At 41.6% G+C, this 144,179-nt stretch overlaps 5 protein-coding genes and 1 long non-coding RNA gene across 15 annotated transcripts in view; 4 read left to right on the plus strand and 2 right to left on the minus strand.

Annotated features, from left to right (window-relative positions):
* Nucleotides 1-15,291: 15,291 nt before the first annotated feature.
* Nucleotides 15,292-32,544, minus strand: hmgcra (3-hydroxy-3-methylglutaryl-CoA reductase a). Of its 2 annotated transcripts, XM_031300448.2 has the most exons (20): nt 32,360-32,543; nt 30,377-30,553; nt 29,731-29,842; nt 29,522-29,609; nt 29,353-29,437; nt 29,156-29,261; nt 28,427-28,533; nt 28,213-28,332; nt 27,968-28,128; nt 27,163-27,416; nt 26,916-27,082; nt 26,091-26,285; nt 24,940-25,098; nt 24,593-24,750; nt 24,375-24,480; nt 24,050-24,220; nt 22,518-22,658; nt 22,272-22,430; nt 21,994-22,148; nt 20,529-21,183 (listed from the first exon to the last, which is right to left on the minus strand). In XM_031300448.2, exons 2-20 carry the CDS (start codon nt 30,539-30,541, stop codon nt 21,129-21,131), a joined length of 2,664 nt encoding a protein of 887 aa, XP_031156308.1. In that variant the 5' UTR covers nt 30,542-30,553; nt 32,360-32,543; the 3' UTR covers nt 20,529-21,128. The 2 variants fall into 2 exon arrangements, with proteins under 2 accessions (XP_035854878.1, XP_031156308.1); XM_035998985.1 differs by lacking the exons at nt 20,529-21,183; nt 21,994-22,148 and adding an exon at nt 15,292-15,453 and having other exon boundaries at nt 32,360-32,544.
* Nucleotides 20,651-29,893, plus strand: LOC116050417. The gene is made up of 3 exons (XR_004105089.1): nt 20,651-20,773; nt 26,352-26,367; nt 29,879-29,893. It is a non-coding gene; the product is annotated as an uncharacterized LOC116050417 (long non-coding RNA).
* Nucleotides 32,545-38,325: 5,781 nt separating the features above from the next.
* LOC116050414 (ankyrin repeat domain-containing protein 31-like) lies at nt 38,326-73,595 on the plus strand. 2 transcript variants are annotated; one of them, XM_035998986.1, is made up of 17 exons: nt 38,326-38,460; nt 43,130-43,136; nt 44,211-44,408; nt 49,078-49,373; nt 55,434-55,592; nt 55,732-55,871; nt 56,974-57,145; nt 58,925-59,083; nt 59,223-59,362; nt 65,403-65,574; nt 66,217-66,371; nt 66,556-66,652; nt 66,852-66,948; nt 68,524-69,037; nt 70,268-70,408; nt 72,757-72,871; nt 73,130-73,595. In XM_035998986.1, the coding sequence occupies exons 3-17, from the start codon at nt 44,293-44,295 to the stop codon at nt 73,279-73,281; spliced, it is 2,625 nt and encodes an 874-aa protein (XP_035854879.1). In that variant the 5' UTR covers nt 38,326-38,460; nt 43,130-43,136; nt 44,211-44,292; the 3' UTR covers nt 73,282-73,595. The 2 variants fall into 2 exon arrangements, with proteins under 2 accessions (XP_035854879.1, XP_035854880.1); XM_035998987.1 differs by lacking the exons at nt 55,434-55,592; nt 55,732-55,871; nt 56,974-57,145 and having other exon boundaries at nt 68,524-69,055.
* A 2,035-nt stretch (nt 73,596-75,630) lies between these two features.
* Nucleotides 75,631-78,397, plus strand: LOC116050413 (beta-1,3-galactosyl-O-glycosyl-glycoprotein beta-1,6-N-acetylglucosaminyltransferase 4-like). Its single transcript, XM_031300442.2, has 3 exons — nt 75,631-75,835; nt 76,081-76,138; nt 76,503-78,397. Exon 3 carries the CDS (start codon nt 76,504-76,506, stop codon nt 77,791-77,793), a length of 1,290 nt encoding a protein of 429 aa, XP_031156302.1. The 5' UTR covers nt 75,631-75,835; nt 76,081-76,138; nt 76,503; the 3' UTR covers nt 77,794-78,397.
* An 18,502-nt stretch (nt 78,398-96,899) lies between these two features.
* On the plus strand, nt 96,900-119,769 carry LOC116050699 (trichohyalin-like). Of its 6 annotated transcripts, none has more exons than XM_035998981.1 (13): nt 96,900-97,034; nt 105,284-105,420; nt 105,512-105,697; nt 109,102-109,273; nt 109,380-109,559; nt 109,652-109,774; nt 109,932-110,056; nt 110,151-110,181; nt 112,507-112,594; nt 113,121-113,190; nt 113,271-114,427; nt 114,971-119,311; nt 119,353-119,769. In XM_035998981.1, the coding sequence occupies exons 2-13, from the start codon at nt 105,286-105,288 to the stop codon at nt 119,435-119,437; spliced, it is 6,693 nt and encodes a 2,230-aa protein (XP_035854874.1). In that variant the 5' UTR covers nt 96,900-97,034; nt 105,284-105,285; the 3' UTR covers nt 119,438-119,769. The 6 variants fall into 6 exon arrangements, with proteins under 6 accessions (XP_035854874.1, XP_035854873.1, XP_035854870.1 ...); XM_035998980.1 differs by having other exon boundaries at nt 114,971-115,850; nt 115,899-119,769; XM_035998977.1 differs by having other exon boundaries at nt 114,971-119,769.
* A 3,762-nt stretch (nt 119,770-123,531) lies between these two features.
* The window catches only part of zfr (zinc finger RNA binding protein), a 24,150-nt gene continuing 3,502 nt past the window's right edge, over nt 123,532-144,179 (minus strand). The window contains exons 3-20 of one of the 3 annotated variants that reach the window (XM_031300440.2): nt 143,432-143,711; nt 142,099-142,237; nt 141,170-141,382; nt 139,951-140,189; nt 139,528-139,731; nt 138,419-138,737; nt 136,863-137,044; nt 136,647-136,766; nt 135,899-136,044; nt 135,004-135,169; nt 134,470-134,672; nt 131,903-132,053; nt 131,109-131,250; nt 129,001-129,098; nt 128,065-128,160; nt 125,068-125,179; nt 124,601-124,698; nt 123,532-124,421 (exon numbers count right to left, since the gene is read on the minus strand). In XM_031300440.2, coding sequence (XP_031156300.1) covers nt 124,239-124,421; nt 124,601-124,698; nt 125,068-125,179; nt 128,065-128,160; nt 129,001-129,098; nt 131,109-131,250; nt 131,903-132,053; nt 134,470-134,672; nt 135,004-135,169; nt 135,899-136,044; nt 136,647-136,766; nt 136,863-137,044; nt 138,419-138,737; nt 139,528-139,731; nt 139,951-140,189; nt 141,170-141,382; nt 142,099-142,237; nt 143,432-143,711 — 3,091 coding nt within the window. In that variant the 3' untranslated portion in view covers nt 123,532-124,238. Of the gene's footprint in view, nt 124,422-124,600; nt 124,699-125,061; nt 125,180-128,064; nt 128,161-129,000; nt 129,099-131,108; nt 131,251-131,902; nt 132,054-134,469; nt 134,673-135,003; nt 135,170-135,898; nt 136,045-136,646; nt 136,767-136,862; nt 137,045-138,418; nt 138,738-139,527; nt 139,732-139,950; nt 140,190-141,169; nt 141,383-142,098; nt 142,238-143,416; nt 143,712-144,179 lie in introns of those variants that run through there. The other 2 variants (XM_031300439.2, XR_004895968.1) reach the window with 2 other exon arrangements.

Genomic DNA, 144,179 nt, shown 5'->3' on the forward strand with positions numbered 1-144,179 from the left:
ACCATTCACGCATCCCTACAGCGAGTTTTCCAGGATAACTATGAAACTATACTAAGTAGTGTTCAAAGAGATCTGGCCAATTGGGCTGCACTGCCGGCATCGCTACGGTCCAGGATTGCTGTTGTTAAAATGAACATAGTTCCTCGTGTGAATTTCTTAAGTACAATGATCCCCCTACCCCCACCAATACATTTCTGGAAGAAACTTGATACCGTAATTCAGCAGTATATTTGGAATAATAAACAACCTAGGCTAAAATACTCTACCCTGCAACGTACCACAAACACTGGAGGCCTGGCCCTCTCCAACCTTAAAGTGTATCACAGAGCTTTTCAGCTACGGGCCCTCAGAGTGTGGATGGACCCCTCATCTACAGTCCCATGGAGAGAAATAGAGCAAAACCTCACTGGAAGTCTAAGACTGCAAGACCTTGCCTTTACAGGTGTGTGTCCAAAAAAGTGTATGCTAGCCTATGGCCCTATTATCACTAGAGTTGGGCATTGAGAACCAATTCCTACTTGGAATTGTTTCAAAAATTACGATTCCATTGGAATCGTTTAAAGGATTTGGTTTCAAATCCGATCATCGCTTCCCAATTTAACATGCGCAAGTTTTGGTTTCCATAGCGGCCAGGCGCTTGTTGTGTTGCAGCCTTGGAGCACAGTAAGCAGCGCTCTAGTGGGGCTTTATTTTACGTTGAAAAAGCAGTAAAACTGCAAACCACCATTGACTCAAAATAAAACTTTCCTCTTATTTGTGAAAATAGGTATGTGACCTGTTTCAACTCCACCCCTCAAAGAATCAGAATCAAGAATTGACAAGAACCGGAATCGAAAGGAAGCATCGGAATTGGAATCAGAATTGTTAAAATCTAAACGATGCCCAACCCTAATTATCACCAACACATTGACCAACTTTAAACAGGTCGAGGAGCAACTACGCTACACCAATAAGTGGCATTTGAACACCCCAATTTGGCACAACATACACTTAATGTCTGGTAACAAACCTTTTGTTTATAACCAGTGGAGTGACAGAGGTATTTATACTCTAGACCAGCTATTCAATGATGAAGGTATGTTAAGTTTTGAAAACCTGAGAACTAGCTTTGAGGTCCCTAGGACATCCTTCTTCCTTTATCTTTGTTTAAGATCAGCCCGAAAATGTTATGGAGTACCATGGGGGAACAGTCTTGAGATGCACCCAATCATTAAATGGCTTGTTGATTCTCCGGTGAGAGGATTAGTGTCCAGGATTTATGCTAAACTGATGCAAGTATCCGTAGGAGAACTCCCAATAGTAAAGAAATGGGAGAGAGAGCTGAGCCCGGAGGGGAACGTAATTAATTGGGAAACAGTTTGGAACAACATTTCCCACTGTTCCAAGAACCCAAATCACCAGCAGATCCACTTCAACATATGTCATAGGACATACTGGACTCCTCAGAAGAGATACGTCTCTAAAGCCATTCCCACTCCCTATTGCACGTTCTGCCAACCTGAACAAACTGGAACTTTCCTGCACATGGTCTGGGAGTGTGAACAGGTGCATGAGTTTTGGAATAAAACAACATCAATAATATCTGATGTGATAGGATGTCGAATTCCTACTGACCCGACTGTTTTCTTACTTAATGATAACTCTAAATTACACCTGCTTGAGAGACAGAGGACAATTTGGCTAGCTGGATCAACTGCAACCAAGAAAATGATAGCTCAACACTGGCTATATATATATTGTTGATATATTATTGTACTAATGTTTTGCTGTGTCCTGTTGCCATGCATGGCTTGTGCACTGTCTTGACAATGCTTACTGTGTTGTTGTCTTCTGTCTGTAAAGTCTAACTGTCACCTTACTGGTTTCAAATCACCTCGCCGAAGACTGCAGTGAAATTAAGCAGCTGGCTAACACTGGCACATTTAGAGAAATGTTGATTAATGTGCGTTGACTTTATACATAAAAATGACATGTAATTGTAGTGTGAGTTAAAAGTAATAGTTCTTTAAGGTAAGGATACCTTGGTTGTCATGGTTAAGATGTGGTTTTGGTCATGGTTAAAAGAAACAGTCAGCAGTGACTGTCGGTTGGAGATGGGAAATAAACAGCTGCTTCCATGTTGTTTCCATCCACCCTACGTGGACTCTGTCGCCCTATAATAACGTCGCCTGACTTCTTTCTCGTTCCCGTAATACTTGTTGATAACAATTTTTTCTTGGGAGGAATGTGTTTTTCCAGCAGTACCATAGCCTCAGACTAGGAGGTGCTGATTCTTATCCCTGCCACTTCACACTCGGCTGCAAACTGTCTCAGTGAGCCCTGGAGGTCACGGTCTGAAGCCGCCAGCAGAACCACATCATCTGCAAAAAGCAGAGAGGCAACCCTCAGGCCACCAATACTTACACTCTTCACATCTGAGCTGGGCTTAGAGACTCTGTCCATGAACATCAAGAACAATCTGTGACAAGGCATAACTCTGGCAGAGTGTAATGCCCACTGAGAACAGGATTGACGTCCAGCCAAGAATGGGGACACAGCTCCCCCTTTGGTTATACAAGGACCGCATGGCACGTAGTAACAGCCCTGGCACCCCACACATCAATCTAGGAAATAAATGACCAAAATGTCCCAAAATGTCCTCACAATCCCCAGAGATAAGGTACACACACACACACACACACACACACACACACACACATCAATATGTGCATTTTCTAAACACACATGATTATAAATTAATCAGTTTGAATCCATTCATTATTCAGACATTACTAGCCTGAATCAGTAATGTCATGTGCCCACCACATTATGGAAGAACTATGATGCATGCACACGCACACGCACACGCTGTTAAATACATTGTTTATTTTGATATGTTATTTTGTTATTTTGAGATGTATGTGTAGTGATTGACATTTCCCACAATGCCTTTCAGCAATCCAGTGGGGTGTGAATTTGTTGCTTTTAATCAATGGTGAGTGTACGAGTGTATAAAAATAGCCGGCTGGCAGCAACAATTATGACAGATAAAAACAATTACAAATGTGCTATATCATCAATAAAAACAATGAAAACACAGACAAGACAGCACATTCTAAAAGCTCAAGAGGTTTGTTGGTGCTGCTGGTTTGGCTGCTCACACTGGACATGACAATGTGGTCAGGTGAGAGTGAGCATGAAACCGTTTCATAGGAAGAAATACTGCATTTACATTAAAGTGACAAGAAGTATAGATAAGAAAATGCTTATTTTACAAACCACTACAGGGACTTTCCATGATAGTCATCATATCAGCTCACATTTACAGAAACGATCGGAAATATATAGAAACATATATATGAAATGTTGAATAAAGAGTCCTTGGAGGTAGAGGTACCTGCAAGACTTGTGGGTAACAAGGCAGACCCCCACACTTTCACGGACCCCGAAAGCCCCCGGTTCATTGTGCCAATCACTTTGTGGTAATTTGATGAACTGCAGATTTGTTTGGGGACTTTGTTCAAAAAAAGCTGAGTACAAAATGACATTATAAGGGTCTAAAGGAAGCTCCTGCAATTACTTTCACATATGGTGCATGCTATGTTTTTAACTGGTTTTAATGGGATTAATTGTTCACTAAGTTTAATAAAGCTGCGCTGAAAATGAATCAAATCATGGAATATTATGAGGTTCTTCTCTAAATCCCTAATCTTTTTAATAAGACATCCCATGGTACTGTAGACATTTCATAACCAGTGAGAATTATCTTCGTAAATGCATTAAAATTACAATTATGCCGCTCTGTGAGCCAGTAAACATGCGTGGAGCTTGCATTAGCAAAAACATGTTTGAACCGTTGAATATTAATGTCTGCTTTTGATTTGAAGGCCTGCAGGGAGCTGAGGCATCATTAACATAAACTGATTCTCTTTGATTTTACATTGATCTCTTGACCACCCACTCTGGCCTGTTTCCCATGCACTCACACACATACTCAATGGAAAAACACACACACACACACACACACACACACACACACACACAGAACAAGAACTCACCGTGCAGGTTTCCAGTCTGCGTGGCGGGGGGATCAGCTCTCTCTTGTTGAGGGGGGCGATTCCGAGAGCAACCTGCATGATGGTCATGAACTTCTTGTACTTCATGTTGTTGCTCATCAGAGCTCTACAATTAAAGCAACACCAGTCAGTCAATCTGTTGCCATGACAACACTTTGCTTGCCCCCAGTGGGTCCACCTTTGTTGTCAGTAGGTGTTTGTGGTCGCAGCGCTGAGGAGTGGAGCGCGTCGTCTGGAAGCTGAGTGCTGCACACAGGAGACAGAGCAGCAGTGGAACAAAGCCAAAAGACAAAACAGCTGTGTGCTGATCTGTGTTGAAGCATTACTGTTACATAATTCACACAGAAAATCCCACCACAGGAGGATAATAGTGGCACTAAGCCTATGGGTGCTTAGAGTGATAATCCGCCACATCCATCCCCGTTTCCTTTTGGGGTTTTTTGAGTTTGGTGATAACTTTGGTCAGTGTTCACTCTCTGCAGTGCAACATTACATTAAAACAAAAGAACACAAATTTCTCCTGGGCCAAGAAATCTGGACAACTACTGGCCAGACCAATCCCTTTAGAGGATGCATCCTAGTGGCTTTAGTAAAAAGGACATCTCTAGAGACATCCTCAGAATAAAACATTTTTTAGCATAGCAGTCATTGTGCTGTTTGCTTAATGAACATTGGCTAGTAGGGATTTAGGCCTCACTGTAAACACTTTTCATTGACTGTCAGAGAGGCAAAGACAGAAGTAGCGTGACATTGTTAAGGCACCTCAAAAGCCAATTGGTAGTGAGATCACATAAAAACACAGGTCAAGTTTGCGTGAATAAAGCAAAGCAAAAATTGGCTTCACATTTTGTCAGACTGAATGAATGAACAATCCTGTGAATATTAATTGTCATTGCATATCATCCTCTTGTTTGTGCTATCCAACATTTTTTACATTGTGGGTTGTAATAATTATTGGAGGCGGTAACTCATGCAGGGATTTGGGCCGCGTTGTTACCGTGGATAATCCACAGAACTATCTACAACTTCAGCAAGAATATTTTTCTTTTTTTTGGGTCTGTGGATCATTTATTTGTTCATTTATATTCTTCCCTTTGAGTTTTATTGTTATTAAATAATCCGCTGAGGGATGGGCATATTAAATTGTATTACATGAAAAACAAAAAATAAAATCCATGATTCATTTACCCACACATTTCTGACAAAATGGATTAAACTAGTACATTTCCCCTCATGATTTCAGTGTAAGATAGTTGAGGACAGAGTTGAGGACAGAGTGAGCATTAGTAGGTTGATGGATCAAAGCAAAGATCTTTGTCCTATTGTTCCTCAAATTAATGGAAACAAGGATATGTGTGCAAACGGATGCATGGAACACACACACACACACACACACACACACACACACACACACACACACACACACACACACACACACACACACAATGCGTGAGCATGTTATCTGTGGTAGATCCTGGTCATGGAGTCTGCAGAGAGGATGATGAGGACTGGTGCTGTGTGGGATTGTCATGATTGCATCATAAGCTTCTGTGACCTGATTCATCTGTTACCATAACATCACCATGCACACTTTGAATTAGTGATTCCTGGGAAACTGAGTACATAATGTCACATCAGGAGAAACCTGCTGATAAAAACATACAGTGTACAGTGTGTTAACTATGGGAAAAGGAAAATGTCATTTAAAATCAGATCAGTTAATGTCAGTCTGGGAAACAATCCCACCTTTAGATCCTCTTACACGGGCCTGGCCTCTAATATCAGTCGTTCATATTACTGTGGTGTTCCTATAGCCTGACAAGCCAGACCCACATCCAGATGTTGGCTCTGGGAACTCACCATTGACGGAGCTCAATCCGAGGGGCGGGATAAACGGTTGTCTTTCAAATTCCCTCCTGCACGCAATAAGAGAGCGCTACAACCAGGCAGAGCAACGAAGAAGGTAGCGGAGCTAGTTAATAGATTAAACTTTTACCGTGTCCGGTCGGCAAAACTCCAAACACATCTTCCTTTTTTAAGAATGACTTCTGTGCCGTTCTTTATTCTTTTCTCAAAGAAAAGCTTAACTCCAAGTCTTCCAGAAGACCGCTGTTCCCAGCAGCGGCAGCCATAAGCCCGCCTACCGACTCTATACACGTTGTGATTGGCCTGACCAGTTTGGTTTTTTCAGCTCGCAAGCCGGAGAGTGCCTAGACCCCCCTGGCTGCAAAATAAATTTGCTGCCACCAGGGTGCGTCTAGATTTCTAGGCTAGTGTTCCTACATTCCTTCAAAACATTTACTTCTGCTGATGGAACTCTAACAACATAATGACTTCTGTTTTTATTCAGATGAAGATGTGTTCAAACTTGCCAATAGATGACCACATCACTTAAATATATGAAGAAAACTCCAGCAGTCAGTTTCAGCTGTTCCCAATGCATAGTGTGTAGTGTCTGCCGCCCCCATGAGTAATTCTAAGTAATAACACCAAACTGTCAGCGCGTCCACATGATACAAGCCTTCTGTAACCGCGCACACCTCTGAATCTTTTCATCAAAGGTGAAAAGATTGATGAAGTTACTAAATTTAGACATATTGGAGTAATAATGGATCAAAATCTTACATTTTTAAAAAAGTGAAAAAAAGGTAAAAAACATTAAATAAAACTTGGCGAAATTTAAAACGTGAACAAATTACAAACTTGTGGATAAAAAGCCAATTCTGTATGATACTGAAAAAACAGAAAACAGCTTTGAGAGTTTTAATTTTAATGCTCCTGCTTTCCATGACTTTGATTAGCTCTATGAAATCCTCCAGAGACCTGAGAGATCATACTGCCACTACTCAATGAAACCAGACAGCATAAAGAGTCTGGTTTACTGACGAGTTTATATAGAACCACATCTACATCTGAAGGTTTGTCAAATATTTAATAAAATGACAATATCTATGCACATGTATCTGTTTTATGTCTGTTTACACACATACATACATACATACATATGTCTGTCTTTGTGAAGCACTTTGGTGCAAACCCGTTTTAAAGTGCTGTAAATGAAATAAACTCAAACAATACGTTATTATAGAACACATAGATCACTCATTATATACACCTGCTCTCCTCAGGGCGTTTACTGCGACATTACTGTAGAGGTGTGCATAAATACTGAGTCTTTGGCTCCTATAGGATCTGACAGTGGTTGGATGAGTCGCAGTAGTCACACTGTAGGCAGTGATTAGTGGCTGTGGCACCTCAGGAGTATGGCAGGTCAGATAGGTCCATGGTTTTACTGAAGATGATGGAGAACTCTTTAGAGAGCAGCTGGTGGAGGCTCAGACCATCATGAGAGTACACCCAGCGTTCACCTGTCCAGTCGTAACGCTTCGGTCCACTGCAAAAAGACGAGCAAGGAAATCAGCTCAGGTGGTCATTTCAGATTATTTTTTTACAGTGTCAATAAAAAGAAAGTGAACCCTTTAGAATTACCCATTTCATTCAGGCATAATTCATACGTGACACTTGGTTTGATCTTCATTAAAGTCCCTACCATAGACAAACACACCCTATGTAAACTAACACTTGTTTTGTGCTTCTTGCAGTCAGGCCGGTGTGGACGGCAAGATTATGCAACTGCGGCCTGGGTGACTGTGTGTGACTGTGTGTGACTGTGTGCAGAGGGTCTGAGCACCGAGCCATGCACCTCCAAGGTTTTGTAACAACGCAGACACCGCGTGGCAATGATTGGCTAAAGAAGAGAAGAAGTATGTTCTTGGAGCTCTGACCACCGCTCTGACCGCAGCTCTGACCAATGTCAAAAATTTGACACAAAATATGGATTTAAAATGGTCCAGCCCCAGCTAGTTGGTGAAGCTACTGCAGGTGATGGCAGTGCCTGTCCCCACACACCACATGCTGTTCCAGACAGGCACTGGTTGCTGAGATCTGCCTGATCGGCATGTTCTGTTCCATCATAAAGCAACATCACAAACCTCTTAAAACTGTGTACTACATTTTAATGGTATTTCATCTGGTGCCATGGCCAATGTCATCAAGGCCTCTGAGCACCTTCCATGCTGCTGATTTTTTTATTTGCCATGACCAACAAAGCTGGACACGGTATCACACATAGAGCAAGGAACATTTGGAGTGCACACGCCGTTTCAGATCCAGATGTGCTGTAAGGTACCGGAAATGTTCTGTTCTGTACAGTACCTTCTTTAAGTCTTGCGCCACAGGAACAGCAAGCACAACATCTGAATCACCAGTACAAATCAATATTGTCTGACGACCGTGAGTAACATCCTACTGTCAGCCTCCGCATGGCTGCATGGAGACAGAGAGGACAAATCCTGGAGTGACTGCATATAACTCCATTACCATGTTTGGTAACAAAATAGTACCTGTACTAATAATTGTAAAGAAGCGTCAAACGTATGCAACAGAATGCATAAAGCAGAATCTGCTTTGTTATCATTTGTTTATGTGCTAAAAGTGTGATTTAGAGACCTGTCTCGCTAGCAATGGGAGTAAAGACTTTTTTTTTTTTTTTTTTTTTGCTCACAACAATTTTCACTTTTATTTTGGCATAGCATGGCTAGTTAGTGAAACAATCCAAAGCTCTACCAAAGTTCAGCATAGCATGACTGTGATTAGAGGTTACTGGTGACCTTAAACTTGATCCAGCGATTTCTCTGGAACTTGTGCTGCTAATGAAAAGGGAAATGCACTGCTGGAAATCTGAATATCTTGCCTTTCTGTAGATGTGTGCAAGGGGGCAAAGTTTGACCCTGAAGTGACCATGCTACTTTGATTTGGTTTTTGTCAACTTAAAAGCTTTTTAAAAACATGACAGTAGTCTTCTGACATCCGATTAGCTTGAACACACCTTGACACAATCATCAAGACACATAAAATCTTCTAAGTTCTTCTAAGTTTTCTATATTATTTAGGCATATTAGGGCCTATTTAGTGGCTATTGTGAGAAATTTGCCAACCCGCCTATATCTTTAACATCTCTAACGTATAAACCTACATCAAATGGGTTACTTTTATCGCAAAATGCACAATTGTTATGCTGAACTGCCCCACTAAATGAGAGCTTTACTCCTCTTATTGTTTGCCCATCATTCCCGAGACCGTAGGTTTAAAATGTTCCTGTGAGTGGGAGCAGATTTTTAAATGTTGGAGCGTTGCCATCCCGCTCTGATAACTATGAGTCCAATGCAGGCAGATGAACGGCGTCGCCATCCCACTCCATGCCGCCAGTGCCTGTCATCCAGCAGACTTTTTGCTGCCAGAGCTCCGGGCATGAAGGGAGGCTGGGCGCCATTTATTTGATAAATACAACGCAGCTTTTTTCTTTTTTTTGGATCTTGCAGTGAGAGATTTAAGCGGAGCGGCTTTGGAGTGGGGGAACAAACAGCTCCGTAAGTGGGGAGTGGAAATTCTCACCGCCTCGCAACGCTTACATGCTCTGGTCTGGACACAGAGACGAAGGGGCTCTGCTGTGCAGAGATCTGTCTAAAGTCAGCAGAGGAGAAAAGACAGACAGCTGCAGACAGATGTTAGTGTCTTACTGATGCAGGTGTCTGAGAACCACTCTGTGATGTTCAAGTCTTACCTGGTGGGAGAAGACAGCCAGATCTGTTTGTTTGGCGTCTGTTTGTTGATGACGTATGTGCCGTGCTCCCTGCCCAGCTTCACTGTCAACACGCCACTCTGTACATCAACCACAGACACAACAGAAACACATTAACACATTTCTTGTGACAAAACAAATGTAATAAGCCATTTCAACCACAAACATCTACAAACATACTGCAATAATCTGAGGCTTCACACAACGCTCGGATTCCATCTGCTTTGCCTTCCCACTCTGCTCTACCCAGCTGTTATATCTATGTTATATTCAACATTTTCTTTTTTTCAGAGTGTCTGTGTGTTCAGTACAGAGCTGGAGTCAGGACGTGGTTAGCCTAGTTTAGCATAAAGACTGAAAACGGGGGGGGGAGAACAGCTAGCCTGGCTGTGCACACAGTTCAAACATTCACCTCCCAGCACCTCTGAAGCTCACTGATGAACATGTTGTATCTTGTTTGTTTGATCTGAACAGAGAGAAATTTAAAAAATGATTTAAGGCATAGGAATGTGTTGAACTATTTCTTTAAGCATGCCAATACCTCGGCCATTAAAGCCACTCTGTAATAGGGATGATACTATGGAAGAGGGAGGATTGCTGGCCTGGAAACCAGATGACTCTGCCAGCTCATGTGTCAGATAGTCTGGCCCCCCTCCCATTCAGACAGATACACAGCCGAAGAGAACCTGGACAGGCCAATCACAACCGTTTATCTCACATGGATGACTGACAGTCGTGCTTGAACCTAGTTACTGGACCTAACTAGCATTCTCCGTCCATCACAACGCACCAGGCTCACCAAACTCAGATCAAACTGTCAAACTAGGCGCTGCTGATCAAACACAAATCAAGATTCTGTTACGTTGTTTCCTTGCTGTAATTGGTTGTAGGTCTATTCAATTGCGTGCAGAGGCATTTTGGTCTGTTCCTTGAAAATCTAAAATAATTTGTGAATCACTCATGCTAGGCTAGAGGATTGCACTTACAGGTTTGAAACAAAAAACACAAAGCAGAGTTGATTATTCCATAGAGATTTACTCCAGCCTCTATGAGACCCTCTGCAGTACTGCTCCTGGTGTGTGTGTGTGTGTGTGTGTGTGTGTGTGTGTGTGTGTGTGTGTGTATGTGTATGTGTATGTGTATGTGTGTGTATGTGTATGTGTGTGTGTGTGTGTGTGTGTGTGTGTGTGTGTTGTTTATGGCCTCATATGTCACTACAGCCAGTTGAAAAAGGGGGTCGGCTGCCAAGATTGGAACACTGGCCAATAAGTCAGCGGAGACAGCTGCTGTCCAACCAAAACGTATCTGTGGAGGGGACATCCCAGAGGACATCTCACAGTGCCAGGACAGACAGACTACAGACAGACAGGAGGACAGTGCAGTGTGATGATAACAGTGGGAAACAGGAAACAAAATGCACCTTTCCCTTCACACATGCACTCATCTGTCTAAAATCAGGCTGACACCCACACACCCACCCCAGTGACATATCAAATCTAAACAGGAGATGACACACTCCCAAATAGCATCAGCTTGTAGGAACACATCATACTAGTGTTCTGTCCAATTGTGCGGCGTCTGAATGATTTATTTCCAGTTCAAACTTAATTAATCAAGAGTGCCTAAGTATGCACAGTGAGGCTCTGAGCTATATGCTAACATGTTCACAATGACAATGCTAACATGCTGATGTTTAGCAGGTATGTTTACCATGTTCACTATGTAAGCAAGCTAACATTTACTAATAAGCATTAAAAACTAAGAATATCTGTACAGAATTTAGTTGTTGAAATGTTTTATTAAAATCCAAATATATCAACCTCATGGTGGTGCTAGAGGACAGGTCAAAGGATGACCACAGTCAGTGAAGACAAGAACAGACTGGTGCAGAGCAACAGCTCTCTATGAAAGGCCAGGAGGTGGCAGCAATGCCAAGGTGGTGTTGAGCAAGAAACACTGCCCTCCATCCCACACGGCTGGTGCTGGTCCAGTAGGCTGATCATCTCAGTAAAGCTCCATCTTATCTTATTTCAGTGAGATTATGCATTAACCATAAATGATTTTGATGTCAGATTCAGACTGGGTCGTGTTATCATTAAGGTGAGTATTGTAGGTCACATCTGAGGAAGAAGCATGCAGCGCTGCCTGATGGAGTCTCATTAACACACACTGTTCAATGTTAGATGTGTATCTTTCCAAAGTGTTTGTTAAGATAATATGATTTAACAGTTAGAGCCCTTGTGCACTCAGCTGTGAATGACAGAGGCACTGCTTTGTTTCAGAACAACAGAGGTGAGTAGAATCATAACTGACAGGAATAAAAACTACACAATGATACCCAAACAGAGAAAAATAACTTAAGCTGCTCTGACTTCTCAATGGCCTCCTGCTCCCCGGTTATCTTGCACGGCAGCTGGATTCTTGCGATATCACACAAATCTAGTCAGGCTTCAAGTAATGCGTTTGGGTCCGAGCCTACAGAGGTTAGCGTAGATGCTGCAGTAGCATCACTTCTATCACAACTGGAGAGGATTTCTTCATTGAAAGAAGAGCAAAGACCACCACTGAAGGCTTTTCTCCATGGAAAAGATCTTCTCGCTCTGGCCTCAGAAAGAGTTGCTGCCCTTTTCCAAACAGTAAGGTTAGCTCCCTGGTCTGCTCTACCTGTCCCTCTGTGCTGAAAATGTATCCCCCTCTCTGATAGGTCAGGTTAGGTCTCTCACTGCTTCTGTGTTACTCCAGGATTTACAGCTTTTAAGCTTCCTGCCAGATAAACGTAAGTGTCTGCCAACAAGAACAACAGGCTCTAAGTGTGTTGATTCTGCTGGCAAGAAATCAATAAGGCAGCAGAGCCCAGCAGCCAAACATCAGGCCACGACTGAAACCGCTTCATGGAGCACAGAGGGGGGGCAGCCCACACCTAACAGTCACAGCATAGAATGGGGGGAACATTCCTACATCACACTTCCCTCTGGCTTTTGAAAGATTAGAACAGAATTTAAACTGTGACAGCTGTCTGAGGGTTGATTCTGATAAGTTTCTATCAATCTATTTCTCATGCTGCTATCACTTGTTAATAACTTACGAACTCTGCTTGGGGGGGGGGGGGTTTGAGAAACACAAATTTAGAGGAAACCGGGAATACAGCTTCCAGCAGAGCTTCAGAGCTTAAAGGAGGGCAATAATGCAACTGGATCCGTGTGTTTAGCCAAATTTGGTTTAGCCACCTGCTGTGGAACACACTGAGTAAATGGATGAAGAGCCAGGGAAAGGTTTAGTAGTCTTTTTGAATGTTTTGACACTTTTACGGGATGTGAATCCATTGTAGCTAGCATAGCTCTTGCTGACCAGTGTTCCTTCAGTAAATTAAGGTGCACTTTAGTCACCAGGTTGGCTTTCTCCAGTTTTCTGATCTCTTAAACCCTGTCATGTAAACAGGTAACCGGGTTTCTAATTGGAGTTGTACATGTGAGCATGTGCAGGACAAAGACTTCAGACAGAGACGGGGTCGCTGTGGAAGCTGAGCGGGAGATAACTTAACACGTAGCGATGCATCCAAAGTCAGACTACACCTGAGACTGACACCAAAAGAAAAAGATGTGCTCCTTTCAGTGCATGTCAGTCAGGAGGCATCATCTTCCTTTCATCTGTCTTCTATCTAATAAGAAACCATGCTTTCAAATAAGGTCGGGGGAAGGGGAGAGAGTCTGATTACTGACATGCTGCATGTATGCGTGGACTGGTAGTAACCAGGTTACTACATGTGCATGTGAACACGTTCTCTGATTACCTGCTTAACCTGGTTTCTCTGAGGGCATTAGGGCTGTCAACAAATATGTATTCTTTCCAATTGTAAAAACAATCAGATATTCGAAAAAGAAAATGTATATTGAAATATTGTGGATGGTGCGTACTTGCGTGGGCCTGGGCCGCTGCTCCCTAAATGTCCCGCTCCCTGTGAGGGTTTGTCTGATTGAGACCCGTCGAGTGGGCGTGTTGATGACGTTGCTATGATGCGGCTGGCACTACCGGAAGAAAGAAGAGACCCCACAAAGACGGCAACAAAGATGTCTGACTGGCGAGACAACAAGATTCAGAACCTCTGTCGGTAAGGAGCGATGCCAAAATCGTCAGACAATTCAAGGAACGGCAAGAGTTATTCAAATTACAAACTGACTAACGTGACCGCGGTGTATTCTGCGTCGTGTCCTGCCTCCTGCATGCTCCAGAGAGAGGTCTGCTATGGTTTAACAATAAATAAGACTTTTCTTATTAGTTTATTTTGTAATGTATTAAGATCTTTTATACGTTGAAATAAATCTACCTATACAAGTAGTTATGTTGTATTGGTTTGCCCTCTTATGGCCAAAATGTGCAAAAGTAGATTCCAATATATTTAAACCATCATTTTTGACAGCCCTAGAGTGAATGTTTGAGAAGGAGCAACCACCAACGTTTGGCTGTACAGTCACCATTAAAGTCTACAGGAGGTTAAAGGGGGGCAGCGTGATTTCAGGTGTTGTGGAGTTCTACTGCAGCTGTGGAAAAAATTGTATAAAGCCTTTTTTATGGCTCGAGGGAGCTGTGTGAAGTCTGATAAACTGCTTTAGGTGATGTCACACAAAAAATATAACCACGATAATAAGCCAGTTACCTTGCTCTCAGGTGAGTGGCCTGATCAACTGAAGCCCATCAAGCTATTAGAAGTGTGTAACAACAACATTTACTGCAGTCAGACGTTCCAAAGTGAACAGGAAATAGCCTGACTTACAGAGAACAAGACATCGTACTCTGCTCCAGTGAAAGCTTCATCCATCAGGTCTTCAAAATAGTCAGTCAGAGCGTCCAGCGTCTCGTCTGCCAGCTTCTCGTACGCTGCTTCAGACAGCTCGCTGGAGGACAGGGACACACAGTTACATGTTAGTCTAACCATTCAGGCCGGCCAGATGGCTGATGCTTAGAAAAGGAAGTAACTGTGGGTTACCTGGTATGAACAGGGGGGGGGTTCTCCAGCCTTAGTGATGTCACATGGATGTTTCTCCTCCACCTGTCACCATCAACTCTGCTCTCAAACCACTGACAGAAAAACTCAGGTCACATACTAAACAAACTTGATCATCACAATCAGTTATCTAAAGACACTTTGGATTATTTTATTTTCACATTTTATCTGCAATGTATGCACCTTTATATAATTTATTTCCATGGCGTTTCTAAGATAACATGTTACATATAATATGTGTGTTGGGATTGTAGGCTACTGTGAGGTGTTTCCTTAAACTGCGCGACTTGTGAATGGAGTCTGGTGGTGGCAGAACTTACTTTGTTGTGTGGCCGACAGATGGGGTGCAGCGCATGCGCAGTGGACGGACGAGACAAGCTCCTGAGCTGGAATATTAAATAGCGTCAATATGCAAGTTAAATCACTTAGTAAACTATGACATATGATGCAACAACTGGCGTTAGCCACATGACATCAACTTAGCTACATAGCAGCGTGTGTCGTCAGCTACTATGGACACAATAACGTTAGTTAGATAGATATGCTATGCTATGCTATGGAGCTATTGCTACCTGGGTAAACAGGTTCCTGAGTGTGTGCGGGTTCACCGTGTTGAGCCGTGTGTTCGCATGCTGACATATCTGCCAATAAATACATGGAGACTTAGTGAAGAACAGCATGATGTCCACCCAATGACTGTAGTCTATAATGGGTCCACCACTTTCTTTAACTGTCTACGAGGCTGCTGAGGGCTTCTCAGGGGCTTCTGCTGCTTCTCTGCTGCTTCCTGCCTCGGCTTCGTTGAGCATTATTGTCGGTTGGTAAACAACGATTTGGTGCATTACCGCCACCAGCTGGTGTGGAGTGTGGATCACACTATCAGGTATGTTTAATGACTAAAACTATGGACAATTAGGATTCTTTATGACTAAAACTATGTACAATTAAAGATGCTCTATGACTAAAACTATGGACAATTAAAGATTCTCTATACTAAAACCTGCTAAATCTTCCCAATCATAATAATTTGTCTATATAGCTACTAAAATATATTCTGATACTGAAACAATACGCGATAATACTCATTTCTTGAGGTCTTTTGTAGAATATCCATAAGATCACACTATACTTCTATCTCTGTGAGGTTTTGAATCTAATTCTTCTTTCTTCCTTATATTTTTGACAATATAGTATAACATGCTCTATTGTTTCTTCTTGCCCACAGTGATCACATCTACCTATTATGCTGACCTATTTTAAACAGTGTGCTGTTTAGTCCAGCGTGTCTTGATATCATCGTCTCATCTCTCCTGCTCCTTCCTGCGCTCCTCATGTCTCCCACTTTCCTCTGAACTCTGTAAAACCTTCGTCCTTTCCTCTCTTCCTCCTCCTATTGCTTTAATCTCTTCCTTTAATAACTTCTGTGTTGCTGACACTAACTGTCAAAACAGTGCAACAATTTGTGTGTGGCCTCCTTTGTAATCTTATCTGCACTTTCATTTCCTTTGATACCAATATGTGTTGGCCTCCATAATATATGATTGTAAGACCCCAACAATTCTGTCATTGAGAATAAATAAAATGCACTCATATTTCATATTGAATCGAATTATACTTAATATACTTAATACTGAATCCAACATCCCAGTAGGCACCTGCTTCTATGAAGTACGTCCAATCCCCCCAGCAGTGTTCGAACTATACCGTGGCCTTTGGGGGAGCACACTTTTTTTTTCTTCACTGGGGTTCGTACGCTTGCCACTTACAATGACTTACAAAGATACATAACAGCTACAAGTGTATGCACTATACAGGATTTACCCTATTATACTTTATCGACAGGAACTGATAGGTCAAACAGCAAACAGCCACCCACAAATAGTCTATAAACATCAGGCTGTCTTTGAGATTTCACATGAACAACTGTTAAAGTTACTCAGGCTACCGAAGAATACCATAATTCCTCCGTTCATTTAGGCCTAAGCAACGCACCCCAAGCTTCCATCCTTAACCGTTTTGCCAGCAGCGTGTTGGCATTTGAACAAAGTGCTGTGTGTCCACAGTGTGTGCAGACTGCAGTTACAGGATTGTCTGAGGCCTCTTGGAGGAGCAACACTTAGGTTTTAGTTGTTGATCTCCCTGCAGGGGAAACGGTCTCTAACATGTTCCGTTTGAGCTTCAACTTTACTCTGCAAACAAAAGTGTATTGGAAGTTGCACCTGGAATTGCCCCCAGCCTGAAAATAACCAAGAACTTTGCTATTAAAATGTGAAAAGGTGAAGTGAAAAACATGCAGCTGTTACTTGCATCGATTCTGAATAAAACAAAGGATGCAGCCAATGGTCAAGTGTGACTTTGCTTAAAATGCAAAGGCGTTATACTGTCAGCAATTCCATCAACCAATAGATAATCTCTCTCAAGGGTTAAAGATGACACAAGGGTTAACAAACAGCCATGTATATCAGCTCCTCCAGTCCCGCCACTGCTGGCCTCGTGACGAGACGTGACCGGCCTCTGACGAGCTGTTACCACCCCCATCTTCAGCCAGCGAGGACATTATTTCTTCATCTTCTTCTTGCGTTGCCCCCCGGCAGGAGGTTTACTAACAGGGCTTGCAGCAGGTGAATCAGTTGTGCTGTTAATGTCATCACTACACAATTTCTTAGTAAAACCAAAATCAATTAAACTGCCTTGTTTTCTTTTTACCATGGCTGTATGAGGCTAACTGCAGAATGGATTTCAAGGACTTTGTGCGCCAATTAGTGGCCTCCAACGTTTATATTTTTGTGTTTTGAGTCTTTGAGTTAACATACAGTCTATGGTTAACATGTACTAAACATGAGTTGAATTTGCACCGCAGCGCCGCCACGCCTTGATGCTCATGACAACAATAGAATGTATAGTTATCTTTATTGAAGTGAATTAGTTTTAAATCGCCGTCATGCATGGATGAATGGTATTTTTGCAATTTTACACATAATAATCCACGATGATCACATTACACAAAACTGAAATTGCACGTCAAAATGACAAACTGTAAATATTTTTAGAAATTTTTTTCTCAAACCCACAGAAGTTTATTTAAAATTCCAGTTTTCAGATGACACACAATAATACAGCAGATATGATACTGTCAGACCGAGTGGAATAAGATCATTCTGGACAACCTGTAGCTACTTCAGAGGACATAAAGGGCTGGGTGCTATATACACAATGATATGCAAGGATGCATTTACGTCCAGCCCAAAATACACCATCATCAGGTGTATTCCCATGAAGAGTACTGTTAAAGCGAGCAATTCAAATTCTACAGAATAACACATAACAGTCTGTGAGACTGTGTAGAAAATAAATAGTAGCACCATAAGTTTCGGCAAGTGATGGGAGTGTCCAGTGTTGTGCAGTGACGGGACAGCCAGCCTGGACACAGGGCTGTCTGCATGGCGCTGACAGCAGAGTGTGCACACAGTGTGCATGTGGAAGCAGCTCACTGAGCGCCTCAGGGCTGCTTTAACACTGCTTGTGGTACTGTGTACTGAATACTGAGCGCTGCTCACTGCACTGTTTCACTTTTCCATTATGTTCCTCAGATACAAAATGCTTTCTAAATAGTGTTGTTTTTATGATCCAGGACATGCTGTGTGAGAGCACCATGTGCTGTAACAATGCTTCTTTCAGACCATTTCTTCATCATGCCATTACTAAGATTTATATCAGTCTCCATGATTCAGCAGAATATCTGAACAGCCAAAAAACAGCCTGAAGTGATTGTTGTTCTGTGCAGTGACTGGGCCGCCTGTTTAACTGAACACCAGTGGGGAGAATACCTGAGCATGCCTAATAAGATTCAAGACACTTTATTGTAATTGTATGAACACAACAAAATTACGTTGGTGGCAATCAGTGCAGCAGCAGTAAATAAATAAAAACAAGATAAGATTTCAAACACACAAAAAAGGCATTGCATAAAGTACTCACATGAGCCTTTGCAGTTTTTGTGTTATAGTGTTTTCATAAGTAACAGCAGAGTTTAATGGCTTTTTGTTTGTATTAAAGCATAGGTGAGATATACTGTTCACTCTTGTACTTTCCTCACATCCTTAATTACATTAGCTCATGCAGTACTACATACATGTATTTAATTTACAGTAACTCATGCAGTACTACATACATGTATTTAATTTACAGTAACTCATGCAGTACTACATACATGTATTTCATTTACAGTAACTCAGGCAGTACTACATACAGTATTCATGCTATGTGCCTATTCGTGTCCCATAAGTGTTGAACAGAGATGTGAAGCCCTGCCTGTTCTCTTTCTGCAGAGCAGCTCACTCCACATTATTCATAAACCGTCCTACCAGGGGTTAGCCAATCAGTCCGCTCCCAACTGGTGAGATGTGTTGGGCCCTCATCTGATTGGCTGGCAGCTTCTCTGGTGACAGATCAGTGGAGGAGCTCGGACTCTGCTGATGAGATCATTGGACAGGATGTGGGGAAAAGGGGAGAAAACTAAATCCCTGTAATCTCATTAGAAGTGAAACTTTCACTAACCTACAGCTGTCATTCATTGATTAGATTGATCTGTGCTAAAGCTGGACTCCTGGGCTAAATTGGGCCAAACCAGGCCACTGGAGATCTCAGAGCAGGACACCTGCAGGATTCAAACACCCAGGTTTAAGATCCAAAGAATGATGAATTCTATTTACTACTAATATATGTAACGTTTGACAGATACATTTCTGCTGACCACTTTCTAAACCACGCTGTTGCGTAAAGTTTCCACTCTTCCAGCCATTAGTTCCAGGAAGTGCAGACTGATTTAAAAAGTCAGAACCACACAATGATCATTTAATTCTGATATATTGTTGTAAATTACTTTTACAACACTAATTTTCTCATTAACTACCAATTTAAAAGGAAATGTTTATAATGTTTAATAAATAGGAACAAGAAGAAACTCCAGAGGATGAACTGTTGAGCAGAGCCAGATTAAGTGTCCCACTCTCTCAATAGTAATTAGTCATTAGTTTGTGTTAATTTGGCTTGCGCAAAAATATATTGTTGATGGTTTAAATTTTTTTTAGGAATACTTTCACTTTTATTAATTTAGAAATACATTTATTTAGGGACATAGTTGGGAATGCAATAATGAATCAGTAATGCACCATGTTAGCACAACGTACTAACTCTGAACAGGGAAACAAAGCCATGCCACATGAAGAGACTGCGGCTGCAATCAACCTTAGCTTCTCAGTGGTGCCTTCACTGTCACGTCATTTTACATTCCATATTCCAGCTTAAGTGCAATTCATGACAAAGCATCAATAATAAGAGGACAATGTGTCATTGTTAAGTCCTTTTTGATTTATTACAAAATATATCCAAAATATTTGCCATTCACTGGTACAACAGGAAGCCTCGCTATAATATAATTCATTGAAGCCGCAGCACATCTGCAGCACATCACAAGCTGATGCACGGTGCATCAGCACACTGACATCACTTTGTTGATGGGTTACAGTACATGCACACACACACACACACACACACACACACACACACACACACACACACACACACACACACACACACACACACACACACACACACACACACACACACACACACACACACATCTGTAGTGAAACAGTGCAGAGGGGAGTTGCTTTTGTTTCTTTATGGTAATTATAGAGTTCAATCCCAACATGAAGGGGCGATGATTTGTTGCATGGCGCCATTAGCAATGTAGGCAACTGAAGCATTATTTATTTATCTTTCCTTCTCTTTCTTCTTCTCTTTATTTAAAAGACACACTCATGATTTGGTCCTCCTCACCTGTTCTGTACTGAGATGAACTGCCTGTAAGTAAGGCTTGCAGTCTTGGCTTTAAAGCGCCACTAGGATCCAGATAATCAATCATTCATACATTCATTCCTGAATCTGTCTGTCTGCAGAGGTGGAACCAGGACTTGAGTCTGCTTGGCAGTACTGCTGAACTGTGTCCTTGTTAGCTTCAGAGAAAGCACCCTGATGAAGAACAATGCAGAATCTGGAGTAGTTGCTGCAGCAGTCTCTGTGTTCACAACGCTCCATTTGGCAACAGGACAGCTGAAATACTGTATGTCATTAGAACCCAAACTGTCTGTTTCCCAAACACCTGACAGCATTCTTAAAAGTGGAAATAAAAGAAGTCAGTGATGAAGTGCTCCGAGCCAGCCCCATAAAACACACACAGATACAGAAAATGAATATACTGCCACAGGACAGTCTGATTAGCTTTTCATATCCAGCAGCGAGATTGGTCAAATGACAGCAGTGTCTCTTTGAAAGCACTTGGAAGACATCGGAGCTCTGCTTTCTTCGTGAATGATTAGTCCCTTTTCATATAGTCCGTACAGTATGTTCCTGGGTCCAGTAACTGGGCTCAGGAGGCTTTCTTGGTGCACGTTCCTGGAGTCTCCTGGAGGTTCACCTTGGATCTGCAGACACAACACGCTGTATGTCAAATACACACTGCTGATACATTGTGTTTCTATGGCAAATGGGCTAACGCTGTAAATGGCATGATGAATGTATGTGTGTCAAATGTATATATATTAAATATATATAAAGTTTTCCAGGGATCAAGAACAGTTCTCACAGCTCCAGCATACTAAGGAAGCCAATAGCATAGCTGAATAAGGCTTAAACAGGTGGTTTAGCCCACGTTGGTTTGTATTATTGGGCAGGTTCAGACCCTCCTGCAGAGCACACTGCCAGGATCTGAGCCATAAATAAATGCATCTGGATCACAAGTATTATAGGGCCACTTAGTTTAAGTATGGCTGTCTCCAGTGTTGTAGTCAAGACCACCTAAACCAAGACCAAGTCATCACCAAGACCAGAGTGTATCGAGACTGAGACAAGACCAAGACCAGACCGGTGCCAGACAGCCAGAACTTCTTCTTCTGTCTCCGAGATTCACTTTCTTGGGAGCGTGTGTTAAAGCTATAGTGTGTAGTTTCTGTCTCCCCCATGAGGAATTCTAAGTAATGACAACAAAACTGTTGGCGCGTCCACATGATACAAGGCTACATGATCGCGCACCGCCACTTGGTATTACTTTATGTAAAGATGGTGACACTGACTGGGACAAAGATCTCTCAGCTAACAGTTTGTAGTATTAATAGACCTGGCCATATGCAATGTATATTATAGATACAAAGCCTTTAGTCTGTGGCATAGCTTCCTGATGTTTGGGCCAATGAACATGAACAGTCAGTCTGTGAATAAGGTGCTCTTGCTCTCACCTGTTGTGTGTCATGTGGCTCTTGACCAGGTGTCCTGCAGACAGAGCAGCCATCAGTGAGAGCTCTCCAGCCAGCACGGTGGCACACACCACCCGGGCCAGCTGTCGGGCGTTCTCCCCAGGACAGTCCTGACTGGCTCCCTGCACGCCCAGCATCTACACAAACACACACACACACACACACACACACATACAGATAACATAAGATTACATTCATTCCAACAGGATTTATTTTTCATTTGCATGTGTGTGTGTGTGTGTGTGTGTGTGTGTGTGTACCTGGAGGCAGGCTTGCTGGGGGGGTAGGCTGGTGCCCCCTCCCACAGTGCCCAGCTCTATGGAGGGCATGGTGCAGCTGATGTACAGGTCCTCCCCTGTGGGTCCAGATGCCTCCATCAGAGTGATGCAGTTACTGCTGCCCACTGACTGGGCGGGGTCCTGGAGGACACACACACAGCCACATACATTAAGACTGGAAACACAGGAATACATGGGGATAAACACAGTATTTTCCTCCTACTGTACCTGTCCACAGGCTATGTAGATGGCCGCCACCAGGTTGGCAGCGTGAGCGTTGAATCCCCCGATGCTCCCTGCCATGGCTGAGCCCACCAGGTTCTTACTGATGTTCACCTCCACCAGGGCTCCTGTCGTCGTTTTCAAAACCTGCAGCACAGCGACACTTTGCTGTTACACAGTCAATATGAGATAGGATGATTCTAATGAATACATACTAAAGGAACTCATACATATACATAAAACTCAAATATTTATCTATTCAATTTCAATGTACAGATCAAGATATGGAATCTAGTTTTACCATTCATCATTTCATTCTGTGTGCTTTTGTAATGTTAGTGACACAGATCAAAGTACTGAAGTACATTTTCTCTGTTGGTTTGTTTTCAATTGCTCATACAATACAAACGGAGTAAGGTCTAAAAACATCAAGCGTGAACTGCCCATGAAACATATTTTAAATGAAAGGATCAAAAAAATGCCAAGTCCGTCTAAAAACAACCTTCACATGCCCGTATGAACGTTGGAAGCATATTTGCTTGCTGGAGTTATTCCTCCTGTTACTGACCTTTAAAATATCCCTTCCTAACATGTCTACAATGGAAGTGAATACAGCCACAGTCCTCGTTCTGTACGAACATATTTATCTGTTACTTAATAAAGCTTCAGCAGTCACATGGGTATCTTTTTAGGACAGAAGTTTCCTTGCTGAGCTGCAGCATAGGGACAGTAACACAAAGAAGGAATGTACTAACAACACCGTAGGAGGAAGCTGTGTATGTCGTACACCCTAAACAAAGCTTGTTTAGTTTAGTTTTAATAAGAATATAAAGTTTTAACCCTACCTGCTGAATCCTGTTTCCTGTTAGCTACTGCAGGGAACCAGCACCCACTGCTGCATTCACTGAAACTATATTCAAGGGTTTTGAAGGGCTAACAGCAGCATCCTTTCTTTTTTTTTTAAGATAATTTTTTGGGCTTTTCCTCCTTTATTTGACAGGACAGCTAGGTGAGAAAGGGGAGAGAGAGGGGGAAGACATGCAGGAAATCATCACAGGTCGGATTCAAACCCTGGACCTCTGCATTAAGGCATAAATCTCTAAGTACATGCGCGCCTGCCCTACCCACTGAGCCAACCTGGCCACAGCAGCATCCTTTCTTAATAGGGAAAGAATGTGCAGCAATCCAAGCCAGCAGCTGCATCTTTATTAAAGGCTGTCCATTTATAACCTCTTTTTATTAGTGTCACTTTGGGCCTTCTTAGTGACGCCTTTAGAAATCACTTTTCACGGTTCACTATTAAGCGATGACATTGTTCTTAATCAATCTGTTGCTGTGTGCTGCTAAGATAGTTCATGCCTTGTTTATTGTGTTTTTTGTTGTTGTTCTTTTTTGTAACACCAACTGCAGATCAAATTTCCCCTTGAGGGACAATAAAGAACTCTGAACGTCTCCTATACCACGGAGTTCTGTTCCATTTCTGGCCACTGGTTTAAAGTAAAGCCAGTTAAGACCTTACAGAGTTTGGCTCCTCCTACCTCTCTGACCACTTTAGCGGGGATGGTGGCCTCACAGACTGCAGACTTGCCCCTGCCTTCAATCCAGTTGATGGCGGCCGGTTTCTTGTCGGTGCAGTAGTTCCCGCTGACAGCCAGCACCTGCAGCTCTGGGAAGTGCTGCTGCAGTTTGCTCAGAGCTTGCTCCGTGCCCTGCAGGCATAATGGGAGGCTTCAAACAAGGCCAAGGACATCAACACACACACACACACACACACACACACACACACACACACACACACACACACACACACACACACACACACACACACACACACACACACACACAGCCATTATAGTTAGTTACCTTAGAGATCATATTCATCCCCATGGCATCTCCAGTCTTGGAATGGAAACGGATGTAGAGGTTTCTCCCAGCCAGACCAACCAGCAGCTTCTGGAGCCGAGCAAACCTGCCAACAGCAACCACAGACTCTTTCACACTGAACAACACACTGACACACAACGGACACTGAGCCCACACTCAGAATTCTGGTCCTGTCCATGTCCGGGTTCATGTTTTACCTGCTGGTGCTGTCAAAGGCCTCTTTGACGTCCTGGAATCCGTCCGTGCTCTCCAGCCAGGCCTTGACCTCCGCAGCCTGGCAGGCAGAGGGCAGCCTCACCACGGGTCCTCGAGTCATGCTATCAGCTAGGATACGACAGCTGGCCCCGCCTCCCAGCTGCAGCAACACAAGTCACACACAGGATGTTGGAAATATGACCACACTGAAGATTTGGAGAAATCTGTACTGCTACTGCTCCACAACAATGATTGTGCAGCCTTGTCTGCACCTCAGTGCCAATTAGCAATACTGCATGCATAATATTTGGTCCCCCGCAGTACTTTGATCAATATATGTGACACTCACAGCGATTGCTCGACAGCCGCGGTTGGTGCTGGCAACCAAGCAGCCCTCCGTGGTTGCCATGGGAACCTGGAACTGCTTCCCATCCAGATGCAGCGGTCCGGCCACGCCTACTGGTACGGGCACGTAGCCAATCACATTCTCACAGCAGGTGCCCATAACCTAGAAACCAGAGACAGTAGAAACGTTGACCAGCTTGTTAAACAGCTGGGCTGAATGATACAGGAAGACCATCTAATTCCATTTATATTTCAATATTTCACTATTGTGATTCCTTATCTTCTGTATTATTCACTGTACTCAAGCAAGAAATCATCCTACAGTATCACCAACACAACCTGTGATACAGTCAACATATGAACTGCTCTTTGATGTAGAAAGATGAAATGAGATGAACAATATATTTTATTTAGCTATTGAATTTTAAAACAGTAAAACTTCTAAACATGTAATAAAATCATCATGACTGAACTTTTTAATAAAATCTGAAACATTGCAGAACAACAGCCTGGTGAGAACAATAATATATGAAAAATAAATATGAATCTTACTGATCTCCAGTCAGTGACAGATTTGTAACCAATCACACAAACTAGCAGGCACACTGACTCTGCCGCTCTGCCATATAAAGCCTCATTGTGAACATGTTGTTACAGTGAGGGGGAGACATTACGCTGAGAACCAGACCTGAGAACTTCACCGATCCTGAGGAGCTGCAGCACTTAGTCAGAGTGAAACCCATGCTGTATATTCCCTACCAGTCCACAACTTTACTGCTAATGGCTTGTCTGCTCTGATTCTCCATGTCTCCACCAAACACTCACTGCACCAAGCAACTCCCCAAAGGAGCTACGCTACTCTTCAACAATGTCAGATGTTAACATGTGGATGGCACATAAACTGGGCCGTGGCCTTTTTCACACAGTAGTCGTGTGAGCATCAAAGCTTGCACATCACATTTACACAACTCGTTTTCTTCATCTACTCTGACGATCACATATTTCACGTGAAGCGTAGGGCAGCGTAGCCAGGTGTTTCTGACCCTGAGATTGTGTAGCATTAAACAAGAACAATTGTGTTCTATTACATTGCAATGTCGGTTTGAATGTGAATAATTGTTGTGTGTGTGTGTGTGTGTGTGTGTGTTTCTTCACCTTGGAGTAGTCGTAGTCGGTGTACGGCAGGGAGGAAAGCGCCGAGGGAGAGGGAAGTTTGGCAGATATCACCTGTCTGCGTATGGCCACTCCTCTCTCAGGTCTCTCCATCACGGCCTCCAGTTTGTACGCAGGGATGTGTTTGGAGCTGACCAGCCGCATCACCTCAGCATCACTCAGGAAACGAGCCCCCAGCTGCAGGAGACACAATCACGCAGGGACTTACTCTCCACAGCGCAGTCAGGTCGGACCAGTGCTCAGTCACACATTTTAAAAAGTCACTTAAGATTTGAAGAAACAAAAAACTATCTACATTATCTCTCTTTGAGTAAAGCAGTTTCACATAAATGATGATGGTGATTTATACTATATTCATTATAGATTATAACAATATGTTTGCAGCTTTTTGCTGGGGGAGCCGGTGATGATTGCTGCTAAAGGGATCTGGACTCACTGCAGGCTGGCTGCAGACTGAAATATTGTCACATGTATTCCTTTGCAGTGCAGCGTGGGAGCAATGTGTCCTGTCTAAGAAAGCGCTGAACTGAGTAGAAGGTAGGCCACACAGAGCCAGTGGAATCACTTCTTTTCTGCTGGCGTCATGCTCTAATCGCTTCAGCCTCAAAGAGAGAGTGGAGTGACTAAGCTCATTACTACGTAGTTAAATCACACAACCACCTCAGACCCTGCAGTCTTATTGGTGGGATACGGCTCTACGTATGAAACAGACACCTCAGGGAGCGGGGAGTGACGTAACCAATCAGCCACCTGAGAGGAGGTTAGCCCAGGGATCAGCTATGAAAGGCTTTATGTGAAATGTCTCACCTCGGGGTTGTTGAGGATGGCTACACATTGGTCCAGGTCTCTGGGCTCTGTGGCGGGGCTTGGCTGCTCAGTCTCCGACTTGAGCCGCTCCTCCTCCTCCCCCATGACAAAGAAGCTCTTTGGCTGGGGCTCAGCCGCCGGGACAGACAAGGGCCGTATCACCTCATCTGGGGAAACAGGGCAGAGTTGGGTACCACGGTGCTGCACGAGTTGCTCCGCTGCCGAGCATCACTGGGCACACACTCACCTCTCTGCGCCTTGTTGGCAGGAGCCGGGGCGGCCACGCTCAGGGGGAGGGCGGGGGGTCGGGGACAGCCCGGCTCCTTCCTGCAGCAGGTGTCAGCGGGCCATCGGGGGGGCAGGGCCGGTGCAGACATAGTGATGGGGTTCTTCAGTGACAGCGTAGACTCCATCTCAACCTGCTCAAAGAAGATGTACTTGATAGCCAGCAGCAGCGCCAAGGCCAGACAGATCACCTGCTCGATGTCCATGGTGATCATCCTGCAGGGAGGAGGCACAAACACACCTTTTAGTGTGGATTCCAGAAGACTGGCCTGGGCTGCCAATAGTTTACTGTGTTGTATCTTCAATACACACTGTGATGTTCTCTTTAAGCTGAGCTATCAATTCTAACATCTTCATAACACACATTTCTATTGTAAACACAACTTCAATGTCTCATTACCTTAGCACCAAGTGATCTGACAGTGTCAGAGCAAAACTCCTAGAGGATTAAGTGAAGGCCTATGTGTAACATCATTTCCTATCTGGAAATTCTTAAGATAATGAAGTCTCAATAAGATATCATGAAATTGAGAAGGTAAATGAATCCCTATATTTGGTATGTCGATAAAGTGTTGCTAGTAGTGTTTGACCTCTTCTTACATCATATCCTGACATACAGCCTCCACTGTTCATGAGCTATATTGCGACTTGTGGATGCATCAAATTCATTTCTGAGGACATGAACAACTTATGCCTTGAATGCGTGCAGGAGAGGCAGGGTAGCCGTCACACACATGAGTTAAAAGCAAGCATATCACCAGCCTCACCTGCTGAGGTAGAACTGCCAAAGCGTTTTTTCTGGCTCAATCCTCCTGGGTGACAGGTGGTCCAGCTCCATGCCGACCTGTGGGATACCCACTGTGCTGTTGATGGACAAGGGCTCAGCGATCCAGCGGCTGTGGGCGTGGACCATCACCAGGCCCAGAGACTGCACACAGAGCACGGGTTAGAAATCACACGTCACACATGTTCAAATGAAACAAAGAAAGGCATAAAGCAAGAAAGGAGTTACCATGATCATTTTGACTCTCTGGGTTACAGGGTTGGGTTTGTTGTCCTCCTCCTCCTCCATCACTCTGGAGAAGTGGCTCAGCTGCCAGATAGGATGGCCCTCCTGACTCTCACGGGACAGCTGCACGAGCCAACACACAACACCGTTAGCAAGACTCACACACACACACACACACACACACACACACACACACACTGAAGCACAGCAGCCTTACCTCCAGCACCAGGGAGACACACGCAGGGAAGAAAGTCATGAACACAAAGTAGTTGGCCAAGACTGACATGCAGCCAAAGCAGCACATGATTTCCAACTGCCTCACACCTGAAAGATACAAGACAGATGCTTAGGCTATATCACCAGGATCACCAAGTCAGAGAGCCACTGTCACTATCTGCTGCAACAGTGCTGCTCTTCTTCTATTTCCTCTTGGTCAGCTAAAAGCAAAATAGCCCATGATTTGCTAAGGAGTCTGCTTGAATGGACGGACCGTCTTGACAGATATGGTCAGATAATCTGTTTGGTGTCAGCAGGGTAAAGGCTAGAGCAATACATTTGTTTGTATATTATATGTATATTATATGAGGCAAAAGCCAATCGCTGTGTGAAGTAATGTTTTCATAAACAGCCCCCCCAATTCCAGTGTTGGAAAGGTGTGTGTGTGTGTGTGTGTGTGTGTGTGTGTGTGTGTGTGTGTGTTTGAAGCGTACTGTCGCCTTAAAGCTCTGTTCTGTCTCCTCCAACTCCATGATCACTTCTTTTTGCTTTAATATACATAGCTCAACACCAGAGTTGTAACTCACACATTTGTGACAGCAGCAGTCCTAACGACAGTTACACGTTCTTAAAGAGTAGCAGTATAAAGCCTGTTTCATTTCTGTAATCACACCCGACAGTGATGTCATGGTGTAATGACACGTGGAAAACGCCAAATGGCAGCAAGTACCTGACATGGTTCCCACTCCGATCACTAGGCACTCCACCAGGGCGTCCAGAGTGAAGGTAGGTCCCAGTACTGCCATGCCACGAGCAATGTTGTCCCTCACTTCATCCTGAAAACATTACAGCACAATATATCAGTCAGAGCTACTGTTGAATGTCATTCAGAGTGCTGCAATATGATGACGGAATATTTCTTCACACCTGAGAACTGGAGCTTAAGGCGAACTTGGCGAGAGTACACGCTTTGGAGAGGTCGATGAGAAGCAGGAAGAAAGGCAGAGCCTCACTGGAGGACAGAACAGAACAATCAACTGAGAGTCTTTAACAGAGATTCTGGTAAGAAAGGACAGTATACAGAGTGTGTCCTTACTTGAGGCCCGTGAGCTCTTTATCAAGGAAGTGAATGACCACTGTGCTGAATACGAAGCTGGAGAATATGGTGAAAAGGCCAGCAATGCCTGCAAGAGAGTAGACGAGCTGCATTTTAGATTTATGTAGCTGGCTCACAGCTCCACAGCCACAGAATCTTTGTAACCTTTGACATCTTCTAAACATCTTATGTGCCCATGTATAATTTACCTAAAATATATTTGGACCCCAGTTGTCTCAAGTTCTGGAACTGGAAGTAAATATAGACGATGGCGATGCAGCGTGTGATGGTCAGGATGATGATATCACTGCTCAGAATTTGCTGTAAAAAGAGAGGAAAATCTGATCAGTGGCAAAGTCGCAGATATTCATTAGAAATGTATGGCTCAGTAAGGGACAACCCTCAATGAAGGACTTTTTGGGAAATATCCTTCCTCACTTCTCCACCTACCAGCACCTCTAAGCTCACTGATTGACCTGTTAACTTGGGAGCAGTAACTTCCTGGTTGCCAGTAAGTGATAAGGTGCCAGATGAGACCGAAACGATTGTACCAAGTTTCATGGCGAGCCGTCCAGTAGCTGTTATTTCAGTCTGGCCTGGAGCAGTGGTGTGGCAGACTCACTGACTGACTAACTGACTTTCCTCCCTAGAGTTATGCTCCACTGCAGATAAAAATGCATTATGTTTTTTTAGGATTTATAGCTATTGGTCACGGTAATGCATATTCAGTTTTAATGGAGATGTCAGAGCTGTGTGGTTAGGAAACTTATTCATATGCTGTCACTGCTTACGTGTGACATATAATCTAAATTGAAAGTGGAAGGAGAGGAAAGACCGATCGTCTCATTCACTCACCTCCTCTGTTTTGGGGCAGTCAAAGTTCCAGCCACAGATCTGGTCGTTGCCGGTGAACATGTTCATGGACAACATACAGATGGTGAGGGTGACTGTGCCAACGATCACCTCCCAGGGGTGGGAGGCCACCAGGAGGCCGTGCATACGGAACAGACGGGTCAGCATGGTGCAGTAGAGCTACAAATAACACAGTCAGAGACATGTCAGCTGAAGGTGACTACACCTTTACAAGTATTCCCAGTGTGAACAGGGCATGTCAGTGATCAGGGGACACAACCAAAAATCATCTTAGATTAGGAAATTAGGACGTTTTGAGCACTTCTCCACACACATTTCCTGCATTCTGATACATTTTAATAAACCAATTTATGGTGGAAACATCAGCGTGGCCGTGGCGGAGTCACCCTGACACAGAGACAGGAAACTACTCTGAGTTGGGCCGTCTCGGTTCTAAACCGTCTCTGCCATGGTGACACAAAATCAAGGAAAAACCGATGCCAGAAAGAAAAGTAGGCTATTAAACTATGTATAAGAAAAATATGTCTTGCTTTCTTTATTGCTTAAAATAGGGGCCAATCACAGAGACTAATTTAAATTAAATAATTGCAAACTAGATTGAAAGTTGGGGGACACAAACAGAATTTTAAAAAGTGTGTGTGTATGTGTGTGTGTGTGTGTGTGTGTGTGTGTGTGTGTGTGTGTGGGGGGGGGGGGGCATGTCCCCCCTGTTCCCAGTGGAAGTTAGGCCCTAGGCTGTAATACTGTACATTGTATCCTATTATCTAAAATAAATCCAGTGTTTAGAGTGAGTAAAGTTTGGGGGGAACATCCCATTAGTGAAAGGTAAATGTCCATCCTTACCAGTACTACTAGTACAGTGCTTATTGTCGGTTAAGAGCCGTTTTATACAGCTAGAGGTAAAGTAGAACTAGTTTGAGTCTTCAGATTGAGGTATTTGGGGAAACATTACATGAGTCAAATGTCCATCATCCATAGTTCATCATCATGAGTCAAATGTCCATCATCCATAGTTCATCATCATGAGTCAAATGTCCATCATCCATAGTTCATCATCATGAGTCAAATGTCCATCATCCATAGTTCATCATCAAAACGTTGTTTCAAATTGGAGTACTCTACTCAATTTCTACTATAACCCATCAAACAAAAAACGAAATGTTTTGTAATGTGTCATGATTATTGTTATGAAGCATTCTGGATATATTTATGAGTGCTTATAACTATAGTAATACGGTGCTATAAGCAGATTATAATGCATCACAAGTATGTTTACAATGCAATAACGACATGGGCTCATAGAAAGTGTCTAATCTCTAATTATGTAACCCAATTTGAAAAATCATTGTAGGCTAAAACAAGGCTGTTTAGAAAAATGAAAATTCCAATCATAAGTTTTATGAAGAAGAAGAACAATGACATCATTTCCTGGACCATGAATGCTACCTTAAATACCAATAGTTTATTTTACTAAATTAGATACTTTATAAATCATTTATTCTGCCTAGTAATAGATTACACATGCCCACGAAAAGTATTTTGGTGACTCACTTCGCATATAGCCTAGTAATAATTCATCACCCATACAGCCTACTTCATTAGCTACTCCAGGGTAAACAGTCCACCGTTGATTTTAATAGGCCTATACATATGATATTTCAGGGGGAATAGAAACAACAATACATGTTATGTGTTCATGCGGTTGATTGATATCTTTTATTTGAGTCCCTGTCCTATAGCAGGCTACACTGCGCGGCGGCCGCGGCGGCTGGAGCGGGCCGCAGCCATTTAGATGATGTCCGCTGGATGCTTTTAACGGAGCGGCTTTGTCGCGGCTTTTGTCCCCGACAGGCTGGTCTACTTTTGACGAGAGTCCTAGGCTGGATTCAGCCGCCAGTCTTTATATAGGTCTTTTTATTTGCAACATAACAGTAACTGTTAACTGAAGAGATGCGACTAACTTACCTTTAGCGGGTTAAGGACTGGTGATGAGAGAGAGCCTCCCGGTGTGGAGCACAGACAGCCGACTACAGACACACTCAGAGAGAGAGGAGTATGGTGGTATTAGCCTCTCGGTGTGGAGCATGGACAGCCGGTTACACACACACTCCGAGGGACTCCCTGCAGCTCACTAGTACCGATGGAACGATGGCACGCTATTATCATACGACACCTCAGCCAATCACGTCGGTCACCTGCCATACAAGCGTATTATCCACGCCCCGTTTCCTAGGCGACTGCAGCAATGGGGCGTGGCCAGAGTGAGGACGCCAAATCTCGCCACCACAGAAACTCAGAAGGTTGCACAGGGAGCCTATAGCCTGACGGGGTGGGGGCTGGCTCCTGTTACTGTGCAAGAATCGGTGCCTATAGATGAGTCTACAGTGGAGTGACAGTCTGACTCAGTTCAACTTTATGGGTGTCTCTTTTTCTTCTCTTGTATGAATGGAAACCAGTTTAATGGGCTGGAAATTATATTTGATAAAGGAACTACTGGCCCAATTTGACATTTTAAAGTTGCTCCATGTCTACAGTGGTCAAACATGTTGGCTTTTTAATGGTTCAGCCATTATAATAAAGGCCTATAATTTCTTTCCTAGTTATTTTGCATATTTGATTGCCTTCCCATTGCTCCATTTCATGTTGGAATCATCTTATAGCGTTGCCCTATCTAACTTTATTTTAAAGTAAACTAGGCCTACATATTCTTTGGTTAGAAATGTACAAGTAGGCTATTTTCATAAATAGTCCCATAGGCACAATTTGACATGGTAAACATTCCTGGTACAGTGCAAGGCTGAACGGTAATTCAGGCTCAAGGCTGAACCAATTATTCAGTAACTAGCTGATTTCTTAAATTGCACCTCCAGAGATGTATTGTCCTGGCCCTTTCCAAAGTCTGTACACATCACAGGATAGAACTGAAACAAATGGATGCACCCAAAAGAACTTAAAGGCTTGTTAATATTAATAAAACGTTTAAAAAGAAAAAACTACAATGTTCAGCTTACTTTTAGATGGATTTCCCATCACACTACTAGTGTCTGACATCCACAGACTAAGCTTCTACAGCCAAATCTATACAGCCAAGCCCACTACCAAAATAAAACTTAAAATGCCTCAAAGTAAACCTAACACATTTAAAGCTTAAATTACCTGTGTGTGTTTAGCAGTGCATGCGTACTGGGATAAGCTCCACTCATACTGACTTTGCAATACATTGTCTGCATCTACTGAAGGGAAACACTGGAGAGTTGACTCAATATGTGTCAGCATGAATGAGACGCAGTCAGCAGACTGGCAGTTAAAGCAGAGCATTTATTTACAGAAGGCAGATTCAATTCAGTTTCTTTGTTGCGTGCGATTTTCACTGCAACGAGATAAAAAAAACTCAGTAACAATTCATCAAAACATGAACATAAATTGTGTGCATTAGGACAATCAAAAGAACATTGAAGTAAATCAACTTACAGGACACACACATCATGTTTGGAGTGGAAAAGATTGAAGGCTGCATACATATAACCTCTAATTGGGTTGATTGATTGAACCTGAAGGGGGCGATTCCTTTCCATGCAGGAGTGTTTGATTTTCACTTCCCTGCCTCAGGTGTGGTCAGGTCACCTCTGTTGACCTTTATTGTAATATCTGGCGATTCATAGAAACATGTTTATGATGGATTCTGCTAAGAAATGACTGCAACGTTGTTTTAAAAGACCAAACCGTTTTACGTTCAGGTCTCAATGTCCTGATTTTAAGTGGGACAAGGTCCGGACCCTTGTCAAATGTAGGCAATGGAAAATGTGTAAATAAAAGTTCCAACAACACCACAGGCCAGGCGGTCTAAGAGCCCATCTTTTAAAAGAATGTGCTCCTCAAAAGGATTTTTTTACACACACACACACAGTACCAATATCATAAAATTCTCAAGGCCTGCGCCAAAAAGCCAATCACGAAAATGCAAAATGATTTTCGGCCTGCGACAATATCTTCCATACTGTGTAAAACCACGGGAGGAGTTCTGGCCAGCTATTTGAACCTCACTGTGGCCAATATGCTAGACCTTGCAGAGACTACGCTGTGCTGACTCTGCTTAGCACAGTTACTAACCAGCTTATGCCTCCTGAAGAATATGCCAGGGTTCTATTCATGGATTTAGGCTTAGTTTGTAACTCAATGAAGACACACGTTCTCTGGAAAAGGCTCATTGGTTGGTTAGTTCTGTGGACCAGAGACACCCACAGAGGGTCTGTGTCAGGTGGAGCATGGCAGCTCGATCACTGTGAACACAGGCTGCCCACCAGACAGGAGCACTGCTGTTCTCTCCCTTAAACAACACGTTTATGATCAATGAGCAACATTTTTTTGCCTTTTATGCTTTATGTTGTTGCTTCTTGTGTTTGGTGAGCCGAAGACGAAGGTCCACCCTGGTGGACAACAAAGATATATTCTATTCTAATCTACTATTGAACAAGACTGACTGGATCTGTAATGACAAGGAAGCGATCAAGGAAAGTATCACTCTGGAGGAATGAAAAAATATTTATACTTGTCTTTAAAGTTAATAAAGACATGCATGTAATTGCAGGAGTTAGAGTAGCAAGATAAATGCAGTGCATGTTCAGGTTATCTCAGGTTTTTGCCTGTGAACAAAGTCACGTAATCTCAATTAACAGCAGTGAAGCAAAGTCAATAAGTACATTTACTCAGTACTGTCGGCTTCTGTATTTAAATAACAACGTTGAAATATACTTTACTTATTTCCATTTGAACCTTCTATATACTTCTACTCATCTACTCAGAGCTAGGCCTGTATTGAACTTTTTACTCCACTGCATTGGTTTCAGATGTTAAAACATTCTTATTAAATATAATTCAAGATAATAGATTAAACTACTATATGAAGTAGTTGAATTCGGCTCCACCTTGACCAGCTAGAATAGTAAAATGCTTGTTACACACTAACAAAACCAATCAAAAAATATTGTAGATGATAATATTATCACACTGACATGGGCCATTTTCTGCACACCTTTAGGCTAGGCCTATTTGATTAGGCCTATTTGATTATGCAGGACTAGTTTTACTACTTTTTTTATATATCCACGACGTTCCACTTCCAGAATTGTTTAGGTGCCGCCGGAGGTGCCGCCGATGTCCCTTCCTCTGTCTCTGTGTTGGCGTTCTAACCTCTGGTGGATTTGTGAGGACTATGGTTAACTGCTCCTCAGATCTCTGCAGGGTAAATCCAGACAGCTAGCTAGACTATCTGTCCAATCGGAGTTTTCTGTTGCATGACTAAAACTACTTTTGAACGTACACATGTTCCACCAAAACAAGTTCCTTCCTGAGACTATTTAGCAGAGGCACCGGGGCTCCGTCCGGAGCTTAGCACCGCCCAAGACGATTGTGATTGGTTTAAAGAAATGCCAATAAACCAGAGCACGTTTTCCTCCAATCCCAGAATGCTGTGTGGAGTAGCCAGACCTTCTGGTGAAGCGAGAACAGCTGCTGACTAATGCTTGCTTGCTTGCTCACTAACTGGTCAGCAACCACCAGAAATAGAATCTAAGTAGCCCAATAATAAACATTAGGCTACTAAAAGTAACTTGAATACAACTGTAATAGATTAACTCATCCGTGAACAGATACATTTTAAATGATAATAGTGGTTAACAATGAAGACAACAACTCCCATGATCCCACGCAACGTCATGATTTAATTTAATATTTCTACTGATTTCTCCATAATATCACGAATAAAACTTGTTTTCCTTATGGATTTTGATTATCAGCCATAATGTCTGAACCATCTCAGGTAGACTGACCACGATCTGTGAGGTTGTGAAACGAAAGTTTCTGCTCCTGTAGAAGCTAGAAGTCCGTATGAAATCAACCTGGTTTTAAGATAAGCGTGTTTTATTTGCGATTATATGGAGAAATACTACGCTACCCACAACCCTAAGCGTAACAGCGACGTCTCGAGATGGACCAATCAGAGACGTCACCCCGCGAACGGCTACAGCGAGCTTCTACCATTGAAGTCTATGATAGTTTATGTACGTGTATGGTATTGTATCTTTTTTGCCGTTTTGAAAAAAAAGCCGAATCAAATGTTGTATGTGTCGGTACACGATCCGTTCTGCCTGCACGATCCGTTCTGCGCATGCGCGGTTGTACGAGGATTTACGACACTGCATGATCTGTTCCACGCTTCCGGTCGACAGCCAAGCTAACGTTAGTTTAGCTAACAGCTAATTCGGCTAATCGCTAGCTGATTGTAGCGGTCTGCCGTTAGCCTCCACAGGCAAGCTAACGTTAGTTTAGCTAACGGCTCATTCGGCTAACCGCTTGCTGATTGTAGCGGTCTGCCGTTAGCCTCCACAGGCAAGCTAACGTTAGTTTAGCTAACAGCTAATTCGGCTAACTGCTAGCTGAGACAGCATGTAATAACTTTAAAAGACCCTCAAAATAAAACTTGAAAATAAACGTTGACATATATAACAAACACCTAACATATATAACAGCTGTTACGTCAGTTCTACTTTACTTGTGCTCATTTAAAATACAATCACTCAATACTTGTCTTTATTGTTATTACTGTTAAGTCTTAATTTAGCTGTAGCCTGCTTTTCCCATTACGTTTGAGTTAACGTTATTTTAGACTGAATCTAGCTGTCAGCTAGCAGTTAGCCGAATTAGCTGTTAGCTAAACTAACGTTAGCTTCCCGGTGGAGGCTAGCCATAGGCTAGCGTGGAACAGATCGTGCAGGTCGTATCCTCGGTAAAACAGTATTATCTTGCGCATGTGCAGAACGGATCGTGCAGGCAGAACGGATCGTGCAGGCAGACATGTCATGACAAGTCATGCTTCCTCACGTAGCTGGTTGGCTTGGTTCCAGACTAAAACAATCTTTATATTAGCAATTTTGGAAACGTCAAAAACACTTTCGGAACCAGAGCCCTCCATTACAGAACCCTACCGGCAGCAGTTTACACACGCACAATGTTGTAATTTCTCCCACAATAACGAGGCATCTTTATCTCATATTATTCAGTTTATGTAATTCAGAAAGCCTTTTTTGATGGGATGCACCTACAGATCGTACAGCAGAGAGCTGCCATAAGCGGACATCACCAGTGGTGTAGTGGTCCCTGGAGAAGTGGGTATACTCTCAGTTTTCACCTTTTTTTTTTTCTAAAGTAGTCCAGAAAAAAGCCCTGTTTTAGAAACAGTGACATGTAAGACTATGATTTAGTTTACCCAAAAATCTGTCATTTCTACTTGCTCACTATTATAAAATGATCATGACTTGATTAGGAGCAGTTTGTAGTTACTACTGGTCACACAAGCAGCCTGGATGAATGTAAAATGTATTTATCATGAGGCAAACATGGTGTTATCTCTTCTCCTCTAAATGTGCAGTCATATTGCCACTGGCAATTTGCCAGTAGTTTAAAATAATGATTGATTTGGAAACCACCTTAAAACTTACCTCAGAATTATGTCTTCCATCAACTGGGGTGGCACACCGCCGCTTGTGTTATTTCTTCATCTGTTGTTTGGTCTGCTGCCGTTATCGTAGTCAAGTGGCACCGGCACCTGAGGTTTTTTTTTGTTTTTTTTCACTGGCACCTGAGGTATTAGCGATATTTTCCTCGGCATGACCCGCCCTACTCTGCCTCTGATTGGCTCATCAGTCCTCATGCCTAAAGTTAACCAATCTAATCAGTGAAAGCAGCGAGTACCAGCCAATTAGAGGCAGAGGAGGGTGGGTCATGGCTTCACTATCCTTGAGGAAAAAATGGGCAATCTGGCTCATAGATATTACTGAATGGTGCGCATCAGGGGGGATTTAGAAGTGGGTATACGCAATGCTGACTGAAAAATAAGTAGGTATACGCCGTATACCAGCGTATACCCTGGACTACACCACTGGACATCACGTAGGCGTGTGTAGGCAGGATAATAACGGTAGATATGCGTTTGAACTGTGTTTTCGCGCCACAGCTTTGTCTGTCATTTGCGAAGAAGAGGAGGAGCCGGGACGGATGTTTAACCTTATTCAGACCAGACAGGTAATACTAACAAGACTGTTATGTAATGTTAGAGCCCGACTTTATTTCTCGGTGTTCTTCAACATTAACATTAGCTTATCAGCATAAAACATATTGGTTACATCCAGCCAAGGAAGGTAATGTTAACGTTAAGGCAAACGCTAACATAAGATCATTTACTGCCAAACACATTGTGACCTTATTTGCCTTTAGACCTTATTTAGCTACAAATGTTTTGTCACATTTGGCGACTTTATGGATTTATATAGGGCACATATTTCGATAGGTAGCTAACTAACGTTAGCTGTTACACAAAGTGCGGGCTAGCTATAGTAAGAGATAATATAATATGTCAGACAGGTTCCCTGTCAGTCTGGGAGCTGCCACTGTACTGACTGTACTGTACTGACATGGTTCACACACAATCAGTTAAAGCAGAAGATAGATAACGTTAGATCGATGTTATTGTTTTCACACGGAGTGTGTATTATTATAAGTGCCTAGAACATGTACACGCAACAACATAAATACACGAGTACAGAAAACATAGTAAGGTGTTAGGGGACAGAACTTGATCCATCCCACTGTATCTGACTGAACAATGGAGGAGGTGTACTAAATGGGGAGTGCCATATGCGCGCGATAGGAGAGGAATGGATGTAAACGCCTAGATCAACATGTGTCTAGCTCTGTTATTGAGATCAGAGAGGCGGGGGGTTAAGATCACTGCATTTGAACGGGACAACTTGATCTTGTTGGACAACTTGATCTTGTTGGAGACAGACAGCATGGTGAGTAAACAGAGGGAGCAGTAGAGTATTATTGATTGATTTGTTTTTGTAAAGGTTTTGTCTGTGTGTTTTTCGTAGATAATCTGGTGCCAAATAATATGATGGATCATAGATGTCAGTGTAACACCAGTTCATTAACTGGGGTGAAATTCACACATGGTCAAACCTACCACAAGCTTTAAAAAACCCAATTTGACAGAGTATTTTTTTTTTTTTAATGAAAAATATTTTTTTTACAAATGTGGATGAAGAATGAGACAGTGGGCCCTGACCATTGATGGAAAGCAGCCTGAATGTGAAGAGGGGTTTCAATTAAATGACATTTTGTTTCTAGTGTCAAATGACAACAGCAGTTATCTCAGGACACTTACAGGATAGAGTAGGTCTAGACCACACTAATTTACAGAGACACAACAATTCCTCCAAGAGTGCAGCAGTGGCGAAGAATAACTTCCTCTTATAACAGGCAGAAACCTTGAACAGAACCTGGCTCTAGGTGGGCGGCTGGCCATCTGCCTCGACTGGTTGAGTGAGAGAGAGCGAGGGATAATACAACTATGACTAATAAAAATAACTAGAAAATGCATTTCCTGCGGAAAATGCGTGGGAATGCTGAATAGCTGAATTGCTAAAGCTAAACTGGTTGAATAGCTTAAATCATTAAGAAGAAGTTGAAGTAGTGAGAATAGTTGAAAAAGTGGAAATCGTTTTAATACGTATGAATTTCATTAAAAAGTTAAAAGCTTATGCTAAACTGAACTGTTGGCTTCAAAAGTTGAATAATGACAAAAGACGTAGAACATTGTGAGGTCTGAGTATATTTTCTAACTGATAATCACTCACAAATGCAGAAATATGAAACAAATAGTACGAAAAATCTTAAAGCTCAAATGCACTACACGCTAAAAAATCAGGAAAATTGTTAGAGTTGGAAGCTAAACTGCATTACCCAAGTGAAGAGCTAAAATACACTGTTAGAAAAGCTTGAAGCTGAACTGTAATACTGTCAAAGATGAAAGTTGAAATGAATTACCTGAAACGGCTGAAAGAAGAAATACTTTGTATTATTATTAGACACTGCATAGAACTAAAAAGCATCAATCTAGCTGATATGAGATGTGAAATATATTAGGTAAAAAGAATGGGGCTGAACAAAAGAAACAGAAACAGACAGACAGAGACAGACAGACCGAGACAGAGAGAAACAAACAGAGAGACATGGACAGACAGACAGAGACAGAGACAGAGACAGGGAGAAACAGAAACAGACAGAGACAGACAGACAGAGAGAAACAAACAGACAGACAGAGAGACAGAGAGAGACAGAGACAGGGAGAAACAGAAACAGACAGAGACAGACAGACAGACAGACAGACAGACAGACAGACAGACAGAGAGAAACAAACAGACTGACAGAGAGAGACAGAGACAGGGAGAAACAGAGGCAGGGAGAAACAGAGAGAGAGAGAGAGACAGCGACAGACAGAGAGAGACAGAGACAGACAGAGAGACAGAGAGAGAGAGACAGAGACAGACAGACAGACAGACAGAGACAGAGACAGAGACAGGGAGAAACAGAGACAGACAGACAGAGAGAAACAAACAGACAGACAGAGAGACAGAGAGAGACAGAGACAGGGAGAAACAGAAACAGACAGAGACAGACAGACAGAGAGAAACAAACAGACTGACAGAGAGACAGAGAGAGACAGAGACAGGGAGAAACAGAGACAGACAGAGGCAGGGAGAAACAGAGAGAGAGAGAGAGACAGCGACAGACAGAGAGAGACAGAGACAGACAGAGAGACAGAGAGAGAGAGACAGAGACAGACAGACAGACAGACAGAGACAGACAAAGAGAGACAGAGACAGTCAGACAGAAGTGGAACACTAAAGATATAGACTAATGTTCATATTACTGCCTGTAGTATTCAAGTTGACTGTCTGTGAAAGGGTTGTCATGGTAACGTATGACCAGTATGTGTGCGTATGTTTCTGTGTGTGTGTGTGTGTGTGTATGTGTTTGTGTGTGTGTGTGTGTGTGTGTGTGTGTGTGTCTGCATATGTGTGTGTGCGTGTGTGTTTCTGTGTTTGCATGTGTGTGTGCATGTGTGTGTGTGTGTGTTTGCGTGTGTGTTTCTGCATATGTGTGTTGCTGGGTGTATGTGTGTGTGTGTGTGTGTCTGCATTTGTGTGTGTTTGTGTGTATGTGTGTGTGTGTATGTGTGCGTATGTGTCTGTGTGTGTGTGTGTGTGTGTGTGTGTGTGTGTGTGTGTCTGAATAGACAGACAGAGAGAGAGAGGAATAGAAAGAGAGAGACAGAGACAGACAGAGAGAAACAAAAACAAACAGACAGACAGACAGACGGACAGAGACAGTCAGACAGAAGTGGAACACTAAAGATGTAGACTAATGTTCATATTACTGCCTGTAGTATTCAAGTCAACTGTCTGTGAAAGGGTTGTCATGGTAACGTATGAGCAGTGAAAACACCCTTTGAAGTCTGTGATGAGATCTCTTTGATCTTTAATCAGGTTAACGACCGTGTCACCTGCTGAAACTGTCAGCTGGCCACACTGGAGCTATTCAAAGACACAGAGCAAGCTCTCAAATAAAGCCTCAGACTGCTAAAACGATAAGGGCTACCGGTGAAATGATGTAATCGTGAGCACCACAAGACCTTTGTGAACATATTCATGTAAAATTTATGTTGATAAACTTAAAAATGTGGGCATATCAGCGATTTAAAAAAGTGGTTCGCTCTGCGTTTCGCTGGGAAATGTGGAGGACATTTACCATGGCCGTGAATGGAGGCAGATGTGGAACTCTTGTCATTTGGAAGCTCATCAAGCCAAAAGTATAAGGCATATCGCAAAACTGAGCACATTTCCTGAAACTAGACAGAAATACCTACGTTTTGAAGTATAAATTGTGTATGACAAGTAGATATTGTGGGCGTGAGAGCAATTTATAGAGAGGGGAAGAAGATTTTATTCCTAAGCTGCTGCACTCTAACGATGACATCATCCACTCTAGGACACGCAATACACAATCACTAGAAACGCAGAAAAATCCTGAAATTATCACTAAACTTAAACAGCTTTTTCACAAAAACTGTAAAAGATATCAAACTGAAAAGCCATAGCCTAATACCTGAATATTTTGTGAACATTTTAAAGTTTGTTTGGCTTCTGTAGGTCAAAGTATGAAGGAGCTGAAAATTTTGGGAGCGGAAGAAGATTTGAAGGATTTGAAGCATGCTCTCATTCACTTCAATGTTAAAAAAAAGTCATAAAAAGCTTAATATTTAAAAAAGTATAAATAGCAGAAAAAAAGTTGAAGAAGTCCCATCATTAGCTGAAAGAGCTGAACATTTTAAAAGTTGAATGGTTTTAATAGCTGAATGTATGCAGAAGTTACAGAGAGCCAAAAAACGTACGGAATAAGAAGATTAAGATATAAGAAGAATAAATAAAGAACAGAATAACAATAGTTGGAATGCTGTTGAACAGCATTCCCACTAATAAAGAAAGAACAGAATAACAATAGTTGGAATGCTGCTGAACAGCATTCCCACTAATAAAAGTAGTAGCAGGGCGTCGAGCAGGACCGCGACAGCAGCTGCAAACACGATCCAGGTGCCGCCACAAGCCGAGGAAATCTGCGAGGCGAGAAAACATAAAGACTCTGAGGAATACGCAAAGTTAGTAACATGCATTAATGGGACATGAATGCACGCAGATGGTTGTTTGTGTGTTTATTTAGGATCCTCATTAGCTCCTGCAATGAGCTATTCTTCCTGAGGTCCTTGCAACTCTCTTCATAATAGGACAATGCAGTAATTAATACGCACATTACAATACGTCGTAACAATACAGAATAGGAAATTATTGGACAGAAACTAAACATACACTATATCATTTCATAACACAACTCATATGATAATGACAAAATACACACATAAGTAAAAGGCAGATAGACAGGACAGCTCCACCAGTGCAGTCATAGGGCATTCCATACATTCATGTTTATTCATTTTTTAAGACAGTTATATGCTATTATCACATCACAGATGGAGAAAGGCAGTGTGTCTTAAGAAATCCATCTGTGGGAACTCATGTCCCATTATTAATGCATTTACATACTTTTGGATAATCAAAATAGCAATGTTATGGGATTTTTGCAACCTTGGCAGAGGTATGTGCTGCTTTTGTTTCATTTGGTCATAGATTGAAGGAAGGTTAGACCAATCTCTTAAGTGGTTGGGACATTAAAAGCAATAGTCTGGAGTAGAGCTGAAACGATCAGTCAATCAACTGGTTATTTGATTGCCACAAAATGAATAGCAACTGTTTTGATTTAATGAATTAAAGTTATTGAATTAAAGTAATTTTGGAAGTTCCAGTTTTTTAGTTTTGAGGATTTGCTGCCTTGTTGATTAATTCTTCCTGATACAATGCCGACATTACTCTAAGATGTGAAAATGGGCCGACTGAACCCAGCTAAGACAGTATAGAGACATGTCCTGTTAGTCATAGTCAAGGGCTAGTGAAGTATGTTTTGTAATTGTACTGCAGTGGTAAGAAGTGTAGTTTCTCCAGAGGTGGGTTCTACACCATAGAAGGTAAAGTCTTCACAGTCTTCTTCTTTCTATTATAATGATATTACTTACAACACAGCTTGTTGTTATGAAGCATGAAATGACATGTTTTGTCCTTAGAGTGAAGGAAAAAACTTTTATCAAGGTTGGGGTCTATTAACATGTTTGCTTCACACATAAAGGGCTGAAAGTAGTTTCTCCCCAGAAGATGATCTGTCTAGTGTTCATTTCACATCATGACATGTTTTAGTTTGTGCTGCCATCTAGTGACTGGTGTTAAAATAGACCACTTAACTCAAGTCTTCTAAGATAGGACACTTTGTTTGTGTTGATACAAATGATTTGATGTAAGTTATCTGGTATTTACAGGTTGGAATCCTATAACCATTAAAGGAAACCTCTCATCGTGAGGCTGTTAAGGAAACCACCAGTTGTTCTGTTCCATTCCATGGAAGGTGAGACCAGCGGCCCCTGGTCCCATAAACCATCACAGCGCCTTTCAAGCATCACAGCAGATCATTCATATGCCACAAATCTGAGAGGGGATGTGACTGCTAAGCCCAGGTAAGTGCTTGTAAATAGCTGTCAACCATGCAACAGCTATGACAGCTATGTTGTATAGCTATATAGCTATACAAAATTTTCAGCGTAAACATCAAATAAAGTTTATAGACTAGTAAACAGGATACTTTCTGATTATCTGTTTGCAACACTGAGTCTACAATATAGTCTCTGTGCAGGCTGAAGTATTATATACATTAAACAAATAATACATAACCCATCGATACCAAATAAAAATCAACATATCACAAAGGCAAGGAACATAAAAACAACTATGTCTCTGGACTCTGGCCTCGAGATACGTATCTCGAGGCCTCAAGATAAGTGTATATAAAAGGAGAATGCACAATGGAACAGCTTTTCTCCCCAAAGCAGAGAATGCAGAGAGTTTCTCTTAAAACCCAACCTCCGCCATCCCGTTATTGTGGCGCGTCCCCCGCGGCTGTCTCCCTGCGCGTAAGGCGCCCTTTCCCCGTTATGTTTCTCCTAAACCCAACCTCCGCCATCCCGTTATTGTGGCGCGTCCCCCACGGCCATCTCCCGGCGCGTAAGGCACCCTTTCCCCGTTAGGTTTCTCCTAAACCCAACCTCCGCCATCCCGTTATTGTGGCGCGTCCCCAGCGGGCCGCCTTGCGGCCGCCTCCCAACTTACAGAGCATCATTTTCTGCCGTTTCCCAGCCGTCTTCCGGCGTCCTTTCCCCGAGAAAATAACGTGACATTTACACGAACTGCCGTGAGACTGCATATCCATAGTCCTTTATAATTCTTCTTCATATTTTATAGCCTATATTTATACTTTTTACATGTATATACTTGTTTATTTACCAACTTCTATTATCGTTTATATTCCTTTAAATGTCTTGATGCACTCTCTGCTTTGGGGAGAAAAGCTGCTCCATTGTGCATTCTCCTTTTATATACACTTATCTTGAGGCCACGAGATACTATCTTGAGGCCACGAGTTACTATCTTGAGGCCACGAGTTACTATCTTGAGGCCACGAGTTACTATCTTGAGGCCACGAGATACTATCTTGAGGCCACGAGTTACTATCTTGAGGCCACGAGATACTATCTTGAGGCCACGAGATACTATCTTGAGGCCACAAGTTACTATCTTGAGGCCATTATAATACATTTTTTTTTACAAAGTGGGACCAGGGGGGCTCCGTACTTGACTAACAGGTTTACCAACCAGGAATGTTGTGTGGTAGACTAGTGGACAGCTTAGATTTGAAGAAAGTTTACAAGAGCATCTGAAACCTATTTGCGGTGCTGTTGGGAAAAGTTCACCATGCACAGCTTATAAGGATTTACTGACAGTTTTGCATTGTCCTTGTTTTTTTCTTATGTTATTTCTTATGCTATTTCAGGATCTCACATGTTGTTTTGCATGTTATTCTTACCATGTAACCCCAGTGTATCTGTTTAAGAAGTCTAGGAGGTGCCTCAAACGTTACACTTAAACTGGCATTCAGAGTCTTGATGAGACAGCATGATACATTGTGAGTATTTCTTACTTATCACAGTATATACAGTATATCAGGCTTGTTAGTAGATACATTCAGTGTTGGTTTGGGTATTTTAGTGGGAATTGTTGGCAATAATAAATATACAGAATATCACCAGACTTATCCTTACATTTGTCTTTCACTGTATTTGTCAGAGCAAAGAAGAAGATACCTTATATCCTATAATGCTGGGGTGTTGTCTGCAGTTGCATCAGGGACAGTGTGTGACTAGAGCATCACAGGTTTTGCATTTCAGATCTTTGCTTTATTAGAATTGATTGCATTTGTGATTTATGACTAGGCTAGGATTGATTGCAGTTTTGAAATTCATTTTTTGAAAGTGCGTTTACATGATCAGGGGATCCTAGTTTCAATACTTTGATTTATTTAGAATTCCTGTACTGTATGTCATAGAACAAATCTCTGTTTTGCAGGTTTGGAGTTGAATGAAGAAAAATGTATGTGCATCCAGTACATGCAAATTCAGTTTTATAACCACCAAATGGCTCTGACATTTCAATCACTGATGGTGATGGTGATGGGGCACATTGCTTAAACCTTTCAGTTTTTATGTTGTATCAAATGTTCCCTCCAGTGGAAATGTTAGTCCATATTAGAAGTGAACTATCTGATACTCTCTGGGACACTTTATCACTGATCCACAACGAAAACAATTTGGTTACTTCTACTCAAGATATTTCAAAACATTCAAAGTGAATATCTCATTGATCCGTAATTTTCAGAACATCTGTTAAGTCTACATAATTTGCCATTATGAGAATGTAGACACACAAACACTGACAGATACGTAAAGTTCTGTTAATCAGTGGTTGCCAGACTTTTTCTGCAGGGCCCCCCTTTTGTAGATTAAGAGCGCCCCCTGGTGCTGTGTGTTCTGGGGAAACCCCATTTAAGGGGAGACACCCCAGGTGAATAGGGAAACAAATAGATATCACCATGAAACTTCCCCAGTTTATTTACATTAAGACAAATATTTTTGTATTACAAGTTTTCGGTAATTTTATATGCAAATGATGCATTCTCTTGTAAAATATGCGCTAATTTGCATACATTTCCAGAAAACAGAACAGAAAACATTCAGTTCAGTCACTTTATTATCCCAAATGGAAAACTTGATCTGCATTGGATAAAGCCAGATTCAAAATTCTTGTTTTATTTTGACAAAGGTTTAAAGGTAAAGGTTTTTACAGAGGGAATTTTAGATATCTCTATCTATCACTCCATAAATCAGAATATGGTGTCAACTGCTATAAAAAATCCATTTCTGCTGCGTTTTCAAGAATAAAAAGCCTATTAAGTAATATTTGACCAAATCCCTCAGTAAAAACCTTCAGAACATAGATAGGAGTCAAACTGGAAGGTTTGGGGTTTGGAAGTGCTGCTAAAGTGGAGATTTCTGGAGAAAATGGATTATAAAATATCAGACATTTTGCAAGACATTACAGGTGAATAGGGTCAAACATTTAAACTGATATCAACATGAAAACAGTTGATTACCTACATTAAGACATATTTTTGTATTACATGTTTTTTTTTAATTTGTATGATTAAATATGCAAATTAGGCATAATCTAATGCTAACCTTTGGTGAATTTACAGGCGCAAATTGACAAAATGGTGTAAATTAAACATCTAAATGTGTATTTTCGATCTCCCAATAGAAAACAAGAAAACATGCTATAGGTCTACGCAAAACAGCCCAAACACTCAGAAATTAAACATCTGTGCAGCGGCATTGTGGGTCTCTCAATGCCCCTTTAACTGTTTCTACCTGCCAAATGTACCAGAGTCCTCTCATTGTTTAGCGTGCTAACCAGATGGCACGGTTATGCTCGTTCAAGAGATGTTCCTTCAATCCCATCATGGCTTAATGAGCTGCATGAGGCCCAGACCAGTGTATAACTAACGTCCCCCTCTCCTCCTCCCACACAGGGTTATTGACCACGACACAGCCCGTACTTCCCTGCCTTTTTGCATTTCGCACTTATGTGGTTGTGAACTGGTGTATGTTAGATCTAGGTGTCACAGTGGGGCTTACATACAGTTACACTTACTTACAGTAACGAGACTAGCGTGAGTTGATCTGCCCCAGCGGCCATTGGTAATCCTCTTTGTATCGTTCCCAGTCAGGTACTGCGTGTTTTAACGCACACACATCTCGGCTCAGCTGTGTGTGTGTGTGTGTGTGTGTGTGTGTGTGTGTGTTTTAACGCACACACATCTGGGCTCAGCTGTGTGTATGGAGCGCAGGCATCGCTGTACAGAATCCCGGCATGTGAATAGAGATGCAAATACAGGGGCTGGGTTTGTGCTCTACCTGTGTAATGTTACCTGCTGTTATATTAATGCTTGAAATGCTAAATAACAGAACACATTTTTTCCTCTTCACATTTTCTAAATTCATGATTATTCTGCGGGCCAGACTAAATGCTTTGGCGGGCCGGATGTGGCCCGCGGGCCGCCAGTGGACGTTGGCTGATGTAATGCAATCATATCTGACATACAGTATATTGTAAAGCTTCATTGTTAAACACTTCACTTAAATTATGTCTATGAATTTCTTTGAATTTTTATTAAATTGCAATTCTGCTTCCTTTAATTCAAATTTGAATTGTAATTCTAGATCCTGTTTTTGACATTAATTCAAATTCAAGAATTGAATTGGAATTTAGGAGTCATTCTCAATTCAATTCTGAATTGTGCACAAGCCTGCCTGACATATAGCATCACAACCTGGTATGGGAACTGTTCAGCGGCAGACAGGAATGCTCTCCAGAGGCTGGTTAACATAGCCCAAATAATCAGTGAACTCTCCCTGCCCCCCCTCAGGGAAGATATTTACAGGTCTCACTGCCACAGCATTGTGGATTGTGAAAGACAGTACTAACTCTTCTCACCATCTGTGTACGCTGCTGCCCTCTGGAAGACGCACAGGGCCACAAAAAGTGTGTGTGTGAGTGTGTGTTTGAGCAGAGTGAATGGGAACAGTTTTTTATGAGAGACAGGAACATTTCGTTGTATGTGAACATGCAATGTTATAATAATAATAAATAAAAGCATTCATTTATTCATTCATTGTTTTAAAGAGGAACTTCCTCAATTATCTGACTGTCACCTCGGTATGTGTTTTTTTCTTCCAGAGACATTATGGAGATGACTGGCAGCTGTAATCAGCAGTATGAGAGTGAGATGTATGGAGACGTTTCGTCTTCAGATGATGACTCTTTAAGCTTGTTGTGGGATCGTGAGACCTGGCAAAGCATAGAAGTAGTGGAGTACATGGACATTAGTGATTTATATTCACAAGTTGGCATCAAAGAGCAGAATGAGAAAGTTGAGGTGGAGATAAACAGACTCAAACCCCCCGAGCCAGGGATATCCAGCTGTACCAAGTCTGTAGCAGGCCCTGCTGATTCTACAACCCAATCAGGTAATTGTAAGTAAGAAACTACTCAACCATCATGTTACAGCAGTGGATTGCTGCCACCATAACACAAAAAAAAAATTGTGTTTAGGTAAAATTAAACATTATATACTACATCAGCGTGATCAGAACTACCTAAAATGACAGAAATCATCTTTTGAGGTGTAGTTAGATTTTTTAGTTTGGTCTGACATCTGATGTCAGGAAAACAAACGTATACTCGTCTACTTACAATGGGAAATGAGTCCATCTATCGTTAGCAGATTTTTCCGTTCAAAAACTTGCATATATGCGCTAATGTTTGGTGGGAAAAGGGTTTAAGAAACAAGACTGACTTGTGATTCTTATTCAGCTTATCCAGCTTATTCAGCTGCTATAACAAAACAACACAAACATTATCTAAATCTGCCCTTTATCGACAGATATTGCTCATTGATGATCAACAATCGGATAAGAGGCTAAAAACATGATCGGGGCATTTGTAGTTTCTTGCTAACAACCAAAAATAATACCTCTGTACCTCTGAGACACGATAGACATCTACATTTTTTCCACGAAATTGGCTAAATGTTGTAATTCAGTCAGGCTTTTAGGTACTTAAAGGGTACCTCTACCTGAACACCCCGTTACTCCACCAGAATTTGCTTATGCTTTGTCCCTTTTCACAATTTCCCACTCGCCTGCAGGAAATGGACGATTGCATGGCAATTATCCTTAATCTGACCCTCCGTTTTGGAGGCAATGGTTCCACCAAAAGGAGGACACATACTGGGGCACATTTCTTTTTTTTTTTTAAAGATTATTTTTTGGGCATTTTAGGCCTTTAATAGACAGGACAGTTGAAGACATGAAAGGGGAGAGAGAGGGAATGACATGCAGCAAAGGGCCACAGGTCGGAGTCGAACCCGCGGCCGCTGCGTCAAGGAGTAAACCTCTATATATGGGTGCCCGCTCTACCAACTGAGCTATCTCGGCACCCATACTGGGGCACACTTGACAACAAAATTCACTGCTGCGTCTTGGTGCACCAGGCTCCACATGTGGTACCTTGTCTCACCCAGCCTCTTCCTGCTCCATTCCTGTCCACCCAAAGCCACAGCTAGCCCAAACAACAGCTTATTGTCAGCGGCCCCACCAGCACCCAAAAATGATTCACTTGTGGGGTGTTGGCGGGCCGCCAGGCCAACAGGAACCCTCGCCAGGCCAGAATCTATTATTTTTAATGAATGAAATAACGCCAAATATTCTTTGTGTTTCCACTATATACATTCTGCAGCGACGCACCACCCTGAGTACATAAAGCAATGGTTAGTTTACAGACGCAGAGGGAGCATGGGGCGGGGTTATGCGGAGAGTAAAAGAGGAGAGATGCAAACACTGGCACGGCTTATGGAAGAAACGGGTTATGTAACGCAACATCAAAATATAGCGATAAACGGTACAGTCTCATCCTATATCTATTTGTTGTTTTTTTTTTATCGATAACACCTTAACAAGCTTGTACACTGAAATAACTGAGTCATAACTAGATACCATATTAATCAATTTTTATAAGAAACAACACACTTTATCTTGATATATTTTTCTAAACGTTCTCGTTATTTTCATAAAAATTAACGTATGTCATTAAAACAAACTTTTTGTTTAAACCAGGGTTCCCGCGGGGTCTTAAAGTGTCTTAAAAGTCTAAAATTCAGAACTTTAAATTTAAGGCCTTAAAACGTCTTAAAAACGGCCAGATTTTCATCCGAGGTCTTAAATTTCATTTAGTCAGGTCTAAAAAAGGTTTTACTCTCGTTCATTTCCAGAAACGCTGGCTGCAGAAAGAGAAAGTATGGAGTCGTAGCGTACAAAGCGGAGCTCTAGAGTCTTTGCTCTGTAACAAAACCAGCAGAACGCTGCCCACAGAACGTTGGTTCGGTGTGTTGGAATTCTTTCTGGGGGATATTGGTGTTGGTACGTACGCAGTGATAAAACTACAAATCCCGTGATAAATGCAATACCTGCCCGCAAAATACGTCTGCGTCTCCTCAGAGTTTGTTAAAGTTCGGCTATGCCTACGTGTGGAAAATGGGAACATGTACTTTTAACGAGACATGGCTAGATCACAGCGATTTCCGCTGTTGGTTACAAGCGGTACCCAGCTCAAGGTACCAGGCACGCTGCAAACTTTGTAAAAAAATTATTCAATTAGGGACTCTGTGTGTGAAGGTGCTGGAGTCACACGCCAGAGCGGAGAAACACAAGCTAGCCGCAAAATGCCTTCAACAGACTCCGCCAATTAGCCAGTTTTGTAGGTCTTAAATTTCAGTCTTTATGGTCTTAAAATGTCTTAAAAATGTCTTAAATTTGACTTACTAAAACCAGCAAGAACCCTGTTAAACATGAGAAGTCAGTATGTTGTCCTAACAAGAAACTCCAAATTGGTATTAAAACAAGAAAATGTCCATAATTGCCTGAAGAGAGAGTGTAGCATATAACAGTCGTATGATTGATAAATGTATAACATGATGATGTAGACATGTTGGCTAAATGGCTGGGGGCTGCTCTCATTTTGTTTGTTTGCCTATGCACAATCACTGTGTGTATAAAAAAAAAAAACTAGAGCTCTACCTTCCCACTGCCACCTCCAAGCAACTCACACAAGGCCAGACAGGTTCAGGGTTTTATTATCATTATACTATCCAGGATTGCATTAAGGAAATGTAAAATGCAGGACTTAAAGGGATAGTTCACCGTTGGAAAGACGAATATATCTTTAAATTGGGTCACTTATGTAGTAGAAATGTGAAAACCTTTTAGAAATTTGTGCCTTCTAGGCTGAGAAAAGCCAGAAAATGTGTTTTTGGCTCATATGGATGAAAGACACCAAATCCCAGAATGCACTTGCTTTGCTGCTTTAGAGTCCACTCCCAAGCCATGCCTACTGTTTACAGAGAGACAGACAGTGAGGCATTCAACTCAACTCAAGTGTGTTTTGTCATTTCAACCATATACACAAAACAACGTTTCACCGTGGCTCAAGTGGTCTTACACATTTAAAATATATAAAAACGGCATTAAAAAAAAACGACATACGAAACGAAAAAGGCTACATTTAGCTTGTGCACACACATTATAGGCTCTATAAAGTTCAGCTAACGCATACTAGCATCAGCGCTTGGTGGGCTGTAAACACGATTATAAACACAGCCGTAAATTTGCGTGGAATGTAGAATGGTCGGCATTTAACAGTCACAAACTCCACCAGCAGTTAACAGCAGAGATGGCAAAAGTACTCACTTCCCGTACTCAAGTAGAAGTACAGATACTTGTGTTAAAAAAATACTCTGGTAAAAGTAAAAGTACTGATTTAACTTATTTACTCAAGTAAAAGTAACAAAGTACAGGTTTGGAAATTTACTTAAAGTATAAAAGTAAAAGTAGCTTTGCGAATGACAACCATTTTTTATGCAAAGCTACCTGGACCACACAAATGTTACTAGAGTGCAAGCTAAGAAACTTCAGGACATGGAAAAAAGGCTCTTTATATGGCATTGGCTACATTTTAAATGGATGTCTGCCAATATGCCTAAAACATGACATATATGATTATTGTGACAGAGACTGGGACTCCAGGTTAATAAGATTCTGACTGAGTAGCTATTTATGAATTCAGTTGTGATTCTGTGAGAATTCACAGATCCAGTTTCTCTTTTTTAATCTTCCCCTTAACATTTAAAGGAATCTACATGTATGTGTGTGTGTGTGTGCTCAAATATGGCTTCTGGAAAGAAAATAAAGGATAAAATATGAATTACTAAACAGACATTAATTAAGAAGTTCCCCATACTTTAAGAGTTGCGCAGCACATTGGCCAGGAGTCATTCTTGATGCCTACTATCTCAAACATCTCTCTCAGATACGGCCAAGGATGTCTTGCTGCTTGTCTGCTGATTTCTTCATTTTCAATCATGTCACCATCCATACTATATGTGCTAACGTTACCACCATCAAGACGCAATGATTTGCCGTGAATGAATGCAGAATGCCGCCGAATCTGTTGAGTCGTCTTGTAGTGGTGTGTCAAGTGCAACGTACAGTATATTCCCATCCAATTAGATTGAATGTGGTATTGACGACGCGAAAATAACGGTAACTCCAGTGAAATTATTTGAAACTTGTTAGTAAGGACTAAATTTGGACTGTATTTAAAGCTGATTCTGGTTTCCAACTTCACCCCAGGTGTGTCTGTTAAAACACGGACGGAGACAACTTCTCTCCTTTGATGCTTTATTAAGATCAAGCAACGTGCAACCTAGGTAACAGGTGAAGAACACAAACAACAAAATCACTAGCTAACTTACTTTAAATTTGCAGAACTATAGACCAATACAACAACAGGCTTAAATGAACTGACAACATAAGTTATACGACTTACAGTTCTTAAGGACACACACACGATCTCAACTGATTATCCTCCGGACAGCTAGTCTCTTTTTCTTTTTGCTCCGTGTGTCGCGCGCGCCCGCTCGCATTGAGGCGCGTGTCTGTGCTATTCTCCGACATGACGACCTCTTGTACAAAACTAAAGTAACGAGCCAATTTTGTAAAATGTAAGGAGTAGAAAGTACCGATATTCATGTTAAAATGTAAGGAGTAAAAGTAAAAAGTCGCCACAAAAAATATAGTAAAGTAAAAATATCTGAAAAATCTACTTGAGTACAGTAACGAAGTATTTGTACTTCGTTACTTCCCATCTCTGGTTAGCAGTTAGTTGGATACAAGCAAACTATTTCTGCACCAGGCAGTCTGTGTTAACACAGCCCACCTCGACTAGTCTTACCCAGCGACAGAGCAGCAGGCCTGGTAGCTGGATAGTCCCGTACACTGTTGTTCAGCCATGTTTCCACAACAACAAAAACACAGCAGTCTCTGAACTCTCGTTGGGATTTTGGTTGAAGTTGGATGTAGTCCAGTTTGTTGTCTAATGAGAGGACACTTGCAAGCAGGATTGATGGAACAGCTGGCCTGCTAGCGTTAGCTTTCCATCTAGCTCACCTTGAACTTCTGCACACCGCTGTCGAGGTCCCTTTCCCCGGCTATTTTCATCGGGCGACACTGCAGGCTGAGGTGCTGGTTTCCGTAGCAGGCAAAGCTTGCGTAGTGTGTGGAGTATTCCGTCTGTAATAAAGTGTCCTGCATATTCTCCGATCTGTACCGGTATGTATCCTGGTGGTACACGTGTGCTTTAGTTTGAATGCACATAATTGTTGTAAAAGTTTTCTTCTAAAAAGACGGAGCCTGTTTAGCGCACCTTCAAGACGGCTGACACTCGTTTTGCTTCGGCAATCTTCGTGTAAAGACGACAGTCCAACCCCCTATGGGCGGGTTGAAAACATGCAGAAGTAGCTCCTATTACTGGCTGTAGTCCATAGCCTCAGGGCAAAAAATCTTCCGATGACGGAAAACAATGATTTTTGCGTCATCGGAGGCTTTTTTCTAGACCCACAATACAGAGATCTCTGGTCTCAGGGGGACATGAGGGAGGGAAGCACAGTCATTCAAAAATACTACCAGGTTTCTACTGATACAAAGCTTAATGCTAAATCGGTGAAGTATCCCTTTAAAGTTCTCAGGCACCATGCCTGAATTAGGCATAGAGAAATTTTACGTGTGTGTGTGTGTGTGTGTGTGTGTGTGTGTGTGTGAATCAAGGCAATTAATAACTGAAAAATGAGAAAGTTTTGTGAAATGAAGAGATAAAGCGATATGTTGACAAGAAGTTACTTGTAAAAACTGAATCATTTTGCATCTGGTAATAACGAGAAAATGTCCCAATAATATGTATATGATCACTGTAATTGAAAGTACTTTCCCCTCTGATAAGTCATGTTTTATCCTGATTTGAATCATATTTAAAGCAACTGGACCCAAGATTAAGCCCTGTGGAACACCTTTTGTTTCGGTTAAAAACTGTCTGAACTGTAGCTTCCCAATGTTACAGATTTTTGTCTCTCGAAAACTGTCAAAATCCATATGTAAATTGTGTTGGATCTATTCCTATCTTGATTTTATTCATCTTCAAATTAGCAAAGGCTTCGCAGTGTCTGAAATTCACCAAGAAACAACTTAACAAGCGAGATGCAAAGGGAGAGAATCTTCTGCACAAAGCATGCAAGAAAAATGATCTGGAACAAGTCAAAATGCTGATTCAGGCTGGGATCAGTGTCAACATGGAGGATTATGCAGGTTTGTCACAGCTTAGACACTTGTTTATTTTCACTTGATCACTTCTGTATTCTGACATATCTGTAACTAATGAAACAATTAATAACTCAGTCAAACACAAAACTCACTCTTCTCAGTAAATGTTAACCTAAATTGTCAGGCTGGACAGCCCTCCATGAGGCTTCTCTGGGTGACGAGGCAGTGGTTAAGGAGCTGCTGAAGGCTGGAGCCAATGTCAACGCCAGAAGCTTTGATGGTGTCACACCCCTAAATGATGCTGTTATGTCTGGAAACTATCAGGTGATCAAGAAACTCTAAATAAAATGTACTCTAACCATGTAGAGTATAGTTTTCAGCAACACTTTCCACATGTCCATAGAGAACCAAAGTCCTGGCATCCCTCTCACACTAGCCTCTTTGTCTGAATGTTATTTCTTGTCTTCATGAAAAGCATGTCCCTGGGGTTAACTAAGTCATTTGTTTAAATATTGTTTTTATGTTACACATATGGTTTTCAATTGAGGTTTTCTTAAAGAAGTTGGAGTTTCACATAAAAAAACAAACTGATCAGAAAAATGAACACTCGAACAAACAGCGTGATCAGAACTACCCAAAATGACAGAAACCGTCTTTTGGGAAACATTTATTTTAAGTGTAGTTTGATTTTTTAGTTTGGTCCTTGTTCCATCCGCCAGTCTGGCTTTGCCAGACCTTCCTCCCCAGCGCTGCGGAGGAGGGTCTGGCTACTCCACACAGCATTCCTGGATGGGAGAAAAACATGCTCTGGTTTACTGGCATTTCTTTAAACCAATCACAATTGTCTTGGGCGGTGCTAAGCACCAATCCGTCTGGTCCGGCCTAAATGAGTGAAATCCGGCGGAATTTCCGTCAGCAACGGAGCAATCCAAAAGTGGAACGTCATGGATATAGACTACTGCAGCCAGCCACCAGGGGGCTATCCAGATGGGTTGGCTTTACTTATACAGTCTATGTAATAACCCCTGGAACACATTCAATCTCTGTTTTGCTCCGGTTTTCGTGTTTAACGACATGTTTCCTCTGAATGTTGTAAAACGGCTTTGAGATAAGGTTTCTCTCGCACACACCAGGGTGTTCACTCACCCCCGTTTCACTTTAAAAAAACATGTTGTGTTTGTCGGGTCTGAACGCGGCCCTGGTTTAAACTAGTGAAGGATCACATGACTGCAGTGTGGTCTGCCACTTTCTTTTACTTTGAACATGACAATATAGTTGACAGTTGTGAAATCAGCTGTGGTTTTGTTGATCACTTACTGGATTTTGTGATGAAAAAGCTATGATTCATCTGCCTTGTTACACTGCTGATGTGGAACACAGAATCATTGTCTGACAAGCTGTTGTGAAATGCATGTGTGTGGTGTAGGTAGTGAAGCTTCTCCTCCAGCATGGGGCCAACCCCAGTGACAGGACTGTCGGTGGCCGGAGTGCAATGGACATGGCAGAGGACGAGACCATGAAAGAGCTGCTCTCTTTCCCAGGACCTTCTGTTATACATGAGCTGCCTCGTGAGGCGCCTACACATCAAGAACAACCAGGTGAGTAGCTCACGCTTTCCATGCTGGACTTCAGGAATCAGTCTCTGCAGAGCAAATGTCATGTAAGCCTTTTACTCTGAGATACAGAAACGATGATTCATAGTAAATAGTCTCAGTACTGCAACAGTAGTGCAGCAGATGCATTTTGCAACCATAGCTCGTACTCCACTAAAAGACTGGGTCAAACACTCACCTCCTGTATTCTTGAAAAGTGGCTCTGAAACATTTCTTCTTGGACCACAGCAACAACTATGTTCATGTTTTGAGCATACTGATGGACAGCATAGAAGAAGATAATGTTGGCAGGCGTTTGATACTGAAAACCAAGGTTGTCAGTGGAGCACTCCTTAAAGCCTAGGACAAACCACCCAACTTGTGCCTGTCCCAGACAAATATTTTAGATTTGAGACAAAATCGCTTTGAGTCGTCATGGAGTCCTCACTCAGGCCTGTCATGTTGTCCAGTTTACAAGACGCGTCCTGACATTGTCATGAGCTTTTTACCAGATGCTACGACAGAAGTTCTAGTTAGTTGGAACACAATGAAAACTAGTTTGACACAGAAATACATCCATGAAAACACACACATAATGACTTGTGTTTTCACTGAATAATATCATTAATAAAATCATGTCTTTCCAGCTGGATTTGTCTACTAATCAGGTGTGTCGTTTATAAAATATGATTTGATAAATAAATTTGTAGGATACAAACAAAAGTACAATTATGCAAAGCAAGTACAAGTAGAAGTTTGCAGGTTTAAAACCAGATTTCTAAATCGTCCAAAAGGCACAAGTGAGTTGATTTTAAGGAAGTGCTTTAATTTGTTCCAGGAGTCAGGTGCACTAAAGTTAAAAGCAGTTTTTCCAAGTTCAGACCGAGCTTGTGGAACATGAAGCAAAAGCCAGTCAACAGAGTGAGTCTGATAATGTTTCTCTGAGTAACAGAGAAGTTCTGTAAGCTAGTGTGGTAGTTTCCCAACAAGAACATAATAAATAAAGAGATACCAATGAGTAGCTCGTCTTTCTTGGAGAGAAGACCACCCAACACTTTCATATAAAATACAATGATGTGTATCATAGACATGACTGGTTATGTATCTCAAGGCAGAGTGATAGACTCTACTCCAGAGATTTAAGAGTTGAAAAGGATGCATGTCTATAAATCACATCACCATAGTCCAAGACTGACATCAAAACTGCCTCAACAAACCTTTTTCCTACAAAACATGGGAAAGATGCTTTTGTTTCTTTAGAAATAGATAACTTTTTGCCTGAGTCGGCACACAAGATTAAAATGTGAAATTTGAAGAAGAGGTTTTCGTCATTCCAGATGCCAAGACATTTATATTCTGTGACTCTTTCGATCGTAAATCTGTTCATAGTGAAAATATTAAGGTTAGTATAATCCATATCTCTGGCTCTGGAAAATAGCATAAACTTTGATTCATCAGCGTTTAGTGCAAGTCTCAGGTCTTTAAGAGCCTCTTGTAGAATATTAATGGAACGCTGTAAGTTTTTAATTGCTAGATGAACAGAATCAGCAACATAGTGCAGCACTGTATCATCTGCGTACAGATGGTCATACGACAGTTTACTAAAGATGAAATTATGTTATTGATATAGATGGATAACTGGATCCATGAGCCCTGTTGAAACACCTTTTGTTACGGTTAAAAACTCAGAATTGTAGCTTCCCAGTGTAACAGATTGTTGTCTCTCAAAAAGTGTCAGTTGTGTTGGATCTATTCCTATCTTGATTTTATTCATCTTCAAATTAGCAAAGGCTTCGCAATGTCTGAAATTCACCAAGAAGCGACTTAACAAGCGAGATGCAAAGGGAGAGAATCTTCTGCACAAAGCATGCAAGAAAAATGATCTGGAACAAGTCAAAATGCTGATTCAGGCTGGGATCAGTGTCAACATGGAGGATTATGCAGGTTTGTCACAGCTTAGACACTTGTTTATTTTCACTTGATCACTTCTGTATTCTGACATATCTGTAACTAATGAAACAATTAATAACTCAGTCAAACACAAAACTCACTCTTCTCAGTAAATGTTAACCTAAATTGTCAGGCTGGACAGCCCTCCATGAGGCTTCTCTGGGTGACGAGGCAGTGGTTAAGGAGCTGCTGAAGGCTGGAGCCAATGTCAACGCCAGAAGCTTTGATGGTGTCACACCCCTAAATGATGCTGTTATGTCTGGAAACTATCAGGTGATCAAGAAACTCTAAATAAAATGTACTCTAACCATGTAGAGTATAGGTTTCAGCAACACTTTCCACATGTCCATAGAGAACCAAAGTCCTGGCATCCCTCTCACACTAGCCTCTTTGTCAGTGAAAGTTAATTGAGTGTTTCCTAATAATATTGCCTAGAGGAAGCATATATAAGGTGAAAAGAATTGGTCCAAGCGCTGAGCCTTGTGGGACGCCATGGCTAACTTTAGCGTACCTGGAGGATTTATCGTTAATATTAACAAATTGAGATTGATCAGAGAAATAGTACTTAAACCAGCTTAATGCGATTCCTTTAATGCCAACTAAGTGTTCCAGTCTCTGTAACAGGATGGTATGGTCAATACTGTTGAATGCAGTACTAAGATCTAATAAGACAAGTATGGAGACAAGTCCTTTGTCTGAAGCAGTTAGAAGGTCGTTAGTAATTTTTATTTTTTTATTTTTTTTATTTATCTTTTATTGGAAAAGCATATTGAATTTTACAATTGTATGACATATTAAGTATATTACATTGCTTTACCGTTTTAAACTTTTAATACAAGAACAACAGAACTCAAGTGCGGATGGCGGGGGAGCCAATTTTCTTCCATATTATTTAAGTTAGTGGTATTCATTTAAAATTGAAAATCTGTGCAAAATTAGTAAGAGGCAGCAGTGTCTACACAAAGTCTGATCTAATCGGCTTAACATATTCCGCCCACTTGGACCATATCCTATAGAAAGTGTCCCTCTGCAATTTGAGTGAAAAGGACAGTTTTTCCATTGTGTAGATCTCGTGCACAATGTTAATCCAGTCCTCAGTTGTTGGTGGTTCTGGTTTGAGCCATCTCCTCGTTAGAGCCTTTTTACTTGCTGCCAGTAAGATGTAAAGAAGTTTCTTGTCCTTTGAATCCAATTGATCTGTTGAAATGTTGCTGAGATATAAGGTTTCAAAAGCAAATGGAAAAACAAATGCAAAAACATTCTGTGTATGCTCATGAATTTTAGACCAATACGGAGAAATAACTCGACAGTCCCAAAAAATGTGGTAATGGTTAGCACCACACCCCCCACATCTCCAGCAAGCATCTCCATTGCCCCGATACCTCTTCTGAACCAGGGTGATGAAAAATCTCATTATACTTTTCCAACAAAATTCACGCCATACATTAGAACCAGTTGAAACCCATTGTATTTTGCATGTATGTTCCCAACATTCCTCTGTGATTCTCAAGTTTCCTTCTTTTTCCCACCTCGTTTTAACATAGAGTGTGTTGTCTTTTTTACACCGCAGGATGCTGCTGTATAACCTAGATATAATTTTATTGTGTGCTCCTGAATTTGTAGTTAATGATATAAATGTACCCACGAATCCTAGATTGTTTAAATTCACTTTCAATTTCTGGTTAAAATAGTGCCTGATCTGAAGATACCTGAAGAAGTCAGCAGAGCCTAGTCCATGCTTTCTTTGCAAGGATTCAAAAGATTGGAGTGCCCCCTTATGAACAAATGAATAATAGTCAGTCAATCCTTTTAAAATCCAGTTCTTAAATCTATCATCATACTGATTTGGGGTAAAATCTGAATCGTATGCACACCATTTTAAAATTTTTGAAGTGTCTTCCAATCCACAAGTCTCAATTGCTTCGTTCCAGGCTGCTATCATTACATGTGAAATGGGTTCGTCTATTAAGCGAATCTTATTCTGCAGTTTGATGTCTGCTAATAAAGCTTGAACTGGTATTGCTTTAATATTTGTCCCCTCCACAACCTTCCATCCTGCGGTGTAATATGAAGAACACAAACATATTAATGGTCTTAACTGTGCAGCACAGTAATATGCTTGTAGACAAGGGAGACCATGACCTCCTTTATCCTTCTTCAATTGTAAGGTTTTATACTTAACTCTGGATTTTTTCCCTTTCCAAATATATTTTGACAGCATTCTATCCCACTCTATGAAAATTGGTAAACACTGGAATAGGTAAAGCAATCGGGGGAGAATATTTACTCTTATTGAATCGATCCTAGAATGTAAGTCCAAAAAAGGAATGTTATTCCATCTTTGTATATCCGATTTAATTGCCTTATTCAGAGGGCCATAATTAGCTTCAAACATTTTAGAAAAGTCTCGGTGCAATACCACCCCTAAATACCTGATACTTTCTGCCCCCCATTTCCATTTATAACTATTCTTGACTTCTTCTGGAGGGGTATAGTTCAGAGTTAATACCTGTGTTTTATCTACATTAACCTTGTACCCTGAAAAAGAGCCATAGTTTAATAATAGTTTAATGATTTTAGGAACCACCTGAGTGGGATAAGATATAGTCAATAGTAAATCATCAGCAAAAAGTGCCAATTTTTGTTCCCCTCCTACTGTACCTATTCCAGTTATATCCTTTCTCTGCCTGATCCACTGGCTTAAAGGTTCGATAAACAAGGCGAAGAGGAGAGGCGAGATGCAACACCCTTGTCGAGTCCCGCGCTCCAGTACAAATGATTCAGTGAGGTCTCCATTAATTTTGATCCTTGCAGTTGGGTTATTGTATAACCCTGAAATAACCTCAATTACAGATTTATCAAAACCAAATTTCTCAAGCACCTTGTATAAAAAGGACCACCTCACTTAATCAAATGCTTTTTCGGCATCCAAACTCAAAACTAAGGTCTCTAATTTTTGCTTATCCACCTGCCTCAATATGTGTAAACCCCTTCTAATGTTGTCTTGAGTCTGTCTGTGTTTGATGAAACCTGTCTGATCTTTATGTATTAGCCCTGGTAAAATGGTTTCCAATCTTCTTGACATAATAGAGGTGAACAACTTATAGTCTATATTCAGAACACTAATTGGGCGATAGCTACTACACTGCAGTCTATCTTTTCCTTCTTTTGGGATGATAGAGATTATTGCTTCCCTCCAAGAGGGTGGGACTATCTTATATGCCATCACCCAATTAAATGTTTTCAGTAATGTTGGGACCAAAAAAACTTGCATTATTTTTCGTTAGTAATTTTCACCAGTGCCGTCTCTGTGCTATGATGCTTTCTAAATCCTGACTGAAAGTCCTCAAATAAACTAACCCTATGTAGAAAATTACGTAACTGATTAGCGACTACTTTCTCAAGGATCTTGGAGAGAAAGAGAAGGTTAGATATAGGTCTATAGTTGGCTAAGACCTCAGGATCAAGGGTGGTTTTTTTCAGAAGAGGTTTTATCACAGCTACTTTAAATGACTGTGGTACATAACCTGTTAATAAAGACATATTGATCATATCTAGTAATGAAGTGTTAACCATGAGTAACGCTTCTTTAAGTAGCCTCGTTGGGATGGGGTCTAAGAGACAGGTAGATGGCTTAGCTGAAGAGACTTTTAACTAGGGCTGTCAGCGTTAACGCGTTAATCGCGATGCGATTAAGGGCCGACGCGATGCAATTCATTTTTTTTAATCGCATGCCGGCATTTATTAATTTATTTTACACTTCACTCGGCTTTGCGTCGTGCCTAATAACAGGCTACTATTTTGACCCTTTGCAGCACCGTTACTTATCATCAAGCTGCCACTTCCTCCTAACACATCCTGCTGCTGCAGGCTGCAGGCATGATGGAGAAACACAGCAGCAATGAAATCCTGAATGGAGCTTTTTATTTTCCAAAACTCCCGGACGGCTCGTAGACAAGTCGAAAGCCATATGCACATTGTGTAAAGCCGAATTAAAATATCACCGAAGCATGTCAAGCTTGAGCTACCAGCTACGGAGCTAAGCATAGTAGTACAGTTAACGTGATGCTACCTGCTAGCATGCTACCCACTCAGGTAAAGCACTATTTTGGAGAGTGCTACTTGCCGACCTGTGGATGACAGAGATGGGGACTCAAGTCCAAGACTCGGACTTGAGTCACACTTAAGTCGCACAAACAGCTGACTTCAGACTTGACTCAAACGCTGTCTCATTAACCGTGATGACTGGACGTCAGTGAGGAATCAACATTATTTAGGAGTTACTAAACACTATATGGACTCTGGTAAGGATAGGGATTTTTAGTTTTTTAGTTAGGTACTTGGAGGAATTGTGCAATAATGACAGATTCACACATTTTTCTTTTGTTTACAGTAAATAAATAATTACAAATCTTAAAATCAAGTTCATAAAGTAACTTTCTTTGCATTCATTTGATTCCCAATCAAGATCCACTGGTAAGAATTGCTTTCCATTGTTAATATGGACTTAAAAACTGTTCTGAAATGCAAAATAATAGAATTTTAATCATGTGATAAAACATGCGATTAATCGCAATTAACTATAGAAATTCAGCGATTAATCGCTATTAACTATAGAAATTCAGCGATTAATCGCTATTAACTATAGAAATTCAGCGATTAATCGCGATTACAAATTTTTTCTCATTTGACAGCCCTACTTTTAACATTAATTGTTGAAGGTCTATAGGATAAAAGCAGTATATGTTAGGTCTTGTCTTTCTTTCTAGCAGTCCTGCGTTTAATGGTGAACCATTAGAAGTTAAGGGCAAGAGGTGATGAATTTTATCTCTAATTGTTATAATTTTATCATTAAAAAAGCTCATGAAGTCGTCACTACTCAGAGCTATAGGAATAGATGGCTCAATAGAGCTATGACTCTCTGTCAGCCTGGCTACAGTACTGAAAAGAAACCTTGGGTTCTTATTTTCTTCTATTAGTGATGAGTAATAGTCTGATCTGGCATTTCTGAGGGCCCTCCTATAATTTTTTAGACTATCTTGCCAATCCACACGAGATTCTTCCAGTTTGGTGGAACGCCATTTACTTTCAAGTTTTCACGAGGTTTGTTTTAATTTGCGAGTTTGGGAGTTATACCAAGGTGCTAGTTTCCTTTGCTTCATCGTCTTCTTTTTGAGGGGAGCAACAGAGTCTAAAGTCGTCCGTAGCGAGGAACATATTGCAGGACTTGGACAGATGTTAATGCACTCCCAAAGCTTACAACAGTTTATATGATGCATGATGCCCATTGGGTAATGCTGCTATCCGTCATGTTTTGTTGGGACACTCTCCAGTTGCCCAGTAAATGTACATTCCAACCATAGACTGTAAATAAAGATAGCCACCTTGTCTCCACTTTCTCCAGCTGTACAAAGTGAAGCCAAAATCTCCCTGATACAGGCTCTCCCATCTTGTAATTTTAAGTCTGCACAGTAGTTATCACCCATACACCTGCCCGAGCAATCCCGGCTGTCAATAGTGAAATATCAGCCCCTTTTTAAAGCATCAAATAACTAATAAAAAACCAAACTGATCAGAAAAATTAACACTTGAACAAACATCAGCGCGATCAGAACTACCCATAATGACGGAAACCATCTTTTGTGAAACATTTATTTGAGGTGTACTTTAATTTTTTTGTTTGGTCCCTTTCTGTTAAAATGGAGGGGACGGGGCTTATGACCTATACTGCAGCCAGCCACCAGGGGGCCATTTGGCTTCACTCACAGTCTTCACACACAGTCTATGCAGTAACCCCTGGGCCACATTCAATCACAAAACGGTGAACGGAAACCATTTGTGCTCCAATTTCCGTGTTGAACGACATGTTTCCTCTGAATGTTGTGAAACGAGATATGTTTTCTCTTGTTTGGTTGGTGTGTCTCTCGTTTGTTTGCTGTGTCACAGGTGAAACCTAGTCAGCAGAGACATGTATGTAAACTCGTGGTAATAAAAAGGCAGAGCGCTTGCGCACACACCAGGGTGTTCACTCACCCCCGTTTCAGTTATAAAAAACGTGTCATGTTTGTCGGTTCTGAACGCGGCCCTGGTTTAAACTAGTGAAGGATCACATGACTGCAGTGTGGTCTGCCGCTTTCTTTTACTTTGAACATGACAATATAGTTGACAGTTGTGAAATCAGCTGTGGTTTTGTTGATCACTTACTGGATTTTGTGATGAAAAAGCTATGATTCATCTTCCTTGTTACACTGCTGATGTGGAACACAGAATCATTGTCTGACAAGCTGTTGTGAAATGCATGTGTGTGGTGTAGGTAGTGAAGCTTCTCCTCCAGCATGGGGCCAACCCCAGTGACAGGACTGTCGGTGGCCGGAGTGCAATGGACATGGCAGAGGACGAGACCATGAAAGAGCTGCTCTCTTTCCCAGGACCTTCTGTTATACATGAGCTGCCTCGTGAGGCGCCTACACATCAAGAACAACCAGGTGAGTAGCTCACGCTTTCCATGCTGGACTTCAGGAATCAGTCTCTGCAGAGCAAATGTCATGTAAGCCTTTTACTCTGAGATACAGAAACGATGATTCATAGTAAATAGTCTCAGTACTGCAACAGTAGTGCAGCAGATGCATTTTGCAACCATAGCTCGTACTCCACTAAAAGACTGGGTCAAACACTCACCTCCTGTATTCTTGAAAAGTGGCTCTGAAACATTTCTTCTTGGACCACAGCAACAACTATGTTCATGTTTTGAGCATACTGATGGACAGCATAGAAGAAGATAATGTTGGCAGGCGTTTGATTTAAGCCTAGGACAGACTACCCATCGTTTGTCTGTCCCAGACAAATGTTTTAGATTTGAGACCAAATCGCTTTGAGTCATCATGGAGTCCTCACTCAGGCCTGTCATGTTGTCCAGTTTACAAGACAATGTGTGCACTTGAGTGTGGTCTATGCGGGGCATCTTCTCTGAAACCATTTTCAAGTTGTATTTTTGGAAACAATTTGTGTCAAAATCCATATGTAAATTGTGTTGGATCTATTGCTCATATCAAGCATAGAAAAACTTAAGACTTGAGTGAGAGTAGAGTGTTGATTTCACCTGAGTTCTGAGTGCAGGATTCTTTCAGGTGACCCATCTTCAGAGGCTCGGTGCCACCAGCAACTCTCCTGCCAGAGCAGCTTTAACAAGGCAAATAAGCAATCCAGAGAATCAGGTGACAGAGACGGAGCCAGAGAGCCTGGTGACATTCAGCTGAGGAAGAAAGACACCACCACGGATTATGTGAGGGCTCTCAAGTGTGCATTTGTGTCACATGGACAAATAGGCCTTGTTAACCATTTATGGCACATGTCCATTCATTTGATTTCAACCTTCTCTTCAGGAGACGTGCAGCATCACTTTATTGAAGGCTTCACTGGTTTTGCAGCATTGATGTGATTTTTTTACTAATTAACTCTTTTTATAGCTGAGTCATCCAGAGGCCATAACAGCAGTTTTGGAGGAGATGGGGAAGAAACTATTAGAGATATGGACTTGGCCTCTAACAGGTCCAGAGGATGCAGGTAGAGCAGCTGTTAATGTTTGATGTGCACAGAAAGAGAATTATACACCATAAATAGCCATTAAGATCACAGCATATCCAGCTGGTAATACTCATGCAAATAAGAGGATATGCAAAACATGGTCAGATTGCTTTCAAATAGAGGACAACCAGAAAGACTCTGAATTTGTATCCTTGACTGTTGCTTTGTTGTTTTTCAGGCAGATATAACGCTGCTCTAACACAGATCCAGAATGTGCTGATGGAGGTGCTCAGCAAACACCGTATGGAGAAGGAGAACCTTGCCCAAAAATCCCGGTTAGTTCAGGAACTTATCTCATGCTTGACTTCAGTGAAGCTTTGCCAGCAGCAAACTATATTGTGTTACACAGTGCTTTATTCTCAGAACATGGCACTACAGAACCACTACAACACCCCTTATTTTTCTTCAGACAAGAACAATAATTTACAAAATGATCCCAGGGCAGTCTCCCTTTAAAGCTTAAGAAATGTTCTTGAAATGAGTGTCAGTACAGTATGTTGAAGCAAGATAGAGTAGGGCAGCACTAGGATCAAAGAAATTACAATTGAACATCTTTAATGGGGGAGGTTTTTGTGCAGTTTATTTTTGTAACCTTACTTTTGATCATTCATGATGATTATGAACAAAGTACTTACTGAGATACATGATAACCTCTGACAGATGTCATATAAACAGTTTGCCAGATGGATGTCTATACTAGAAAATGGGGAAAGTAGCTGAACTTTCTGGAGGGCTCCTAAGAAGCTTTGTGCTTGGGGAGAGATGTGTATGATGGGCTTATGGTGTTGTCATTTATACATATGTTTATTTGGTTTATTGTCTATGTTGTTACTGTTTTGTTGAATGGTCTGGAATATTGAAGTAACTGTGTCATATTTTCTTAAATTTTGTCTGGGTGGGTGACAGAAGGAAATTTGTTCATGTTACGAGTTGTATGTTTTGTATTTTGTTTTAAAAATAAATTGTTAATCACAAAAAAAGTCCTTACTAAGATCAGAGGACATATGGTGACTATGAAACGCAGCATTACAGTTCCAGCACACAAACAAGTCCACAGTTTAAGTCGTTTAGATAATAGTGTTTCATCAACATCATTTCATCACCAGATCTCTGCACATGGTGAGTAAAATGAGTGATAGCCAAAAATAAAAACAAAACCCAGGTCTCGCAGTGGTGGGTTTAAATTTTTCTCAAGATCATTGTGTTTAAAATACAACGCATCACATGGGTCTGGCTGCTGCTTCCGGATTTTGGATTTTTCAACCGGCCATTAATGGCGACTCATTCAGAATACGATATATAATATGTACATATTGTACTAAGATAGTTCACTGAAACGTGTTTCTGAAAACATTTTAAGAGAGAAATAGGCCGTGCAGTTGCTGAATCTGTCTTCATTTCAGATCAACAAAGGTCAGTTTAAAAGATTTTCATCAGATTTTGAGAGGCTTAGTCACTCATCCCACTTGCCATTTCTGGGTGAGTCCCGACTGCCCTGTCTCCGACTGAGCATGTCATGTCGGCCAAAATGAAGGCCGACAGCTCCTCCAACGGACGACGGCACGGAACACACCGAACAGACTCGAGTCACTGACCTCGCCAGACTGTCCAACGGCCGATTGTCGGCCCGGTGTGTAGCTGCCTTCAGTCTTACCTTTCTCTGTTCAATGGCATCTGTACAGTAGAAGTAGAAATTCAGTGAATGTTTAGTGATGTTTATGCGTTTCTGTCTTTTCTGACCGTTTATGCATTCTTTTATTCAGTTCTCTGAAAGACACGGCTGTCAACCTTAAGGTTAGTGTTGCCATTGTGATCTAATTAACAGTCGTGTTGTTTGATTCTCTGTGCAGGAGTGTGCCCGACTACCTTCGGCACCGTGTGTTGAAAAGTCAACTCGCCTCCCTCGCTTCACGTCAGAGGAACTTGAAGGAGATCCTCCAGTTGCAATCGCATTTGGTAGAGAAGTTTGTAACCATGAAGGCCAAACTTTCCACTCAGCCTCCCAACCATCAGGATAGTACAGTAGTGAGACAGCAGCCAGATCTGGTCTCCACGCCGGTCTCTTATAAAGCTAGAGAAGAACACAGCTGCGGTCCAAATGGTCATAGAAAAGAAAGCCTTGAACCATTGACACGGACCAGTGTGTTAGGATCGATCCTTACATTTCCCACGCCTCCTGTTCGTTCAGCAATGAATGCGAGCGTCGTTAGCTATCAGAGCAGTGCCCCACAGGCAGGAAACACTTTACAACACATCAACTTTCAGATGAAAGGAAACAATGCTCTGATACAGACAAGAGCTGAAGACAACAGCAAACATCTCTCTTCGCTCATCCAGAGGGGAGTTATGGAAGTTGGAAGTCTTGTGAGTTTTTTTGTTAAGGTTAGGCACAGCTCGTCTCATTAAACCATAATTAATTTGTAACAGCCTGTTGTCAACCCTGAAATATTTTATTTTTTTATTTTAGTAGTTTATTTGTCAGGGACCATGCACAGTTAAAGCCCTGTACCAGAGTTAGCTATACAGCTAATTTACATCTGTGGTCCCTGGGCAAGGGAGATAAAAGGACAATATAGACAATACTATCAATACAAAATATACATTCCATAATTGTTTCACCTTCAGCCAAGTCTTTCAGGACATTTTAAAACTGCTGAGACTTGTACAATCTCTAATGGGAAGTGGAATTAAGTTCTACTTTTCTACTGCTGTAAATGAAAAAGCTGATTGACCAAATGTAGTCTTCCTAAATTGAGTGTAACAGTCACCTCTTACAGAAGCCCTGGAGACCCTTACATTATCTCTGCAAAATGACACACATTGCTTGAGTGGGGGTGGTGCAAGATCATGGGTCAATTCATATATCAGGCACATGTCTGCAAAACAGAGAAAACGGTCAAAAGTTAATAGGTTGTGTTTATTTATGATGGTGCAGTGATGGTAGTTTCTTGTTTTTTTGTCAAGAACTTTCACAGCTTGTTGTAAAGGGTACATAAGGGGTTTAGTGTAATCCCACCTGCCTGGGACCAGCTTGTAGAACAGTAAGATAAATGTGAGAAGATCATTGAATGCAAAAACAGTTTAGTAGTTGCTATTGGTAACTGGTGTCTTATATGTCTAAAATTAGCTAAACTATCTCTTTCACAGTTGGAGATCTTTTTTACGTGTTTTTTAAAACTTAAGTTAGAATCAATAATTATGCCCATATACTTGAAATGATCAACAATATGTGTCACCTCTCCATAATACAGATATCAGGCTGATGTTGTGTAACATTCCTCTTCATAGAGAAAAACATTTTATCCCAATGTCTCGCCTGATGACAGTAAAGGCAATAATTACATGTTCCTTATGCTGAATATAGATCAGACAACACCTTTTACTTTTCCTCATGAAGTTGGTTCATCCACAGGTTCATCCATATGTGGAGCTTTCACATGTGATGTAGCATGACAAGATGTGTCTGCTTAGGTCAAGTTTTGACCAATAAGATTTATCGGCTGCCATTTACATTTCACATATTAACAGCGACATTGAGTATGTGATAAAGCTTTCCTCTGACACCATATGTGATTGTTTGTCTTGCCTCTGCAGCATTACTGGCTTTATGCTAATGTGCTAGAGGATGGCTCATTAAAGGACAAAAAAGGCAGGAAACACCCAACTCCAGAACAATGGTTGGAGGTTATCCTTGGCAACAACATCCCTGTCAGCTCATCCTACGCCTGGGAAAAGGTTAGACACCAAGCTGCCTTTATCTTTTCACTGCACTCAAAACAGGGAAGGAAACACTCTGTGCTCACAAACCCCCTCAGGCTCAGACAGACAGCACTTCATCCTCATTCATTCCTATAAGATCACTACAGAGAGTTTTGAATCCTGTCTCACTGTATTACAAACAGCTGTGCAGTGTTTTGGCATCTGGTAAGCCTTCACACTCCTGTATGTTTTACACTGACATCTTTTACACCGACTGGCCTTCCTGGGTTGTGTTTCATTATTTTACCATCAGAACCTGAAACAACATGGCCACACTAATTCACACCTTTGCTTTAGTTTGTAATAAGTGTTTCGGGGCATTTTGCCTTTACTCAAACGGAGGGAAAGGAGAGAATGAGAGGCTGCAGTCACAATATTTGTTATGCATCTTAACCACCAGCACACCGAGACGAGAGAGATTTGTACAACACTTTGATTCAGAGCGAGATACAGTGCAGGGACAACTGGAGGCCAACCAGTGGATATTCTTCTCGCCCAGAGGATGAATCCAGATGTTTTGGTGACTCTGTGACCTTTCCTTCTAGTCCCACCATGAATCAGTCCTTTCATATTTCCTCAAAATAAATTCTGTTAATTTAGCACCAACCTCGGGACAAAAATTAGATTTTTAGGCCCCTTCAAATGAGACAACATAGGTCGCCAATCAAACCGGAGCGGCCGCAGATAACCCTTGCGGGCAGGAAGACAGCATGCTAACTTCACACAGGCTGCAGCCTGATATCTCTTCTTCCTCTTCCTCTTCTTCATCAACATCAACACACACTCTGTACTTTATTCTGACCCAATCCCCCCCCCCCCCACACACACACTGTCCTGCTGCCACAAATTTTCACTAGAGTACTAGTCTATATCCTTGACGTTCCACTTCAGGGATTGCTCCGGTGCTGCAAGAAATTTCGCCGGATGCATATCTTTTCTCCGATGTCCGTCCCCTTCCTCTTCCTTTGTGTTGGCGTTCTAACCTCTGGTGGATTTGTGAGGACTATGGTTAACTGCTCCTCAGATCTCTGCAGGGTAAATCCAGACAGCTAGCTAGACTATCTGTCCAATCTGAGTTTTCTGTTGCACGACTAAAACTACTTTTGAACGTCCACATGTTCCACCAAAACAAGTTCCTTCCTGAGACTATTTAGCAGAGGCTCCTTGCGGACCTTAGCGCCGCCCAAGAAGATTGTGATTGGTTTAAAGAAATACCAATAAACCAGAGCACGTTTTCCTCCCATCCTAGAATGCTGTGTGGACTAGCCAGACCTTCCTCCGCAGCGCTGTGGAGGAAGACTACTAGAGCACCAAACGTGGCTTGATCCGCCGCTGAAAATAGTCCCCAGAGAATGCTCTATTTAATGAACATTTGACATAAATTCACAGCTAGCAGTTGTTTAAGTAAATGACTGAAATAAAACTATATACTGTATACTTTGTGAAGATGTACATATTCCGTAGGAACCAAAAGGCTTGGAGCTGAGAGCCACAGACAGGAAGTCATACAGTATTGTTTGCGTTGGTCTTTGTAGCAGTTCCAGTAAGAACAATACAGAATAACACCAGCCTTATCCTAAAATACATATTTGCACGATTTGAACATTGGCCTTCAAGTACATGTGTGCTCTTCCAGTAGTTCTGACACACTTCATAAATCACTGACATAGATATAAATAATAAAGTTTATAATAGGTAATATGTTTATTTATCTAGCACTTATCAAAATCAGCCATTACAAAGTGAACAGAACTTTGATCAGGTAACAAGAATAAAATGAAACCCACAATGCTGTTTACAAAACAGGCAGTGCAGTGAATACAGTCCACACAGTAATGTGGTGATGTCAAAAGCGTTTTTTAGTTTTTTAGAATCCAGGATGAGTTAGTGATCTGGATCAGAGCCTTCCTTCCTGTGTGAAACGAGGTTCATGCGTCTGCTGTTTCCTGCCTGCCAGTAGGGGTCTGTGGAGACGGGGCAACACACAGCATCAGGCTGTAAATTATTGAGCGTTCACTGTGGAGCTGTGCACCAGCACACACACACACCACACACACACACACACACACACACACACACACACACACACACACACACTCCTCCTCCTCCTCGTCTTCCAAATTAAAAATAGCATGGTTCAGAGGCACTTTAATGGATGTATGATCCAGAGTGCTGCTGAAAGACATTTGATAGGCCCTCAGGGCTCACATTTCCCACCCAGGACACTCTGATACTCTCATCAATAAGTCATTATTTATTAACAGACATGTCAATGGTTGGTGTTGAAGGATAATTCTGATGAACTCCTCCCACTGTCCTCTCAGGTGATGTTCAAAAACAAACCTTTGTCGCATTACTTCTTGAACGGGCAGACTGAAGGTCCTGAGGACGATGTCCGGCGCTGCGCGGCTGCTCCTTCTCAGCAGGCGCTGACCCCAGGTCTGTAGTTCCTAACCCCAGCCTCAGCTCCACTTTGGCTCCACACTTCCCGCAGAGAAACTCCAACAAATACAGAGGCAGGGCGGGCAGCCACTAAAGCGTGGCTTTTTCTATGTCAATAATTAAGCAGCTGCCTCCTACATCTCCCACCTGGAGAGTCAAACAGCCTCATTAAATCAATTCTATTTATTCTAAAAAGGGACTTCATATGTGAAGCAGGGTTTTGAATGTATTTGAATGTCTTTTCTATTTCTGCAGAGGCCGTTACCCTGAGTCTCATGAAAATCCAGATAATCCATCTGGTGGATGACGCAGAGCTGCTGCCCAACGCCATGATGGACTGTTACTGGGAGAAGCTCCTTAAGAACGACTGTTCAGAGTCTGATGACTGGGGCACTGAATTATTATAATGATCCCTCCACACACGTTCTCCATAACTGTGTTTGTTTTGAGAATTGAACTTGTGAGGTTTACTTAATCTCTGTTTTATGATCAATTCACTGTGGGTCTTATGTGACTTTCAGACCCACGAATGGGATTGAAAAGTATTTCCCTCTATTTTATTTAACTTCGATCCTTTCCCACTTTACAGCTGTGATGTTCTGTATGTGTTTGTACTTCAGCTTTCTACCAGAATGACACTGTCGTGTTTTACTGTAGCCATAAACACTCATTTCAGTGTTCTGTTCACCTGAAACCAAAGCAATAAAGATAAGACAGTTGATGAAGGTGTGTGCATTGGGCAGGGGTGTAATGTAACTAAGTACATTTACTCCAGTACTGTACTTCAGTCCAAATGTTGAGGTACTTGTACTTTACTTGAGTCTTTTCTTTTCATGCCACTTTCTACTTCTACTTCGCTACATTTCAGAGAGAAATATTGTACTTTTTACTCCACTACATTCATCTGTTACAGCTTTAGTTACTAGTTACTTTATACATTAAGATTTCTGCACACAAAACCCATGTAGTTTATAAAATCTGATGTTTGATTCTAAAGTAAACTAGCCAACAATATAACGGCTACAAGTCCAGCTGACCAGGCTTGTGCAAAATTCAGAATTTCAGAATTGGCCTCCATTCAATTCATAAATTGGAATTTGAATTGAATTGACTCCTCCCCATAGGAAGTGGAATTGGAATTGGAATGACAGGAAGTGGAATTAAATTCATGGCAATTCGAAGAAATTCAGTTCCACAACAGAAAGAATGTGTTGAATCTTACATCCATTCATTGTTAGGAAGGTTACTTTGGAAATATAATTGCTTATTGTTATAAGTTAACCATTATACATGTGGTTTGGATTACTTTATCAGTGCAAAGCAATTTCCTTTTAATTTGATTAGTAACTAATTGAATTACACATTTTACCTCAGTAATGCAACTAAATACAATTACATTAATTTTGTAATTGAATAACATCATTTCATTACACATAACTAGTCACTCCTCAACCCTGCGTACATTTTGTTCCAAAATATAGATAATGATCAAATTCTTGAAATAAATTACCCCCTCAATGTTTAGTTGTGTTCCAATGTTATTTTCTTTTCAAAGTAATCAAATAAGACCACCATGATCTTCATTCTGGTTTGGCTGGATTGTGTAACCGCTGGTTTCACAGTCCATCAAGATTTCCTGATGTTTCTTCTGTAGGAAAAAAGTCCCTCAATGTAGATCACTCTTTAAGAGAACAAATATTTCTATTAATTCCACAATTGACAAGAAGTGTTTTCTTGATTTACAATAACTAATAAGTAAAAAGTGTGCGTGCATGCTTTTAAACACATATGATATCCAGTGTTGGGGGTAACTCCTTATGAAGTAATGCCATAATATAATCACATGTGGCTGTAACTGAGTAATGTAACACATTAATGTTACTGTTGTGTTGTGAGTTGAAGGTGTGTTTAAGCCCTTTATGAGCTATATGCCAGGCTCCTGCTGTGTTGAGCTACAGTAATGTAATGAGGAGAGTAATGAGTTACTATCCATAGAGAATAACAAGTAAGGTAATGTATTATGTTTTTTTTAAAGTGAATAATGTGTATTACACGTTCTTGAGGAGTGACCCCAACACTGATGATATCAAATATCAGTAGCATAATACCATCAAGAGATGGTTTTCAAAATAAAAGACTGTTTTGTTCCATCATGTTCCACAAAATTACAATTACAATAAATCAAACTTAATTATTTGTTCTTTGACTAGAGCTTTTAACACTCATTGCTGGGGGAAAAGATTTCCTGTTAATGTAATCTGTACAAGGAGTTCAAACTAATATCATTTATAGAATATGTAATGCAATCATATCTGACATATTGTAAAGCTTCATTGTTAAACACTTCACTTAAATTATGTATATGAATTTCTTTGATTTTTTATTGAATTGCAATTCTGCTTCCTTTAATTCAAATTTGAATTGTAATTCTAGATCCTGTGACATTAATTCAAGAATTGAATTGGAATTTAGGAGTCATTCTCAATTCAATTCTGAATTGTGCACAAGCCTGCAGCTGAGATGATCAGACCATTAACACACACCTGGTTGGATCTTTACCCTTTCTACAAGGTTTTAATACAACAACTACATTTTCCTGATGATACTTACACACTTTTACTGAAGGAACATTTTCTTTGCAGGACTTTAACTTGTAGCCTAATAGACTATGTTTACAGTGTTAGTACTTTTACTTAAGTAAAGGATCTGAATACTTCTTCCAGCGCTGGCATTGGGGATGTGTCAGATATGAAATCGAAATGAGATGCGGGGTGCTTGGCTGTGCTGAGGAGGGTTAATGATTAGTGAGTGGGTGGTAAATGTATCGGGTGGCGGTGATGTGCGGGCAGGGGGCGGACTGCTGCCGGCCGGCCCGGACTCTCCCCTGCCACTCCTCTGGACGGCTCATGGAGCCCGGGGCATGAGAGCACACACACGGGACTGACTCTCTTCACGCGTGGGGTAAGTTCTCCGCTCCTCTGGTCGGCAGTTGGTAAAGGAAGCGTTACCGGATGTACACAGAGTATTTCAGCTTGTCATGTTTCAGACGTCTGGTGCGTCTAATGCAGAACATCACAAGTGAGCAACCAGTTCGATTCCCGACACACACTTGTACTGAATGTGTTCAATCCGCGTGCTGTTGCTGTGTCATAGTGTTTCCTCTCTTTCTGTTTCACTTACCAAATAAATGTTTCTCCTTATGAAAGGTTCTCATGTGGAAGTGTGGGAGAAGAGAGACGCTCAAAGACGCCTTTAGAGAGCAAGGTAATTCAGAGCAGAAACAGCCTGTACATGACACCTCATCACTTCCTTATTTGATTGGACTTGCTTATTTAACACAGTTTAAGAAAATATCCATGTCAAATGTTTGATAAGACAAAGAAAGTTTTAGTGCTGCTGTGTCTTAAGACTGAATGTAAATGATTTCCTTTGCTTAAATAATGTCATACAAAATCAATGAATGTGTATTACAGTAAAAAAAAAAAGACAGTCATTATGTCACTTATTTTAATATTTATTACATTTTTAACACACTTACTGCTCTTCTCACAATCAGAGGCAGTAGTTAACACAGTGTCGCCTGAACGCTCATGTCCATGTCTTTTCTTTCTTGTCCCTTTGTTCCTAGAATGAAAATAAGATGTGCCCACTACACACATAGATTGAGACACAGGTGCTTCCTGTTTTCTCTGTCTCTGCTGGCGGTCTGTCTGCTCAAGCTGGTCTACATCAAAGTGACGGTGAGGGACAGCGTCTACATCCAGCCTTATGGAATCACTGTCAGCTTCTCCAGCACCCACAACCACAGGTATGACATCAACTGCACGGCCATCTACGAGCTGGACCCTGTGGAGATCGGCAAAGCTCTCCAGATCAAACGGAAAGCCATTGTTGACGTGGACGATGACAGCACCGTGAGTCTGACCTCGGACTGCCAAACCTTTCTCAAAGCCCGGGGTTACAATGAGGCTCCGGTGTCGGCTGCAGAGCGCAGCTTCCCATTGGCTTACTCCCTGGTGGTGCATAAGAACGCCCCCATGGTGGAGCGAATCCTTCACGCCATCTATGCACCGCACAACATCTACTGCATCCACTATGACCAGAAGTCCTCTCCAGCGTTCATAAAGGCCATCACCAACCTGGCTCGGTGCACTCCCAATGTGTTCATCGCCTCTAAACTGGAGTCTGTGGAATATGCCCACATCAGCAGGCTAAATGCCGACCTGAACTGCCTCTCTGACCTGCTGAGGTCAGAGGTCAACTGGAAGTATGTCATCAACCTGTGTGGCCAGGACTTTCCTCTCAAGTCCAACTTTGAGCTGGTGCTGGAGCTGAAGCAGCTGAACGGCAGCAACATGCTGGAGTCCAGCCGGCCCAGCGGACTCAAGAAGCAGCGCTTCAGCTTCCAGCACCAGCTGAAGAACGTGCCTTTTGAGTACCGCCGTATGCCGGTCAAAACCACGGTGCTCAAAGACGCTCCTCCTCACGGCATCGAGATGTTCATCGGCAGTGCTTACTTTGTCCTGTCACGGGATTTTGTGAATTACATCAGCAGCAGCCAGGTGGCAAAGGACTTCCTGGCATGGTCAGCTGACACATACTCACCAGATGAACACTTCTGGGCCACCCTGGTCAGGGTCCCCGGGGTGCCGGGACACATTCCCAGGTCCGAGGCTGACGTTACGGATCTGAGGAGCAAGACACGACTAGTCAAGTGGAACTATTTAGAAGGAAATCTTTACCCAGCGTGCACGGGTACACACATGCGCAGCGTTTGCATCTACGGAGCGGCTGAACTTCGCTGGCTCCTCAACTATGGCCACTGGTTTGCTAACAAATTTGACCCCAAAGTGGACCCAATCCTGATTAAGTGTTTGGAGGAGAAGCTGATGGAAAAACGTCAAAATGTGCAAACATGACAAGTGACGAGGAGCGCCAGTGTTTATTCTGTTGTTAGGCAAAGGTGCAAAATGACATCAGAGTTCATCAACTCAGTCATTGGACCCAAGCACAGCTTTGAGATGCAGACACTTGACTTGAGTATATTTTCATTATGTTAATTAACATAACATTGAACTTGTTTGGGTACAACATTTGTCTGATGGCTTCTCATTACTTTGCAGATTACGATTTCTCACATGTGCAAACACATGATAGTCATAAAATGTCCATCGCTATAGTTTTACTAGCTAACATCTGAACCACCTGCAGCATTAATGTACAGTGGGAAAGAGATTGTTCTTTTACTTTTATTTAAAAGGTACATTATGTCAGTCTAACGTGCACTGACCACACAAGGCATTTCGTCTGAAACAGAAGGAAACGAAGAAGTGCCTTTGTCTAAAAGAGTACTGGATTGTTTCAGGAAATGCCATCCTAAAACAAGTGCCCCGTGCCATCCCATCTGAACACAGGCTCCATGTCGTTTTCAATACCAGAGTCATGTTGGTTCACTAAATGAAATGATCCACATTGTCTTTTAGTTGTTTTTGACATGAAGATAAAAAGTAATTGGAAAAAGTTCAGATGGATATAAAAAGATTTCTGATGATTTATTTATTCCTGAATGAAAGTGTGACGCTTTATAATAACCATCATTCATGAATGATTCTTAAAAAACAATGAACTTATGATTTATAAGCTTTACTAATTATTAGTAATATAATTGATGTTATTATTATTTCATTTAGTGTCATATAAAATAATGACTTTATATTAGATAGTTATTATTTTGTGTGTGGTTAATAATTGTTTTGTAAATATCTATAAACATTATTTGGATGGCTTTCATAAAGTTGCAACTAATGCTCATAATAAGAGTAATAAGTGGTTTATAAAGCATCAAGTAACATTAATGTGGCCCCATTACATGTTTTTGTGAACAGAGATGATTATTGATTGATTATTTATGCTCTTCTATATCTATAAATAATGTTTAGAGATGCTTTACAAAGTATTTATTACCCATTAACAAGGTATTATAACCATCAGCTGCAACTTAATAATAAGCATCCAGATCATGTTTATTAACAGTTTACAATTAATTTGGTCATCTTTAACAAATACTTAAAGTAATATATAAAAGGTCGTCATCTGTGCAACAATAAACGGTTCAAATAACTAATAACTAAATTATAGCATTGCTAATAATAGGGCTGGGCAATAATTCAATATCATAATTTATCGTCCTTTAATGGAATCATATCATGAAATCATATTTCCAGATATCATGATATATAATGATGTTGTCTAAATTGATAATGACAAGCTCATACTAACTAATCAACCTGTTCACCATGTATTAGTGTTACGGCTGCTTCTCATTGGTTGATGGCCTGTACTGCCCAGCTTGTTGGAATGTCTGTTTGCGAAGCTGTGACTCAGGAGGACTTTAATTAGCACGACTACTCTATGCTAATTTTGGACTGATAGTATTTTTGCATTAATAGAATGAAATACTTTGATTTTCAAGTATTAAACTGACTGGATTACAGAATCACACAGGTGTTTCCATGTATATTAATGCATCTTATCCACAAATATTGAAAAGGCTTTGTGTGAAACATGTCCAGCGTGGTGTTGAGGCTGCAGGATGCTCCCAGTGAAACTCTGAGCCGTTTGGGTGGATGTCAGGAGGGTTTTCATTAAGTGATCCTAGAGTCTCTGGCTGCCTCCTTGGCTGCAAATCCTGATGACTGAACAGGACTGATGTTAGGCATATGAAATGAGTGAGGAGGGGAGCCTGCGAGCTACAATAACTCAGGGTAGTCTGTCACAAAATACCAGAGAGGCATTGGAAAGCTCCGCACCTCAGGGGTGGGGGAGTGGGGGGGAATCATATGTATTGTGATTTTTTTTTTTTTGCAGCGTTTTTAAAAATCCATTTCCCAGAATCAATATTTGTATGTATTTATTTTTACCAGTGATTGACCTGAATATGTTCTGTTTATATGGTACCACCGACAGCGACTACATCATATCTGTTTCTATCAAAACAGAGCCAAAGCAGAAAAAGCAGAAGATCCGTGTCATGTTCTTCTTTACAAAGTCAATAAATGTCAGACTGACTGACTGACATGTGATGTCATTCTTCTTAGTAATGTCTCATGATATATTGTCTCTAGAAGTGTGTCATTCAATTTTAGTTTTTGTTAAAGGTACTCTAAGCGATGTCACGTGTTTTTTAGGCTACAACATGTTTTGTCACATACAGCAAACATCTCCTCACTATCCGCGAGCTGCCGGTCCCCTAAACACACTGTAAAAAAACATGGTCTCTGTAGACAGCCTGGGGTCCACACACAGCAACAAAAACAAAGTGGTCCAACCTGGACCATGCAAACATACACAAACCGGATATGGGGGGGGGGGGATGAGGAGGAGGGAGGAGCGAGCTAGTCTTCCTTTTGTTTGAAAATACTTTGAACATCAACAAGAAGTAACGTCACCCAACATCGCTTAGAGCACCTTTAAAAAAGGAAAAGATAATCCCAATACTATCGAATAACAATACTTCTAGAATCACAATAAATTAAAATGGCACAAAAGCATATCGTCCCAGCCCTTCTCACCACATTGCTGTAGTAACACGCATGTGGAGGTCTTAATAAACTCCAGCCCAAACGCTGGAGAAGAGGGAGGACACAGTGGCCTTTTGTTACTCTTCAATACAATTACTGAGATGGAGAACAGGATTCTAGAGGCAGCGTTAGACGTCTCGTGTTCAAATTCTCAGACAGGTGAATGGCTCCTTGGAGATTTCTGTTATCCCATTGTTTTTAGCCTTTTATATCTATTCCAGCTCTTTATATCTCCTGCATTCAGTCAGTGTGTTGATGAGCCTGTGCTCAGACGGGCTGAAACGGGATCAGCTGGTGGTTTATTTACAACACAAAGGAAGAGGTGCTGCGTGTATTAGCAGCAGCAGCAGCAGCAGCAGCTCGTGTTTCTGACTGGGAGCTAAACGCTTCAGGTCTTCAATCAGCTGCACTCTTTCACAGGAAGAGGTGTCAGATGGCTAACTCCTGATCTGACTTTATTATGATGGAACGCTGTGTGCACTTTAGCCTTAAAAAGGTGGCATTGGGCGCCTGTTTAGCTCACCTGCTGGAGTGCGTGCCCATATACAGAGGCTCAGTCCCTGCGGTCCTTTTGCTGCTTGTCATTCCCCCTCTCTCTCCCCTTTCATGTCTAAAGCTGTCCTTTCAGAAATCAAGGCCTAAAAATGGCAAAAAAAAATTATCTTAAAAAAAAAAAAAAAAAAAAAAAAAGGTGGCCTTTATAATCAGAGTTCTTGCTTGCCATTTAGTTGCCTTTCCTTCTGTCCTCCTCTAGAAGGGTCTGGATCTCAGAAACTGTAAGATCTCAACAAAACTACGTTTTCCATTTAGAGCCAAAACCTGAGTAGATATTTTGTCATTTCAGCCAGATATTTGGGCTAGCAGCAGATTTTGTGATGGTATTGCTCAAACAAGATTTGGGGGTGCTACATCAACACATGCAGGCAAACATCTCTTGAACTGTAGAATGTAGAATAACAATATTCATCTCCCAATCATTTCTTAGTGTTTTAGCAACAGATTTATGTTCTGTCAAAATACTTTCTGTCCTAACTTTCTCCATGTCTGGGGCTACACACCAGGAGGACCATCAACAGCAAATCAGCTCATTGTTAGTGACAGGAACTGTCACCCTCCCAACCCCACAACACCAGCTGTCCTGCTGGGAGACCTGCACACGCCTGGACCGGATCGGAAAATAATAATGTTACGGACCCGGGAGAAAGATTAGAATATGACGAGAAAATACTCAGAATTTCGAAGATTAAAGTAATAAATTTACGGAAAAAGAACTTGGATATTCTCTGAGATTAAAGTGGTAAATTTGGATTTGTAATTAATTACTTCTCTGCAAATTTCACACTGTGCAAAGTCATCCAGTGGGCCTGATTGGACCCTTTGGCAGGCCGGTTCTGGCCCACAGGCCGTATGTTTGACATGGTAAAAGGCGTAAAGGATTGGTCCCACCACTGACTGGCCATGTGCCTTGCTGTGGTGTGTCTTGTTGAAGTCTCAGACTGTGCAGTATTCCCTCCAGGCTCCGGCCTTGTGTTCTGGGAAGTGAAAACGGGCTCACAGGTAGCAGAGACAGTTAAAGGGCCACTCCACCGATTTGTACACATCAAGATCAGTTAACTGGAGTACTCCTCACTCTGTGAAAACTGCTGTATGATGTTTTCTGAGGCTCTGGAGGAGCTTCGTCAAATCTGCCATAGAAACCCTCACCATGTCATCGTGATGTCACGTCCAGAGAAAGCAGAAACCTGTGTTACAAACTGGAGTTGTGCAGTTTAAAGGTGTGGGTGTTACATCACCGAAGTACTGGAGTACTCCTGTAAAGTGTGTCCTGAGCTTTTCAACTGAACATAGATGAGAAGCCCTAAAAGTGCTCAAGAAAATAAAAAATGTCATCATCTACGATTTCATGAAAACTGGGCAAACTCATGGGCAGAGTAAGACTGTGTGATACAATCGAGAGCTCCAGTACAGCTGCTAATGGATCTTATGGTGAGATTGTTTTTTTAACTCACTAATAATGGACATATGTTTTATGTTCCCACTTTGTTTCTGTAATGTGTCACAATGGAAGCCCTGCCGATCCCCCACAGTGCCACTTGATGGATCTTCTTGATGCTTCATTATCATTGGAGGCTTCCCCGTAGCTGTGAGCAGCGCAGGGCTCATGGTGGTGAATCACATGTCGTATCATTGGAGCAGACAGGGAGTGCGGCCTCGCTGTCGCTCCTCCACTTCTACATCGGCCCGCTCCTCACAATAAACTCAATTCATGGCTGCTCTGCGCTGCTGAGGGGTTGTGGAGGACAGGTGAAATGTGAATACGAAACCTGTGCCCCCTCCTGCGTGTCTGTCTATCTGCAGGTATACAATGAACAATAAGCATCATTCTTTCTCTGGGGTCTGGTATTTTGGACCGAGTCCAAGCTGAGCTGTTAGTTTTTTTCTTTTCCCCTGACTCATTAAGACCTCTTTTCCAAAAAAGGTGCTGTGTCATCTTCCACGTCTGTGAATTTATGAATCAGTTTCAGCTAATGTTTTGGCTAGCCCCTTCATACTCCTTGATCCTTGATGTTCTCATTAATTTGTCATTTCTTTCGTAGCTTTAAAAAGACATCAAGAACAACCTTCCCCACTCAAAGTAATTACATTATGGCTCACTGTCCCCGAGATTGTTTGTTATCCAAAGATGGAATCATTGGCCGACGCCCAGTGGACTGAACCAGTTGGCTGCTGATTGCTTTGGATAGTGCAGTCAAACAGATATCCAGCAGGATGTTCTCTCCATGTCCCTTCACAGTCTGTCCAGTCTGCTTTTTACCTTTTTAGCTTTTTCTGTCAAAAATCTGAAGAACATCTAAAGAAACCTCTCAAACCCCTACCGCCATCTGGTCTTCATCTCTAACTCAGTGAGTTTTAAACTAAACTTCCTCCATCTCAGGCCCCAGACACCTGTCTCTGGACTGTTTGTCCATCTCAATTTCCATTGCATATCACTGATTGGTCCCCAGGCATAAAACATGTTTACTTACATATTATGTTATACTACTAATGCTACTAAATCCCAATCTATCTATCTATGTATCTATCTATCTATCTATCTATCTATCTATCTATCTATATATATATATATATATATATATATATATATATATATCTATATATATATATATCAGCTACACACAGTCACACAGAGCCTGAGTGAACTGGAACACTGTTTGAGGTTGTTATATCTCAGTCCTGGTTGTTAGCAGTTAGCAGAGCAGCAGACGAGAGAAGGTGAGAGCTTTGGTCGCTGTCAGATCAGAGTGTGAGGCTGAGGCAGGGCTTCCTCCAACAGGACAGGTTTACATCTCTAAGGACATATTGATCATTATTTTTACAAACAGCTGTGAATTCATAGCGTGGCATCGTCAGATTAATTCGCAAATGCACCTGGAACCTTTCAATTCATTTTTGATTTCCAACTTTAAGACCAAAAGGCCTCTGGATGCAACTAAATGGACCTACAACCAATCCACTTAGCTAATTACTGTAATTACTTAAGGCCTGACAAGATGGATTTTCATGTGACATGTAATTCCACGATTCTCACATGATCTTGTGATAATGTGTAAATCCAGTGAAAGATAAAAAATGTCCTTCCTTTTATCAATTTACTTTAGTACCGACAGCTGGACCATGGCAATTGATTGAATGAACCCTATGGGAGAACTACAGTATAAACCTCCAGAGAGCAGGCAATGAAAATGATAGTTGTTCTTTCTGTAAAAGGGTTGCATATCTATATTTTAATAGGATTGGCATTATATTTGTCAGTATAAAAAGCGTGTGTTTTTGGAGGTTAGACCCAACCAAGGGCCTCTCAGCATGTATCAAATACAGACTGTCATCGGCCCTGCCCAGTTCCTGTGGTCCTAGATGGACCAGGAGTACCTCAGGGTGAACAACCTGTCTTTGTTCTTTAAGGGGGGAAACCAGGACCTGACTGCAGGATTAAGGATCCAGGGATGTGTGGGGGATGGGAAGTAAATAAACCCGGCCTGTCCAACTGTGAATGTATGGCCAAAGGTTAGAAGTGATTATTTGAGATAAGACACGCCTCAGAAACTGCAAACCTGATTGTGAACACTTCTCAGTGGCTTTAAATTACCTTATAACTCTGTCTGGAGACTGGGTGACTCTCTGATTTCCTAGGAGAACACACATTCAGCATTATGCACGGATGAACTAAATGTGCTGTTCATTCCTGGGACGCAGCTTGTTTGCAGTATTTTCACTTCCTTGATTCTCTTTTTCTCTCCTTCACTCTGTGTTGCCATAGCACTCTCACCTCAATGCAAATATCAGCTTGAGCCTATGACTTGAACACACAACTTGAGCAAACAAATAATCATGTACAATCAAATACAAAACAAGCGTGGCTTTCAGACAACTGTTCAGTTTCAAAGATAATCGGTTATCCTTTACATCTGCCTGTTTAGTTCACGTGCTGTTATGGGAACACAGTGTGCTGACTCTGAGAAAAGGCTCTATCCTTTTCTTTCACTCAGAGTGAACGCCAGTCACTTGTTGCTCAATCGTCCCTACAGATATGGACCCCATGTTTTCATTAGCATGAAAAGCCAGCTTTATAGCTGATGGCCAATGAAAAACTGCCCATGGACCACAGCAGCTCAGCATAATGCAGGCCTTGTGTGTGCAGACAGCCACTGGTTCCAACCAACACCTCACTACATGAGGTAATTGCCTAGAAGAACAGAGAGCACTGTATGTGATAACTGTTCTCACACACTCCTCGCTGGGCTGCTCAGCAGAAAGACACTCAGGATACAAATTCCTAAAAAAGACTGATTTAAGATGAACCAATCAAATATTTATAGCAAACACTAAGAAAGGTCATAGTTAAATAAGCATACATTGCCATCTTGCGCATTTAAATGCCAGTCAACTGGTTGGTCCATCCAACACTTTACAGCATACGTTCAGTAATTTTTTTTGAACAATGTCTTTATTGAGTTTTCATTTTAAACAAAGAACTAAATAAAAAAATAAAAAAATAAAATATATATATATATATATATATATATATATATAAAATATAATAAAGAAAATAAATATAAGATAAAAATAAAAGAAAATATATAAAAATCTGTATTGTACATATATATATGTATATACACATACGAACAGGCGATATATTTACATACACACACATACATACATAAAAAAAGAAAAGACCTGTACATACTTTTACAACATCCCAGTAAGAGTGAGGTATATATGTATACACATACATGAACTCTTTTAACCATCTACATTGAAGAATACATGAACTGTTATAGCTATTAGCTATATACCTATATAGGTACCTATACATACGCATTCATCCATATACTTGTGCAGCAACCACCCGTTTCCATTCATAAAATAGTAACTACATTTGCAGAGAAATGATAATCAAATTAAATAACATAATACTTATGCATACATGCACATATATACACACACATATGCCCATGTAAAAACATATTATTAATATTATATTATATTATATAATAATAAAAAGAAAAAGAAATAGATAAGGATGAAATTAGAGTAACTAAGTTAAAAATAAATAAATAAAAAAAAAATGGGGATGTGGGTACACTATAGAGCCTTATCTAAATTTCAATCTAAGCAGGTGTATTGAATGTCCTCTACTGCAGAGGTTATCATTATCCCTCCCCCAGTTCAGCAAGCATAAGAGATAGATCTTTGCCCCTAATGTAGTCTATAAAGGGGCCCCATATCGGTTGAAACTCCTCTTGTTTGTCCTTAAGTGTAAAGGTGATCTTTTCCAGAGGAAGCCATAAAGACATTTCCTTTAACCACTGTCTGATACTTGGTCTCCCACTGCTTCTCCATGTTATTGCAATTAATCTTTTGCCCTGTAGTAGGCAAAAGTTTACAAAAATCTGTTTCCCACGACTAATATATGCCTAACAAAAACATCTTAGGTTCTATTATCATATGTGTTGATACAATTTCTTGTATTAACCTTCTAACTTCTTCCCAGAATTCTCTTATTTTGGGGCACTCCCATATACAATGAAAAAATGTTCCCTTATCTTCCCCACATCTTGTGCATAGGTCTGTTTATACTGGGATTAAATAAATTTAGTTTTTCTAGCATAATGTATATTCTCATTAACCAATTGTATTGCAGCAATTTTAGCCTTGTATTAGCAATTTGAGATTGAGCATTCTTACATGCAGCAATCCACTCTTCGTTTGTAATTTCCTCTTGTAGATCTCCCTCCCATGCTTTTAGTTTAGAGTCTGAGGAGTCAGGTGAACTGTCCCTCAGAAGGTCATATATACCCGAAATGATTCTTTTCCCGAAGGATCTTTGACCAAATTTTTCTCCAGTGAGGAAAGGCTTGGGATGGTAGTGGATTGAGTTTGATAAGATCTAATAAAACTTATGAGTTGTAAATATTAAAAAAAAAAATGTTTATGGGGGATATCATACATGGCTACTAGGACCTCAAATGTTTTAGTATTATCATCTACTGGATTATACATGTCCTTAATTTGTTTTATTCCTCTTTCAGCCCATACTTTAAAACCACCATTGTTACCCCAAATCAGACCAAATCTGGAAAGAACAAGAGTTTCATTGAAATATTTATGTACCTCATGCCATACCACGATCATGTTCTTTAGTATAGGATTAGATGTCTTCTTTTTAAGGTTTTTAAAAGTATCCGAATATATATATGTAGGTAAAGAAATCTTTTCAGAACCAGATTCAATGTCTTTCCATGCTGGCGATTTTCCTCCCGAATAGTAAAACCTCATAGTTCTAATTTGAGCAGCCCAATAGTACCACAACAAGTTGGGGCAGTTAAGCCCCCCCCCCAGTCATAGGGCATGTACAAAAGAGACAAGCGCAGTCTGGGGCGTCTATTTCTCCATATAAAATTACAGAAAAGTTTCTTTAGACTAGAAAAAGGTAGGTGGCAGGGGATATTAGGAAGAGATATAATAGCTTGGGGAGGCCGTCTGGTCCAGCAGCCCTCCTAGTTTTCATGTTTTTTATTGCTGTAGATATTTCTTCCAGTTATTTTCCTCCCCAAAACCACCCTCTCCTCTGAGATTTTAGGGATATTTAGATTATATAGAAATTAACTTTGGTCTGATATTTCTGGGTTCCTTTCAGAGCTGTACAATTTTTTGTAATAATCTCTGAATGCCGCATTAATTTTGATGGGGTCAATGATATCATCAGCCTTATGTCTTTTAAGCACAGTAATAGCCCTTTCAGTTTGAAGTTGTTTTAAGTGCCAGGCTAAGATTTTACCTGGTTTTTCCCCTTGGTCAAAAAAAGTCTGTTTGAGTTTTAAAAGATTGGCTGTGGCTTTAGCAGCTGAGACTTCATTATATTGTGCTCTTAATAATAATAATAATTCTTGATGCAGTTTAGGGAAAGTGTCTTGAAAATATTTAGCCTCCAAGATCTTAATTTTTGACTCTAACAACGCCAGTTTTTGTTTAGTTTTTTTAAAATTTGGAACTTGTGAAATTTATGATTTGCTCCCTAATAAAAGCTTTAAAAGCTTCCCACCTTGTGCTCACAGACGTTTCGGATCTGTTGACTGTAAAGTACAAATCAATTTGAATTTCAAGAAAGGAGATAAGGTCTGGATCTCTCAGCCACTTCTGCTGTACTCTCCATCTAGGTGGATCTCTTTTCAGGCCAGGGTCTACATACCTTAAGCTATTTGGGGCGTGGTCTGAGATCAGGATGCTATCATAAGTACAATCCTTGATCTTAGACATCAGGCTCGCAGAAACTAGAAAATAATCAATTCAGGAGTATGATTTGTATGCACTAGAAAAACAAGAAAAGAATGCAACTTCGGGGGTTTCTATCCCTCCACACATCTCTTAGATTTAATGATTTGATGAATTGGTGTATAATATTCCTAGTCTTAGTATGGGTCTTGTCAATATGTGAAGATCTGTCTTTGTGTGGGTCCAATGTGCAATTAAAATCACCTGCTATAATATATTGACCATTATGAGCTGATAGATTGTAAAACAAGTTGTTGAAAAAATTGGGATCATCGTTATTGGGCGCATAGATATTAACCAAATTAAGTTCAGACAAAAGTGTCCCTTGGACTATTAGGTATCTACCTGCTTTATCTGCAGTTACCTTGGTAATATTTAAAGTAATAGACTTGTGGATGAGTGTCATAACCCCTCTCGCCTGAGTATTAAAAGATGCTGAAAATACTTTCCCCTGCCACCTCCTTCTAATCCTTATGTCCTCTTGTGGTGTAAGATGAGTCTCTTGAAGAACATTTTTTTGGGGATTCAGACTCTTTAACCTGCCCATCACCTCCTTTATCTTTTTAATTTTTTGCAAACCTCTGCAATTCCAAGAAGTAAACTTAATTTGTAAATCCCCCGTCATAGATAATCATATCTTTATATGTTTCACACAAGCAAGCAATAGTGTACCCCGAAAGAAAAAGGGAGAAATGAAAAAAGAAAAAAATAGAAAAAGAAAATGGGAAAAAGATAAGAAAAACCTCAACAGACGAGCGAACAATCCACCACACTCCCCCTGAAGCTCCTGAACTGAGCACCCGCCCTCCCACTATCTGCCCGCTCCAGCAACGCTGGAAACTATTCCACACAGAGTGAGGAATATTCATGCTAAACATAGCATTCCCCCTCCACTAAATGTAGCTCAAAAAACAACAACAACATATATAACCCATTCTGTATGTGAGTAAACCTCTTTACGTTGTTAAAATGTTTTTAATTTATTTATTTTTAATTTAAAGTCCTCCACTTCTGTTGGTTTACCAAAGGTGTGTGTTTTATCCTTGTAGGTCACCAGCAGTTTAGCAGGGATTATCATGCCGTGTCGGATACCCAGACTACGAAGCCTCTGTCTGGGAGCGTCTGTTTCAGGTGCTCCTCTTTGGGCAGGTCTTGGTAAAAGCATACCGGTTTATCCTTGTAAAGAACTTGCTTTTTGGTTCTAGCTGCTCTCAGAACGGCCAGTTCAGGAACCTCATTATGATTGCTCTTGGGGGTGCGTTGGGTTCTCGGTTCAGACCGGAGCGGTGAGCTCTTTCCAGAAACACCTTAGAATTTAGTGTGAGGACATCAAGTTTCTGGGATCCACTTCTTCAGAAAATGACATGTGTCCCCCCCAACTTTGCCAAGCAGTCCATATGATGAATGAATTTCTTATTTCTTATTTCTCTGGCCACATCAAATGTGTGCCTGCCTCTGATTCATTTACATGCTATGGCAGCCTGGTTGGAGCTGCTGATCCAGTGAACTGTTCCACCCAGAAAGCTGGAAGCACAGTCTACCTCTCTGAGTGTGGACTTCAAGATAGATTCCATCTCCGCATATTCTCTCTCGAGGTAGCCAGCGTACGTCTTTCTCTGTGGCAGCTTGACTTTGCTCTTTGTGGGTTTTTTCTTTATAATGAGTTGAAATGAGGCCACTGTGGAAACATCTCCTCTACAATCGACCTAGCGACAAGCATTTTCAGATCCTGTCCACTTAACGTGTCTCCATCACCATGTCCTGCTCTGAAATCCACTTTCTGTTGTTTTAGCCGGAGTGCATGCATCTCTGGCAGTCGAGGCCTCCCTGTGTTTCACACTGCTGTGCTAACATATCACATGCTTCAATACATTACATGTTGTGTTTTTTTTGGCTAAAAGCATTTTGCTGCTTGCACAAAGTTTACAACGAGGACAATGTTCTCTCCATCTTTGACAGAGACAAACTCAAAAGAATGACGGCTGTTGGAAGTATGCCTCTCTCCCACACGTAGCAAATGTGTACAGATGGCTTGGCAACATTTGTACAATTGATAAATGAATGCCAGGTAACAGCCACACCTCGGTTACCATGGAAACACAACTCAGATGCCAGGAACACAAGATCAATCTGATTACAGTTTTTCTCAATTGCTAAAACACTAAAACCCATTGGCTAAACAAAGTTCTCAGTTGCCTGAACTCATTTAGCTAATTGTGCAGTCTGTTATCAATACCTTGAACCATTTCACATGGTACAACACAATTTGCAGATCTCACTCAGACTTTTCAGCAAAACTCAAAACACATTCTGCACTCTAATGCACATGTCATCCATACTGGTAAACACAAGTGGCAACAATCAAATACACACAGAGAACACGTGTCATTGATTGAACACAACCACTCAAAATCAGGGAGTAAAATAACATTATATCTCTGAAAACATACTGGTTCAAAATTCAAGTTGCCAGTTTATTAGGTACACCAAGCTAAAATAAATACAATCAAATAAAACAGTCCTGCAATAAATCCTACCTTTATCAAGTTACTACACCAAATGTTTACACTTCCTGTTAGATTTGTGTGTTTTAGGAAAAGAATTGTGTGTAGTGTTTTGAAAATTGAGTGAAAGGCTGACAAATAGCTTACGGTTTTGGAGATTTGGTGTGTAGTTTGGCTCTTTGAGTGAGAGGTTTCAAAAACCGTGTGACATGTAAAGATTTTGTGTGTAAGCGGTTGTACAAAACTGTAAATTTGTCTGACTTTCATTTCTGTAGTGCATATTTCCGCACAGCAGCTGCAGCTTTAACTCACCATGGTGATGTCCATACCCAAGCTCAGCTGATGTGTCACCTGACCTGCGAGCCTGAACCCGTCCACTTACAGAAAGGCTTACTGTTTATGATCTGTAGCAATACAAACTGATGATCAGCATCCATGTCTGTCCATTTTAGGGTGTTTAATGAAGCTGTGCAATAAGTGAGGTATTGATATTCATATTCTGATGTAGAGATGGAGATGGGCGCTCCTGCTTATCGACGTAGTCGGGATGGTAGCCATAGCTGGTGGCTCTGTGTTCACTCTGTGTTTTTATCTATTTAACAGTAATGAGAAGTGTGATCAGTTGATGAATCATGGTCTTCATCTCAGCACGAGAAATGAGCCGCCTCCTCTGTGTTCAGGTTCCTGATCCGAGAGCTGTACGCTGGCTGTGTGACCAGGTTATATGTGGCTCCTTATTGTCCAAAGATCTAGGATCCTGTCTTTGTCTTTTTTCTTTGCACCAAGTTAGAAAACTGAGCTCTAAACTTGGACTGCTGTTCTCATTGTTGTACCTGACACTAACATATGGCTCACACCTTGATCAAGAGCGATTTGGGAACAACTGTCCTTGTTGCATACACATTCATGTTCATTTGATGTGTTTGTTATTGTGCAACACTGGTACAGGAAGAGCTGCCTGAGCTCTGCTGGCGCTCACTTACTGAGCTGCTTGAAAGTTGAAACACATTCCACGAGCGGAATGAAGTTTGAGAGGACAGTGCCACCTACAGGGACTGAAGACTATTCACTTAAACAATGGACACATTAAAGAAGCATCTCATTTAGATCATTATATTTTGAGACAGAAACATAATATAACAGGGAAACGCGTACAAAACTTTTCACGACTGACTATATTGATATGTCATAGTTTGCCCTGAAACATGATGTGTTCCAGGTCGTCCCAGAGATGTTAAAGGGGTGATAGAATGCAAAATCGATGTTACCTTGTCATAGTAGAATAACGACAGTTTGGTGGGTAAATAGGACATACATAGAACCTCAAAAACCCATTGATACCTCTTTCCTCTGCAAATCTCACAATTTGAAACTGCCTTCTGCAAATCTCAACGAAGCTAAAAGTTGACGTTGACTCGGCGGCTCCTCCTTATTTGGCTCTAGTCTCTATCTTTGTCACGCCCCAACATTTACATAGGCTACACCACTGACCTGAGATCAGGTAGTTCCAGGTCATTCCTGAGATGTTAAAGGGGTTGTGGTCAGGAAAACCTTTTCTTTATGGAGCACGGCATATGGAGATGTTGCTGGGATCTGGTACATTACTTCATCCAGCTGATGTGACCTGCTGTGTACCTGTATGAGGCTAACACTGCAGCTGCATAATGCTAATGTCTGATGTGATGTACATTATGTGGTTGGAGTGTTTGTTTGGTTGTCTGTGATGCAAAACACATTTTATAGAAATCTGACAATAAAATGAAAATATGACGGTGAGTATTTTTACACACAGAGGGATGCAGCTTCACAAGTGTTTTATGCTGATAGCTGCTATTTTCTTAGTACTTGAAGTACCCTGAATACCACAAATAATATCACTGAGTGGGCTTGATTTGATTTTTTGAGGATTTGACACGACTTGCAGCTGTTGTCAGAGCAACAAGCCCTTACACCTGAACCTGCAAAAGTGCAGCCTATTAGCAGTTAAAGTAAACCTTTTTTACTGTAAATGTACAGTAATATACTGGCAGCAGCTTCGCCAGTAAACTACTGTTTATTTACAGTATGCATACAATTTTAATGTATTTTACTGTAAATTGACATACAGTTTCTTACTGTATTATTTGAATTTACATTAATATACTGGCAGCACTGTAATTCCCGCCTTTTCTTTATTTTCCCAAGATGCATTGGTATTAACAGGAAATACCTGTAATCTGTGACATTTGTCGGTACACGATCCGTTCTGCCTGCACGATCCGTTCTGCGCAAGCGCAAGATAATACTGTTTTACCGAGGATACGACCTGCACGATCTGTTCCACGCTAGCCTATGGCTAGCCTCCACCGGGAAGCTAACGTTAGTTTAGCTAACAGCTAATTCGGCTAACTGCTAGCTGACAGCTAGATTCAGTCTAAAATAACGTTAACTCAAACGTAATGGGAAAAGCAGCTACAGCTAAATTAAGACTTCACAGTAATAACAATAAAGACAAGTATTGAGTGATTGTATTTTAAATGAGCACAAGTAAAGTAGAACTGACGTAACAGCTGTTATATATGTTAGGTGTTTGTTATATATGTCAACGTTTATTTTCAAGTTTTATTTTGAGGGTCTTTTAAAGTTATTACATGCTGTCTCAGCTAGCAGTTAGCCGAATTAGCTGTTAGCTAAACTAACGTTAGCTTGCCTGTGGAGGCTAACGGCAGACCGCTACAATCAGCTAGCGGTTAGCCGAATGAGCCGTTAGCTAAACTAACGTTAGCTTGCCTGTGGAGGCTAACGGCAGACCGCTACAATCAGCTAGCGGTTAGCCGAATTAGCTGTTAGCTAAACTAACGTTAGCTTGGCTGTCGACCGGAAGCGTGGAACAGATCGTGCAGTGTCGTAAATCCTCGTACAACCGCGCATGCACGAACATTTTGTGCATGTGCAGAACGGATCGTGCAGGCAGAACGGATCGTGTACCGACAACATTCGCAGATAGTGCTGTAATATCATTATTTCCTCCCAGAATGCATTGCCATTTACAGTATGATCCTGTATAACTTTAAAAAAAGTGAGATACTGTGAGATCTTAGCTGTAAATGTACATCAAAGTTTACAGTGATCATGTAGTTCATTTTCATACTAGACATACATATATATACATACAAGAGTTAAAAACATATACAATGAAACAGGTAGGCTACCCTTTCTTAAAAAAGAAAGTTATGAACTCAGTTCAAGCTGTTGTAAACAGAAATCATGACGTTTCCCTGTGACATCCTGATGGAGTTCTCACAATCAAACATACGTGCATTTTAAGTGCATAAGGAAGTTGGAATATATTTATTATTTACAGATAGGAGACAGCAGAATTATTTTACAAAGCGAATACCATCTGCTGAGACTTCACAATCTATCCACATCCACTCATAATAATAATTATTACAGAACAAATATTGAAATGTGGAAAGAGTGTGTGAGTTATTTCAAAATAGGAGCACATTGTTATTCAGGACTTCATCTGGATTAACAAAGAAAGACAAAGGAGTGTGATGGAGATTGAGTCCATTAACAAACGGGTCATTGTTCCTGACAATCATGAGCTGGCTGGGAAGAAGAAACTTCACAACATTTTGCATTGACTGCATGAATAACTTTCACAAAGTAAGTTCTATAGGTATTCCTGTAATTGGCATTAGTGTTGAAATAATACATTTGGATTTTAATGAATTGAATTACTACACAGTTTCTCCAACTACATTTACCTGACAGCTGGGTCACAGTTTATTTTCTCATCTACCTCTATTGGTATTTTGGCCATGCATGATTTCAATACTAAAACTTAAAGTTCAATAAAATAACCAACGGAGGCGGGACAGCTGTAACAGAGCTTTTACATTGTGGTATTGCTTCTTTTTTTTTCTTTTCTTTTCTTTTTAAAGATTATATCTTTTGGGGCTTTTATGGCCTTTATTGACAGGACAGCTTGAACACAGGAAAGGGGAGCGACAGGGGGGACGGCATGCAGCAAAGGGCCGCGGGACAGATTTGAACCGCTGCCAGGGACTCAGCCTACATGGGCCCCACGCTCCGTGGTATTGCTTCTTTTTAACTAAAGGACTTCTTCCATCACAAGTCAAATGTCATAGCTGTGAGGAATTGGTCAATGTAAATGGAAGTGTGGTCTGTAAGACCCGTTTCAGAGTACTCTGGGGTCGGGACGTTATGGAACAGGTTGAGTACATCGTTAAAGCAATGTCCAAGTAGGACCCAGTTTAAAAAGCAGTACAAAAATATGTTTTTCACAAAATACAGGGAGGAGGGAGGGTTTTGACTATCACAGATGTTTACTTACATTATTTATTTTTTATGGTCAATATATACATAGGTAAAATTTCTTTACCTTGTGGTTTGTAAATATACATAATAGGAAATTGTAAAGAACATGTTAAATATGATATATACTATTTATGATGATTATTATATAGTAGTGGAAAAGGGGTTAGGATTAAATAAGCTTTAGCTTTTTCCTATTCCTTTTCAGACATGTTAAATTAATATTTTGTTTTTGTTTCTGTGTTTTGTTCTTTTAGTTTTTTTACATGTTCGGAATAAAGCATTCATTCATTCTTTCATTCATTCATTCATCTGTGTCAGGGAGCAGTTTACTGTGACGATGAGTACAGGTGTGACATAACAAGGAGATTGGTTGATGATCAGTGAAGAACACATGATGAAAGGCTGGTATTCATACATGGGCTTCTCATTTCAGTACAATGCTAAAGTCTTGGGTCTCTTGGGGAAATAAAGCTGGTGATCAGGTAAAAAGGACGTGACAGCATTTGTGGAATGTAACTTTGTATATATAATATACATATATATCAAGTACAACGCTATGTTCCATTTTACTCCCACTCTGCTACATTTCAGAGGGAAATATTGAACTTGTTACTCCACTACATTCAAATAACAGTTTTCAATTGAGATTTGAAAACATATCATATCGTGAGTATAGGATGCGTTGTCACAGATTGAACAACAGTAGCCTATTTCAAATAGCTCAGATTAGCTGCTGCTTCCAGCATCTTTCTTACATGTTTAAACATCTGTAATACAGTATGTGAGTACTTTTACTGTTGATACTTACAGTGCATTCTGCTGATAAAGTTGTTGTACTTTTATAAGTAAGACTTTGATCACATATTATCTGAGTACTTCCTTCTCAAGGCAGCTTTATTTGTATAGTACATTTCAGCAACAGGGCATTTCAAAGTGCTTTACATAAAAACGATGAAAAAATTAAAAACAGATCAAATACGAGAATAAAAGTTACAGTACAATGTATAAGCCGTTGCTCTATACACGTAATCCACCTGCAATCCATTCCGTTCCCAGAACGGGCCGGTCCCACCGGTCTTACTTTTTAATTCTCTTTATATGCTTATATAGATTGTCATACAGTTTCAACACTGCAACTTCAGTAAAAGAAATGAACAGTTATTTAAAGAAAGGCAACATGAATGAAAGTAATCCGTGGTAATAGTTTACTATGTGTTACTTCAACGCTGCATGGTGCTGTTTTAGACAGTTAGCTCTTTAAATCCCACTGCTCAGTGACATCCACGACCCTGAGGAAAGATTTTTTAGAAAATGACACTGAATAGAAAACTAGTGAAATGATAATGTAAATGCTATATATGATTGTGGTGATCTGCTTTAATCTCTTTAATTCTTGATTTGTCTTTTAAATTATGTATTTTTAAACCCACTCTGTAGTATGACATCACATGTTTATTCATTAGCCTATTTGCTTTATTTGTTTGACTTTTTACAATGAATATATAATGAAATATTCAAACCAGCCCCCATGTTTCATTATGGCAGCACCAATATTCCATCATGTGATACCCATTCAGCAGATGTTCAGCCTGTCACATCTGTAAACTCTGGGATCTCCTGGAAGAATTAAAACACGCTCCGAGTGTGTAAAGATCTTAATCACCTTATAAACCTGTCGAAGTCTGAAGATGCTGTTGTAACAAACTGCTCTCAGTGATTTTAGGATTATTCGGGGTTACATTGGATTATAGTTGAGTTATATAAAGCGGCTGCACGGGATTGGTTGCTTGAGCCGAGCATGCGCAGAGTGTCGCAGCTAACCACATCAGAAACCAATCCATAAGCGTGTTTACGGAATTTAAATTAAACAACAGCGAGAGTTTTCAAGGAAAGTAAAGCTTCCTGTGAAGAGTACAGGTGAGTTTGTGTGTGTTCCCGCGGCTCGGTTCGGCTTGGCTCGGCTCTGTGTGTGTGAGTGTGTGTTTGTGTGTGTCTGTGTTTGCGTGTGTGTATGAGAGGGAGTGTGTGTGCTGGTCCTTGTTCCTGGCCTGTGCACTTATGGAATTAGGAGACAGAAACAAGGATGGCCGGCCCGCGGCATCTGCTGAAGCGAAAGCGGGCAGCAGAACTCTCTCCCGGCGCCACTTGATCCCGGGCTCCGCCGGCCTCACTGGAGCACTGGAGCCGCTGCTGCTCACAGTCCGCTGAGGCGAAGCACTCAACGCAACTAGGTCGCTTTTTATTGGGAACAAAATGTTCTGAATTCAAACATCCTATCCGAACGTGAAGCTGCTGCTTTATACTTTTGTAAACGAGCACAAAGCTGTCTATAAACTCCGTCTGAACAAGTAGAGAGAGGCTTTGTTTGGTTGATGCTGCATTTATTTGTGTTGTTTTGTCCACACCAAGACCTCAAACTTATTGAAATTATTAGTGACATTTGTAATTGTTTTTAATTGTTATGAAGAAAAATGTAGGCTAACATAGGGTTGAACGGTCAGTGATGAGTTTGCATGTGTGAAAACTGTTTAATTTTTTTTTTTTACTGTTTGCTGCTGCTGCTGGAGGCTTCATCACTTGCAGTGTGCCTGTAGAACACACACACACACACACACACACACACACACACACACACACACACACACACACACACACACACACACACACACACACACACCTCCCCCAGTCCCAACTACCTTAACTTTGGAACTTTTTGTTCCCTTCTCTCTCTCTCAGCAGCTTCTTGCTGCTTCTCACTTGTCTTGTGTTCATTTTAAACTGCCCTCCTTTTCACCCAGTTAAGTTCCATTTAAGTCAGCTTTGAATGTTTACAATATGCATATTAAAAAGAATAAGCCACACAGTGTAGCCTGCTCACCCTGTTATCTGAACATCATGTAATGAAGTGCCTGTGTCTTTCTGCCCCACTCTGTCTGTCAGAGATAACAAGAGTAAGCCCACCTTTATTTTCTCAGTTCTGTGTTAGTTCTCAGCAGAAAGTGTGAGTTGTAGTCTGGATGTTAAAGACCAACAGTTCAGACCTAGTCCTGGAATCACAATTGGACAATATTATCTCAGGAATAATAACTTGCATTAGACTGGCATACATTACAATCATGATCCTAAATCATCATGTCCCTTACTCTGAAAAGATCTGTGATATTGATGATTTTAATGTCTCAATCCCCACATTTTTCCAGGCCTACTGGACCCCCTCCCTACACATTCAGTCAAGGTGAAACCTTCCTCTTAACATTTGATATATCTTAGAGTTGCATAGCGAGGAAATGAGTGGGCATGGCACCGCGTTGTACATGCCACATGGACCAACCTGTTCACGCCAGTGGCTCTGTTTTGACCATATACATCTATGTCAATATTGCGCCGTTATTGTTGGGTTGACTATTGGTGAGTGATTAGTATGGATGTGATCTACACACTCGTGTGTCTCGCCTTTCGTCGTCTGTAAAAGTCAGCCATGGCGAAACATGCACATGCTTTTGCACAACGCTGTTGTTACCATGTTTCCATGAAAAACATTGATGTTGCAGTCCATAATACATTTATGAGCTGGGATTTTCAGCCGAAGTTAATCTATTTTGTTTGCTAAAGATCGTACATTGGCGAGGAAAATGCCTCGTAGTGATAGCCAATAAGGAGTCAGCCTTAGGCCCTGTCCACATGAACACAGGTATTTTCAAAACTGCAGCTTTTTCTATACACACAAACACAGTATCAGGTCACTGATACCGAACCTTTTTGAAAACTCCTGCCACGCTGAAGATTTTCAGAAACTCTGGTTGCAGTGTTGTCGTGTAGCCGGTGAAACAGGAGATTTTGGCTCATAACATCGGAGTGCGCACTGTTGTCTCCTTTGTTTGACGTGCGCCGCTATCTCTGAGCCAACCCGGCCACATTACTCCACATTTTCATTGTGATATTTTGTGATTACATTCTGAATCTGCAACGTTCTCTGTCAGGTAAATCAGTAAGTTAGTAGTAGGGTATACAGGGAAGTTGCATATGAAGTGATTTGGGGTCCTTCTGTAAGTAATTTTGGGGTACAATTTGGTTTTGATGAATTCTACAAGTGGCAATACCACAGGCCAAGCAATCGGCCCGTTCCTAACAGACACATTTTCAACGGGCACTGCACTAATTACTTAAATTTTGAGTCTGAATACACAGTTGCTGATCAAATATATAACTTTTTACCTGGTCAATACAAATAGTGCTTGTGTGTTTTGAGTGTCTGAGCTCCTCTCTCTCTCTCTCTGGCTCGCTCAATATTTCCCACACTGGCTGTTGGCTCTGTGGAAGTTTAATCACCTTATGATTGCTATTTCAGTGTTAAAAAAAAAGACAGAGAGGAGGGAGGGAGAGCCTGTATGAGGCTGAGACTGTGAACTAAAATGAAATTGCACCTTGCAGTTTCTGTAATTGGGTGATTCTCCAACTAGGAGCACTTTTGGCACTGTGAGCATATGGAAATTTCACTCTCTTAAAACACACTTAAAACAATCTTCCTAGCTTCATTCATGTGTCTTCTAACACAATATGACAGTGGGCAATTTTAGAATTCCATGGAATATTATTATTATTTTTAACAGTTTTTCTGAAGAGCGCTTTCAAAGATGTCATTTCCACCACTTTTCAATTTATGTATTTTATTACAATATAATATTGTAAAACTGATTATATAAGATGATATATCAGTCAATAACATCAGTGGCTACCTAATCATGTAACAAAATAAATCTTAATACTTCATGAACTTAATACATTTTTATTTAAAGTTGCTAAATGCCACGAGTTGCCACGAGTTGGAATTTTTGCCTACAGCATTTCATTTTTGCTCAGGTCTATGTTTATTTTTAAGTCACTCACACATATATTGTAAGTGATGAACTATCAATACTTGATTTAAAATACATTTAGATCCACATCATTGGTTATTCTTATTTTTTTTCTTAAAAACTGTGTAGTGGTGGAAAGTGGTGGAAATGACGGTTTATGGTGGAAAGATTGTTTCTGTTCATTTTTACTTAAATTGCCAGTCCAAAATATTTTAAAACCATATATTTTATTATTTAACATATATGAGTTGAATAATATACCCAGTTTAAAGATAATGTTTTTAGTTTTAAAAATAATTACAAATTATATGAACCTCAAAACATTCATTTCATTCAAAAAAGCTGTAAATCTCTGAAAACTCACTTTCTTCCTACCCCTGGATGGAGATCTTCCCACTATGGGGGGATTGTCTGGGGGGGGTTTGGTGGCCAACACAGCGTTTGCAGTGGCTATACGTTGTCGCCGGTTTCGCTGATTGAGCTTCCACTGTTTTCTTTTTCTTTCCTTCTCCTTACTGGAGACCTCGAAGATTGATTTCACTATTCCTCTTTCTTTTTTCCTGCGATATCTTTCTGTCCTTTTCTAGTTTCTGTTGATATTTAACTGGATCGGCTTTTATTCTGTCCCTGTATTCCTGTGACTTCTTGGCCATCGACTTCGGCATCTTAAATATAAATATAGATAAATAAAAATAAATATGGAGTGTACTGGAATGGTGATATATAAAGTTCTCAGTCCGAAAGCACAAATATGTCAGAAGAACATGCAAATGGCGCACAAAAATGGCATATATATATCATGTCCAAAGCTACGCCTGTAATTTCTCAGAGGTGGAAATGACATTAGCAGTTTTTCTGCAATATTAGCACACCCTCATGTCAGGCTTAGCTAGTTTTGCACTTAGCATGTTGTTTACTCGTAATAAACATAAATACATTATTTTCATATTTGTTGTACATAATTCAACCAAACTACAGCCAAGGTGGAAATGACGCTGAATAAAAATACTCTGTATAAAAGCTTGAGTTACCTTGATTTATTTTCTTCTGCTGAAGAGCACACGTGCCTGAAGTTTCATCTTCAACTAACACTTTTTTTCACAATTATTTCCATGGTTACCAAGTAAATAAAATATTTAAGGTGGATCTATTAAGATGGATTTTGTTGAGGGAGGTGGAAATGACGGAAAACCTGGGGACAGACTTATTTTATTCCAAAAGTAGTTTAAAATTGTGATATGCATATGGAATTTCGATGGTATGATATTATTTTATTTGTCCTTAAGACAAACATATTAAAAAATATTTTTAAATCGATCCTTTAATGTAATTTTTTAACATTCAAAGAGGGCCAGTCTGGGTTGGGGACAAGCATAAAACTGAAAAATCTGCTAATAAACAGCCTTGCAAAAGCATTTTTAAAAGAAAACAGGGGCAAGATTTGGTGGTAACTAGGATGTTGGAGCATGAACTTCATAATGACAATGTATTGTGCATTTGTTTGTTGTTGTTTATTTATTTACAAAAAAAAGGCCAAGGACACAAAAGTGCCTGTAGTTGGGGAATCACCCAATTATTATGTAAGCATTTATCAGCAATACAGTTAAAATCAGGGAACTGTGAATAAGTGTGTTGCAGGTTGATTTAGGTGTGCGCCCCTACATTTTCTGCTTGTGCCCCTAGAATCTTCAGTTAGGGGCTACAGGGCTCCTAGATAATAAAAAGTTAGTCTGGAGCCCTGATGGTCCAGCCTCATACTAAGGTTATACCTTGTCTTGTTATTAATGTGTTGTGCAGGTTAGTAGAGCTGCAGAGAGAGCAGGCCTGAAGTGTCTGGTTTATGGGTGTGTTTGTGGAATTGTCTACTCCCTGGCCTGAGGCCCGCTTTCATTAGAGCATGCATCTATACACACACACACACACACACACACACACACACACACACACACACACACACACACACACACACACACACACAGACCCTCTCACAAAAGACAGACTGGACTTTTTGCTAGGCTGCTGATGCTCAGTGACAGAGTGTGTGTGTGTGTGTGTGTGTGTGTGAGAGAGAGAGACATGGCGGGATAGTGGACAGTATGATAGCATACATCACAGATGTGGTCTGTGTTGGATTTTTATTAAATGGAGTGATTGTGGTCCGCATGTGTAAAATGAATGAATCACAGCTGATTGGATATCTCTGCTGCAGAGTAGCAGGTCAGTTGCTCTCTGTCCTGTCATCTCTCTCACACGTTCTCTAGTGAACTGTATACACACAGTAAACAATCAATTTTATTGGATCAATGGAGTGAAGCTATTTCTGTATTAACTGGATTAACTGTGCCCCTCAATAAAAACAACAATGCTTTGTGAAGATTATTATTCATTCTCATTCATTTAAAGAAATTGTTAACTGGTCCAGATAGAACCGTCTGTCAGTCTGGGTATACATCCTACAAGCAGCTGGATATGAAATTACGTATCTATAATAATTACAGATTCATGTAAACACGCACAGACAGATCAGTGTGCCTTTAAATGCATTTTATCAGAATACAGCATTGAAAATCTGCTTACAAAAATACAAAAAATATTGGATAGGATAGAACAACACAATTTCACTTGTTTTTAATTTCAACAAACTGTCACTTGTTTCAAAAACAGTTCCAGTGCTGGTTCCATGGTATCAGAATTTTGAATAGTCGTCATGGAAACATTAATTGGTCATGTGACAAGGGCTGGGAAGATTGGCAGAACAGGCAGCCAAATGACAGTACTCTGATCCAATGGAAATCACTATATACACCCGGTGCCCTCCTTCTAGCCCCGCCCCTGACAGGGTTATAGGCCCTGTTTACACGTACATGGTTATTTTGAAAAACAGAGACATTTCCCTTCGTTTGTGCCCTTCGTTTACACGCAGATGGAGAACTCTCCTCTGAAAACGTTTCTTTCTAAAAACTCCGGCCAGAGTGGAGATTTTTGAAATCTTCGTTTGCACGTAAACTGAGACAAACGGAGGTTTAGGCAGCAGAGGAGAGGAAGAGGAAAGAAAAGAGGAAGTGATTTCTTGCTGTTGTTGCTATTTTGGGGATTCTGATTGGCTAACGTGGGCTTGAGCTTCTCGTTACACTACCACCTACAGGTCTGGCGTGCTCTTGATGGCATATATACACGGGTACGTGTAAACAAACACTTTTCTGAAAACTGACAGCTGTGCACGATGTTATTTTTCAAAATGGAGGTTGAAATGTCCGTTTATGAAAATAGCCAGCCACGTGGAAACGTAGCAATAGTTCACATGCTGAGGAAACTGGTCCTGCAGGTAGCTCAAACTGTTTCACCAGGTGTGTGTGTGTGTGTGTGTATTGTGTTTGAAGTTGTGTAAGTCTACAGGTTTATGTTCCAGCTAAATTAAATTCCAACGTACTCCAACCCAATATTGACGTGTTCAGTGCTCTCAAAGAGTGTCTGAACAAGAAAGTTGAGCAAGACACAGAGTGAAGGTTTGAATTCCAGCCTGTGTTCATGTATAAGCGTTAGCAGACAGCTGCTGAAGCGTTGTGAATAAGCATGTGTGTGTGCAGGAGCTCCTGTTTGACCCCCGCCCCCCCAGCTCCACCCTGCAGGCCCTGAAGCTAAAGGTATCAGCTGTTTGCTTCCTACTGCAACCTCCTGCTAGTTTTACATAACCCTCCACTACTCAGCAGTAATGGATGCAAAGTTTGTGTGGGGGGTGGAGAGGAAATGTAGCTGGTTCCGTGTTTGCCTTTTATATTATTGAGTGTAGCATGAGTAGTGGGACGTTAGAGGTGTTTTATTGGAATCAAAAAGCCAGACAGCTGGTAATCTGAACTAATTAAAATGGTAATTGTACTATTTATATAGCGCCTTTCTACTATACTGGACAAATCACTTTACAATGTGCAGTTTAGCTATGTACAATAGCCCCTCATTCACACACACACACACACACACACTCACACACATTCATGCACCATGGCGGAGCGTCCATGCAAGGCATCCTTGTAGTGTCTGCCTCATGGACAGGAGGAGCTGGGGATCGAACCGCCAGCCTTTCTTATCTCCAGCTACCTAAACCCTACTCAAAGTATTTTATTTCACAAAAAAACTATTCAACAACTTGTTGATGCAGATTTTAGGATAGGTTGGTTATGAAAGTCATAGTTTGACATATTAGCCATGTTAGCTTCAGGTGCAATCCAAACAGTTCTGCCTGTGTACTCTAGTAATTATAATTAAAGTAAGAATAAACTAAAGCTCGTCACTTATAAAGCTAACTTTATAAAGTAACTTTCACAGCATATTAGTCTCAACAGGGATCACTAAGGATTAACTGGGATTTGTTGTGGCAGGTGGATTGGATCAGGTTACGCGGGTTAAGTTTAAGTCTATAACTCTGCATAGACACTCTGAGGTGACGTGAGCAGCCTGTTTGGCTGTTTGGTGTAGAGACGTGCTGGGACTGGGAGAGCTGTGGTTTGATCTGCGCTGGGTATTTCTGAGGAGATCTATGTCGGTGATGGTTTGTTAGTTTGGCCTTTTTGCATCATTTTACTCTAAAAGTGTGACGTTTCTGAAATGATAAGAAAAATAACTAATCAGTGGGGACATAATAATAGTTAATCATTTACCAATAAGCCTAGTGGTTCGATCACTCATTTCTAGAAAAGGGCTGCAGATAATCTGGACCATAATCCATTAGTAAATGATTACTTAACCATTAGTTACAGTTTCTAACAGCACTTTATAAAGGGAGCCTTATATTAGGGAGTGGTACCCTCTTATTGGCTGACGTGTGGGAAACCAATTGGATTACGTCCAGGTGTGATTCTCTTCTCTCTTTGCATGCAGGAGTGGCTAAAAACAACTCCACTAGCTTTACAAAATAGACCACTGCAGCCGTTTTCAACCGTAACACTACACACAAGTTATTTCACTACAGATCTAGTTGCATCTTGCTTGTGTCAGCATTAGAAACACCCAAACATCGTCCCATTTCCAGGCTGAATACGTCAGAAGGTCTGCCTTAGCACTGGCAGGTCTGTGCAATTGCATCCAGAGGCATTTTACTCTGCACCCCTTAGGAAATGAAGAGAGGTTACAGACTAATACGCATTAGTGAACAGGTTTCATTCAATCTGTATTTGACTCCAGGTGAAATACTATAAAAAGGAAGAATTCCATTGTCAGTGCTTGAATAATGTTTGAGAGATGAGAACTTTTAGGTGCCAACAGTAATGGCTGATGTTTGTTGTACCTGCTGTCTGTCTACTGTGTGTTGTGTAGGGATGAAGTTCCCTGTGGATCTCCTGGCTGATGTTAGCCACACAGAACTGGAGCGGCTGGCCCACAACTACATGAACAACCTTCTTTACAGCAACCCGGATGCTCCTGAACACCTTACCCTCCCTGACTCCACCCAGGTAAACCCTCCTGACTGGACCAGTGTGTGTCGCTCAATAAGGGCCATAACAGCACTGATGATGATGACTATGTGCTTCTGTCTGTCCTCAGGTCACCATCAATATTTGCAGTGTGGGCTTCATCCCTCTGTATGGATCCAGTGATAAGCAGAAGGTCCTGGCCCTCTTCTCTCCCACTGAACCGTTAACTGCTGTGGCTCTGTACCTGCTGGACCAGTGGTGGCCCGTGGACGACATCCTTAAGACAGCAGACCCTGCTCGGGATGGAGCGGTGGAGGTACGAGGACATCAAACTCACTCATTAATCAGGGTTTCTGCAGGTCAAATTTAAGACTTTTTAAGACTTTTATGAATGAAATGTAAGACCTATATCACGACATGCAGAGTCACAAAAGTACTTGCAAAGTTAATGAACTTATTAAAATTGAATAAAAGTGACACAGAGAAATAATAATCTGTAAATATACAGTAAATTAAATTAGGAAGAGCAAAAGAAAGAACTAAACACCACAGAATAAAAAATTTTAACATTTCAGTGAGCATTAGAGGCGTCACATGGACGTAGGGAAATTAAGACCTGTTTAAATTAATTTAAGACCTAGAACACAATACTTCAGCAAATTTAAAACTTTTTTACTCCTGCAGTAGTCTCACATGGCCAGCTCGGGACATTCTAAAACACTTAGCGTGAAAAAGCTTAACGTGGTTTAATGTACCTAAACAACAATCAGTCATCACCAAATTTCTCATGGCCATATCTTGTCATGAACACTTAAGCTTGTCAAAACAACTAAACCGAAATCCAAGGATTATAGAAGTTATCTCACGTTAACGTTTTCTGCTTCATTAGAGCCTATTGTAAGGAAAAAGCTTAATGTGGTTTAATGTACGTAAACAGCGATCAATTATCACCAAAATTCTCTCTCATATTGCTCTTCATTCATCACTGAAAACTGTCAAATCTAACCCAAAGTCCTATTATTATGGACGTTAGCTGACATTAAGCGTTTCTGCTTCATTAAGGGATATTGTAAGGAAAAAGCTTAACATAGTTTAATGTACCTAAACAGCGATCAATTATCACCAAAATTCTCCTCATAACCACTGAAAGCTGTCAAAAAATTAGGTCTGGCTACACCCAGATGCATTCTGGGATAGGAGAAAAAAAACCGCTCTGGGTTGTTTTTTGTTGCATTTCTTCAACCAATCACAGTTGTCTTGGGCAGCGCTAAGCTCCAGACACAGCGACGGTGGCTCTGCTAAATAGTCTCAGGAAGGAACTTGTTTTGGTGGAACATTTACACCCTGCTAAAGAAAACTCCACATCCAATAGTAAATGAAGTTAACTGTTGACACAATCCAGTAACGTGAGCTATTTAAATCAGCTGATAGTGGTGGAGATAGAGATAGTGATGGTTAAACCTCATTATCTGTTACCAGTGTATCTCCGTGTGTACTTCGTCCACAGCAATCCCACCAATCAGTCCCAAAACCTCCCAGTTAGAGAGGAAATGACCTAAACATATTCTTTATAAATCTTTACAATCATTCCAACCAATTAGGTCTGCCTTGTTCCACCGTCCACATCTTCTTTAAAACTTAATATTTTCAGGGTTTAGCTCGCTAGCTCGAAGGCTGTTGTTTCCCAAAGAGAACGGAGTTTGAGAACGGCAACACAGAGAGAGGAAGGAGAGGCACATCCGGTCTGCCGGATGTGAGGCAATTATCCTGAAAATGTACTTCCGTTGATCCAGACTACTTGTGCAGCACTGCAGCATTGATGTATTCATGGTGTCATCAGTCTTATGCTGATTGCAGATTTTTGTTGTGGCCCACAGAGTTTGGCACCTAGACGGTAGCTGAATCCTGGTGCAGTCCAGAAAAGCTACAGTATCTTAGGTCAACATGAAAATGGGTGTTCACTAGACTCTGTAAACTCTGGAGCAACACCATGTTGTCTGGCTTACCGGATTTACAGCGCTGGGATAAAACCTGATGTCTCTCACATGCCTGATGATCCTCCCCTTCCACCATCTATTTTAGAGCTTAGCACTGCCGAGGATGGTTGTGTTTGGTTTTAAGAACGTCAAACAATCCCAGAGAGTTTTTCCCTCTATCCCAGAATAGAGAAGTATTGTATCCAGATCTTAGTCCAGCCCTGGCACAGCGCTGTGCAGTAGAGTGGACAGGTCTGGCTGTGCAAGTACACACACACTACACTAAAATTGAAAGGCATCCGTTCCACACGCTATAGGTTCAATATGTGGTTGGCCAAATGTGTCACAGTAACAGAAGAGGATGCTGTGTTTTACAAGGGAGAAAGAATGTGAAATATAAATATCAAAAACAAAAAGTATAGTTTAAAGCTGTGTTGACATAGAGCCATGTATGACTCAAGTGATGATGACGCAACGAGATGTGCAACTCATTAACAATTTGAAGGGTATTCTCAATGTGCTGATGACAACCCCCCCCCCGCCCCCCAGCCCCCATTGTGTGAAAATGCAACTTTTATTGAAGTGTGCAGATCTTTAAGAATAGGTATCAATTTTTGAAAGTCTGTCTTACAGTTTTTCTCAATCGGTTTGGCACAACCTTCGAATGACTATTAAACTTTGTCAAACTATATGACTATCTACAGTATATGAACATTAGGTCAGTTGTTCACATGACTATAGTCATTGTCATTGCTTTGGCACAGAATGCATTGAGTAAGCCTTGAAATAGTTTGCATTCATTTGCTATTAAATCATATGTCTCAAATGCAGTTATACACATCTTCATTGTGTAAATCCATACATGCAAAATAGAGCAAGCAACAATCACAATAACCTGTCACATATATTAGATACATAATAGATATGTGGTATTGTAAAAGTTGTCAGATGAATAGATGTAGGCTTTATGGGGAACAATACAATTTCCTCACAATTGCAGTATAGTTTGTTTTTTCTTGCATATTTTGTGGAGTATTTTTTGATAATTTTGCTGTTGTATATCTTTCTGTACAAGCTTCCTTTGTGTATTTGTGGTTGGCTGGTGTGTACATACAATGAGAAAGTATAGTGTATGCCATGGCTGACATCAATACTATTCAGCTGCCTAAATATACAATGTTAGCAACTGGACAATATTACAGACGGTAACTATCATACTTTTAGAGTCATCTGACAAGATGTTTTAGCATTTTGATTGTCTTGGTCTAAGCAATGATAAAGTAACCTTCTGTTTTGATGACAATGATTTAGTCATTGATTAATTTATTTACATTTGAAACAGGAGTTCATTCTTTTGATTGAGTAATCACCTTTTGCAGGTCACATAGAGTTATGTGCTGAACGTACCACATGGTGTGAGGATTGTAGTTTTGAAAATTGTATGTTTGTGCAAAGCGATTGAAAAAAATACTTTTATACTCATGATGAGCACAAAATGGGAATCTTTAATGTGTGTTGTTGATAACAGAGGGCACTTCTGTGTGTTTCAGTGCTAAATGAAAGATCTTGTTATTAATCAAGCAGAAACATTGTTTGAACAAACCCATTCAAACATGTGGCAAGGTGCCATTATATGAAGAATACCGTGTGTGTGTGTGTGTGTGTGTGTGTGTGTGTGTGTGTGTGTGTGTGTGTGTGTGTGTGTGTGTGTGTGTGTGTGTGTGTGTGTGTGTGTGTCCCTCAGGTGGAGACAGTAGGAGAGAGAATAGTTCTGTACATCCTTAACCGTGTGGTCTATAGAGCCAGAGAGATGAGCTCTGAAGAGCTCCCCTTCCTCTGCCACGGAGAAAAAGATCACGCCAAAATCCTCTGGAGTAACGGAGAGGCTGTGGGCTTCTACTCAGTCAAACCCTCAGGTAATAGTTTATTTATGTGATTTATAAAACCTGGTTTAGCCCGTGTATGAGAACTGATATCGGTCTATTCCTTTCTGACATGATGTGCTTTGTGTTTCCCTTGTAGGCAGCTTTTCTAATTCATTTGCCACCAGAAGCTATCAGCTCCCTGTGATGGACTCCATCTTTGTGAGGAGATGTCAGCGTGGGAAAGGCTTTGGCCTGCAGATGCTGGAGGACTTTGTGCTCAGTTTCAAAGAGGACTGTCTGGGGTTGAGGTACCCCCTCACAAAACCCATGTATAAAGGTAGAAGAGTCCACCCTGCAGCAAGAACACCTTATCCATATGAACCTATGGTATGTAAACAGGATATTACTTACTCTCCTGTTTGTTCCCAGTGTGTGAGAAGTACCTGAGGCAGTTCCCAGGAGACACAGACCTGCTGTGGGAGGTGGAGAGCGTTGGTGGGCCCAACCAGAGGACCAACATGGCCAGCAAGATCCAGGCCATGGATCACAGTGGTACAAACAGACAGAGACTGCACTGTTAAGAGCCTTAACCCCCCCCCCGGGACAGCATATCCCAAAAGATTTGACAGCACAAAGATAGTATCAGTTGACAAATGGTTGTTTTAGTGTACTCCTCTAAGCATTGTGCCTGTCTTCCTGTGTCCCTCAGCAGTGTCCAGGAGTCTGTCCTTCACAGAGGAATCACTTGTGATTACTGAGATGACTGAGAAGGATGTGGTCATCACCACTCAAATACAAGATGCTGAATCCATGGAATGCACAGTTGAAATTGTGGTACATTATTATTATTACTTCTTCAAAGTTGAGAAATATGAATTTGAGAAACAAAGAATTGTGTGAAAATGATCCCTGTGGTTTTGCTTTGCAGGAGGAAGTGACAGTCCTGAGCGCTACCAAAGGTGAGCACTTCATCATTTTACACCTACGTTGTAAACGTTCCCTTAGATTGAATATTAATGTAATAATCAGTCACTGAGCTTGTAGACAATTTCAATTGTAAAATTACAAATGTTATTGATGCCATTGCTCCCACTAAGGTCAAAACTGTCTCTGGTAAGAAAAGATCTCCATGGAGAAATGTCATACTGGTAAGAACAGAAAAAAGAGAGTGTCGAAAAGCAGAACGCAGGTGGCGAAAAACTAATCTCCAGGTCCACTACAACACCTATAAAGAGAGACTACGCATTTATAATTTGGAACTGAGGAATGCAAGGCGGTCCTTCTTCTCGGACATTATTGCCAAAAACAATAATAATTCACGTGCTTTGTTTGCTACTGTTGATAGGTTAACAAACCCTCCAGTACCAGTAGAACTTTTATCCACCAAGGCCTGCAATGATTTTGCCACCTTCTTCAATGACAAAATTCAGAAAATTAGACAAACAGTCAGTGCTTCCATATTGAGTACAGGGTATGTGTTGTCACATTGTCCAGGCAAAACAGATTCCAATATGACCCAATTTCATATGATTAACCGTAAAAACCTAGAGGACATTATACAACATCTGAAAACCTCCTCCTGCTGCCTTGATATTCTACCAACGGGCCTTTTCAAAAATGTTGCAAATTGTTTGGCTACAGATCTTCTACAGATTGTAAACACGTCTCTTCTCTCAGGTATCTTCCCACAGGCCCTGAAAACTGCAGTCATTAAGCCACTCTTAAAAAAGAACAATCTAGACACGTCACTAATGAGCAACTATAGGCCGATATCAAACCTTCCATTTTTAAGTAAAATCATTGAAAAAACGGTTTCTCAACAACTGAACCTTTTCTTGTCACTAAACAACAGTTTTGATGCCTTCCAGTCGGGTTTTCGACCACACCACAGCACTGAGACAGCTCTAGTTAAAGTCTTTAATGACATCCACTTAAACACAGATAGTGGCAAAATTTCAGTCTTGGTATTACTTGATCTCAGTGCTGCATTTGATACGGTCGACCATGACATATTACTAGACCGATTGGAAAACTGGGTTGGCATTTCTGGCTCAGTACTAAAGTGGTTTGAATCCTACTTAAGGAATAGGGACTACTTTGTGTCTATAGGTAATTATGTATCTGAGCATACAAATATGACGTGTGGAGTTCTGGGGCCTCTTCTGTTTAACATCTACATGCTTCCACTGGCTCAGATTATGGAAAACAACAAAATAAGTTACCATAGTTATGCGGATGACACACAAATTTATATAACCTTATCGCCAGGGGACTATAGTCCAATACAACAACTGACTAAGTGCATTGAACAAATTAACGACTGGATGTGCCAGAACTTTCTTAAATTAAATGAAGAAAAAACTGAGGTGGTTGTTTTTGGAGCAAAAGAGAAACGATTAAAAGTCAGCACGAAAATGTTAAAAACAACAGACAAAGCCAGAAATCTTGGTGTAGTCATGGACTCAGACCTGAATTTTAACAGCCACATTAAGACAATTACAAAGTCAGCCTATTACCACCTTAGGAATATATCAAGGGTTAAAGGACTTATGTCTCAGCAGGACTTGGAAAAACTTGTCCATGCTTTTATCTTCAGTAGACTAGACTACTGTAACGGTGTCTTTACAGGTCTCCCTAAAAAATCAATCAGACAGCTGCAGCTGATTCAGAACGCTGCTGCTCAAGTCCTCACTAAGACCAAGAAAGTGGATCACATCACTCCAGTACTGAAGTCTCTACACTGGCTTCCAGTGCCTCAAAGAAGAGATTTCAAAATACTTTTGCTGGTTTATAAATCACTAAACGGTTTAGGGCCAAAATACATTTCTGATCTGATAGTACACTATGACCCACCCAGACCTCTCAGGTGGTCTGGGACAGGTCTACTACACTATGACCCCCCCAGACCTCTCAGGTCGTCTGGGACAGGTCTGCTTGTTGTCCCCAGAGTCAGAACTAAACAGGGGGAAGCAGCGTTCAGTTTTTATGCTCCACATATCTGGAACAAACTACCAGAAAACTGTAGGTCTGCAGCAACTCTCAGTTCTTTCAAATTAAGGCTGAAGACCTATCTTTTTGATGTTGCCTTTCTTTAAATAATTGTTAATTTCTTCTTATACTGCACTGTCAATTTTATTCTTGTCTTTTATCTAGTGGTATTTTTTGATTTTTTTTTAATTGTTTTTAAATGCTCTTTGTTTTATGTAAAGCACTTTGAATTGCCCTGTTGCTGAAATGTGCTATACAAATAAAGCTGCCTAATAATGCACTTTGTGACATTGTAGCAGGTTCAGAGGCTGAAGTTCCACTCACAGCCCGGGGCCGGAGCAGTGGCTCAAAACGAAGGAAGACTGCAGAGGAAAAGGTTATCAGGTCTGTATGAATTCTGTATGTCACTCCTGAAAACAGCATGAATGCATTTATATCAGGAAGTTAAGAATTTCCATTTTAGATGCTTGGAGTATGACCTCTGCATTTGGATAGCGTGAGATCTGTAGGCCATCGTGGTCCACTGTGACTCTTCCTCAGATGGTTCAAAGTAGAAGGAAGCTATTGTTTTTGAAAAGATTATTTTTCTGCTGCGCAATCACATTTTCAGGGGCTTGGACTGCTTGAAAACTGACAAAACTTGACACATTAGTCAGACCTGGGTTGGGGCAAGGCCAGCGGGCTCTATAGCGCCCCCTAAGGCACGTCAGGGTAAAGTTTCTATGATGTTCACAAATTTGGTGAGAGCATTGCTCTCACCTTGAGGAACATATAATTTTTTCTGCCTGACAGGATATCAGCCATCTTTGAGTTTGCGTGTTCATTTTCATTAAATGGTGCGTTGTCACACCATCAGATCCTTCCACTATATAAAGCTTGAAATAAACACCTGATATCTAACATCTTTCAGAATTGAGGACATTGAAGCAGAAACCCCCAGAGAGGAGCAGGAGAATGTCTCTGAGTCGATGCAGACTAAGGTGTGTATATGCAAACTGGTTTGTCTACATGACCAGGACAGCAACGTGTTCATGATTCACTTCACTGTGTTTATTTTCAGGCTGTCAGTGTGGCTCCTGAAGAACAGGGACAGGATGTAGTTGACACTGCAGCCACCATGTCGGGACAACCAGACGCTGTCCTGAAGCCACAAGACCCTGAAACAGCTGATGTGACATCATCAGCTATGACTGAGGAGGCACCAGTGGAAGCCAACGCCCCCCAGGATCTGAACAACACCGCCCGGGACTCACAGATCACAGTTGAGAATGTGGCATCAGAAATGGAGGAAGAGTGTCAGGAGGAAGACACTGCAGCGCCGGCAGTCTCTGAAGAAGTGTTGGAGTTACACACGGAAGCAGAAACTCTGGATAAAGTGGGGGAGGAAACTCAGATCACTGATGAAAAGTGGGAAGAAAGAGTTCCACAACACAAGGTAAGTCTGTCACCACGTGAAACATCAAAGAATGGCAAAGCAGGAAGAACAGGAGAAACAACTGTACAGAGTAAAACCCGTAGACGGAGATATACACACCACAGCAAGCCGGAGGAGGGGGTGAAGGAGGAAACTGCAGCCCAGGATGGAGGGATAAGTTTGAGAAGAAGAACTGTCATGAACACGCCTACACCCACACGCAAATACACCAGACGCTGCCCGAAAGTCTGTGAAGACTCAGAGAAAGAGGTGGCAGAGGTGGCAGAGGAGAATGACGTTTCGGCTGAAGGAGCAGAGGAGTTAGCTGAAACTGGAGAAGGAGTAAAAGAGGATGCAGTTGAGCTGGAGGAATTAAGAGAAGAAAAGCAACAGCTGGAAGATGAACAACAACTGACAAATGAAGAGAAGACGGAGAAACAACCGGAGGCGGAGGTGAAGGGGACTGCACTGACAGAGGAAGAGGAGGGTGAACACGTGAAGCATGGATCTGAGAGAAAAAAAGAAGCTGACCTGGGAGCAGGAGCTTCTGCTGGGGGAGAGCAAGCACATGAACAGGTGGAGGAACAAGAGGAGGTCGCTGACAGGCCAGAAGAAGAGATATCCACTGAGGAACTAAGTGCTGTGGAAGAAGAGACGATTCCAAAGGCAGAGGAAGCAGCAGGGGACGTTATAGCTTTGACTGAAGGGAACGAGGAAGAGAGCAAGGACGAGACGGAGCCTGTCTCGGTGATGGAAGCAGCAGAGGAGGGAGAGGCTGTCAGTGTCTCTGCTGCTGCAGATGACGACACTGCTGCTGCTACAGAAACAGCAGACTCTGCTGATGTAGAAACAGCTGTCAGAGACACTGCTGCTGCAGAAACAGCTGTCAGAGACTCTGCTGATGTAGAAACAGCTGTCAGAGACACTGCTGATGTAGAGACAGCTGTCAGAGACACTGCTGCTGCAGAAACAGCTGTCAGAGACACTGCTGATGTAGAAACAGCTGTCAGAGACACTGCTGATGTAGAAACAGCTGTCAGAGACACTGCTGATGTAGAGACAGCAGACACTGCTGATGTAGAAACAGCTGTCAGAGACACTGCTGATGTAGAAACAGCAGACACTGCTGATGTAGAAACAGCTGTCAGAGACACTGCTGATATAGAGACAGCAGACACTGCTGATGTAGAAACAGCTGTCAGAGACACTGCTGATGTAGAAACAGCTGTCAGAGACACTGCTGATGTAGAAACAGCTGTCAGAGACACTGCTGATGTAGAGACAGCTGTCAGAGACACTGCCGCTGCAGAAACAGCTGTCAGAGACACTGCTGATGTAGAGACAGCAGACACTGCTGCTGCAGAAACAGCTGTCAGAGACACTGCTGCTGCTACAGAAACAGCTGTCAGACAGGCTGAAGAGCCTCAGGAAAAGGAATCTGGCCCTGAAATCTCCAAGCTCCAGAAAGCCACTGTCATCCTAGTGGACATCAAAACAAGCTGCCATCATCTCAGTGTGAAGAAGGCAGACGAAATAGCTGCTGACGGACAGAGTGCTGCTGCAGAAAAGCAACAGGAAGAGGAGGATGGAGGGAAGCAGGAAGACATTAAAGACACATGTGTGGAGGTGAGTGCAGAGGCCCAGACTGCCGAGAAGGAACAGCTTCAAGAAGACAATTCTGAAAAAGAAGAATCTGTGGAGGAGAAAAAAAGTGAAGCAGAGGAAGCACTGGTTCCTGAAATAAGAGACGACACAGGTGAGGGTGTTAGTGAAGAAGCAGCAAGAGGCACTGATGAGGTGGAGGCTGTGGCAATCAGAGTGGAGGAGAAGCAGTCTGCAGATGGAGAACCAGAGAACGCTGACCAGAGTCCCCCAGCAGCCGAAGTGGACGAGGCGGACAAGGCGATGGAGGAGGAAGCTCCAGTTGTTGAAACCAGAGCTTTGAGACGTAGAACAAAAACTAGCACAGCCACACCAAGACGCAAAACAACAAGTCGCAGAAAGCAAGTGGATGCACATGAAGCAGAAGAAGAACCAGCAGTGACTGCAAGAACACTGAGAGGTGGGAGGACGTCTGCATCGCACACACCTAAAGGCAAATCCAGGAGAGGCCGCAAACACATCCAGGAGGAAGAGCAAAAGGGAGAAGAGGAAACGGGAGCAGAGGAGGAAGAGGCAGCAAAGGAAGCAGCCGAAGAAAAGAGAGATATAGAGGGAGAGGAAAAGGTTGAGGAAGAGGGAAAGGAAAAGGTTGAAGAAAAGGGAGAGGAAAAGGTTGAGGAAGAGGGAGAGGAAAAGGTTGAGGAAGAGGGAGAGGAAAAGGTTGAAGAAAAGGGAGAGGGAAAGGTTGAGGGAGAGGAAAAGGTGGAGGGAGAGGAAAAGGAAAAGGTTGAGGAAGAGCTAGAGGCAAAGGTTGAAGAAGAGGGAAAGGGAAAGGTTGAGGGAGAGGAAAGGGTTGAGGAAGAGGGAGAGGGAAAGGTTGAGGAAGAGGCAGAGGAAAAGGTGGAGGGAGAGGAAAAGGAAAAGGTTGAGGAAGAGCTAGAGGCAAAGGTTGAAGAAGAGGGAAAGGGAAAGGTTGAGGGAGAGGAAAGGGTTGAGGAAGAGGGAGAGGAAAGGGTTGAGGGAGAGGGAGAGGGAAAGGTTGAGGAAGCTGCCTCTGAGAGAGAGGAAAGTGTAGAGCCAGAAATCGATGTGGAGGAAGGCAAAGCTGTGGCAGAGCGAGGAAGAGATGCAGCAGAAGATGCATCAGAAGGCGTATCCAGAGATGCAGACAGGGAGGAAGAGGCCGTAGGGGAAGAGTGTGGTGAGAGGAAAGCACCCATGGGGGGTGAGGAGGGGGAACTAGCACCAGCCACTGTGACTAGATCTCTGAGGAGTGGTGCGAAGACGTCCAAAGCTCCAAAAAGCAGGTCCAGACGAAGCAAGAAGCAACCAGACAAAGAGGAAGAGGAGGAGGGGCAGAGACAACTCCAGAACCAGGAAGAGGGACCAAAGGAATCAGACGAGGAAGCAGAGGAAGAGGAAGAAACAGGGCTGGGGTCAGTCGAAGACTCCCCGACAGAAGTGGAGGAAGCTGTCACAGCAGAAACAGGAGAGTCGTCAGAAGGAACTGTGCCGGTGACTGAAGAGGAAGCTGCAGAGGATTCAGTACAAGAAGGAGACACTGATACTTCATTACCCAAACCCAGCGCGGACTCAGCTGTACTGCCACCGAGTGGAGAAGAGGAGCAACGGGCAGCCCAGCTCTCTGTGAGCCATACTGACATCCAGGAAGAAGCTGCAGCTGCAGAGGAGGCTCTTCCTGCTGAGGCAGAGGAGGAGAAGAGAGAGGAAGCAGCTATTGCAGAGGAGGAAGTTCCTGAGGGGACAGAAAACACTGAGCTGGAGAAAGTGACAGGGGAAGAGGATAAAGCGGAAGCAGTCCCAACAGCAGACCCAGGGGAGGGCAGAGCTAATGAAGAGGAGGCTGAAGGTGTTAACGATGAGGAGCAGGAAGCTACAGTCCCAGAAACCAGAGCACGCAGGAAGCAGGCAGGCCAAGCCACGCCCAGAAGCACACTAACAAGAAGCAGACAGGAGAATGCTGAGGTAGAAAAGGCGGCTTCAGAAAGTCAGAAAGAGGAACCGACAGTTGAAGTCCGGGTTCTGAGGAGGGGGAGGAAGCTTATCCCTGTAACGCAAAGACGTACAACAAAAAGAACCCACCCAGAAGAAGAGGAAGAGGGAGAGCAGGAAGAGGAGGGAGCAGGTGAGGCAAGAAAGGCAGAGGAAGAAGAGGAACAGCAGCAGATTGTTGATCAGGAGAAGGCAAAGAGACTTGATGAAAGGGATGCAACTGAACGAGTAGAAACGATGGACGCAGAAATGAGTGAAGACAAAGAGGAGACTGTGGCAGAGGAAACTGTCTTACAACAAGATGCCTCAGAGCAGGGACAAGCCCACAGGGCTGGGTCAGCTGCAGATGTGGACACAGATGTTGCACAGCCTGCTGATGAGGGGAAGAGCTTGGGTGTTCAAGAGGAAGTAGTCCCAACACAAGAGACAGTGGAGGGGGAACAGTCAACCTCTGCAGTGACGGGAAGTCCCCGAGAGACCCTGGAGACAGCAGAGGACGGCGAGGCAAAAGGTGTGTCTGAGGAGGAGGAAGCACCCGTTACTGAAAGAGCCACAACTAGAGGCAAAACCACCAACAGACAAGAGGAAGAGGCAGCTGGAGAGAAAAGCACGGAAGATGATGAACCAGTGGTAGAAACAAGAGTTCTGAGGAAGGGAAAAAGATCTGCTGCTGCCACACCTCAACGTAAACCTAAAAGAGTCCGCACACAGCCTCAGACAAAGCAAGAGGAAGAGGAAGAAGCTGCTCCTGCTGAAGAGACCCAAGCAGAGGAAACCAAAACTGATGAGAAGGAAGACAACAGTGATGAAAAGACTGAAGAAAAAGATGGGGATGAAGCTGCAGCAGAGCAGGAAGAAGAAGCTACAGAGCCAGAGGTTGAGATGGAAAAAGAAGAAGCTGTGGCAGAGGAAGAGGACCGGTCTACTGTTCCTGAGCCACGTGAAGACGGACAGGGAGAGACTTCCGCTGGGGAAAGAGCTGAAGAGACACCAAATACAGACGAAGGAAAGGTTACTGACCAGGAAGAAGCAGCAAGTGTTGAAACAGCAGTCCTGAGAAGCGGTAAAAAGACAGGGAGAGCCGCAACCAGAAGCAAAACCACAAAAAGGCAAGAGGAAGAGGCAGCTGGAGAGAAAAGCACGGAAGATGATGAACCAGTGGTAGAAACAAGAGTTCTGAGGAAGGGAAAAAGGTCTGCTGCTGCCACACCTCGGGGTAAATCCAAAAGAGTCCGCACACAGCCTCAGACAAAGGAAGAGGAAGAGGAAGAAGCTGCTCCTGCTGAAGAGACACAAGCAGAGGAAACCAAAGCTGATGAGAAGGAAGACAACAGTGATGAAAAGACTGAAGAAAAAGATGGGGATGAAGCTGCAGCAGAGCAGGAAGAAGAAGAGGCAGGGCAGGAACCACCGGAGGAGAAAGGGCAGGATGCAGAGGAAGAAGGAAAGAGTATGGAAATGGACAAAGACAAAGAAGTGCGAGAGGAAGAGTCTGCTGTAGGAGATGCAGGGCAGATGAAGGAAGTAGTGCCTGAAGAGGAGGACAACCGTGTGGAAGCTGTGGAAGAGAGTTCATCAGCTGAGGTAGAAGAGACAAAGTCAGCCGAGGAAGAGGAAACCACCGTCACAGAAGGATCCACTGAAGTGGGAGGTGACAGTGACGTCGCTGGAGAACAGGCTCTATCTGTGGCGGCAGAGGAAGAAGCTCCGGCTGTAACAACCAGAGCGCTGCGGAGCAAAACAAAAACTTCAGCCGCCACTCCATCACGGAGATCCAGGAGAGGAGCAGTGCAGACGCAGCAGCAGGAAGAGGAAGATCCTGAGGAAGAAGAAGTGCACCAATCGACTGGTGACTCACCTCGAAGATCGGTGCGAAAAAAGCCCAGAGTGGATTACAGAGAAAACGATGAGGAGGGAGAGCGAGGCGAGACGGAGGCCACAGCTGACCAGCAGGAAGAGGACGAAGAGGACAGAGAGGACGAGAAAGCGAAACGTTCAGCAGAGCAGCCGGCAGAGAAGCTGAACAATCTGAGTTTAGTGTTAGACACAGATGAGGAGCGGGAGACAGCAGGGTTGAGTCCAGAGGCTGAAGAAGAGGAGCAGAATATGTCAGAGGAAGAGGCGGAGCCTGTAGTGATTGGAAAGAGAGTTTTAAGAGGGAGGTCAGTTCCTTCAGTGATAATCACCCCCCAGGCTAAATCCACACGCCGCAGTGCTAGAGTTCAGAAAGCTGAGGAGGAAGAAGAGAAGAGCCCGCGCTCCACTCAGAACAGAAGAGCTGAAGGAACACCAGCTCGCAGATCTCAGCGTCGCAGCAGAGTTTAGGATGTTCTGAATGCTACGATCAACATCCACACCAAATACATGTAGCAGTGTGCAGTCACAGAACTGGGAAATGCAAAAGAAACAACACATGCTCATAGTCAATGTTTAATGCAAGCTTCAGTAGTAAGCTCACAGCGTACACTCACAAACACCTGTGTGTTCTCCATGTGGACTTAAAGGCCCAAGTGTGTAGCTGTTCATGAAAAAGAACAAGTTTGTGAACGGGCAACACAGAGTTTGATAATGAATATTTACCACCACCATCAATTCCAAGTATTCCTTTTGGCTTGAAATTATACATTTGCATTTGCATGAACTGGGGTAGACGCTCCATATTCATGCTCCATCTTAAAATACGTTAGCCGGTAAGGGACATACAGGACATACTGCTACGCCTTACGCGTTCTCGCTGTCACATGATAAACTCACAGCTGCTGCTAATGCTGCTAATGGGTATCGTAGCTTCCCGGCCCCGGCAAGTTTGAAGAAGGAAACATGGAGGACCACACGTATTCAAAATCCAAATTTCAATTTTCTTCTTCTTCACCCAGAAAAAGAAAAAGGAGATTGAAAAGAGCAAGAGACCGGCTTTTTTCAGTTCAAAACTGCAGCTTTAAACTTTGTGGACACTGTGTCTCGCTGCTGTTTTCACCAGCATGTGTCATTTTTCTACAAACACAAACCTGTCATCATGATCACGTGTAAGACTCCATAACAGATTCTGCATATGTGGCTGTAAAAGACCTCCGAACCTAATCAGGTTGTGTTGTTTGACCCTCCGAACATTAAGGCGTGTTCACACTGAGTTTAAAGCTGCACACTGAAGGTCTGCAGGTCCATATTTATTAGTCAGAATTTTTAAAAATAGTTTTTGCCTTTCCCAGTTTTGATGTTGATCAGAAAGAGACTGCACACTAACACATGAACACACTCGAGTGGGACCACTCTTAAAAAGCCATAATTTGCATTTTAACTGAGCATTCTGACAAGTGGGGAATTCATATTTTTACTGTACATAGTTTTTTTATATTTCATTAAAAATGTGAATGTCCAGTTTGCATTGTGTAATGTGATAAATCTCTCAAATATGGGTTCTGGTAATTTTTTACTCAGCTGGCAACAATGTGAAACATAGTGAAATAAAGTGAATTGGTGTTTTTTTAAATGTGTGAAATGCTCCAACAGTTCATCTTCATAGGGTGTTTGCGTTTTATGAATCTGTGTACTTTGATTAAAAACATATTTGCAAAAACTGTTCTTGCATTGCAACCGTCAGCAGAACTCAGGTCTTAACTCATATTAGCATGTTCTCTTTTTTTAATATACATTTCACACCTAGATATTTGCACATGGAGACCCATGTGATATGTGGCCTCACATGTTCCTAACCCTTTAACTAACTCTGTGAACCTGAGCATTAGACGCTGTCGGGGGTTATGCAGTTATTGTGCTCAGCCACGTTTAATAATGTGATATGATTTAGTCAGCAGCATACGTTGTGTCAGTTTGCGTGTTGATTTAGTTGTGTCATTTTGAAGCTAACATGTATTACTGAGCTGTGTGATGTGAAATGTATTTGTGCTTATTAGCACATTGAAGTCATTTAGGTCATTAACCCTCACTTCTTGTTGTGTGCGGACTAAACTTTCTGTCGACTTATTTTTTAATGAGCTGAAATTACACCAAATAAAGATTTCTGAAAGGACTATTTCAGCTCTTGTGTACTTATTGGGCATAAAGTGAGTTTCACTGGATTTCATATACACACACACACACACACACACACACACACACACACACACACACACACACAGAGCAATTGATTCTTTCACAGATGTAATGATGGCTTGCAGGAGTGCACTCTGGATAATGTGTGTATATTTAGACTTTGGATGCCATTGCTTCTCTTGTCATATTCTCAGTCTGGCTCTTCAGAAATATATATTTCACTTCTCATAAACTTTTGTCTGTAATTAGAAATTGAATTGAAGGCTAACACATCAATAGGTGGATAAGTAGCCACTAAATGACCGGTGACACAAATATTTTCAAAATATTGATTTAGGCTGCCGCTAGTGCTGGATAGCCAGATAAAACATCACTTACTTATTATTCATTTGCCATTTTCATTAATTATATCTATCTATCTATCTATCTATCTATCTATCTATCTATCTATCTATATCTATATAAATAAATAAATATATATCTATATAAATATATATATATCTATATAAATATATATATCTATATAAATATCTATATATATCTATATATATATATATCTATATAAATATCTATATATATATCTATATAAATATCTATATATATATCTATATAAATATCTATATATATCTATATAAATATCTATATATATCTATCTATCCAGCAGGGCCATCAGCTCAGAACTGGTAGAAACCAGTGGGACCCAGGTACACCCATCTACTGTCTGGAGAAGTCAAGCCAGAAGTGGTCTTCATGGAAGAGTTGCAGCCAAAAAGCCATACCTCCGACATAGAAACAAGGCCAAGCGACGCACGAAAACATAGGAACTGGTGTGCAGAAAAATGGCAGCAGGTGCTCTGGACTGATGAGTCAACAGAAGGCAGGTTGTTGGCCGAAGAGCTGGAGAGCGGTACAATAATGAGTGTCTGCAGGTAACAGTGAAGCAGGGTGGAGGTTCCTGGCATGTTTGGGCCTGTATTTCTACAAATGGAGTTGGAGATTTGGTCACGATTAATGGTACAGGCCTGTATGGAGAAATACAGGCAGATACTTATCCATCATGCAGTACCATCAGGGAGGCGTATGATTGGCCCCAAATTTATTCTGCAGCAGGACAACGAGCCCAAACATCCAGCCAAGGTCATTAAGAACTATCTTCGGTGTAAAGAAGAACAAGAAGTCCTGGAAGTGAAGGCATGGCCCCCACAGAGCCCTGGTCTCAGCATCATGGAGTCTGTCTGGGAGAACATGAAGAGACAGAAGGATCTGAGGAAGATCTGGGGTTAGTTCTCCAAGATGTTTGGAACAACCTACCTGCCGAGTTCCTTCATAAACTTTGTGCAAGTGTACCGAGAAGAACTGATGCTGTCTTGAAGGCAAAGGGTGGTCACACCAAATATTGATTTGATTTAGATTTCTCTTCTGTTCATTCACTGCATTTTGGTAATTGATGAAAATAAACTATTAACACTTCCATTTTTACTGTATCTCTCTCTCGATAGAAATATATATCTATCTATATATATAAGCTATACTTTGGCACACTTCCGAGAGAGAGAGAGAGAGAGAGAGAGAGAGAGAGAGAGAGAGAGAGAGAGAGAGAGAGAGAGAGAGAGAGAGAGAGAGAGAGAGAGAGAGAGAGAGAGAGAGAGAGAGAGAGAGAGAGAGAGAGAGAGAGAGAGAGAGAGAGAGAGAGAGAGAGAGAGAGAGAGAGAGAGAGAGAGAGAGAGAGAGGGCACCCACACTGTACTGTGGTTCCTAAATTCTAAACAAGTGTTCATTAAATGCTCCTGTGTAATACATCAAAGTATCCCAAACCTTCATGTATGTGAAATGTGCTGTGCTTCGCCTGAGTTTTTCCTTAACACCACTTGCAGATTGGCTGAGCGTTGGGCTTCTGTCAGGAAAAGGAAATCTATAAACAAGTCCTTCAGGTTCAGCTCGACAGATTACAGGGAGCATGTTGGCTCACAGCGAAGGCTAAGGTTAACCTGACTGCAGGTTTAGTGATCTTGGCTTTCCGTCAGCTCAGGGTTAACATTTGATGGTCTTCATGGCCGTGGTTGTTCTGAACTATTGTTAAACCATTTCAGAATTACTCCGTACTCTTGTTGCTGGCCGGCGACAGCAAACCAAGCCGAAACGCAAAGAAGTAGTCCTGGTTTGTAAAATAGGCTAGTCTGAAATATCGTTTCCACTGCACACCACCAGAGAAACCACTCGGGCACTCAGCACAGATACATTTTTCAATCTGGAAATGGGTTTATTCTGCTGCTGGGACAGTACCGCAGAATGCAGCATACACTGAAGCGCAGTTACATTACCTCCCAGTTTATTCTCATTTCCAGTATTGAACTTAAACACTAACCAACTTAGAAAGCAAGCAAGTCAATAAAGTTCCTTATTACCTAGGAAAACTAACTTTAAAAGCCAAAACAGTACACGTTTCCACAACCAGGATTAGGGCTGACAACTTCACTACTAACAGATCTATCCACAGTTAAAGTTCTTCTGAATCTTTGTGCATCTTTTATCTTTAGTGTAGCTGAGCAGTGAAACATAACAAGACCACAGCATCAAACATCACTTGCATTAAGCAGTTATTCATATTCAAAAGAATAACTTGAAATTTAGTTGGCCAAATGAATGCTTTACAATAACACAACACAGTCCACCTCTGAATGCAGCTATACAGATATGTCATGTTTGTGATCCTATGATCTCCTAAGGAGTCACTGGCATCAACACATCAGGTAAAAACAGCGTTATCTAGCACACAGAGGACTTTAAGAACTCTACAACTAAAACAGTACACAGACTGGCTTTCTGTTGGTGTGATACAGAGCAGAGTGAGGCTTCAGTTACAAAGGAAAGAACGGCGACACTGAGGAGACAGAGCATACAACACGTGAGTACATCCGTGTATGGAGGTCAGATTGAGAAGCTTGCTTAGAAACTATCATAATCTTTCTTGTCCTTTTTGCCTTCGCCCTCTAAGCTGTCCGTCCCATCACTGTTGTCACGGCGACGCTTGCGGCTGTTGCGGACGTTGAAGCGAGGGTTCATCTGCGGCAGAGGGTCCATACCCAAAACCTTATGGATCTGACGGAAGGCCAGAAGCCTTAGAGCAAACTGTACGGAGAGATAGGAAGGACATTTCAAAACAAGCCATAAGAAACCTCTGATTATATTTATGACATGACTAACAATGAGCTAATCAGCTAGCTGGTTGTCTTCCAAACAGCGTCAATCCTCCTATTGAAACGGCTCATTTCTGACCGTACACGTATGTAGAATATCAGAGCTTGTACCTGGGCACTGGAGGTAATTTCCTCTCTCTGCTGCTCGCCCATCGTTGTGAGGGTATCCACCAGCTTCTTCTCACAGGGATCTACCAATCCTGGCCCACCTGTTGAAGAAATCAAACGGTAGTAAGTGACGCAGGTTCGGCTCTGTTTCTCTGTCAGCAAGCTCACGGGAAAACTACTGGCCCGATTTTCTATCTGAAACAGAGGGCAGATGTGCTAATCATTTGTCACTTCTTTTAACATTGTGTGAGCATTTGTGCTGCTACAATAATTGGAAAAATGAGTTCCGACTGGGGAAATTCACACACACAAAAAAAAAAACAAAAAAAAAACTGTCCCCCTTCCCTTCTCAGCTGCCTCGTGTTTGGTCCAAGAACAGAAAGCTGCTTTTGTTTCGTCTACAGGACGGTGAAAGAGCCCAGTGAGTAAAACAGGAATCAATGCATAGGAGAATAAAGAAACAATCTCACCAGGGAGTAAGATCCCAGAGGAAATGCATTCAAAGACGCGTCTCAGGGCATCCCCCGGGCTGAGGGGGGCCGAGGCGCTACTGATGGCCTTCTCTACCAGCAGCTCCATGGCCTGAACACAAAGGATGGTGAAGATGGCTTAGACGCTGAAACACACAATCTCTGCCTGCATACAATAGACTGTAATCCTAGTGTATTCCATCTTTCAAACAGTCATTGTAACGGGTTTGCAAATGTTTCTGCTACAAACTACTCTAAGGCTAGGTTCAGACTGCAGGCTAATCTGATTTGTTTCTCAAATCTGATCTTTCACAGACTGTCTGCACTGTTATTTCCAAGTGATCAGATCGGATTTGTGTCCAGACATCGCCAACTTATCTGAATGGGTTGCTGTAGTAATGATCCTTCTCAAGAGAAAGCTTGAAAAGCAGAGGTCCGTCATTTAGCCCTGCAATCACGCTGACAGGTTGCTGTGCAAATGGGCTGTTCTCGCTGGCTCCGACTACAGAGCCTCAGAGTTTTTACTTTCTTATCTGCATAATATTATCTGCATAAGTACAGGCGCATAACACTTAGGAATCCAATTTGAGCGGCCGGACTGAGACACATCTGTAGAAATCAGATTGGAATCACATTTCAAGCCAACTCCAAATGTGGTTTAGATCCGATTTTAAGAAATTGAATTTTATTTACGGTCCAGACTTTCTAAAATTAACCAGAATACAACCTGGCTATGCCAAAAAAACGATGTGGGCTGGCAGTCTGAACAAGGCCTTAGTTCTGAAGCTGCTGATATGTTGTTGATATTGTGTTTTACAGACATGTCTTCACAACGTTCTATCTTCTGGGAAGGCTCAACAGACTGTCTGCTCTGTACTTGGTTTAGTTTCTCCCGAAAAAACAAACACCAGTGCAGCATGTAAAAGGTGAAGCAGAGTAGGGGATTTCCCTTGCCTTGGTATTCATTGGTCAGTTTATTTAAAAATGAAATACACAAGACCGTCACTGTGATGTATGTTAACTGTTTAACCAAACCAGGGTTCATACGCATTTTAACCAATATCTTTCCATGACTTTTTGGCAAATTTCCATGACTATGTACTCCTGAAAATGTCAAATCGACATTATACAATAAGAATATAAATCTGTGTTAAAGTTTCCCCTCAGAGGTTTAACCATAAAATGAATGATTTATGTGGTTCATAGTGGGAAATATAATAATAATATAACGGTGGGGTTAGGACGACGTGAAATACATTTATTAAATCACATATTATGCTGTGTTAAAAAAAAAAAAAAATTCCATGACTTTTCCAAAACTTTCTGGGTCTTTTTATGTTTCCAAAACCTTTCCAGGCCTGGAATTTGCATTTTTTAAAATTCCAAAACTTTTCCAGGTTTTTTCAAAACGTATGAACCGTGCCAAACATCACCCCACCAGGGTCAGTTTGTAGTTGGTAGAGAAGTAAATGTACTTCAGTTAAATGAAAAGTGAGGTTATGTTTAGACAGAAACGATCTGAAGAGAAAACGCAAAAGTGGCGTTACGTTCTCACTTTTTATTCCGTGTTTAGACGAGTGTTATGGGGGGGAAATCTGCGTGCATATGGTGACGCAAAAGTGTGTGAAATGTGATCCACCAAGTCTGTGCACCTGCGTAGAACCTTCCTTCTACTTGTCTCCTCCTGCTCCTCCTCTTCTCTCCCTAGTAGCGCAACGGGAACGTGACGGTGGAGCATTTTTAAGATTTCCACTCTGGAGGGTGGTTTCACTTTTTTGCGTTTGTAAGCCCCAAAAATGCCGTCACCATCTAAATGAAAGGCACATCTGATAAAATATTTTGTTGTTTCACCCGCAAGCGTATTCGTGTAAACAGGGCCTGAGTGTATGAACTAGGGCTGCAGCTAGCGATTATTTTAGTAATTGAGTATTCAACCGATTATTCCATCGATTAATCGGATAAGAAATACTTTTATTGCCTACGTTGCTTACAATATCATGTCTGAAAAAAACTAAACATTAAGTGCATTTAAGTGCCATATTACATTGTAAAAAATGTAAAGAAAACATTTTCTGAAATGACATCAACCTCACACTAAGGCATACATTAAACATGCATAAACATGACATTAAGTTGTCCAACTTAACTTTCAGAACTACAAGTTTCAACCTGAGACTGATCTGTATATAGGCCTATATGTAAATGTATGTATATGTAAATATTAGTTATACTCAATCTATTTTAATTTATATATTTGATTACAATGTCACACAGCTCTGTTACACTTCTGCTAGTAGATCGTTGATCAGCTGTTTCTCCAGAAAGAAAGAAAGAAAGAAAGAAAGAAAGAAAGAAAGAGGTGCGCAACAGTCAGCTGTTTTTCCGAAGGGATAGTCAACAAGTCGGCTCTTTAGATCAGATTGTATTTTCTTGTCTTTGTGTTTGGTAGTTGTGTTTGGTGTAGTTTCATCGTCCATACAACTCCGTGATTTACTTTTGTTGGGTCCTCTTCGTGGAATGGATGAGAAATGTTTTGTGTTGAGATGCTGAAGCATTGACGTCGTGCTATTATTGTGCTAAGCTAGTTCCATTTTTCAGTAGACACTGTCCAGAGTTCCAGAGTTCTCGTTTTAACTACGTTTGAACTGATTCCAAACTTCCCTGTGGAAACACCGTACGTCAGCAACGCAACGTTGGTAACCTTGATTTAACGAAGCTTCGAGGCAAATCATTTTGCAGAGGATTTTTTGTAAATCGAATTATTCGAGGAATCGTTTCAGCCCTAGTATGAACAGGTGGTATCGGAGTATTGTACTGCTGCATTGCTAACAGCCTAACTCAAAGTCTCATAGATCAACAACCCAAATGTAGGAGCTAACTCGCACGGTTAGAATTTTCACTCAGGCCATCTGTGGCTGTTCATTTCAAACAGTAGATCAAAACGGGACAGCCCAACGTCACCTAGCACTTAGAGGCCCAGTTCAACAGCATACTCACCCATCCGGGGAAGGTGGACCACGTAGGAACTCGCTGACACAGGTCTCGCAGGATTCGGATGATGATCACACAGGACTGAAGTCCATTGGCTCTAGCCTTTTGATGCAATAAAGTTAGGTTTACGGAGTGACAAGAGTGACAAGAGATGGACCAAACAAGTGAATCAGTTCTGTCATAGAGGTCCAAACACTACTGTGCATAATGGAAGCTTGAGTATGGTTTGAGGTGTGTATGAGCCAGAAGAGCTTGCAATCAGCTGCCATTCCCAGTAGTCTTGTACCTCACAGTTAGTAAAGGAGTTCAAAGTTTGCAAGATGCACAAGAAATGAGAACTTGTCATCTTCTAAACCCTGACCCCCCGGTTTATCCAGGTATCTCACAAACAGGTACTTAAAGTACAAGAGTCCACCTGAGAGGAGAGTATAGGGACTGACAGAGCAGAGGAAATCCGCTTTACTTTGCCTGTGCTTTTGCTCACGTAGCAGAATCACAGGAAACTACTCAGATATTCCTTTTTCTCTCAATCCCTATTCTAAATATATATATAGAATCAAAACGATACAAACGTTGAACATGAAAGCACTTCTTGATGGCACACCTTTGTGCAAGTTATTGTGCAGCCTTATGGAATCACATGGAACTATAATGCAGTACTTGAATTGAAAAGGGAATACAAGGATGCCAGTTCTTTGCTAGAGTATTTGTTTCATACGAGAGCTCAAATGAACTTTAAAATCAATACACACGGACATTAACCAGATCTTTGTTGTAATATGTGGCATCCTTGAATATTTTTTGTTGTTGTTGCTTCAAATAGTAATAGTTTTCCTCATTACTATAAAATGAAACCAAATGTGTAAAAATAAATAAAGGAATAAACAAATAAAGAATGCATCTCATAAGGCTACAATAAGAAAGTAAAATGATGTTCCGAACCTGGAACCACTTAGCGTGGCGCAGAGCAGCCAGAGCGTCAAGGCATTTTTGCCTGTCCAAGACGTCCGCTGGGTCTTTCACCATACCCGAGGTTACATCTAAAAATGGATTTGAAGTGTCAAAATGGTGATGAGGAATGGGTGTTTGACCAGGTCAGCGAGGCTGGCAAAGAACAAACACATTGCCACACATACCAATGTCTGTTTCCATGACAACCTACAACGGGTTGCTTATTTTTGTATTCATTTTAACATCTGACTACACAAACCAACACCTTGTCAAAGTAAGTGGACAGATACAGATGTTCAGTCATTATATTCTGTAAAAGGGGTTTGGAATTTACTGACTCAACATTGATGCGTTTGGAAAGCACCAATAACTAAATCACTTGGGTCTAGGCTCATAAATGTTTTGAAGCCAATACCGTTTTCATCAGGTGATTGTGTTGTAAAGCTTTCCTCCATGGGAAGGTTATATTTGAGTAGATTTGCTTTGCTCACGCACTGGGACAGAGGAGAGACTCCGTGGCTAATGACGGTTACAATGAACTCGGTGCAGAGATAAAGAAAGGGCAAATGGCTGCTAATAGGGACTGACCTGATAAAAAAGAGGCATGGCAATAGTAGGTGTGGCAACGTTTTTGGGATGTGAGAAAACCTTGGTCAAAAATCCTTCCGAAGCTGTTGGGCTCTACTAAACCTCTGATGGGAGACAGTGTACTAGAAAATTTGTAGTTTCTTTGTGCTGGACTTTGAAATATTACTACGAATATAAAGAGGAGGAAGCAATGGGTGCTGAAGAAGAGAAAAAAACATGAACTACCAGCAAACAAAAGGGTTAGGATATCACTGCATGCATACCTAACATCAGTAAGTTGGAATAAGACCCCAACAATCACTGTATACCAAAGGCTGCACTCAGGTCCAAACAAAGATTCCTGTCATAGCCTTCTGTACCTCAACTTCTAACAATACTCCCCTAAGAATCATTTGGAACAATTGGATTTCAAAACCATATGGTTCATCTTTATCTTTCCATTGTCAATTAATTCAAAAGAGAAACTGGTCCATCTTCAAATTATTTGTCCTAATCTTTCCATTGTCAGCGAAGTCAAAACGACAAAAACTTGCCAAAGGCTTTCATTTTTGAGTCCTATGTGTGTGTGAAGATCAACTCAGGGGAGCACTTCAGAACAGGGGACCTCAGCATGGTGAACTGTTGTTGGCCAGTACACAAAAGGAAGATTTGTTTCCTGTGGGATAGTAACATCCAATTTCCTCTGCCAAATCTTGATTTGAGAAAGGGTTGCAAAATCCAAACATCTTTGCACAATTAATTCCAAATTAAACTTGAGTTGTCTATTTGGTCATCTTCTGCAGGAATTGTCTTTTTTGTCTCCTCATCTCAAAGGAAATTTGGAGAAAATATACTGTAATGCATGTCTCCCATTGATTATAGCTTACAATGAAATAGAAACAGAACCCCCTGGAACACAGGAAACAAAATAGAATCTCACCTGGGATTAACTAGACTTAACACAATGCAAACACTGGTCATGCTTTGTTTGAAGGATAAAAATAGCATTTGAGAGGTAAGAGCAAAAAGCCTAAGAGCAATACTGCTGGCACTTGCCTCTTTCAATCTTGTTTTCATTTTATACTAGAAGTGATCTGCCCCACATACAGAGAAAAACAACTATGTTGGGGGGTCTCTCATTGGCTCCCACCTTAGGCCAGTAAAAGCAGATTATCTAATTCTAATGTTTCATTGAAAAGAAATCCATTCTAATGGTTTCAGTTGTTTAAACAAAGGTGGTATTAAAACTGAAATGCGTGCAGGCCATTGACTGAAGAAAAGAGATCACATCTAAAGTTAAATCTGATGAGCTTGCTTCCTTGGTTGCCCTGTCATTCATTTCTGAAATTCAAATGAATCCTACATATAGAGCAAGTTGCCAGGATAATGATCGGATTTAAAGCCCAACAAAACATGTGCCAGCAGGACAGCGCTCTTCAGGGTGTCAAACATATTGAACCTGATTTCATAGACAGATAGCAGAAAGACAAGAAAGGAGGTGCAATGGGAAAGGCTGTGATGGGTTGCCCAACCTCCATCCCGGCCATTTTCCTCCCTGATGACAGGTGAAGTCAGTGTGATCGTCACTTCCATCTTTGGCTCGACACAGGAAGTCAGAATGATCGCTGCTTCCTGGATAGATCCACTGACCTCATATTTTTCTGGTGTTACAATCTGGAAGAAACGGTGCAGATGCAAATGCACTAACATTATTTCAAAGTCCATTGTACATCCAACTAGTCGACAGTCATTTCCCAGATAGGGGGCATACCTAGAAGATGTCACCTATCCTACTCAGTGGCCACTTTCATAGCTACAGTTGTTAGTACATGTGGACCGCAAAGGCTTTGTTACGTCAAAGGATGCTCACTGGAATCACGAGATTCGATTACGGTTGGAACAAAATGGGCGTGATGTGAGGTTTATGCAACTGGGTAATGTGGTGGGGACGCAAATAGGTCATCTTATAATGTAATCTAGGTTTCCTGTTTTTATATGACAAAGCAGTGACTGTGGGTATAAATCGATGTGATACTGGAGTCCCTCAAAGCTCCTGAATCTTTGTTTCTTACCAATGCTCTAAAAACACTATTCCCCATACTAGGGCTGTACTCAAATCACATTTTTTCAGTTTAAATCAGATTTGGCTACGAAGATTCAACTATTCGTTCCTGGATTTTCTGATAACCAACTTGTACACAGCCAAATAGGTGGCTTTAAAACCGACAGATCAGGGCAACAAATGACTTGGGAAGCGCGAGGAAGGTACCTATTAAAGTGGCCACTGCAGAAAGTGATTGTGGTGTGATATTTGTAAAGATAGTACTGTTAGTTGTTTGGGGAGGTGCTCCACGATGCGGCTAAGGAGACTCTTGGTGGGCTTCTCCGAGCAGAGCAGGACCAGGTTGACGTTCTTGTCCCCGCGGAGCAGCAAGCCTTTGGCCAGGACGCCAACCCGCATCACGCCCTTCAGGGCTCTGCACATGTACACAAGCAACAGTTACAATGGACTCATTCTTAGAAGAGAAAGATCCAAATACAGAATTGTCAAAATAATTAAGAATTACACAGCCAAATTGAAAAGCACTCATTGGTGTGTTTGGAGGAAAGGTGAAACAGGGCTGAGCGAGGCAACCTGTCACTCACTTCTGCTGTTAGCTACACGTATCCAAATTATTGTATGATCCAGTCTACATAATGCAACATGGAGGTCAAATATGAATGAAAAATATACTGTAGGAAAACAATAGTAAAATGGTCTGGCCATGTGTATCTCAAAATGCGGTTTGGATTATTGCTTAAAAAGTGCACTGCTGTGCTCCAAATGATCTTACTGTATAAACCTGGAACCGTCAGAAAAGCTGACCAGAGGGAAGACCGAGACCATGGTCTAGAACCATCAGTGTCCCAAATTCACTTTTTGACTCACCGGCAAAGTTGGTGGGTAGATGAAAAAGCATATTTTTTTACCAGCCAAAATATTAATAATAATAATAATAATAATAATAATAATAATAATAATAAAAAATTGCAGTTTTTTTTTATAACTTAGATCTACATAACAAAACTTTATGGATGGGGTTGCAAGTCCTGCTGGTAGGGACGTTAATGATTAATAGTTTAACCATGAACGGACAATAGGATTTTTGACTGATTAGCCCAATATTATCAGTTAAACCAATATTAATAAATAAATATAAAGTTTTAAAGAATGTCTTTTGCATGATAAAAATGTAGATAGGCCATACAATCTATTTAACTGCCAATTAACTTGCTAGTCCTAACTTTGAACTCAATTTTGGCCCGCTGTGGACCTGTCTCGGTCCCGAAAACGGTTTCAGGAAAGTGGCTGCATGTGTCCGACAATGCACACTAGGGCTGAACGATTAATTGCATTTGCGATAATATCGCGATATGTTAAAATGCGATTTCCTAATCGCAAAGGCTGCGATTTGGTCATGTGACTCGCGAGAGCAAATCAGTCTGCACTCCGCAGAGAAAGCATCAACTTAGCACGCTAACGCTACACTGTACCTTGAGGTGATTTCTGTCATTCAAACAACTCTTGTTTAGTTTAAAACTTTTACAGCCATTTTAATAAAATGAAGGGTTTTATTCGGGCTTGAGTCCATACATGCAGTTAATGACTACAGGCACACAGAACTGAAGGCTCGGTAGGCAACGATTAGCTCTGATTAGCGGTTAGCTCCGGTTAGCTAGCGCCGTTATAAAGATATAAGTGGAGGAGCTGCCACTGAGAGGGGTAACAACCAGACTGATAAATGACGTTCGGGGAGCTTTCACAGCAGCGTGGCCGCGGTGTTTCAACAGTTTTATTAGTACAGTTAATCCCACGGCAAGAACACCAGCAACATGCTAACGTAACAATAGCCTCTCTGAACAAGTGCACACGGCAGCACGCAACTTCACGAGGGGGAGGGGCTGGAGGCAGCTCCTCTCTGTGTACTGTAAAAAAAAAATAAACTGTGTGTGTGTGTGTGTGTGTGTGTGTGTGTGTGTGTGTGTGTGTGTGTGTGCTATATTTTTACTTTTTTAACTGTCTAGTGTGTAATTGTGTGTTGTTCATACTATAAATACTATATATTGTTTGTCTTTGTTGAATAATACAGAAGACAAAGAGCTTAAAAAAAATAATCAAATCGCAATATTTGGGAAAGAAAATTGTAATTAGATTATTTTCAAAAATCGTTCAGCTCTAATGCACAGAACATTAACACCTGTACAAGCCTACAGCTGTCCGCAGACACAAAGTGCGGTGAGTGTGTCAGAGCCTCCCGGACGGTGAACTGAGACTCCGTTTCCTGCTTGTCGGTCAACGGTTAATGATCGGTTAACATTTTATTTCATTGTGCTTTCTTTTGGAAGGCTGGCTGCCAAAAATCGGCACTTGCTACTAGCCAAGTAATTAGCCTGAGCCCTCTGAGATTTACTCGCCAAACGGAAAATGTACCCGCATTTGGCGACTGTTAATTTCGGACCCTGATAACCATGGGGATTCTGCTGCAGATGCAACACAAATACCTGCTGCTATATGACTACAGGTATTTAACTAACAAGACTTTTGTTAAGAATTACACACACACGATTTTGAATTAATGCTGAATGCAAACTCCACGACTGAACATGTTTTTACAGTTTTGGGGGCAATGGGTTGGTTCTGAGCTCTGCAGGCATGAGGCAGGGACGGCTTTGCAAAACTGGACCTGTGCAAGACCGTTTACTTTGGCATTAATATTGTACATTTATACTGATGTTATTATTAACCCCGCAAAAGAGCTCATGTTTTCGCCTTGGTTTGATGTTTGTCAGCAGGATTATGTAAAAACTACTACGTTATTGCATTGAGTAGACGATCTAAAATGTAAATCCCACCTGTCTTTAGAGGGCTCTTTCTCCTCTTTGTCCTCTTCCTTGGCCTTGTCCTGGTCTGTGATTATGTCCGAGACCAGTTTGAGGGCCCGTTCTGTGATGGACACAATCTTCTGGATGGACTGGAGCTCATCTTCTGAGGGGTAGATGGCTGCATGCTTGGTCATGACGTAGCGGTCATCTGAAGAATCAGGCCGACGTGGGGGCTGAGAGACACAGGTTCCAAACAGGTTCAAAACAGCAAGACTCTTTCAAAGAAAAGTATACATCATCAACACGCCACACAGTCGTGTTGTTGTGTATCAAAACTAACAGCTGTTACAACTTTACAATGTCAGTATGATTAGATCTACTCATCCTAGCAGCAGCGATTTATAAATGAAACAAAACTCTGACACCTATTGGGACAATGATGTGGTGTATAGATGTCAACAACCAGCTAGTACAGTAATCGTTTGTAGTGTCACCAGGGGTCTCAAGTGAAATGTGGAGTGTCACCATCTTGCAATATACTGAGACAAAATCATGAAGCCTCACCACAGGACCCTGAGGTTGCAGGCCAGGCATGCCAGGCCGGACTCCAAGGAGACCCGGAGGGCCAGGAGGGCCCTGTGGATACCCTCCGTCTGGCATACGCCGTCGGTCATCCCAGTGGTGCTGCTCCTCCTCCATTCGTCTCCAGTACATGTCTTCTTCATAACGCCTGGAAATATTAAACCACAGCTTGTCTCTATCACAGTTTAAAACTGTAAAGGTGTACAGATGGCTGACACTAACAAGGAAACAACATGAAGTGTCTCACTAAGTTGTTACCAAAAGCTAGCCTCTCAGTCCTCTGGGGATATCTTCTATTGCTAAGTCAAAGGTAACTGGACTTGGAACGTAACGTGGGACTCCCCACCAGTAATTCAGAGCTAAGAAGTCTTTTGGATGACAGGCGAAACACCTTCAAGAATCTAAAGCAAGTCGAGTTGCCTTCTGCATTAACACTTGGTGTTTTGTTAGTGAATTTTATTTTTATGATTATTATTTTCTGGGCATTTTAGGCCTTTATTTGATGAGGGGGAATGACATGCAGCAAAGGGCCGCAGGTTGGAGTTGAACCTGTGGCTGCTGCGACCAAGGATAGCCTCTGTACATGGGGCGCATGCTCTACCAGGTGAGCTAACCAGGTGCCCCGATGGTGGTGGAGAATTAAATCAATCAATCAGGGATGCCTCGGGCCTTCTATGGACCCATCTGCAGGCATTATTAACCAGCATTTATGCCAGCCATCTGTACATAAAGACTGCCCAGAGGTTGCTCTTAATCCTTGTAGAAACAGACATTGATAACCATGTTCCCTTCAAAGCATACCTGATGGTGTGGATACACAATTACTTATATACTGTACGTCTCAACAACTATTAATAAGAAACGACCATAACCATACCGCATCTCCATTCTCCAGCGCTCCTCCTCCTCTCTTCTTCTCCAGTACTCCTCTTTCTGCATCTGCTTTCTCATCTTCTCTTCCTGAATCTTTCTGGCTCGGATGCTGGGCTTGACCTCCACCTGCAGATCCGGGTTCACCTTTTTCTACAAAATAAAAAAATCGTGTAAAAAAAAAAAAAAAAAAGCTTTTTCATGGGTGTAATACAGAAATAAGAAGAAGAAAACTCATGACATTCTGATGTACAGTGGAATTGCTGCCAGATCTCAAGGGTAATCATTATTAAAAGGAAAAGTGATGGTTTAAACATATTGCAGGCGTAATATATTTATCAAGCATCCCAGTCATCCCTAGACATTTGGCAGACAGTTTGACTTGGACTGCCACCTCAGAGCTTCTTACACTTCTTACTCTCAGCAAGGACAACTTCTTTTGAGAATAAGATAAAGCACATAAAAGGTTTTACCACACAACCATGACATTACAGCAGGGTAGATGTCTTTGATGCAGCACTGACTCAGCACTGTCAGTATGCATACTCTTACCTTTCATGAGCCAATATGCCTTTAGATCAGTTGTGTATGTACCTACATACTATTATTTGAGTTGATGTCTGCTCTACTGGACCAGATGCATCTGAGCACCCTGACAACTTGATAACAGGCAAGCAAAAAACTTTACCCTGCTGTGAGACGCCTGATGAATAAACCAGCGTGTATTAAAATCAAATGCAATGTCTGCTACAAACCTTGTATTGCAGGCGATGCCTACGACCTTTGAGATGCATTTCCTTTGCGTTTGGATCGTTGAAACTACATTCACACAGCTTGCAATGGAAGCGGATGACTTTGCCTTCATCGTTGCGGACCTAGAAAGAGTTCCATGTGTTACATTCAAGATTTAAATGCATTTCTGCTCAGTAAGTGTAGGCTCTAGCATAATGAATTGGTCTGTTACAACTCACTTCCTCCACATAGTCATGACCGACAGGCTGGACGTCGCTCTGCAGAGCAGCCAAGGCCGATGTGGACAGAGAATCTGAAACGTCGGTCTTGGGGTCATGATTAGCTGAAGAGGGCGTCGCAGGCTTAGAGGCCTCCACTTTGGCCTCGTCCATTTTCACTGTGGTCTGTAATTTATTTCCACCTGCATACAAGAAATTACAAATTTTAAATAATACACCATTTACAGTGTTACTGCTAAATCTTGGTCCAAATAATTCCACACAAAAAGACAATGTGACAAAGTTGGTAAGGTGGCTCTGTGAGGAGGAATTCTCTCTGTGGTTAACATGATAACCAGCAGATAGTAATAGAGCCGCTAACAACTCATTTTTAGGATTGATTAAAAAGGATTAGTGATAGAGCGAATTTATCGGCCGGCCGATATTTGCGTTTTTACGCGTATCGACCGATACGCGGCTGCTGTGTTCGCCAATAGTTTTTTCCCGGCATTATTTACAGACAGGCGTCCACAGGCAGCTCTGTGTGGCTGGAGACGCTGCAGTTCACGTGCAGACCATGCACTGCCCCTCCCCCACTAGCAGAGTCTCAAATTACAAATCAAGCACTTTATTTCAATGGCTACTTTTCAGGGTTATTGTTTTCTTCAATTATTTAAATGTGTTGACAAAGGACATTTTGTGATGACCTGATTATATATCGGTCTTATAATATGTCAGCAAGCAATGCATCATCAAGGCTGTGTTATAGAGGTTGATGAAAGCCTTTTACCCTTGCACAGTTAACCATATGCAGTGCACCATATGATGCACATTGCACACATAATTTGGGTGATACGAATGTAAGATGATTGCAGAAGTGACACTGATCTGTGGTTTTGTTTATTATGTTTAAAGAAATGGCAGATTCCAAAAACAAATCCAGTGTGACAGGGTTTACATTTTTATGATGTAAATTGAGGGAGCAAAAGCATTATCAGCTCCAAATATCGGCTCAAGAAAATCAGCAGCCCGTATCGGTCATCGGCTAAGGCTGATGGAAAGAAAAAATAAAAAAAAAAATCGGTATCGGCACTAAAAAAATCCATATCGGTCGATCCCTAAAAGGCATTTTTTTCCTCAACAGAATAATGGCCACACGGCCTGAGAGTGCATCACCTGCAGCTCACCATGGCTGTTTCTGCATGGACATTCCTCCCTGTGATATTTCAAACCATTTCGCTAACTAAAGCTGCTTGTTTTTTTGATCGGCAGAAATGTTCCTAAAGAACAAATAAGGTTTATACTTTTGCAAACTATTGGTTCAAATATTTCAATAATTTCATGAAAAGAATCATTTACTTTCTTGCTCCCGCCCCACACACACACCACACACCAGACCAATAAGTGGAGTGCACGTTCTTGCATAATTTGTAATAAAGTATTTTGGTACGCTTGGATTTTTTCAGGTGTGAAACCAAACCAAGTTTACAAACTCAACTGATTCAGACCAAAGCAAACAAACTATAGGTGTAAAAACGCACTAAGAAGTGCTGCATCCTCAACGGGGGCTTACGTACCAACAAAATTGATCTTGGGGGCGTTGACTTTCTTCCCAGCTGAGGCAGGGCTGGCAGCAGAGAAGCTGTTGGCTAATGTATTCTTGGCACCCACCACACCACTGCTGACTATGTTGACAGGTTTCAGGTAGGGGGGGGTGGAGCTGGTGGCAGCAGAGGAGGAGGCCGCCACACACAGAGAGCTGGTGCTGCTGGAGCTGCTCAGGGGAGCGGTGGTGGTCTTGCTGGGAGCCGCCGTGGTGGAGGCCGATGTCTGAGTGACCATGCTGGGCTCAGTGGAGGGAATGGGCTTACCAAGTTTGGTATGAAGCTTCACAACCTGCAGAAGAGAGTTCAGAGTAGTTTCAGAAGGTCTGAGGGTTAACACACTGAAACACAGTAGACTACTGATCCCTAACACTATTTCATTTATGTACGACTAAAAAAGGTTGGTTCATTACTTCAGATTTGGTGGTATGTACTAGGTGTTGACCGATTATGGCTGCCATATTCATTGGAATACGTTTGTTTTATCTCATCCTTCTCTGTGGAGTTTGCATGATCTTAAAAGGTGCTCTAAGCGATAATAATAACCGACAAGAAGGATTTGGGGATGGGGGTTGGGGGGTTAGTGCATGGAAGGGAGGGGGAAGGGACGGGATGAGGAGGAGGGAGGGGCAAGCTAGCCTCATTTTGTTTGACAATACTTCAAACGTCAAGAAGTGACCTTTAAGGTGTCTAGGTCTTTATATAGACATTAGTCTTTAGAGACTAAAGACATGCAAGTTAAGTTAGTTGACAACTTTTAGCTGTCGGCAGGTGTGAATGTGAACAGCCAGTTAGGGTTACACATCACTGCACAGGACAAGAAGGTTTAGATAATGGATGTATGTTATGAGATTTCATGTTTTGCAATCCAATACATTTTGGTAACACATAGGAATTAATGACTTGGCACCATTAGCATAGACATAAAAGTTACAACAACTCAGTATCACAATTTTCTCCTAAATCCCAAATTCAAAGAGAGATGGAGCTGTGCCAGAGGGCTGTCTTGAACGTTAACACCGCCTTCAGCCTGCCACTGACTGATTCTGGGTAGATATGTAATGTCCCACTGATAGCCATACCTTCTGGTGTTTCGCTCCACGGATATGGGCAGCATAGGCGTCAGCCCCAGTGCAGGAAACATCGCAAAGTTCACAGCGGAGCTGGTTCTGAGCATTGCGGGCCAACACCCCTCCACCACTGCCGCTGCTGGTGCTGCTCTGGGAAACCTTCAGTGCCGCTTCCTTCTTCTTGTGCTTCTGGCCTTCCAGATGCTCCTTGTAAGTCTAATGCATTCAATGTTTGGAAAACGACAGAGCTGTTAGTCATGCGCATGGCTCTGTGGAGTCCTTTGGGGTTACACAACACTAGGAGCACACTCAGCAGACGGTAAAAACCGGAGGCATTTTTTATTGACACACATCTTACTGCATATTTGCATGTGCTTAATGCTTATTAGCACATATGACAAAAACTGTGTTATTGTGGGCTAAATATAAACTCACCTGCGGGCCGGCACAGCTGATCTTACAGACGTCGCAGTAGTGGATCTGAGGGGGCTTGGGCGGTTGCTTGGGCCGAAGCTGCTTGTTCTGGAAGGGGGGTTTCTTGGTGAAAGTGTTCCCCGTCCATGCTGCTGTTGCTGCTACAGCTGCCACTGCCTGCTTCTGCTGCTGTTGCTGCTGCTGGTAGTAGTTGGAGGCCGCAGAGTAAACTGCTGCCTCATAACCCGAGTACGAGGTTCCTGGAAAAGGAGAAACCAAGGGCGACTTAAAACCTACTCAGTCACAGGCTCCATGAAAAAGCAAAGCCAAAGTTTATGTGCATTATTTTAACCATGTGCACCTTAGCATGCCAAAATTTGATAAAACTAAACACCAAGAGCAGCTTAGGCTGATGGGAATGCTAGTTGGTATTTGGTCATAAACCAAAGTATTGGATGAAGATAAATAGTCAGGGAGATCACCGGTTTTACAATTTATGCTGTGGGAACATAACGGCTGGACCAAATTTCACGGCATCAAATAGTTAAGATAAGTTAAGATTAAAGGTAAGATAAGATTATAAGGCAAGATATTTCATTTTGGAACATAATGGAGAATCAACTGACCCACATGGTCATCCCTAAAGCCGCTGCTAGCAGGGCTAGAACAGATGTAATTTCACAATAAATTACGTTTTAGATTGTTCCACATCTGGGTTCATACACATTTTGGACAATAGCTCTCAATTTTGATGACTGAACATTCTGTAAACGCTGTGTACTTTGTGTTCAGTGCTAATTAATATATGTTAGCATGCTAAGGTGCTAAACTAAGAGGTGAAGATGGTGAATATTATACCCGCTTTAAAAAGGCGTGGCCAGTACCAAGGTATTATGGTATAACAGATTATGGCATTTAGAAATACCAGAGGTATAATATTTAATACTGCTCATCTTTCTATTAAACGGATACAGAGATGCTGGATTGTAGTGCACACACAGTCTCTACTGGTAAACAGGCAGCTGAGCTAAGAAAGATGGCAACTGCGAGTGGGGGGGATAATGTTACACTACTTGTAAAAAAGAAGCATGGTAGCATTGTCGCTTTGAGCATGTTAGCATGCTGATGTTAGCAAAGCACCACTGTGCTAAGACTACAGTCTTTAAGTCGTTACTGGTGATGCTTTGTGGCTGAAGTGAATGGATTACCAATTTCAACGTCTTGACGATACTCTGCTTACCGGAGTAGGTGACAGCATTGGTGCTGTATGTTGGGCTTTGGGAGTAGGAAGGGACCACAGACGCAGCGGCTGGCTGGACAGTGGAGGTCACTGGGTAGATGGAGAACGTGGACGAGGCTGGACTGGGAGCAGCTGGCTTTATCACAGTCACCTGTCGAGTCTGCTGGCTCTGGGTGTATGATGTCACCCCCTGGCTATATCCTGGTTTGGGGGCTGGAAAGCACAAATTCATTTTTGGTATTGTACAGCATAATGTTGAATTAACTTGCTAACTACGTGCATGTCTTGGCACATGGGGAGCATAAGTTCTAAAGTCCACCTGAACCATCCGTTAGCTAGACCATGCCAATCGGGTTAGCCCCTGGATGTACAGCTCATACACATTGGAGGAGCTTTCAATAACCGTGGTTCTATTCAATTGTCAAGTGAATTTTAAGCAAACTTTCGAAATTAGCAAAAAAATTAAAAGTGAATTGGGCACGTTTTCATCAACTGGTTGGGAGCAATAAACTGGGCTACAGCGTAGTTTGTTCAGAAGTTGGCGCTATAGGCTATAATACACATGGCTGTAATCCTCCAGTAAACGGAGGAGAAGAACAGAGTTTGCTAACAGGAAACTAAACAAATCACCTTGGCCAAATCCAACCCATCTACAAGAGAAAAATGGAGAGGTCTAAAAGAATTTGTTTAAATTGATCTTTCATGTCAGCTAGTATTGGCCATGTGTCATGCTGCACACAGCAAGATGCCGGCAGCACAAACAGCTGTCAGTTATTATTCAGTGTTATTAAAGTGCAATGCTGTGATTTATCAGTAAAGTATACTACAGACTGGAATATCTGCTAATGGGGAGTTAATGATTAGTAAGCCAGTGTCATAGGTGCATATGTGCATTTGTTGTTTTAAAAGGGACATAAGTGAATGTCTACCTGTCTGGTAGTAGGAATCTGCCACGCTGGGTTGTGACTGTGCAGCAGCGACCGCCGCAGTAGCAGTAGGCTGTTGGTAGTACTGCTTGGTGTCATACGCAACAGCAGGAGCTGTGGACCGGACATAGGAGTAGGAGTCCTGCAGAGGAAAACAGTAAAACACAATTACAGGGTTGGCGGTTCAAATCCTGGCTCTCCCTGTCCACATGTCAAAGACAGCGAACCCCAAAGTTACTTTTAGTGAGACAAATGAGGAGCATGGACCACAGTGGCAACAACTACCTTACACAGATGCACACCAATTACACAATTCAACATACTGGTAACATGCAATTAATTAAAGTATTTAGACCCCTTCACAGTTCACTTATTTCACATTTTGGTCACATGTTGGAGCCTTATGCTTAAATCATTGAAATTCATTTCCCCCCCCTCATCAAAAGGGCTGGGCAATATATCAAAATGATATCCATATCTTGATATGACATAAGTGTGTTTTCCTGGTTTTAAAGGCTGCATTATAGTAAAGTGATGTCATTTTCTGAGCTTACCAGACTGTTGTAACTGTTCTATTATTTACCTTTACCCACTTAGACATTATGTCCACATTACTGATGATTATTTATCTAAAATCTAAGTGTGAAGATATTTTGTTAAAGCACCAATTGTCAACCCTAGAATATCGCCGCAATATCAATATCAAGGTATTTGGTCAAGAATATGACATCTGATTTTCTCCCTATCGCCCAGCCCTACTCATCAATCTACACTTCATACTCCATAATGAAGAAGCTATATCAGAATTTTACGACTTCTTGCAAATGTACAGTATTAAAAATAAAAAAAACAGAAATATCACATTGACATCAGTATTCAGACCCTTTGCTATGTAACATATTTAGCTTAGGTGTTTAGCTTAGAGACAGTATTTATTTTTCAAAGATTTTTTTAGTACCCCAGTTATAACAATGTTCTGCGGCTGGTGGGCACCAAGGGGTTAAATCTCGAAGGCGGGGCTATTCACACACGGCCTCTCAAGCAATCAATTAAAGCTATCATTTAAAACTTTTGTATCCAGCCATGATTTTATTTAGAATTCTATAATAACTAGGGCTGGACCTAAATATTGGAATATTTGTTCCCTGGATAATAAATATACTAAGACTAAAAGAAAAAGTGAAAAACATTGAACCTGTGTACACTGTTAAAATGACTCCGCCAATGGCTGGTATAATCACCCTGCCCAGTGTGGCCACCAAGAATCTAAATGACAAAAAGCTGTAACAACATTAAGAGGAAAAAAGAAAACTTTGTGTACCTGGTAGTTTTGTACCTGGTAGTTTTGAGAGGTGACGGGCGGTGGCGGTGGAGGGACCTCCGGCTGGCGCTGAGGGTAGCCGTAGTCAGTGGCCGCGTGGGTTGGCTGGTATCCTCCATAAGCTGCAGCAGTAGCAGCCGCTACTGAGACGGGCGCAGGCCGAGCTACAGCAACCGTGGCTGCAGTGGGAGCGTAGGCCGCCGCCACAGTGTGTGCCGCCACAGGCGCTTGATGAACCGTGTAACTGGCCACTGTGGTGGGATGTGTGTACGCTACCCCGGCAGTCGGCTGCTGACTGGTAGGGCAACACAAAAAGAGAAAAGTCCAAGGTTAGCTGGCCAGTCGCAACTTGTTGGCATCACTCATTGTGGCAGTGGTGTTAAAATAACAGTTTAGGGTCCCATTTCACATACTGCTAGCATCACCGCTACACTAGTTGGAGGTATAATACATGAGCAGGGCATCTCAGGCTTCCACTCTGCGATACAGAACATTAATGGGACGCTTTGCCAAGTAAGAGACGGTGGATGCGCTCACAGCAGACAGCTGTTGGCAATTAGAGCAGAGGACAAATTAACAGTAAAGTTGTCTAATGGTAGTAAATGGTTCTGTGTTGTCCCAGGTTAAATATTCTCTATGAATCAGGGCGGTCTGGGATCAGACCCCTGTGCTGGGGTTTGCGCTGACAAAATTGGAGTTGCTACAGTAGCCAACTGAAGGTCCGGCCCTCCCCGGTCAGCTACCACCACAAATAGAATCCAAT

The sequence above is a fragment of the Sander lucioperca genome, chromosome 2 (genome assembly GCF_008315115.2).
Source record: "Sander lucioperca isolate FBNREF2018 chromosome 2, SLUC_FBN_1.2, whole genome shotgun sequence".
NCBI classification, from domain to species: domain Eukaryota; kingdom Metazoa; phylum Chordata; class Actinopteri; order Perciformes; family Percidae; genus Sander; species Sander lucioperca.

Bases quoted from the DNA above. Each gene is read 5' to 3' on its own strand.
- hmgcra (XM_031300448.2), bottom strand. From the start codon at position 30,541: ATGCTGACCCGTCTGTTCCGTATGCACGGCCTCCTGGTGGCCTCCCAC. The intron at 27,417-27,967 runs GTGAGGCTGGTG...TCCTCCCTGCAG, and splicing joins TGGCAGTTCTACCTCAGCAG to GATGATCACCATGGACATCG. The intron at 24,221-24,374 runs GTAACTAACTAT...TTATGCCTGCAG, and splicing joins GGATGAATATGATCTCTAAG to GGCACGGAGCAAGCTCTGAG.
- LOC116050414 (XM_035998986.1), top strand. From the start codon at position 44,293: ATGGAAGGTGAGACCAGCGGCCCCTGGTCCCATAAACCATCACAGCGC. The intron at 55,593-55,731 runs GTTTGTCACAGC...CTAAATTGTCAG, and splicing joins CAACATGGAGGATTATGCAG to GCTGGACAGCCCTCCATGAG. The intron at 66,372-66,555 runs GTGAGGGCTCTC...CTCTTTTTATAG, and splicing joins AAGACACCACCACGGATTAT to CTGAGTCATCCAGAGGCCAT.
- LOC116050413 (XM_031300442.2), top strand. From the start codon at position 76,504: ATGAAAATAAGATGTGCCCACTACACACATAGATTGAGACACAGGTGC.
- LOC116050699 (XM_035998977.1), top strand. From the start codon at position 105,286: ATGAAGTTCCCTGTGGATCTCCTGGCTGATGTTAGCCACACAGAACTG. The intron at 113,191-113,270 runs GTGTGTATATGC...GTTTATTTTCAG, and splicing joins CTGAGTCGATGCAGACTAAG to GCTGTCAGTGTGGCTCCTGA. The intron at 114,428-114,970 runs CGACACTGCTGC...TGTAGAGACAGC, and splicing joins GTCTCTGCTGCTGCAGATGA to AGACACTGCTGCTGCAGAAA.